Source organism: Haemaphysalis longicornis, unplaced genomic scaffold, assembly GCF_048455015.1.
Source record: "Haemaphysalis longicornis isolate Haplotype H1 unplaced genomic scaffold, Haemaphysalis longicornis Haplotype H1 scaffold_12, whole genome shotgun sequence".
In the NCBI taxonomy this organism is placed as follows: domain Eukaryota; kingdom Metazoa; phylum Arthropoda; class Arachnida; order Ixodida; family Ixodidae; genus Haemaphysalis; species Haemaphysalis longicornis.
In genome coordinates this window covers 60,650,522-60,794,199 of record NW_027526225.1, presented here as the reverse complement: position 1 = coordinate 60,794,199, position 143,678 = coordinate 60,650,522, and the positions used below count along the sequence as shown (strand labels likewise).

Below are 143,678 nucleotides of genomic sequence, written 5' to 3'. Positions count from 1 at the left end.
TAGCCTCCACTTTCCGGGTTATTTATGTTCAGGTGTTTTTGTTTCCTGCGCTTGGGGGTGGCAGCCAGCGCCACTCGGACTACTCGGGGTGAAGGGGACCTTCTTTTTAACCCCCGGGCCGTGACTCGAGCGTCTACGACATGTCGAAAGTGGTCGACCAGCGTTGAACCCTCTTAAGCTCCCTATGGCACCAAGACTGCCAGAACAGAGGCCCTCGCTATGCATGTAGCGAATCAGAATAGGAAATGAGGGGCTCGTTGAAAATAAGACAGAAATAAGAATTGGCAGTCAAGAAAACATCGGAAAGCAAAGGGGAGTATGTAGTTGGTCAAGATAAAGAATTTGGAAAACAAGAAAGTGGAGAAAAAATGCCCGCCAGGTGGGATCCGAACCCACGACCTCCAGAATACCGGTATGGGGCGATAACCACTACGCTACCGGCGGGGCTACTTTAGCCTCCACTTTCTGGGTTATTTATGTTCAGGTGTTTTTGTTTCCTGCGCTTGGGGGTGGCAGCCAGCGCCACTCGGACTACTCGGGGTGAAGGGAACCTTCTTTTTAACCCCCGGGCCGTGACTCGAGCGTCTACGACATGTCGAAAGTGGTCGACCAGCGTTGAACCCTCTTAAGCTCCCTATGGCACCAAGACTGCCAGAACAGAGGCCCTCGCTATGCATGTAGCGAATCAGAATAGGAAATGAGGGGCTCGTTGAAAATAAGACAGAAATAAGAATTGGCAGTCAAGAAAACATCGGAAAGCAAAGGGGAGTATGTAGTTGGTCAAGATAAAGAATTTGGAAAACAAGAAAGTGGAGAAAAAATGCCCGCCAGGTGGGATCCGAACCCACGACCTCCAGAATACCGGTCTGGGGCGATAACCACTACGCTACCGGCGGGGCTACTTTAGCCTCCACTTTCTGGGTTATTTATGTTCAGGTGTTTTTGTTTCCTGCGCTTGGGGGTGGCAGCCAGCGCCACTCGGACTACTCGGGGTGAAGGGGACCTTCTTTTTAACCCCCGGGCCGTGACTCGAGCGTCTACGACATGTCGAAAGTGGTCGACCAGCGTTGAACCCTCTTAAGCTCCCTATGGCACCAAGACTGCCAGAACAGAGGCCCTCGCTATGCATGAGCGAATCAGAATAGGAAATGAGGGGCTCGTTGAAAATAAGACAGAAATAAGAATTGGCAGTCAAGAAAACATCGGAAAGCAAAGGGGAGTATGTAGTTGGTCAAGATAAAGAATTTGGAAAACAAGAAAGTGGAGAAAATATATATATATATATATATATATATATATATATATATATATATATATATAAGAGAGAAATGAGAGATGATATATATATATATATATATATATATATATATATATATATATATATATATATATATATATATATATATCATCTCTCATTTCTCTCTTTTTCTCTCCCTCTCTCTCGGCATTCATTCTTATCGTGTTTACCCACTTGATTCTTTTCTGTTGCTATTCGTATCTTCCATGCTTCTCCACATACTTCTCTTTCCGATTTTCCAAGTTTTTTATCACGACCTCTTTAGTGCGCGGTCGCGAATTTCAGACGCCTGCTCCGAAGACTTCGTCACACACCCAGTACGGAGACTTTGGAGGCGGTCGCGAATGTAGCAAAATATTGCAAACATATCAAACTGAAGAGGGCGCGACTATAGCGCCCTCTTCAACTCTCAAACAGAGCACAGTCACCCCCGTTCAGTTTCGGTGGGAGCGCGAAGGCGGTGAAACCGCTAGCAGCGTGATGTTGAGCCAGCAGAGCTAGCAGAGCAAGCGCGCCGTGAAATCGAAACGAGCCCCGTCGAAAACAGCCTGCGCGCGGCGTGCAAGCTTACTCCGTACTCGCTTATATCTTTACTTCCCGGCGCATGCGTCATAGGCGCCGCTACCTTACGCCTCGTGGACGCCTTTGTGTGTGCTGGCTTTCGCACCGCCGTAAGCGAAGAACGCGAAGCTAGCAGCGGCAGTTTTGCATGGCCCCAAGCTGTTCCCGAATTGCGCTGTTCGTTTTATGGTTTTACCTCACGCTTGGTACTTATCGCTATCTGCATCGTTCCGCTTCTTTCCTGTCTCCTTCTCCCCACTTTCTTTTTGTTGTTTCGTCCGTGATGGGGACGGGCGTAATTCTTTCCTATCCTAATGTCTCAGCCTCGGGAAGCACGGAAACGGGAGAGCTAGGTGCTCGTTCCGCTCGGCGAAAGGTGCATCGCGGAAGTCATCATCGTTTCACGCGCACCAGCCAATCAGCGAGCTGCGAGCGAAACAGCCACCGGATGCAGTTGTCCGCTCTCTATTCCTGCTTCATCGCGGTGTTTGCCGTTCTTTCTGCGCAGGGAATATGAATATCGGTGGCGAGACGGGGAAAGGCCTTCCGTATCCTTTTGCGCGTGGCTGCGCCGGCGAAGTTTTCCGCGTTATTCATTCTGCGAGCTGCGCGCTCGCCGCACCTGCTCGCGCTTGCTCGTTTGGCGCGAAAAAAGAAATATTATAAAACTAGCACGCGACGCTGAACGAGTCCCGCAGTTAAGCATGGAGGCGTGGAGTAAGAGACGGTGAGAGAGGGGATAAGACGTGACCGAATGGTATTATTCCGGTGGAGCTGTGATCTGTAAAGCGTGCTTCACCTTTGTAACACACATGGTGAGGCGAAGCCAACTTGCGGCAAACAAAATTTTGAGGGAAAGCTGCTTTTTAAAAACATGGCTGGTAGCACGTGTGAGGAATGGGATATCTGCATATGCGGCAGGGGAGAATGAAGACGGGTAGGAAATATGGATGAGAACCGCAGTATGTAGAGAATGAAAAGGGAAAAGAAAAAAGGAGTATGTGCTGTTAGCACAGAAACGAGCAGGTGGAGGGAGCGAAAACACCTACACAGAGTGGTTTGAATGGTCGCGTGTTGATACGAGACGGCATAAAGGACCTTCGCATCAGTGTAACGCAGTGTAGGCGCTGTAGAGACAATAAATGTATGTCTGAAGCTTCGCTTAGCCGAATGACATCATTGATGGGTGGTAGATATCGAACTAGGCGAATGTAGTATTTCTTTCGCGCGGTGCGGGCGGCAGCTTATTATATTGTGTGACGAAGCGCGTGTGCGTGTGGTTGTTTTTTGCGCGCGTGTTCTATTGGTAACATCGTTTCCGGAGTTTTCATATTGAGTGAATCCGGCGGTGTTCGCGTAACATTCATGTATCGTGTTAGGCCTGTAGCGGTTAGGGGCTGCTGGTTCTCCTACTGATCTTGCAGTTTTGTTTCACCTTTCGTTATTTATTTTGAAAACCGTAAGAAAATAAACTGAGAACTCAATCTTAGTGCATCCAGTTGATCTTCTGACCTTCATGAGGCCATGATGGTGGTTATGCCGGTGCGTTTAAGCCACTTACTCGAAGAAAAAAACGGAATTAATCCGAAAATTTTTCCTCTCCTAACAACGGCAGGTTCATCCGAGATCGTTCTCTCCGCGTCTACAAAAGGTACACGCGGACGTATACAGACAGGTATACTGAGAGGTATGCTCCCTTAGAGAGGTAGGGCATGATTGTCTAAACATGATGGTTTACACAATCAGAAAGAGCAAAGGCCTTGTTTGTCCCTTCATCCGAAAAAAAAAACAAGGACTAAGGCAGTCCTTTGCATCTATCTGAGCAATAAAAGCACGCTCAATGCAAGCTCGACAAACGTTCCAATGTAAAAAAACAAGCATCTTTTATTGCCAGGCGCATTTGATCCCGCTCTTAGTCTCTCACACACCACTTGTCACCATACTATACTTTCTTTTCTATCACTGCGGAAGGGAAATCAAGGTTTCGTTCATTTTGAACGATTCAATATTCGGACGGAAAATTTGTTGCTTTGGGCAGAGCATAGCGGCAGTGAAAAGCAGAACGCCGTAGGGAAACCCTTCCCCCGCGTGACTGTTTGCGAGGATGCGCATGTGCTGCCGCTGTCGTAAAAAAATCCCGGGCCCTGTCCCCTAACGTAAAACCTGGAGAGAGGCGAAGCATGCAGTCTGTGAGTGTATTCTTGTCGCCTTGGCGTTTTTGTCAACTGTGATGAAACCGTTGGGGGGGGGGGGGGGGGGGGGGGGGGGGTAGAGGTATACAGTTTTGCTGCAAAGGTCTCTGGTCTTTAAAGCACGAAGCTCTTTAGCGCGAGGCGCAAACAAGTGCCCGTTGTTTTTTTAGTATGCGTTACAAAGCGTTCCAGCGCGAGGCGTCAACGAGTGTTCCAGTGTTTTTTAAATACGATAGGCTTTCTTCGGCTACTTAAACCCAGAAATTTTTAACTGTCTGTATGTCTGTCTGTCTGTCTGTCTGTTCGTCTGTCTGTCTGTGACTCGATTCAGCCACCCGGCCAAAGTAAAATTGCTATTGCGCAATAGTCTTATATACTCACAACCACATGTAAACGTCTAAGCCCGGTTTATATGTTCATACTTCTCAACTTTGTTGAACAAGAACAAGACATTACGCAAATATAAGACAGGAAATTAGTACACAAGGGATATTTACAGTGTTCCTTTATTAAAAATTCATGGGTGCTTGGTTTTTCGATAGAAAATGATATTCTACATCTACTGCAGAAAACCGCCGCCTCCTGGCGGCATATGAAAAATCACGCGGCAACAGCAACCAAAGGTTCCACTAGCTAGGTTCCACGTTCTGCTTGGAACGCACGTGGAGCACGGCCACGCGGCTCTATAAACCTTCTAGTCGGCCGCCTCCATTCACGCGCGCCTCCGCCCTACTGCAGCGCTGGCATCGAGGAACCCGGCCTGTAGCAGTGGAATGCGGTAAATTCAAATCGCCTTGCGCAAACCTTTAGTGTGTTTACCTTGGAATGAGCGCGACGGAACAGGAACAGCATGAGAGGTGAGCGGGAAAGCAAAGGAGGGCATTTCCTTGGCAAATGTCTACAAAGACTATCGTCTTTTGACGACATTTGCAACGAAAGGAGCAGATACGCGGCCAATTTTTTTAATACGCGTTACGTTATAGCGCGAGGCATAAGCGAGTGTCCCGGCGTTTTAGTACCGTTACTGCATGGGACGACGGTTACGACGACGACATGAGACACCAATAGCACGAACCCTTAAGGGGTCTCGCCTCTAAAATAAAGCCTAAAAGTTTAAGTGGGGCAATAGGGCCGACAGGATGGCTACTATTCGGCGTGTTGGAGGATCCCGGATCAGTCCGGATTTCAAAAAAATGTGGTTGATCCCTCTTTCATAGGAATCGGTAAAACACGAAAGTGAAAGGTGCCTTCACAGGAGCAGATGAATGTCAAAGGAACTTCCTTCATGTGCGACGGGGTTCGCGAGCCTGATCCTCCGGAGGAAGTGACGCGGACACGCAAGAAACAGAAAAATAACCTGTTCATTCCGGGACAACAAAACCAAAAATGACATGCGCAGAAACAGCAACTTGAAACATCGGTCATGGGAACAACGCCACAGCGGAGTGTGCCTCAATTCACGCCCCTCCCCCGTATACGAAGGCGCTGGCATCGAGACACCACCTGTCGGCGCTCATTAGCGTCATGATGCGCTACTTCGCTTCGTCTCTCCTAGACGACAGCACCATCTGAATGAGTCATAGCGAAGGACATAAGGCGCGTTCGTAGAGCTGCTCACGTCTCCACTCATAGCGCAGTCGGTAGAGTGCCACGTACCTCGCGTTGCGGCGAGAGGACTCCAGAGAGCATGGGTTCGAATCCGGGCGCCGCACCGTCAATGTCACTTTTTTCTAGCGATGTCACTTCCAAAACGGATATCACGTGAGTGAAATCTTCGTGTACCCGGGAATAAAAAAAACATTTCGTGTTAAACACTCCCCTGACGCGGCTGGCACTGCTCTGGTGAGAGAAAGGCGGTACAATTTCTGCCATACTGTTCAGGGCTACAACCATACGGCGGTGAGCAACACGCGTTCTGGTTTCAGCTCTACTCACGCCATAGCTCGGAAATAAGTCTCAGAAGTTGTGGAGGAATGAGCTCCTGTCCTTCCCCAATGAAGCGCCGCACAGTTTTTGACCCGCTGTTGGGGGTAACGGCAAGTAACGGCAAGTGGACATAAAAGATTGTTGCGTTAGCACTACAGGTGGGAAGTATTGGTAATTATGAGCAGTAAAATCTCGTTGATTCAAACCGCAAGGGGAAGCCATCTCAGTTGGAATTAGTGAAAGTTCGAAGTAGTGAGTGAAGAATTGCAACCCTACGCTGTGTTTGGGAAGCAGTGGGTGTTTCTGCAATCTGATTCTTGAAATATCCCGTGACTGCGGCCTGCCTTTGTTTTGTTCTTTAACACTAAAGTGTTTTATTCTTGGATACACGAAGATTTCACTGACTTCATATCCGTCACCGAAGTGACGGCAGTACAACGAAGCAAGTGGCCTGTAAAGGGTGCACCCCTGCACACAGTGTCTTCTTGCGGGGAAGCAACCTTTAGGACTAAAGAGTATGCTATACTTAGGGTTGTTCGTTTTCTGGTTTTATATTTTAACACGAAAGTGTTTTATGCCGCGATACCCCAATATTTCACTCACGTAATATCTGTCACGTAAATGACGCCAGTTCACCTTTGCCGAAGCGACCTGCCAGCAGGACGTCGCTCTCCAAGCACACCCACAAGACAGCCGCCGACCCGCAAATCATACTCAGCTGGAGATTTCGCTGCACATTTCGCTTTCGTGTTTTACTTATTCCTATGGCAGAGGAATCAACCACAGTTTTTTTCTAAAGACAACAGCCAGCACTTTTTACTCCAATGAGCGAATGTAGCGGAAGCCCTCTTTTTCGTCTTCTTTAACACTAAACCAAAGACGGCCGTTATTCCATTTAGCCATCTTTTCCGAGTGAACAGCCGCGCTGGTACGTCGTCCTCCTCATCTTCGTCGTTGGCAGCTATAGGTTCTGAGTTTCTGTTCTGAGCTTCTGTTCTGAGATATGACGTCCTCGTCTGATGGTGCACCCCACACATTGACGTAGTTCCCAAAAAAATACGTTTTCCAAAAGGTCCGCGGTGGGGTTTTCAGATTTGTTTTATCAGATTTTCCTTCTTTCTCTGCTCTTCTCTGCGTTGCGCAGGCGCCGACGTTTCGTACGTAGGCAGCGGGTGAATATCTCTGACCGTTTGTCAGCCGCCATACCGCCGGTGCGGTGGCGCGTACGGTGGCGCGAGTTACCCGCAGTGGAACATATTCGCGTGCGAATTAACGGGCTTTTTTACATAGGCTTCATGGATGCTTGACCGAAGAGTACAGTTCGAATTATCCATAAACTCGAATTAATAAAGTTCGAATTAACGAGCTTTCACTGTAGTTCATACGAACTAGCTTAACAGGTTGCACGCGGGGTCAGGTCAATCTGCGAACAAGTGGCATCGTCTGGACGTAAGCTCAGAAGAAAATGTTTTCACAGAGTCGGATTGGGTATCAATACGTATATGTTTATTGAAGCCGGGTTAGCTCACTTATCTAGCTTCTCTACCGCTAGCTACCGAGTTATTGCAGCGCGAACGATTGAATCCCGCACGCCGCGCGACAGCAGAGCGGTTAGATCAGAACAACGCCACTGGTCCGATTTGTAGTGAAAGCAAACAACACAATGCCAGTCTAAATGGCATTATTTTTTCGTTAACTAACCCCACAATGGTTTAAATAAGCGCGCGCTCTTCAATACGGCGCTCTCCATAGTCGAAATTCAGCAGCTTCGCTGCATTAACTCCAAAATTTAACGACACAAAAAGCAGCGAACTCATCTTATTTGACTCCATATAGCACACTCTAAGATACATGTTAACGTTAAGCGAATGAGTAAGTAAATGAATTTTGTGGAACAGCAAACGCGACCTTTCGGCGCTCTTAGGGGGAGAGGTATACTTTGTTCAGGACACCTTGGTGCTTGCTGTCGACATGGGCCCTCTTCCCCAGAATATGCTAGATGGCTAGTGCCGAGCTGGTCAGCAGCTCCACCCACTGTCTGTTGATTGATTGATTGATTGATTGATTGATTGATTGATTGATTGATTGATTGATTGATTGATTGATTGATTGATTGATTGATTGATTGATTGATTGATTGATTGATTGATTGATTGATTGATTGATTGATTGATTGATTGTAGGGTTTAGCGCGGCGACGCAACGCAGGCGATGAGGCGCGCCGTAGTGGAGGGCTCCGGATTAATTTTGACACCACCTGGGGATCTTTAACATGCGCCGAAATCTCGTACACACGGGCGTTCTTGCTTTTCGCCTCCATCGCTGTTGTTTGTGGTGTAATGCTAGGTAGTGGGGGGAAAGTTGGTGTGCATGGGCACGCAGTGTTGACATTAGCGGTGTATTGTGTGGTAAACATGGGGTGGAGGAGGGTGTTGTGAAGGTGCGCGTTGGTCTGCAGTTAAGTGGGCGTCGGCTGCAAGAAACGAAACAGTTACACCTACATCCATATTATGGTATGTCACCCAAAACTCATTTGAGTTAAGTCAACCTGCTTCAAGGCCTGAATAGTGAAACGCACAAGGCAGATTTCTTACGGGGACGCCATAGCAGTGTGAATACCTCGATTCTTCCATCGATTCTTCCACGCCACACATTGTGTGCTTTGCTCTAAATTTTTTTTTTTAAATCCAACTCGTGGAACATTAGGAAAGGCTTTTCAACGCAGGTATTGCGCAACGTCGACACCAACCTTTTTGAGTGCAATTAAATAGCTTACAAAGGCTATCCTGCAATATACAATGAGTGTGCTTGAGTGTTGTAGTACAGACGTTCTATAACGCCTTCTAGCTGTCGTTCCGTACTTATTTCTGTTATTACATTCTGCGAAACTCATTCAACTTGAGTGCCATTGAACTGAGTCCTGTGACCCGTATATTACCCTGCAAACTGGTGGAAAATAAATGTCGATCAATGTCTCTCATCTTATATATGTTATTTTTTGTACTCCTACCCAGGCCCCATCCACCACGCACCGGCGCAGATACCGCAATTTCCGCCGGTGTTTCCGCACTTTCCGGGACTCGGAGGAAGGTGAGCGTTTGTTACGTGCTTTTCTTTTTCTTTCTTTCCAGCCACGAAAACCCACCGGGGTGACCACGCTTTTCCAAATCGATGTGTTTTTCTTTCCAAGCTAACTATAGTTCCTAGAAATCAAGTTTCTATGCTGTTGGGAGCGTACATTCGCGTCCTTTTCGAAATGATAGCCATGGACAAACGCAACGCCAGGCAATAGTAGGGCGTTTTGATTATACTCAGCACTTTTGCTATCAAGACAATCTTTAAAGGGATCATGACAAAATACCACCTTGTTCATTTCAAAATAGCTGCTCTTTGCTAAGTGGCTCAACTCCATTCTAGCCAACTAAAGCCGTTTTTATAGCCGGAAAACGCGAGGAATATTGAGAAACTGGACCACTGGCTTTCTCCGTCACCTACGCACAAGGCCTCAAAGGCGCTCTTGTGTTTTCTAAAAACGACGGAATTCCACAGAAGACTGTAGCGCAAAAGACTCCCCTCTATGAACTCACTGAACTTTTTTGTGTATGGTGTCCTGACGCTGGGCACACTACTTCACGCCCTGTCCATACATTTCCCCTTCGTTTTCTGTTTTCCTCTTTTTTCTCTTTGTTCTCCTTTTCCGCGTGCAGGATAGCATACTAGGTCGTAGCCTGGTTAACATGACTGCCTTTCCTTCTCTCTCTCTTTCTCTCTCTCTCTCTCTCTCTCTCTCTCTCTCTCTCTCTCTCTCTCTCTCTCTCTATCTCTATCTCTATCTCTATCTCTCTCTATCTATCTATCTATCTATCTATCTATCTATCTATCTATCTATCTATCTATCTATCTATCTATCTATCTCTCAAATTTCGCATTATTGTGACGTAATATGGAGAGGAGTGACGTCATACAGGCCAGCACTAAAAACATAGTTATCGGCGTGTTAGCTGGAGGTTAGCATACAAGTGGTACAATAAAACAGAACTAGAGGCCCCGCTACAACGGCCCACTCATGTTTCTCGGCGGTTGTTTAGGTAGGCAGCGACCAATCGCACAAACAAGATTATGCGACGTCACAGAAACGTCACCGGAAAGTGACTGGGGAGGCGCCAGTGCTTCAATTGTTTTTCTTATTATCTCCGTTATTCGTTTGAAGTTTGCGATGAAACTGGTATCACTGTTATCCTGACAAAGCAGTCTGCTCTCGAGTTCTACCATGATAAAAAGAAAGGAGTGCATAAAATATCTGTGAAGAAAGATATGACTATAGGTAGGCATTCAAAAAAGCTTTGAGTTTTCGACTGCGCGGAGCAGACAACAACTAGCAGACGACAGCGGCGCGGCCATGAGGGGCGCCTGGGTGCGAGGGGCCCGGCATACGGGCGCAACGTCGCCCCCATGGTCGGCCCTGACGAGTGTCATTCGAGAACCCTCGTGCCCGTGGCCCGCTTAGCCGTCTGTATGGCACCATTTGTCATCACGCGCGGTCATGATACGCCCCCTAAACACCGACTCTCTCTCCATCCGTACCGCATTCCACCGCGTTTTGGCCCATTGCCCTATCCTTTCCGCCCTCCGCCGCACTTTCCCTCGTCGTTTCGCCTGCGATCAAAGCAAACGGTGGGAAAACAACGCTGGACGAAATAAAAGGCACTTAACTGCCCGCGATGAGCTACAATTTGTGCCGCCCCAACCCCTGTGGCTTTTGGTTTTTCTGATTCGCGCGTCGCACGCTGTCATGCGGTGAAGCCGAGAACGAAAGACGGCGGTTAACGATCCACTCGCCAGATGGCAGCGCCTGCCGGAGCACTGCTGTTCGCCAGCTGTTTCCGCCTCCTCGCTCTCTATTTTACCGATCGAGGGAACACGAGGACGGCTGTGATACACGGAGCGACCGTCGGCACGCAGTGTGTGAACATTTAATAAGGGCACTGTACATGTATGACGAGGGGTCAGGGTTAATGCGACTTTTAAAGTGAAAGCTTTCCTAGTTGGCGTCCTGTCAGAAAACGAATAGATGTCTCCATATACTGGTTGGCCGACCGAAAAGCTCTTATAAGATCTCTGGGCACACGGCACGTGCGTGAAACCTGGGTTACATTGTGTCATAACGGTTATTTAAACATCGCGAAAAATTATATATATATATATATATATATATATATATATATATATATATATATATATATACACGCGATAGAGTAGACACACGTATGAAAACGATGATTGAACTAACGTTTCGACCGGGGCCCGGTCTTCGTCAGAGTTACATTGACTCTGACGAAGACCGGACCCCGGTCGAAACGTTAGTTCAATCATCGTTTTCATACGTGTGTCTACTCTATCGCGTATTTTTGAAACCGAATCCAGGATCTTATTCTTCGCTATATATAGAATCCAGGATCTTATTCTTCGCTATATATATATATATATATAGCGAAGAATAAGATCCTGGATTCGGTTTCAAAAATACGCGAGAGAGTAGACACACGTATGAAAACGATGATTGAACTAACGTTTCGACCGGGGTGAGAGGTCTTCGGTCCGGTCTTCGTATATATATATATATATATATATATATATATATATATATATATATATATATATATATATATCGATCTTTAATTAAACTGCTGACGACGTCAGCCAAGTACAGCCGTATGATGTGCTACGTACGTCTGGTGAACGCGGTGACGATGATGATTATAGATGATTATAATGATGACGAGGAACACATGCGATTTTAGCTTTTCACAAAGTCTGGTCAAGACTTGTGTCTTTTAGGTACGCCAGTAAGGCTTTTGTAGCACGAGAGGCACGTTGGGAAGTACTCCAAGGACCTAGAACCTCCCTCAGTTGTAGTCCTACGGAGAGCTGGTGGCCCACAGATACTGAAGCGTGCCGGCTGCTTGATGATGTGAGCCAAGGCCAGTCGCAGAGCTGAAGGTTCGGCAGCCGTAGATGATGTTTTGTGGCTGAGCATGCCACTGAGGGTGGTGGGAGATGAAGGTATCCACACAGTGACAGATGCGTGTTAACTCCGTAAGTGAGGGAGATATATTCAAGGGCAAAAAACCGTAGAGCGGGAGCCGGAATATGCTCCTTGCGTTTAATTCCTGGCACTCTGGTCACTATCTCCATGATCGGGAACATCGAGGGCGGATGTAGAGGAAGCGCTGGCGGCTGGTAATGTTGCGGCAGGAAATCACACACTTCAGTGACCGAACTTGGCGCTGAAGGGGGAAGGTCTTTGAAGGTTTGATGATCGATTGGACATACTTTCAGCAAAGGTTGGAAGATTTCGCGCTTATCTCAACAATATTTAGGAAGGGATGGGGCTTTTATACCTATAGACGAGTAGGAGTGAACGGCATCCGGACATTTTCAGAGCCAGAGCACTTCGCGTAGGGGCCCGAGGGAGAACGTTTTCGGCTACATCATTCCTTGAAAATCATGCTGATGGAGATGACGTTGGGAATAGCTATAGGCATAGGTGCGTTCAAATGGGCAATTTAGTTTGTTCAGTCAGGTAAACACCACACTCCGGGATAAATTACGCCCTGATATCTTCATGATAACAACCGTAACCGCATGCCCTGCCCAACTTCCTTCTATTTATTCGAACTCTGGCGGACAATATGCACGAAAGCTCGTATCGTACAACCAACCACGAACAAGGGGCAGAAATTGACGATTCAGCCCTGATGATGAATAAATTTTTATTGAATCCCAATTTGACTCCGTGTGGGGAGGCAGACCAGTGGGGGGACTCCTTAGTCCAGGAGTCCCTGGCTCTGGCTGTCCGTCCGGGCCCGTCTCACCAGGTTAAGCTGGACCAGGTTCAGAGCTGGACAGCTGCGCCGCCCACTGTGAAGGGCATCTACAAATAACCGTATAATCATCCATCTCTGCACAATTGCGACCGAACTTTCCGCAGCCGTGTGCTCCGGAGTCCTAATCAACTAATCGGCGTGCGGGCACATTGAAGATTGTAGCTTCGCCTTTGAAGATGTTCAAGCCGGAAAAGATGGCTTTCCCACGGCCGACTTCTCGCCAATTGAGGCGGCAAGACGCAAAGGCTTAGGAGGTAGGCGGGCCCGTGGAGACGACGATAGTGGCGTTGTTACTAAGGCTTAATTTTCTGAACTCACAGAACGGCCGTCCAGACGTCTATCAACGACTGACGCCCTGTGACCTTCCACGGCTGAGAATTTATGCCGCTGAGCCGCCATCCCGAATGCAGAAGGAACAGCAACCAGGAAGCTTGAGCTCCCAACCAGCTTTTCTATTGTGCTTCGATTCGCCAATTCTCTACACTGTATAGTAGACGGGGGACCGAACCGGAGTAGCCGTAAATTGATGTTTCTTTAGTTGCAAATGCCGCCCGGATTCACAGTTTAAATTATGACGAAGAATACGGCAGGAATGGTGGACATGTTTGAAAGCCTTATGTAACATGATGGACTTTTATAGGGTGCAATGTAAACAGAAGTGGCTGGTGATTATAGCATGATGTACCGTGACGGAAGCTGCCGATAAATAAAAACTTGGTGGACCACGATGCCGAATGACAGAAGGCATTGCGGCATGATGATGGCAAGCAGAGTGTGTCGGGCAGGTAAACGTTGACCGTGTTGGTAAGCTTGATGGCTAAATCGGTGACGGAGAAGAATGATAGAACGGATTGTGATGTACATTCGAACTCAACTAACATGAACTGGAAAATCTTATTAGTGCGGGCTTCTTATACCGAAGTTACAAAAACAGCGCTGGAACAGGAACCAGCGCCCAGTCTTGTCATACTTCCTAGTCCTGTCCCTGTTTTCCTTTAATGTTTTTAACACGAAAGTGTTTTGTTCCCGGATATACGAAGATTTCGCTGACGTCATATCCGTCACGGAAGTGACGCCACTACAACGGAGCAAGCGGCCTGTAAAAGGTGCAACTCTGCACACAGGGTCTTCTTGCGGGGAAGCAACCTTTAGTACTAAAGAGTACGTTATACTTAGGGTTGTTCGTTTTCAGGTTTTATATTTTAACACGAAAGTGTTTTATGCCGGCGTACACCAAGATTTCACTGACGTCATTTCCGTAACGGAAATGACGCCAGTACATCTTTTCAGAATCGACCAGCCAGCAGGACGTGGCTCGCCAAGCACACCCACAAGACAGCCGCCGACCCGCAAATCATGCGCAGCTGCAGATTTCGCTTTCGTGTGTTACTGATTCTTATAACAGAGGAATCAACCACAGTTTTGTGTATCGTCAAGTAACACACCTTCTCGTACTCGCGCAAATCCGCACACCGCGCCCCTAACGGCACCACCAGGGAAACCTGGTCGCAGCGATTGTTTATACTGATTTATAATCGCGTCTAAAATGTGTTATGGCAGACACACGTTACTTGTACGTATAGAAGTAAGCACTCACTGCTCAGTCTGATGCCCTTCCCGAGGTGAGAGACCTGCAGGCCTGAAAAGAAGTCAGACATCTATGGATCACAACAAAAGTTCGCTGTCGCCCTTCCCATTTCCCATTTCCCATAACCCATTCTCTTCCCCCTCTCCCCTTTTCCCTTCAACCCAACCCTTTCCGGTACGTCCTAGGGGAGATAAGGGGAGTACCCGGGGCCCCTAGTCCTTGCTGCGGGTCGCTGTGCAGCTTTGCCCCTTCATCTCCACCTTCTGGTGGCCAAAATTCCACTTGCCTTATGGCCAATTCATTTATTTTGTTATTGATATAAAGCGGTTGCACTTCGTATGGTACTGGTTCAGGCATTTGATACGTATTCTTTTGTCTCATTTACTCAATGCTACTTTTGCGAATCGAGTGCGCTTCATGTTACGGGGAAAATCAGCGAGAAATGGAGACGGGCAAACAGTCTCCATATCTGCCCTTATGGAGAGAAATGGTATCCCAACATTAGAATCCAGACGTAAATCATACCACCTGAAATTTCTTTATGAATAGTTTGACAGGGAGCTCTAACTAGATTCCAGCCCTTACATTAGTCCCAAGTCAACACGGCGTGGTCGTCATTCACATGCCCTTGCCTTAACTTCTTATTTCGTCGAAACTAATCTCTGCCCCTTATTGTTTTTTCCGCGCGACGTCCGAGTGGAACAAATTACCTTTTCCCGCCCTTTTGTCGATAGATTCTATTGGCACGCATGGTAATTTGGTGGAGTAATAATGTTTTTCAGCTATCCCCTTCACTGTTTTATTGTCCGGCTGCATTGTTTTCTTTCATTGTTATGTTCCTCCCTGTCTTTTTCTTTTTTTGTGTGGATTTTCTTTTTACTGTAATCTTTTCTGTGTCTTTTTCAACCTGTTGTAGCTTTTTCTTGTGTGTGTGTGATGTTAAGCCTTTTTGTTCATTATTGCCTTCACCATTCCTGTTTGGGCTTCATGCCTGCACTATCTTGTAAATATACAAAATAAATAAATTAACATAATCGGCGTACACAGAGTGCGACTAATCGCAGACGACAAAATAACGAGTGGGACAACGGGGTGGAAATAAGGGAATAACGTAGTTCTTGTCGTGACACAGAGGAAGTGTTCTGGAAGGAGGGCCCTTTGAGAAGTCTCCCTGGTCGTACAAAGCGAGCATACAGCTGTTACAACCAGTCCGCGCCTCCATAAAGGGAAGAGAAATTTCCTGCCTGAATTTCAGTATGGTTGTCCCTCGCCGCCTTGTCGCTTGAGACGCAATGATTTTTTTTTTTCCCCTGGAATACGCCGTCCTTTCGAGTACCCCGCGTCGAGTGGGTAAGCGGGTGGGCGAGGCCGCGTGACGTAACACCTGGCGACTCGCCGGCTGGGAGCAGCGAGCGCTACAGAACGTGTGACGTCAGTCAGTCACGTGAACTGCGCTGCTCCATCCGCAGGTGATATTTCGAGCGCAAGGGGAAAAGAACAGTCGCTCCTGAATCGCTTGCAACGAATGACGTTGCTGGTCATGCTGTTTATTGAGTTGCATTTTCCGGAAAGCGTTTTTTCAAGGGACAACGTGTTTATTCGCCATTGAAAATATCTTCGCTGCGACTGCGACGCAAAATTTCTTCCATGGCCTATAGCATTTTCAGGATATCGTCCACAATAGTAAATACGACGACCCGCCGCGGTGGCTCAGTGGCTAAGGCGTTGCGCTGCTGAGCACGAGGTCGCGGGCTCGATTCCCGGCCGCGGCGGCCGCTTTTCTGATGGAGGCGAAAAGCAAAAACGCCCGTGTGTACGAGATTTCGGCGCACGTTAAAGATCCCCAGGTGGTCAAAATTAATCCGGAGCCCTCCACTACGGCGCGCCTCATCGCCTGCGTTGCGTCGGCGCGTTAAACCCTACAATCAATCAATCAATCAATCAGTAAATACGACGAAATTACTTGGATTGTTGTCGTCACGAAATCAGTTCGACGTTCATGTACGTGGTTTTGTGAGAGAGTAGAGGAAACGGCAGGAAGATGATGCAAAGGGATACTTCAGCCGTCTCAGTTGTGCCGCAGACACATAGAGCATACAGGCGTACGTCCACTCCTGCGTAGCGCTGCCACCCTACGATGCATCATCGCCGCACGCGTTACTACGCTGGAAGGCCGTAAAACCCCGTGCTTTCCTCCTCTCCACCCAGCAAGGGAGCCAGGAATGCCGACCGTTTGAAGACTGCCGCGACGCTTGCTGAATGGCGGCGGTGGCGCTAGTTGTCCGTACTCTACTCGCAACCAGGGATCTCCACCACCCCGCGCGGGAGAAAGTGGTGCTAGGCGTCTGCGAAGCTGGGTCGTTGTCGCCGTCTCGAAGGGAGAACGGACGCCAAAGGAAGCCGCCCCAAACAGAAGATGAGGGGAAGAGTGGCGAGAAAAATGCCTCCGACGGAAGAAGAAGAAGAAGAAAAAATGCGGCGTGCGGTCCGCTTCCCACGAGCAAAACAAGAATTTCAGAGGCAGCGTCGCGGCGGGGAGTGAAGCGCGCGGCTGGGACTCCATCGCGCCGCTCGTAACCCCAGCGACAGTGGACCCACGCCCGTTCTGTTCCGGAGTGCACGCTGTGCGCGACTCGGTGGACGACGCTCTGTCATCGCGCGGTTCTCGTGGCAGGGAAGGAAACGGCGGATATGGTGACGGTGTTGTGAGCGGCGTCGCGTGTTTTGGCGCGGTCTCTGAAGCGCTAGAGCCATGACCGCCAACGGCGTTGCCACCGGCCCGGCGCATCGTCGCAAAGGAGGCGGCGTTGAGTTTGCTTCGCCTCGCCCCAAAAACAGCCGCGGCGGTTTCGGTGACAGAATCGGTGAATGGGACTGTCGTGGTGGTGTCCGGCGTGTCCGCAGACTGTCGCCGAAGCGGCGAGTGATGAAGCAGTGTTCGGCGATCGCGGTGTTTTGCGTGCTCCTACTGGATGCTTCACCACCTAGCAGCGCCGAATCAACGCTCGCCGGCCCCTCCCTCAACAACGTTTCCGAGAGCGGTGGTGACGGCGGTGCGATCGACGACGCGAATGTGACAGTGGAGGCGAGGTAACACTTCCACAGATCGTTGGAACCGTAAACCTGTTTTCCCTCTCATCACGAGATTTGCATATTGCGACGGAACCCGGGGAGAAAAAAATCCTTGCTGAACGAGGTTCCCCCTTTTATATACGAAACGCGAATGCGAGTTTCGTTTCGAGGGGAGGTAATGGAGCGTGCAGATTTAGCATCCGTGAACGAAGAGCGAAAATTTGACATATTAGTACGGCTTGCTGGGCTTCAAATCACCTGCCTTGAACCGACGCAAGGAGCCGAGATCGTGAATAAGCCTCCTCCGACCTGGCAACGCGCCAGAAATCAAAGCAACAATGCGTGAACCCTCTCTGCTCGGAATGGTGGAAGCGAGTTCCTCGATTTAAAGTTTAAGACGTCCGTTCTTTCCCGGTCATACCTAATTTGCCACGGAATGCACGTTATTGAAGTGAGCTTAATTGCTCCGTTAATTACTCGAGGAAACACTGGAATGCGGTCCAATGCTGGGAGGAGGAGATTCAGCCCTCGAACGCAAAGCTCGATATATTTTTTTACGTTTCGCTAATTATAGAATCCTATCACTAATTATTTAATCATGTCGCCTATTGTCGAATGATCGTAATGCGAGTGGTGAAGCCGCACACACCGCGACGGCAGAGGGTCTCGATCAGAATGATGTGATCAGAGCGATCAGATCAGAACGATCGGAACGCTCTTCGGAAGGGAATAGGTTGGGGCGTGTTGACACACAGCTTTCACAAAGAATTTATAACGCAGAAAAGACAAAAAAATACAAAGACTGGACGAGCAGTTCTCCCGCCTTTGTCTTGTCCATCGTTCAATTCTCGCCATGCGTTCATTGCGATCAGAGCAGTCAGAACGTGAACGTTTCAAAATTCCCAGTAGGCGTTCTTGTAGAGCTAAACGAGATTCTCGTCGAAGCGTAGAAAACACATCGATTCGGCGGTTTTATACAAATCGGCGGCTGAAAACCGGTTTACGGCGTCCCAGTGCAGTAACATGCCTCGCTGCATCCGACGTTTCAATTTCTTCGGCCGGCGCTCCCGGAGAACACGCCCATCGACTAATGAGCTTCGCCAGCAGCGCCGAGCGCTGCTGCGGGCTTTACAGCCTTTTTATAGCTAAGTGGTCGCGATGCTTCGGCACGCCCGTGCCATGTTCGGCTCCAACGCTCGGAGCGAGATATCGATCAATGGCCTGAACGCGCGTTCGGTCGGCGAAATTTGCCCGCGCTTGTTTTTGGAATATATTCATTTTGTCGGTAAAAGTGTAAACCTGCTTACGCTGTTCGCAATAATTTTGTAATCAGACGCCCCGAGAAAGAAAGAAGAAAATTAGAAGTGCATTTTTAACCTAGCAATGAGCGCAAATTAGTAGGAAAATATCGGAGTTAATGTTTTGCATTAGCTTAAAGGGGCCCTGAAAGGCGTTTTGAGCTCACTAAATTGACTAGCGCAATCGTTAGATTGGGTCGTCACATTCATCTGTGCCAAGTATTACTCTTTTACGCGCAGCGGAAAGCTCACACTTTTGTTGCAAAGTTTGTCGCTTTTTTCTCACCCTTTCCTTCGTGTTTTTGGACGCCGCCATCTTCACATGTCTACATCATCAATTCCCAGATGTTCGTCATGAACTAGACATCCTGCTATTGGGCGGCTTTTTCACGCACTTCCGGCAAAGAGATGAGTCGTCTGCTCAGCGTCGGCTCGCCGGCTGATCTGCCAGCGGAGTGCCGGAGTGCTTGGACATTTTACGACAAACGAAACAAGTGTAAACAAACTCTTAACCGTTTGTATTGAATGCAACACGGCCATAACACGACATGAATATTCTCTTACCTGAGTACGTTCCATAAAGAAAGCGTTGAAGACCCGTGGCACTTCTTTCGTACAATCGCAAAGAACGCCCTGAGCCAAATGCCCGGGTTTGACGCATACAGTTTATTCAACTTCCAAACAATCCAGAGATGCGTTTCGAACGAACACAACGTCACAACATGCGTTGCAAGTCCGAACCGCGATTGACAGACGATGGGTTGCCTCCTCCTGCCCCTCGTAAATTCGGCACTCACCTCGCGCGCGGTTTGCGGGGACGAACAGCAAGTCACTTAACTCTGGCGCACAAGCCGAGATGGCTTTTAGCCACGCACACTGCACATACCCCATGCGAGGTTGAGAAGTACGCCTCTTGAGAAAGATAATCCAGACCATGGGAAGCACTATCCACCCGCAGAAGCACAACGTCGTATTTCATCGCGAAACAAAGGCGTACACAACACACACACCATCGCCTCCTGTAATGCCAAACGCATCTCGCACTTCCAAATGGGAGTGAGTAGTATGCCTGCAGTGCCCATATGCCGCGAGGTGGGGCCCCAAGCTGAACCGAGATCACGCAACTGTAACTGACTTCTAGAGCGGTTTGTGCCTTGTTGCCAGGGCAACCGATGTTTGATATTGTCAAAGAAATGGTGCTCGCTCCAGCGCTAGAAAGCTCAGAGCCGCGGCGGAGCATGTTTTGCCAACGTTGCCGCTCTCCACCACGCGTCGCCCCAAGCTGAACTGGCGTTTTGTGCACGGGTTCTGTATAGGTTTAAAATGTCTTTTTCACATGCCGCCGGCAGAAATTACCACCGCCACAAAATAAGACCCCGCACCAGCGGGGCCACATCTGATACGGCGCTTTTTGGATAAACAGTGCGCGGTGCATGAGGGGCATGAGGGACCGAGCGCACGGTCCTCCCCGAGCGGCTGCGAGTTCGCCGCCGATTAAAAGTCACGTGTTGCCCTTCAGCAACGCACACCGCGAAAGGGCAAGGCCAGGCCACCGCACACATGCGGCCAGATTTTTCGTTCGCTTTTCCAGCCTTGAGCGGAGAGCGGGATTCATGGTGTCAACAAAGCTTGCCCATAGCAGACGGCTGTGTGAGCAGCGCAATAGCGGAAGTACGTCACCGCCGAGGAGCGCAGCATCATGGGAGGGAAGGCTTGCTCGCCGTCAACAGCGGAGAGTAAGTTGAAAGGAGGAGGAAACGCGGCGCGACGATAATGCGCGGTTTTTGATTTACGATTTCTCAGCTAATACTCATCGCTTCAACAAAATTCTTTCGGGAGGAGATTGCTAATACATTGCTTTATTTGGTTACATGTACATCCACGCATCGGCGGAAGGTATTTCAGGACCCCTTTAAAAATAGCGACGCCAAACTGAGGATATGTTTTCAGGATCGTGCGTCCCTTTTTCTAAACAGCTTCCTGATTACTTTTCTTTTTTCTGTTCACAGGGCTCTGGAAACAGTGTAAGGACACCTTGCTTGTTCTAATAGAACGGTAGTTTGCATTCGTAGCATTACTCTACCTAATAGTTCCTGTTTACAATTACCCCATGACCCCGCCGCCCTCCTCTTTTTATATGTTACGTGTGCTGCTGCATACAGCCGCGCTGTATGCGGCTGCATACAGCCGCGCTGATCTGAAACCCTGATTAGCCCGCACAGCTGTATAGCACCTTTGTTTGCCACCCAGGGCTTACAATCAAGCGCTCGTTGGTAGCAGAACGTCTTAATGAATCAAACTTTATGCTGAGTTTTATATCAAGAGACGTTGTTTTGCCAATATTATCCCCGTATACTAACAAGCGTTCCACGTCATACTGAGCGGGACTGTACCTACGAAAGAATATTACAAAGCTTGCCTATTCTATCCTAGCGTTGTCTTCATGTTGACTGCATGGACCGGAGCGGCTGCAATTTGCTATAGCCTAACTATAGGGTAGCCATTATAGTAACAGCCAACTTTCAAAAATATCCACTGACAATTTTTGTTGAAAGGAGTATCTTAAAGCACGCCAAGAAACTGCCGTCCTCGCTCGTAATCTGGACTGAAATCGCCCTATAGGAGCCATGAAGGTATAAAACAAGTCTGGTTCAAAAGAAAAAAAAAATCCCGGGCCATCTCCACTAACATGAAACCTGGAGTAATTCAGTGTATAGGTGTATTCTTGGCGCCTTGGCGTTTTCGTCAACGGAGATGAAATCGTTGGGGGGTAGAGGTATACAGCTTTGCTGTAAAGGTCTCGCGTCTCTGTAGCACGAAGCGTTCTAGCGCGAGGCGTGAGCGCGTGGACCGGTGTTTTAGAACCGTGACTACATGAGACGACGGTTACGACGACGGCATGAGACGCCGACAGCCCAAACATCTAAGGGGCCTCGCCCCTAAAACTGCTTTGCTTTGATAACAATAATACTGATTTTATCGCGAACTTCGATCAAATAATGAACTATGAAAGAAAGCATGTGAAGCAGTGGTGACTCCCTGGTCACTTTCCGGCAACTTTTTTATGACGTCACAGAATCTTGTTTGTGCGATTGGCTGCCGCCGAACTAACGCACCGCTAGGACACATGACTGGACAGTTGTAGCGAGGCCTCTAGTTTCTTTTTATCGCATCCCTTTAGCGCTAACGTTCTAAACACAGTGAAAATAGTTTTTAGTGCTGGCCAATATGACGTCACCCATGCCCATAAGAAGTCGCCGTAGCGCGAAATTTGAAATTTCTTCTATGCTAGCGTTTATTATTTTTTTTTTCAGATAAAAACATTTTTTGTGGCTGGAATGGATCTGAGTAAGGTACTCAAGCCTGGTTCTTTCGAATTAAACAAGGTTGTATTTTGTCTTGATGGCCCTTTTATTGATTGATATTGCTAATATGTTCTGCCTGTAGTCTGTAGTTTCGAAACATTAACAAATATATGCCACGTACTCTCGGGAAAGAACGCCCAAAATATCGAGGGAAAGCAAGAATGTTAAATGATGGAACATTGATTGCAATGGCGTCTGTACAAAAACGTTTACGCAGAAGGAATAATTTTAAGCTTTACGGCATTATGTTACGTCATCACTATCAATCCAGTACTGTATCATTAGCATACGTCTGAAACTGAAAAATTTTCACTTATAAAATATCTCAACAACTACGACGACGCCGAACTGAGGATATGAGTCCGTCACATTGTCTGCTACAGTCTATCATCATCACCAGTGCGATGTTATATATAGAAGTGTCACCTAATCCGACGTAACCTAAAAAAATATACGAAGACACTCTTGTTATCAAAACGAGGGACGCCCATATTTATTACTTTTAATGCTTCTCGGTTAAGTTGAAGCTGAATCATTGGTTTCTTATTTTTCTCCTTATCCGTAAAACGATTAGACCAGGACAGGAGAGCAAATTACGATTGATTTCAGTTCGCGGTTTCAAACGTTTCCGAATTGAATGGCTTCAATGCAACTTGGCAGGAATTTGTTCTGTCGCAACGGAATGGCATGGGGCGCTTGCCTTTCCGATTCGCATCCATTCACCAAGCCCGACGAGGGCACAGGAGCTATTTCTGCAGTGGTGGGATCCTGTCGTTTCTATAAGACTACCGCTGCTAATTATGTTTGGTACCGAAACACGCAATTTCATTTGGCAGAATTCTTCGAGCGCATCCGTACTCCGAGGTATCGGTCTGCGAAGTTGAATTGCCTTTCGCATGATTACGCATGCTGGACACTGAAGACCGGCGCAAAGCTCCTCCCTTTTGTACTGTGTTTCGATAGCGGTTCTGAGTGCTGCAGATTGCAATAATGGCAGCCACGACTGAAAGGGTGCCAGTTATCACTTTTTCCTATGCCTCTACCCCGTTGTCAAACTAAACACTATACACAGCAGGCACGTCGCAAAAGGGGGGAGCCTTGTACCGATCTTCGCTGTTTAGCATGCGTAATCACGCGAGCGACAATTAAACTTCGCAGTTCGATATGTCGGAGCACGGATGCGCTAGAACTCTGTCAAATGAAACTGCGTGGTAATACTACTGCGTCTAACTTTTCAATACAAACATGCCTGCTTACTGCAGCCATTAAAAAGTTAATTATTCAATTTTAGTTGATTAAGCCACCGACATCAATAATTACTACGTCATTCTGTGTCCCCCTGAGCGCATAACCTCACTGTAGAGGTGGTGTTCACGTAATTCGAAGCGCTTAATTTTAAGAAAACCTGTTCACTTAACTTTGATCACCTTGTATAGTTGCATGTTTTTGTCTCCTTTTTTTCTTGTCCTGTCTGAAGCGCTGTTCCTTTCTTCCTTTCATTCCGAACTGTTGGTGGAACACGAGTTGAAGCTGATTTCTAAAACATTGCCCCCAATACGACCATGTGTTGACGGCGGGCGGGAATTCCTAAACGTTTACATTAACGTGACGGGGAACTTAAGAGAGAGAGAGAGAGAGAGAGAGAGAGAGAGAGAGAGAGAGAGAGAGAGAGAGAGAGAGAGACTTTATTTTGGCAGGAAGACTCTCGGTCAAGTGGGGGAAGGGGGAGTAGAAGGTGGGGTTAGAGCCACTAAATAAGCTACTGTTTGTAGCCTGTGATAGCTTGAAGGCGGACAGTTCAAACAGAAACAGGTGGGCAATTTGAGAAGGCGGGAGAGGCCGCGGCTCTAAACCGCTCGCGTTAGATCACTTTTTATAAAATAGAGTGCCATTAAAGTCAGCGTGGAGGGTTCTAATGTACGAGGGTATTACGAGGGCATTTACGAGGGCAATGTACGAGGGCATTTAGAGGAGGGTTGAAGGTGCTGTAACACGCGAATTTCGGACATTGCCAAATTAGGAGCTTGAGATTGACGGGTGTGGGGTAGGTGCAGAAAGACATCGAGGCGGCAGGGAAGGGGTGTAGGAAGGTTTCTGGGGTAAGGCTAGCATAGGCAAAATACTTGTTTATGAAAATACACTCCTGTGAAACCGAGTGGGCTTCCTGGTTCCGCGGTGATGACTCCTCGTGTTCAGGCGACCAGTCGATGCGAAGATGACTGCCGCTAGATTTCAGGATGGAGATATGATGAATGATAGTGTTAGCGATAGTATTTGCCGACGTGGGACTTTGTGGAATCTGTAGGGCTTCGAGTGAGGCCGTCAGGATGCAAATCTGGAGAGGGACGCAGGAGCAAAAGTCGAACGAGAGAAAGTCTTGAATGATGGCGTGGAGTTTTGCTTGCAGGATGGTAGCACGCAGAAATGGTTTGCCTTGAATGGAGGTGAGATCAAATGAAGCCCATGCGGACGCAATGCGTGAAACTTAGCACAACTATGCAGTCGTCCTAGCGATCAAAACATGGTGTATTGTTTTCTAAGATACTCGCATTAAAACGCGATGTTACACACGTTTCTGCATGAAGTTGGTTTAGACGCAGTGCGTAGACGCAACGGTACGAAATATTCCGACCAACGTACCGCCCAAAGCTTCACTGGTAAATAACAGGCGGTGCAGCGACATTAGCATGGTATTCTGAGCAACTCGGAAGCATAAAGTTTGGAAAATGTAATCAGTGCAGACCTGCGACGCCAGTACCAGAAATCCATTTGTGGACGTTAGAAGACAGAGAGAAATAAATAATTATTTATCGGAGAGTTTAGCTCCACTGTAAACAGGAGCTGGTTACTGAAAACTTTGGAGTAATTAAAAGGTACAATTATTGTCTTCATAAAACCACGACCTCATTGCCTGGGATTCCTAGGTGTTCGGTGAAGAAGAAATGACGTAATTGGGCATGCGCGGGACAGTCCAAGGACGTTCCGCTCCGAGCCACTGTGAGGGACAAAATGAGGACAGCATTGTGAGCCTGCTCCCTGCTAGTTGTCGAGCTCGAATTTTTCACTCAAATTTCCCGCGACTTATAGACAGAACGGAAAGAGCCTTGTGAAGATGGCGAAGAGTTTGTGGAACTTTTCAGCCATCCAAAGTGCCTCTAAACGCGTCATGCCCGTGGAATTTGCCGCATTTCCTTGAAGCAACTCAATATTAATTCACTGAAATGATAAATTGAGTGGAGTGGCCGGTGCGGCGATTTTTGTAACGACGGTTTGCATGAACTGCCGATATGTACAAAATGTGCGATTTGAAACGACCTAACGAAAAAAGTAAATATATCCGGAGACTCAGTCGAAGCGATGATCACGCTTTCACAAGAAAGCGCGAAGAATCCCGGGCAACCGCGTCGCCGTTCCAGGAACGACCGCTGACGTACCGGCCATTGATCCAATTTTCCGGAAGATGCTCCCGCGTCGTTACAAGAGCGTGTGCTCGCTTTCCGCTCTGACTCACTGCCCCGCACGTCTGACACCTTGTCAGCTGGGTTTTGTTTTCCCTTCTAAGATGCTTCATCTTGTCGGGATGCCACCGACGAGATAGTTTTTTTTTTATTTAGTAGTGCCCAGAAGGCACCGTATTTCTCTGATAATTCGAGACGAATATCTGCATGCCGCATTCCGTTGCTCGGAATCGCAGAAGTAGCCGTTTCAACGATAGAGCCGTTTCAAACGGTAGCCGTTTCAACGATACAAGATAGCACAATTTCCCCAAGAAAAATGGCTTCCTAGCAATGCACTGGTGTTTAGGAGTAAAGCCGACTTCAGGCAGATCGTTGTAAGATTGCTCTTTGTAAGCTGGCTTTCCCACATGATGTGCTGCACAGTGAAGCCTTCTCAGAAAGAAAGAAAAAAATAGGTACAATGGGCGCGAAGGCGGCGGACTGAGACCATCGACGACGATGGGGCCGCGGAAAGCAAGCGTAAGCGCGATGCCCATCGGGACCCGAATACGGCGAGGCGGAGAACGCAAGACGCTTCCCCTGAACGCTTCCCCGGCGCGACGGCGCGGTTTGGACAGGGGTTTGTGGCCTACCAATATAACCCGGAAACAGTCCCAGTCGTCATGTCATCCACCTTCACAAAGTGAAATGGCCCTGATTTTTTTAGCCAATAGCGTGAGAGTACTAGATTACATACACCTTTGTCATTTTGTGAGTTCGTTTTTGCGTTTGTATTTTATTTCTTAAGGAAGTCGCGTGAAAGTGGTAGAGCGTTTGGTAGAGCTTTTTGATTTTGTTACTTCATTATCAGTGTTTTTTTTTCTACTTTCCTGTGACGAAGCATAGTTGCCAAACTTGCCTCTCAATAGCCAAATTGCCACATTTGGCTATCAATATGCGAATTGCGCGACTCGTTGTTTCACTTTTATACATTTTCGTTTTGTCTGTTTTTTTTTTCGGTGATCTATATTGCCACTGTTATAACAAATGAACGTCTTCACTTCGCTAAGTGCGCATTGGTGTGCAGATACAAGGCATTAATTGCACTGTTCGCACGGGGAAATTGGGAGAGAATGATTACGCATTTAAAAAAAAAGTCGAATTCTGGATGCATGGTTGGAGAACAAATCAGAATTTACGTGTCCAGGCACCAATGATGTGCGCCGCAGTTGAATCTCCCGTGCAGTTTACACACACTAGCATTCCTTAGCCATATTTAGGAAACAGTTTGACACATGTTAATATAGACGAGCCCGTGGGAGCATCCTTCCTGGGATGTTCTGCATGCAAACACGCTTCGTGCGCATGCATCGTGCATTAAAGGGACCCTGCAACACTTTCTGCAACTTTTCTCTAAATCATTGATGCTTGCGGAGCGTAGTCAGCAAACACATACAGTGCTTAGATAAGGGGTTCGCAAAGTACCTCAGCCAAAAATAAATGCTCTGTACCCATCAGGTACCCTACAAACTTCCTCGAAATATTTTTCTCTTTTCCGCTCTTGGCGTTATTCGACCGCTGGAGTTACGTCATTAGAGCAGTGTAGCTGCTATTGGCCGGCTTTCCTTGGGTTGCAGCAATGAACGCATTCGATAGCCACCTTAAAAAGAAAGCCACAAAAGCGAAGCAGAAACGGAAGGCGTATCTGCAGCGACGAGCAAATCTCGCAGTGCCGCTCCGTGCTGGCGATAACTACAGCTTTCCGAAAGCTGTAGGGATGTCTGCGAGGGCCAGCTCTGCAACTTTGGAACATTTGCCGTTTCCTCGTAAGGAAGCGTTCATGTGGAAGCTCCATCAATTGGACCATTTTAATTGAGCATATAAATTAAGACTAAATTAAGCTACCGCTTAGTCACTCTGTGGTTTTAAAATGAGGATTTAAAATATGAGATACAGCGCTCCTACAGAGAGAGAGAGAGAGAGCGAGAGTATGATAACACTGATTTCCACCTCGACCCGCCGCGGTGGCTTGCGCTGCTGAGCACGAGGTCACGGGTTCGATTCCCGGCCGCGGCGGCCGCTTTTCTGACGGAGGCGAAAAGCAAAAACGCCCGTGTGTACGAGATTTCGGCGCACGTTAAAGATCCCCAGGTGGTCAAAATTAATCCAGAGCCCTCCACTAAGGTGCGCCTCATCGCCTGCGTTGCGTCGGCGCGTTAAACCCTACAATCAATCAATCAATCAATCAATCAATCAATCAATCAATCAATCAATCAATCAATCAATCAATCAATCAATCAATCAATCAATCAATCAATCAATCGATTTCCACCTCGAAGAAAATGAAGAAAATCTCTCAAACTGCAGCGGATGTTTCGTTGTGTGACGCGATCGATCTCCGAATAGCGTAGCAGTTGGGGCGTTGCACAAAATGCGAAGTCGCCAAATTACAGCTAGCTATAAAAATTTGCCGTTTCTGGCCGATTCCGGAGAGGCGCTTGCTGCCGCCGCCACCGCCTCGGGTGTGCGGTTCATGCGTGCGATCACGAGTGCTCCACGCTGGTGTGAGCGTGCGTTCAACGGCCCCCCTTCCCCCGAGTGCGGTAGCGATCGACAGCCGGAACTTACGGCGGATCTTACGCAACACGCCTTGCGCGACTGATGGCAGCAGCTGCCGCGGAGATTAGACAACGGCCGCGAAAACATCTGCTGCAGGCCCCGGCTCCGAGCACGTTGGGAAGATTGGGCTCTCTCTGGTTGACCCGCGGTCGTTCACGTGGTAAGAGGGCAGCCCCGTGGACTCTGCAAAGACGAATAAAAGGACCGCTGCAGATACCGCCTGGCGCACGAGCCTGTAAACTGTTACTATTGTAAGCAAGTCTTACCGTATATCTGTCTTAAGTAAACTGTCGTATCTCTTGAGAAGAAATTTCACAGCTTTCTTGATTTGCCATGCACCCCAGTCGAAAAATTGGCGTTCTTCTTGGAAAAAGGGAGGAAATGTTTGTTTGCTTTTTTTTTTTCATTGAGAACCGTCCTGTGGGAGCATTGTTGCGAATAACTTCCGGCTATAATACAGGTTTGTGCAATAAAACTTACTGTTTGCCGAGTTGGTTTATGGTTCATAAAAAAAAAAGCGCGAAAAATGGACGCAAGACAGACAAAGAATAGACAGGACGGTCGCTTACTCACAACTCTGATTTGAGTTGTGGGTGAGTGCTCGTCTTATGTATTATTCGCCTGTCTTGTGTCCGTTTTTTGCGCTGCTTTTTAAAGTATGAAAGGTGGGTTGAAATCGGTATCTAACAGTTCTCAACCCATTACCGCATCACCCCCCCCCCCCACACACACACACACACACACACTTTACCCCGCGCGTACTGTGGCCCTTCTTGTATATTACTGGACTAAACCAACGACGGCGTTAAATATCTACAAGCGGCGGGACACAAAGGACGCGAACCAAGCACTCAGCTCATGATTACTTTAAGAAAATACTTCGTCCTCGTTTGATTGTATACGAACATTTGGAGCGAGGGCGGGGCGTGTAAGGCGCATCCATGACACTTCTCGTCGAGTAACGTGAGAGTCTCGTGTGGAGCTAGTCATTCGTATAGCCGGAACACGTATAATCATAGGGGAATCCGTGATCCGCGGTAGCGTGTTAAATCGTATATAGTGGGAATCAACCAAAAATTTCTTGCACAGCCAAATACGTTGTGCCATTATCGATACGCTGAAACTTACATTGCACAGTCCTTTCCTCCATTACAATATGTGCCGTATTGAAGCGTACTACAGTTATAGACAACTTATAGCGAACCCGGTTTTAACGAAATCCCGGCTATAACAAGCAAATCTTCATTTCCCGCTGCCATTTGTATACCTGATATCCAATCACAGATACCGAAAAAAAAACTCAGATATAACGAACTGATTGTCGTTTATCGATGCGTTCGTTATAAATGGGCTGGTCTGTAGCAACAAGGCCCGAAGAGAACTCACGGCATGAAGAGAATAAAACGGATAAAAAAAGAGCGGTGCGAGCCTTCGAGTGATAAGTCCTGTATGAACGGAAGCCTGGGCAGCCGGCGGTGGTGCTCCCGCGCGTATGACTCACGAGTGCTTTCTGGCGTGTCTTCAAGTTAGCGTGTATGTCACGCATGGAGCGACAGTGGGAGCGACTGAGAATTTGACAGTAATTACGCGATCGTTACAAGTTGTTCTGCCCTTCCCGCCACCTCACTGCCGGTGCACGGTTTTGGCGCGAAACGTATTGATCATAAAATGCAGGAAATAATGATGTGTGCAAACGTCTACATCAACTAAGGGCGCGGGAGTGTGCACTAGCTGTATTGCAGTTGTCGTCACGCTTGTCGAGAGTGTAGTGTCGAATCCTTTTATTGTGTGTGTGTGTGTGTGGGGGGGGGGGGGGGGGGGGGGGGGGGAGGGGGGATAGTAGTTCGATTTTTAAAGAAAATGGGAAAGAAATGACCTGGGGATATTATGAACTCCCCAGGGGAGTTCAGCTGCACTCAACTCAGTTCAAAAACGGGAACCTAGCAGGAAAGAATAGGTTAGGGCAGAGAAAAGTAAAGAAAAGTAAAGAGTGGATAGATGGAAGAAAGTAGAGGGATTGCCACTTTGTTTAATTGTGGTAGTGAAGCATTCAAAAGGAGTATGTTGATTACTGACATAGCTTAGCTTTTTTATTTTCGTTTCCATGGGGCAATAATCAATTCTGCTTTCTCCAATTTGCGATCGGGAATGGCAAGGTTTTTTTCGTGTGTTTTTTTTAATTTTGTCTCGGCAGTGTTTTCGGCAGAGTTTCTCAAAGTTGTGTGTTTTGTATTTGTTAGTTCGTATTGCCAGGAAGCTCCTTTTAAAGGAGCCATGAAGAGAAAACACAAGTTTGGTTCATTCAAAAGATTGTCTCGTTAGAATCATACTGACACCACTTTTAACGTAAACTTCGCTCAAATAAGCTACATAATTAGGAAAAACGGGAATGGTCATGCGACCCACCAGCTCATTTCCCGCAACAGAACCTATGATGTCACATGAGCTAAGCTCTGCGATTGGCGGAGGCTGGCAGAAGCAGACGAAAATTAGGTAGAGCTTACAAACTAGACGAACGAGCGATTTGCGCTTAAATTTAGGGCACATTCTTTACAAAGCAATAAGAATGATGGGACAAACAGTGGAAGTTACGAAAGCACATGTAAACATAGAAGTACTGATGCGTTCTGCTGTTCGTACTGCGCACAGCATGCTTGGTTTAGCTGCACAGCACTACGGGGCTTGGGGTTGTCTCAGACGACACTGGCCGATTGACGCAAGCAACGGTGTCTTACGTGACCCCATTTGTCGAGCGAGCACTGTTTCAGGGAACGAATATTTTCTCCCAGAACAAAAACAAGCTAGGTTTAAATGCGGGCAAAAACAAACCAAACGCTTGCCACGGTATGGTGGCGCCATCTAGGTTACGGAACGTAAAGAAACGCGGGAACAAACCAACACCGCTGTACAGGGTGGAGACAACCTTTGAACGGTCCCGTGCCGCCGCAATTGGGCCAACGGGCTCAACGCGTTATTCTTTTCGTTTCCCACGAGACCTAGCAACGCGAAACAGACAATATGATTCAAACGTCTTCAGTAAACCGCGTTGCGGCGATAATTTTAGCGCGGTTTTGACACAATGACTTGCTTCGGCGCCGAGTGAGCAACCGAAAATGGCGGCGCCAGCGTATACGTGTCTCTACCCTGTACGGCGGATGCGTGAATGAAGGTATTCTAGGCTGCAGAGCGGTCGGTTCCTGTGATGTCATTTGGGACCACGAAAACGCTAGATTGAGCGGGAAAATCAAAATTTTAACCTAAATTGTTTAATTTCTCAGTGAATAAAGCACCGTTTGTATCCGGACAAGCGCTCGGGGCACTATAAAACACGAAATCTTTCGAATAAAACCAACTTGCATTTTCTCTTCATGGCTCCTTTAAATGTTTGTCCATATATTTTCCGCGAGGGGCTGAATTGTCGCTTTCACTATTTCTGTTGCATCCTGTGCATTCCGTCTCTTTTCGATCACGCTCTCGCAGCCCCGTGGCGAGCCCCGGCAACGAACTTCCCATCGTGGGCCCTCCCCTGGTGACGTCATCCAGTTCGGGCAGCTGCCAGGTGTACCAGGGGGTGACGTGCGGACAGTACCTGGGCAACCGCAGCGTCTTCGTGCGGCCTCCGCCGGCAACACTGGCCGCCATGGAGGAAAAACTGGCAGCCGCGTTCACCGTCATCGCCACCTCACAGGTACGACTGCGCCGCAGATGCACTGCTCGCCCCGCTTGCATGATTAGGCTACGGCCATGGGAGAGTGGTTGCCATATATGGCCAGGGAACACAGCTCCAAAGTTGGTTGACGGGCACACATAGAAGCCTTAATTTGGTTTCGCCTAATCACATGAGCGTGAGAACGGTAGCGTCTGTGGTTAAAAAAATGCGGTTGATCCATCTTTCATAGGAATCGGTAAAACACGAAAGTGAAAGGTGCCTTCACAGGAGCAGTTGAATGTTGAAGGAACCTCCTGCATGAGCGAAGGGTTCGCAAGCCTGACCCCGCCAGACGAAGTGACGCCGGCACGCGAGAAACAGAAAAATAACCGGTTTATTCCGGGACAACAAAAGCAAAAATGACATGCACAGAAACAGTAGCTTGAAACACATAACGGTCATGGGAACAACGCGACAGCGGAGGATGCCTCAATTCACGCGCGTCTCCCGCACACGAAGGCGCCGGCATTGAGGTGCCATCGAGGCGCCAACTCATTAGCGTCATGATGCGCTACTTCGCTCCACCTCTCCTAGACGGTAGCTATACATCTCAATGAGTCATAGGGAAGGTTATAAAGCGCGTTCGTAGAGCTGTTGACGTTTAAGTTCGTAGCGCAGTTGGGAGAGTGCCTCGTACCTCCCGTTGCGGCGAGAGGCGAAAGAGTTCGTGGGCTCGAATCCGGGCGTCGCCGTGTCATTGGCACTTGCGACGTTATTTCCGTGACGGATATGACGTCACTGAGGTCTAGGCGTACCCCGGCACAAAACACTTTCGTGTTAAAAATTCAGACGTAGGACGTGAAGGACAAGGGCAGGCGCTAACTTCCCGCTGGTGTTTATTTTCAAGACGAGACGTATATATGATATAGCCATAACGCTGGCGGAAGATTAGACAATGTAACTGCGCAGTCCACAGGCGCACTCGCTCCTGGTCCACCTCTGCCACGCATGACCCCATAGAAGGCCAGTGCCTTCTCGGCGGTCAAGGATACAGAGGTCATGTTGATGCAATTGTTGCCCTCGCGCTGCATTTCACCTGCTTCCACAATTTCCTTAGTGCACGCCCTGTTGTGTTACGTGACCCCGATCAGCGCACATTTTAAATCGACTATCAGCGGCCGCCACGTTTGCGGACCGACCTGGTAACTCCCTGTAGAGGGTACTTCACTGCAGGCTGAGTCAAAATGAGGGAAAGCCAAGCTTGTGAAGGAGGACGGGGCAGAGCTTGTTGTTTACATAACAAAACAAAATTTACGCCGTTCCTGTACGAACACGGGTGAGCTTTGTTATTCGTACACAAAACACTCAGATGTAACGATTACTTTCTGGGGGATTGGCCTAGAAACTCAGCGTAAATCAAAGAGAAGTTCAATGTGGGCATTAACACTGACTCTGTGGTGTGGTGGTCTGTGGCTGCGTGCGTTACAAGGCCTCAGGCGTCTACCGCGGCGCAAGCTGGAGTCCTACGCTACAGTATTTACAGCAGTTTTTTTTTGTGTGTGTGCGGCCAGCTTGACGGGCAGAACAGAGCAAATTTAGTTGCTACTTGCTGGGTTCTCGCACCAGAGAGTGCAAGACAATATCACTATAAGGGCCAAGATAAGCTCAGTAGTCCGGCCCTTGCAGTTATTGCTTATCATTTTCTAAAATTCGATAGCATTAAAAAGCATATCGAGCAAAAAAGGCGGCGTCGGCATTGTCCAGCACCTGTGGCAATCTCCTAAACGACCATTGGCTGTAACATGTTCCATAGCGCGTGCCTCCGCTCCTCTCGCTCACCGGCGCTGCAGTCACCGGCGAGTCACAGCGCTTTGCGCCCTGCAGCGTTAAATCTGGCATTTATGGTTCTGCGCTGAGTGTTTAATTGTCCTCGGGTTTTTGTTTTATGATTGTATACAAAATAAGGTTTAGTGCTTACGCTGTTCCAAGGGCCCGCAACTGATCCTTCTCCCCGCCTCTCCTCGCATCCGGGCGGTCGCAGGACGTGTCGGCCACGTGCCACAAGTACGCCATCCCGTCGCTGTGCTTCTTCGTGTTCCCACCGTGCGAACCGGCACCCGGCTCCCCGGCCGACCGACCGCCCGAGCCGCGGTCGGTGTGCCGCGACGAGTGCGAGCTGCTCGAGCAGAGCCTGTGCCGCATGGAGTACTCGATCGCCAAGCGGCACCCGCTCATCGGCCAGCAGAACATCCTGCCCGTCTGCGAGGACCTGCCGCCCATCGGGTCGCCCGAGAGCGACGCCTGCCTGCGCCTCGGAGTGCCCCACCGAGAGGTGGACGACGCCAACAAGGGTACGTCTCCGCCGAGCTAGCTTCCTGGCACTCACTTGTAAAGGTTAAAGGGGCCCTGCAACACTTCTTTCAACTCTCTTCGGAATCTTGAATGCTTGCAGAACGGGGGCAACCAACACATCCAGGACTTAGAATAGGGGGTCACAAAGTACATTAGCAAAAAAAAGGTGCTCTATACCCGTCAGATATTGTATATTTTCATATATCGAACTGTCGGTCATATCAAACGATTTTGCGAAGCCCATCGAAATGGACATAGCCTGGTTTGACTGTATTTGACTGCTGTCTACGAATTTAAGTCCCCACCCGCCGGGAGACGGACGACGTCAACAAAGGTCTCCTTGCGCGAACTCGAAAAGTCAAGCCCGCCTGTGTCGAACTTGGAATCTTCCAGATCCTCGCTTAGTGTAGGACAAACAGAAGATACCTTCGAAAACGGCTTGTGCAACTTGCATATTAAAGGGAAGCTTTATATGACTAGACCCGAAAGGCGAATCCGATGGTCCCATGTACGCAGAAATCTCCTCCGTCGCAACCCCATACGCATGCGCGAAAAAAACAGGTTGAAGAGGAGTTAGAAGCTAGGGGAGAGTGATTGGTCGGGTTTTGAGATGACGTGGATACACTATCGCGTCGACCGACACTGGCAAGTGAGAACGGCGCGTCGGAGGGAGCGAAAAATTCCCGTGCCATCTCCACTAACGTGAAACCTGGGAGCGGGAGAATTGAGCATACGGCGTATAAGTGTATTCTTGGCGCCTTGCCGTTTTTGCCCACGGAGATGAAACCATTCTAGGGTAGAGGTATACAGCTTCGCTGTAAAATTCTCCTGTCTTTGAAGGACAAATCCCTCCAACGAGAGGCATAAACAAGTGTCCCCGTGTTTTTTTAGCACGCGTTACGTTCTAGCGCGAGGCGTAAACGAGTTTCCCGGCGTTCTAGCACCGTGACTACATGATACGACGATTACGACGGTGACAGGAGGTGCTCCTGCAAAGAGTCGCTCCTGCAGGTTAGCACGCACGCAGCGAGCTAATGAGCGGAGCACTGCTCAAGCGACTACTGTAGGCACAGGCGGTGGCGGTGCGGGTGCTCTTTTAGTTTTGTGTATTGAATTATCGGTTATAACGGACGAACTCGGGAACCTCTTCGAAATCGATCTATTCTTGTACGACTGCACTAAAGTGTTGTCCACTAATGAGTGCCCACTCACAGGGAGACAAACGACGTCAACAAAGGTAAATCTCCCTCAAAGCCTTCTTGTAAGGACTCAGTCAAGCCCGCTCATGCTGAACTCGTATTTTCAAAGTCCTCGCTAAGTGTCGAACAGACTGAACGTCACGTCACATCGAAGACGTTTTGAATACCTTTTATATAATTTTCAGCGAACTATCGGTTATGTCGAACTATATTTTATGATACCCTTCGGAATTCGCATATCCTAGTTCGACTGCATTTGAGTGCTGTCCACGAGTATTGCATTCAGAGGGCGTTTTGGGCTGTACTGTTCAAGGAAGCGAGCTTTTTGGTGTAACTCAACCGTGGCCGAAAATTATCGAGATCCCTGCAACATGGTGACGCCAGTGGTTCGGTTGCGTCCGCTCACCAATGTACCAGATCCTCAATCAAGGCGACAAAGCAGCCGATATGACTCAGAAATTCTAGGCGAGCATAAACCGGAGCGCAGTGACGTTTCGCGATTTTTCTCAGTACTGACTAGTGCGAGCTGGCGTTGGCCGCACAATTTACGGCGGATAATTGTGAGGCATTGTGATGTAGACATCTGATGACATTGTAATGCCGTCGTCATCGAGGCATGCCATCACCATCCTGGTAGGAGCACTGCATGTCGCCATCGTCATTTGCTGCGTGTGGCCTCGATATGCAAGTCGGAGGTATAGGACCAGCCATCGCTGCGACATTCCGTTCTCTTGTGGGTACGAGCCAGGGACTTACTGTATAGCCTAGCGCCATTTCCCGGTTCTGCTTGAGAACCCCAGCAGCAACTTATAAAACAACCTAGAAAGAGTCCGCCGGTGGCTTCGTGGCGTCGATGTGGAGTCGTGGGTTCTGGCGTCAGCGGCCTCGGTTTGAGCCCCAGCCGTTCTAAGAATTTTTAAGGAGAAGCTTTCGCGTCCTCACTGATGCCGTTGTCCGCCAATGCGCCCTGCAGGAAAGCCGACTTTCTCTGATGATGATGATGATGAATGATCGTGGGTGAAGTGAAAGAAAAAGAGACGCTTCCCGTTGCCGGAATCGAGCCTGTGTCCCTCACGCTATGAAGCCGGCGTATAACCGAGTGCTTTATTTCGACATGGCCGGAGCGAACGCCAAGCAGCAGGTACCTATTCGCAGCGTACACCCCAAAAACAAACGTTAGGCCTACGGAGTACAACCGGGAGTTGCTGTGGGTATTCTAGAAAAGTGGCGCGTACCTCCAGAGTGGCACATACTCGCAATGTGGGATTGGCAAACCAAAGAATCGATCACGAGGGAGCTTCGCGTCCAACCATCGTTGTCGTTAGATGGAAGGGTGCATTATTTTTGTCTTTGTGATTTAAAAAAACTGTGGTTGATTCCTCTGTCATAGGAATCAGTAAAACACGAAAGTGGAATGTGCAGCGAAATCTGCAACTGAGCATGGTTTGCGGGTCGGCGGCTGCCTTGTGGGTGTGCTTGGCGAGCGACGTCCAGCTGGTGGGTCGCTTCGGCAAATGTGTGCTGGCGTAATTTCAGTGACGGATATGGCATCATCGAAATATTTGTGTATCCCTGAATAAAACACTTTCGTGTTAAAATATAAAACCTGAAAACGAACAAGCCCAAGTATAACGTACTCTTTAGTTCTAAAGGTTGCTTCCCCGCAAGAAGACCCTGTGTGCAGGGGTGCACCCTTTACAGGCCGCTTGCTTCGTTGTATTGGCGTCACTTCCGTGACGGATATCACGTCAGCGAAATCTTCGTGTATCCTGGAATAAAACACTTTCGTGTTATAACATGTTAGATAAATTCCACGCGGTGTTTTCGTAGTAGAGGTGGTTTGATATCTCGTAGTTTGGATGAGGCCCCGGACGGAGACCACCTACATGGGAACGGAATATCGTGCCATCGCACTCGACTACCACCACCACCATCATCATCTCTGGCTGGACCATAGAGTTTCACACTAATATACACTAGAGGGAAATCTGGCGCCACTGTCTACGGCAGCCGCGCTTCGGCGAGCATGCCGTCATGTACAGGGCAGGCACGTTCCACTTGTCCTTGGCATGGCTCATGAACAGGCTGAAAAGTTGGCTCTGGCTGCAAATAGCAACAATATTACTGTAAAAGGTTCATCAAATTTGTTTTGGTAGAAAGATTAGTTTGTCAGGGATTATGTAGATGTTTTATGCACGCTGAACAAGAAAAAAATGTTACCCTTTAAGCCAAGTAGGCGAGGAACGTCGCTAGCGGCAATGGCGTTGCCCACGGCGGCCCGCGACTGCAACTACAGATTTCCCTCTAGTATATATTAGTATGAAACTCTATGGGCTGGACAGGACTGCCCGGGGCTGGCTGACCTTTCTCAAGAAGTAGGCCTAGGACAATCCTAACTTTCGTATAGAATTCAAACAAGATAGTGAGTGTATACGAACTTTAGTCTCGGCCCCGTAAGTCCGCAACACAGTGCGTTTCTCGCACGCTCTTTGTACACCGTGTCAACCATGCTTTGCGCTCCAGTCGTCACAGTGGTCACGTTTGACCGCTTTAGCGGCGGCTTCTTTTGTAGCTCCTAGTGTTGCCCACCAGTGTCGGTATTTCGTCACCGTCATTCCAGTTCCTACCTCTTTCGGCCCCCCCCCCCGCACTGGCTGCATGCTTCATTTTGCAACGAATACAAGTAGTGACGGGAGTCGCAGGACCCGTCGAGACGGCGTGCGCCGGGTACGCCGCTAGAGACTGGTGACAAGCCGCGCTTCGACTTGACGTCTCTTAGCAACGTTGGCAGCGGTGCGAAAAAGCGCCACCGAAGCCACGTGCTCTCTCGTTCCAAGGATCGACAGCGAAAATGTTGTCGGCGTGCCCCACCTATTCCTAAATAAAGAAAAGTCTACGTCTACTACGTCTACTATTCACGTGGTGACTTTCTTGTTCCGCGTGCAGTCTAGCGCCGCTGTGTGCTTTAGTTTACGCTGCGTTCGTCCTAAAGGCACATTCCCACTGGCGACTCGGGAACGTCGCGCAGCGGCGTGCAACGCGTGTCGCGCGATGATGCGGTGTTCGCACTTGCGGCGAGAGATGATGCGACTGCATTTAGCGGAGCTGTTACCCGACCTGTAAACCATTCGTATACTCAAAGAAACTTCTGTTACACGAACGGGACAAAAACAGGTAGAAATCACTCTAAAACACATGCTACTAACCTAGCTGGAATAGTGCCGAAAGCATTGCGGGTTGCGGAAGGAGTCGAAAATAACGAACTCAAACAGACTCTTTTCAACATAATATTGCAGGAAGAAATACACACGTTTACTTTCACGCCACAACACTTGTATACCCCGGCCCCAGGGGCGAGACAGCTGCGCATATTGCGCAGTTTTGATACAAATGCGTTTTCCTGCGCCAGGCTGCTCCAAAATCTTGAAAATTGCATTAATTGAGCCAAACTGCTCCAAAACAGTCTGAGAGCCAAGGGTTTTAACGCTCCCGTCAGTTTCAGTGGGGGAAAATGCTTACTGACGCCATTATTTTCCAGCACCCCCAGGGTGACGTTGTTTGTAAAGGTTTAATTGATTGACCATTCAAAATAAAAACGCATAAAATTGTACCCGATATAGTTTTTTCAAAAGTCACGATGTCAGGTTGCACATGTTATATATTCTGTGAGTTTTTAAAGTTTTTCTAGCGAAAACCATTGCAAAGTCTTGTAGCAAAATACTTATGTGTACTGAGGCGACAAATAACTTGTGCAAGTTGATGAAAAAACGGCAATTTTCAGAGCACCGTATCTCCAGAATGACACCACTGGGCGCCGCCATCTTGGTGTGGTGATGATAGGAAAACATGGCCGCCGGGCGAAGCAGTTGCTCGTGTCTCAGGCAGAGTGCTCTTCACCGATTTCTACCGTGGTTTTGGTTATGGGTATGGCTGGGTTTACTGTTTGATCTGTCGTTTGATCTGTTGCGGGAAGTTACGCGACCCGAAAGACGGGAGTTCATCAAAAACGCCGGGCCCGCAAATTCGCCACGTTTCGGCCTCAAGTGTGAGGCGCGGTGCGCGCTTGGAGTGAAATTTCGGACTCGTTGCGGTGTTGTAAAACGCTGAGTTATTGCTGCCTTTGACAGCGAGCTTGCGAGCGGCGGGAATGGGACGATCGACACCGCAGAAGTGGCGGCACAGGCTGCATCGCCGCAAAATGTTCAAGCAGTGTCCGATAACGGGACGGGCTATTATTACATGCTAGTAATGCTAGCAGCATGCTAGCAGCTGCCAACTTCATGTCTTCCCGCATGGATGCCTTACGCAAGCACCAAGCGGAAGACGGCATCTGTTCTGGGCTACTCCGCTTCTGTGAGAAAGTATGGCCAGAAAACGTCTCAAAGGTTGCAGTTCATCTAAGGGAGTACTGGAAGGAAAGAGGCAACATCACAGTATGCGATGGCTTCTTGCTCAAAGATCGCCGCATCATTATTCCAAGCCTGATGCGCCGTGAGGTACTTCAGCAAATCCACGAAGGCCACCAGGGCATTGGACGGTGCAAGGCAAGGGCATGGGACGCAGTTTGGTGACCTACCCTCAACATCGAAACTGAGCAGCTCGTAACATCGTGTGAGAAATGCGCTCAGGCGAGAGTTCAGCGTTCGGAGCCATTAATCGCAAAACCGACTCCAAATCGGCCATGGGAGCGTGTAGGCGCCGACTTGTTTGAACTTGACGGAACTCACTACATAATTGTGGTGGACTACTACTCTCGTTTTCCGGAAGTAATCAGCTTGTCGTCGACCACCTCCACAGCTGTCATTGCGGCTGTCAAGAGCACGTTCGCCCGACATGGAATACCTGATGTGTTCGTGTCCGACAACGGCCCGCAATTTTCGTCACGGGTGTTCGCCGAGTTCGCGCAGACCTACGGATTTGATCACATCACGAGCAGCCCGGGCTACCCACAGTCAAACGGCGAGGCAGAACGCATGGTGCGGACCATGAAGGATCTTTTCACAAAATCCAAGGACCCACACATGGCGCTTCTGGTATACCGCGCCAGGAGTGAGCGGATACAGCCCGTCGCAGCTCCTAACGGGCCGACGCTTGCAAACGACAGTGCCGAAGATGCCAGACACCCTGCAACCGGAGTGGCCGCCACACGACGAAGTCGCAGCTAAGGATAAAGCTAACCGAACAAAACAAAGTCAAGACTTCAACCGTTGTCACGCCGCCCATCAACTCCGCCCACTCGCTGACGGGGAGGATGTGTGGGTGCAGGATATGTCATGCGCAGCAAAGGTGCTTAGCCCAGCAAGAAGACCGCGCTCATATGTGGTTGAAACACCGACAGGCGTCATTCAGTGCAACCGTCGTTATTTGGTGCCATTCAACGGTGCAGGCATGCCTGGTGGCCTTGCGTCTGACAGTTATTCAAGCACAGACGAAACACCAGCAGTGACGGTCGAAGGCTCCGCGGATCAAAGTGGAGAACTAACTTCAAATCAGCGCACCGAACAGCCAGAAGCAACGGCTGCAACAGTAATGTCGCCACCAACCAAGTGCGACAGTGACCACCCACGAGTGACCAGGTCCGGCCGACTGGTCAAGCGCCCGAAAAGACTGGACTTGTAAAACACAATTCTCTCAGAAGGGGGGATGTATTGGACGCGCACTTCACGGCTCGCTGAAGGTGCCTTCCTCACGCTTGCTCGGGCGGTTCGCGTTACCAGACCCGCCGGATGTATGACGCGTGAGATATTGTGTTCCACGCCTGCACCGCCGCGCCATCGGGTACCGGTGGGGTTTCACCATTTCTCTTCGCTTAATAAAGGCACTTGAGTTCCAGCAACCGATCGGTGTGTACGCTTTTATCCTCGCTCGTCAGCCGACGAGACAGGGATCTTTAACGTGCGCCGAAATCTCGTACACACGGATTCGCTATTCGCCTCCATCAGAAAAGCGGCCGCCGCGGCCGGGAATCGAACCCGCGATCTCGCGCTCAGTAGCGCAACGCATTAGCCACTGCGCCACCGAGGCGGGTGGAATGTAGGATGTAAACAAACGTTTCGCTTCCTGATACGTCAGACTCCGCAGCCATGATTGGCTGTCCAGTTTTGTGATATCGTCGCGCGACGAGGGATTTCGGTCCGAGAGCGATGAGCTCCGTCGTCGCGAAGCGACGAAAAGCGACGGCAGGCTCATCGCTTTGCGACGTTGCGCGACACGCCAAGTCGCCAGTGGGAATGTGCTTTAGAGGTCATTCGTTGGTCTCTAGTGTCGAAGGCAAGCTGTAACGCTGTTTGGTGGACTCTAAATATGTGCATTTTCGTGAAGTGATCAATCGTTTCTGAATCTTTGCCGAAAGGAAAATAAAACACAGACATTAAGCACAGCAACCCCAGCCATGCTCGAGTCTAGCCATATAATGTGATCGGGAACTCGCATTGGCGACATTCATAAACGCGGAGAGTTTAAAACAAAAAAAAGCGTGCTTAAAATCGTTTTTTAGGGTCCAAACACCTTAGGGGCTCCGGCTGTCAGTGTCTCCTGTAGTAACGGTACTAAAACAACGGGCACTCGTCTTCCAACACCTCGCGCTAGAACGCGATGCGTACTAAAAGAACACACCGGGGCACTCGTTTTACAAAGCCTCGAGCTAGAACGTTTCATCTCAGTGGGCAAATACGCGTAATAAAAACACATCGGAGCACTCTTTTTCAAACGCTTTGCGCCGGAACGCTTCGTGCTTCTAAGATACGAGACTTTTACAGCAACGCTGTATACCCTACCCCCAATGGTTTTATCTCCGTCGACAAAATTACGGCCAATCTGTCTCTCATTTAATTGCTTGAATTCAGTTCAACGCACGAGAGGGCGCCACTGCCTCAGGAAGCGCGCGATGGCTCCTCCCCGGCACTTCTTCGGCGCTCAACCAGCGCGCGCCGTGTGGCAAGAGACTTTCAATCTTTGGATACACTTATACACTGCATGCCTTGCCTCTCTCGAGGTTTCACGTTCGTGGAGATGGCCCAAGATTTTTTTCTTGTCAGGTCGTATTGCTGATGACTTCAAAATATATGCGCACGTATAAGTTTTGCCTTAGCTAAAAGTCAATAAAGTTCACCTGGGAGTGCCACAGAGTAGAATGATGGTGAAAATGGTTCGGCAGTACACAGAGCGGAATGATGATGTTGATGATGATTATGATGATAGCCCCGTACTACCACAGAGGAGAAAAATGATGGTAATCGCTCACACGAAATGTCGAATACCCACTCAGGGTTTGGCGGAGAAGAAGGCAGGGTGACGTGGTGGCAGTTCGACGCGCGCTCCCTTGGCTTTTGATGACGCGGCTATAAATGGTACGACAATGGGATGCCAAGACAGCTTCGCTATAAAAATAATGACATCATTTGGCTGCGCCAACCACAGAATATTGTTGGTTGGACAGCTGCATGCACTCATTCTTACAGTATAAAACGTGGGCTTTATACCCACAAACAGGTATATGCTGTGCAACGCTTTGCTCGCCTTCTAACTGCACACACACTGATTCAAATAACGGGCTCATATTTCTTATAATGCGATGGACCATCCCCCGCTGCGGGTATGTGACTTGCTGTCGGCACGTATCATTTTGCTAGAATTACAGTGGAAACTGTCAGGTATACGCGCCAGCCCAGGCCTAACGCTTGGCTCTGGGGTCTTCTGACGTCATCCGGTACCCGCCGCTTGACATGCGCACTTTGAGTACTCTTTCCAATGGGTACTGCCTCATGACGCTAGACCTCGAGGCGTAACTTTAGGCCTAACGTCCTATGCTTAGCATTGGCGTTAGGTAGCTTTTAAGTTGAGCCTTAAGAGAAAACCAAGCAACGTCATACTCATTGTACTTCAGGCCACCGGGGTACCCGTTGACGTTAACATCTGAGCTTGACGTTAGGCCTACCTCCGAGCCGTCGCATTCCCGCGTCGCCCCCTCCTTGTGTTCCGCAGCAAGCACTCGGTGCCTGCTCTGGAGAACCGGGTTCGAGTCGCACAAAAGCCCGATTTTTTTTTTCTTGCAGCGGCGGCCATTTTTGTACCGTTCGTGTTGACAACTGTCACGTTTCTCGTTTTATTATAAACGTACTCTTCTCTCCTTAAACGGCGCCAGGCTGTCGGCGCCTGGCCAGGCCTTTCTAAGCAAATTTAGGCGCGTTTCGCGAGATGAATTGCCACTTTGCAGTGGAAGTATAGGCAGATGTGCGCAATAATTCGTTTTATTCTGTAAAAATAGGGTTCGCTGCGTCGGCGATAACGCATGCGTAAAAAGTCCCTCCTCCTCTTTTTTCACTATCCCCCTCCACGCTTCCGTTCGGCTGGTTGAGGTGTCGGCGTAACGCCAGACAGTTATCGGCCTCTCTCTCCCCTTCCCCCACCCCCCAACAACCACTTCCTCCTCCTCCCTCCCTCGCCGGGTCCCGCGCCGGGTCCGGCCTACAGTCGCACTCTAGGGAGCCGGCAGAATGTTCTGGTAGCCGCTAGAGTTCCCCTCTCCAAGTGCGGGTGGGCAGGCAGTAGTCCTGGCAGGGGTCCAGACTGACCTTCCCAGTACCGCGCCATGGTGCGCGAAGAGGACGTTCCCGGTGCCAGACCTTTTTCACGTCCGCTGACATGGAGAAAGTGTTGCCCTCCCTGTCCGCTGCGCCGAAGAACATGCGCCCAAGAAAGTGCCGACGATGTGTGGTGCTGGCGATGAACGTGATGATGTTGGCAGCTTCCGGTGGATTAGACGGGCGACGCTCCATCGGCTGTGCCGTCAAGGTTTCCAGTGGCTCTTGCCGCCGTGTTCGTCGCTGCAGCAAACCGAGGAACTGGCCTGGCGGGCAGGTGTCTCCGAGAGTGGGGCGCGTTGGGCAGCCGGTTCGTTTCGGAGACATGTATCCAGGGTGGCTGGAGACGGCCCGAGCGGTGGTTTCGAGGAAGCAAGGCCGAGGCGAGATGAGCCTTCGATGGAAGAGTACGGGCGTGGCACAGCGTCGGCGTTCCAGGAACGGTGGTGATGACGTCGACGCTTGGTCACGATGATGATGATGATGATTGCTATTGGTTTCCCCTTTGAAGCGGGGTGATGACATGTCATCTTACCAAAAAGGACTAATACAACCATGTTTTGCACTCTTGGTTTAATACTAGCGCTGCTTAGGGCAGGCACTAAAGCCTGCTATAAGAGAACAGCGCCGCCCGATGGCAATATATGTGAGGAAAGCTACAACGACGACGATGACGGGAAGCATGCTAAAAATCTGGGCTTCAAGGGAAATCGTACTGCTGAGGACGTCAAAGTATCTTTATACGTATAAATCTAGCCTCCCCTAAAAAGAATCATGTTGACCGGGGACTACCACAGGACAAAGTAATGATGATGATGAGGACGACGATGATGATTATTGTTCACACAAGAACAGCACATACCCATTCAGGAAAGTCGGCCAAGCGAAATTCGATATAGTCATTTAGATTGAGAGAGATAATGATGGCGGCGGCGCGTTGTAGGCTGTGCGAGCAGAGCGCCTCCCGGGGACACTATAATAGGGAACGAAAGCGACGACGATGACGGAACGCGTTTAAAATCCGGGCTTCAAGTGAAATCGTACTGTTGAGGACGTAAATGTATCTGTGCACATATGAATCCACCTCCACTAAAAATAATCATCTTGAACCGGGATGATAACAGGACAAAGTAATGATGATGATGATGACGATATAAGCGACGGTGGTAATAAGTATGATGATGATGGCCGAAAATGGTGGATACCGGCGCAGGAGAACCGACCAGAGAGAGTATGATTTAATCATATAGCCAATCCAGTTAAACAACAACTAGCCGGAAATGGCAAAGAAAATAAAAATCCATGGTTGAATGTGGTTGAACCAAATTTGTCAAGGGATAGCCCAGTTTCCCCGCCTGGTGCGCGCCTGGAACGTGCACGCAACTGCCATTCTTAACCCAATCCCTGGCCAATTCCCCACGTGGGTATGTTCCACGACACGAGGTATACAACAGCAACAGCATCTCGAGAAAGAACGCAGACTGCTCTGCGCAGTCGGCGCTATAGACAGGAACGCGCAGTGAACTTGCATGCAGCCAGCGCCTCGTTGTATCATTTTCTGATTGCACACACCCTTATTATTTACCCATATCCCTCCTCCGCACCCCCATCCCCCTTGGAAGAAACGAGCGACATAGACGCTTTCGCTCTGAAAACGCACAAGGTGGTGTTGACCTTGGCTGGGCTTGAGAGAACGAGGCGTCTCTGGGTTTTTACCTGAAGTAATGGAGCTTTTTCACTAAAAAACGTTGGTAGGGGCGACAGAAAAAAACCTGACCGGAATAGGTCAAAGTAGGGGGTTGCACGCAGCCGCTTGTTCTCTTGGCTGTTGATGACACAGCCGCGAATGAAAAATGGTGGGAGGCCGAGACAGCTGCACATACCTATAAACTGGCGAGGCTATTGGCGCCTTTCGACGCCTTCCGATGCAAAATGCCAGCCTGGGATGCCCACGCAGTTAATTAAGAGGCAAATTTGTAGCGGAAGCTAACGCCAAAGCAAAGCCTGCAGTGTCAGGCTCGTGTCAATAATTAGCCACGAAGAATAAGTCCACCGAGCGCAATAATCTGGAAATTTTATTTGCGCGGAATCAGTAGTCTTCTACGTCGGCGATAACGCACGCGCCAACAGTACGTCACCGGGTCCGTATTCGTATCGAGTAGACAAGTAGTAGCCCTGGCAGGTGTCGAACCCGCCGCCTGCAGTCGGACTCCAGGGTGCGGGCAGAACTCTTGGCGTCGCCGGGTGCTGGTGGGCAGGCAGTAGTCCTGGCAGGGGTCCAGACTGACGTTCCCAGTCCCGCGCCATGGTACGCAAACGGTATTTTCCCGTAGCCAGTCCTTTTTCACGTCCGCTGACAGGGCGGATGTGTTGCCCTCACTGCCCGCTCGGCCGAAGAGCATGTGCCCAAGAAAGTGCCGACGATGCGCGGTGGTGGCGATGAACGTGATGATGTTGGCAGCTTCCGGTGGATTAGACGGGCGACGCTCCATCGGCTGTGCCATCAAGGTTTCCAGTGGCTCTTGCCGCCGTGTTAGTCGCTGCAGAAAAACGAGGGACTGGCCTGGCGGGCAGGTGCCTCCGAGAGTGGGGCGCGTTGGGCAGCCGGTTCGTTTCGGAGACATGTGTCCAGGGTGGCTGGACGTCCCGAGCAGTGGTTTCGAGGAAGCAAGGCCGAGGAAAGATGAGCCTTCGATGGAAGAGTACGGGCGTGGCACAGCGTCGGCGTTCCTGGAGGAACGGTGGTGATGACGTCGACGCTTGGTCAGCTATGAGAGAACAGCGCCTCCCGGTGGCGCTGTATGTGAGGAAAGTGACGACGACGACGATGACGGAAAGCATGTTAAAAATCAGGGCTTCAAGGGAAATCGTACTGCTGAGGACATCAAAGTAGTTGTGCGCGCATAAATTCAGCCTCCGCTAAAAACAATTCATGTTGGCCTAGACGACCACGGGATAGAGTCATGATGATGATGATGGCGGCCACGACGACGACGACGACGATGATGATGATACACCACACAAAATGGCGCATTCCCACACAGTGGAATCGGCAGAGAGGAAGTTGATTGAATCACAGCGAAGCCCGTTAAACAACAATAAAATAAAGAACGAAAGGGGAGATCCAGCTGAAAAAGGGGGCTGCGGTATAAAAAAGAAAAAAAAAGTGACGAATCCCACCCATTAGCGGGAATTGACGTGAGCGAAGATTGACGGAGCGAAGCATGCCTTTCCGAATCCCTTCCTCACAAAGTGTTTTTTTTTTTTTTCTCTCAAATATTTTTGTGCCTCGACAAACGAGACCCGCTGCTCTCGCAAGGCCGTGAGATGTTGTTCCGCTTGTCGCTTGTGGTAGTAATCACAAGCTCATTGCTATCGCTTGTGATTGAAAGGAGCTGACCACGCTGCTCTTGTCAAAGGGCGTCGCGTGCGTGGTCAGCACGCGTGTAGGCGCCATCTCGAAACACTGCTCAATTTTGCTTTAGACGGCGACCGAAGCGCGGTCGGCAACTTGTCCGCCAACTTGTCCGGCACCGATGTGGGCGGTACATACGAGGGGTTGTACATGCGAGAAGTTTCTACGAGATAACGGAACCAAGGACGTACAGGTAAAGCTGCTGGTCTTCATATCGCGGCCTGGTGGAGCTGGATGTTTACAAACACCTCTGGAGAGAAATGAACCGTCGCTCGTAAAAGAGTTCGATGGATTCTCAGAACATTGTGATCCCTTTGTGAATTTGAGACCTATGCTTTGTATAATACATAAGAAGTGTAGAAATGACTTTGCTTTGTGCTATTTCTCTATTACGATTGTGCTATCATGCTTAAATTTTTGAACAGACGTGTTGTTATGTACGCTGTAAACCGGGTGGCTGAGGCCTCTGTCAGGCCACGTTCGCCTTTAGTCTCAGCCTCCCCTTGGTTTTTGCCAAGAAATAAAAAACCAAATCAAATCAAATCAAAAATCAAATCAAATCAAAACTTTCTAGAATGTGGAGGCGAAAACCTTGGTGGACCTCCTACTGATCTGCTCTTGAGCTTCCTGCTGAACTTTTGTTTCGCTCTCGCCGGGTCGCAGCCTCTTCCATGGGCGAGTGGCGTTTCGCGGCGATAACTGTTCTGTCTGGAGCTTGTACGGCTTACATTTGTTGACGCCACATATCGACTGAAAAACCGCAATATGCAAGCTTTAGGGCTTTCTGCGCCAAGCCACTCTTGACTTTTGTAGTTGAGGGCTGCGGGTGGACTCTTGACAGTATGGGACGCTTGAACGTGCTCCACGAACTCGTATAGGCAAGCGCATTTTTCACCGAGAACTGCTAATGCTACGTTCCCCTGAACTTTCTGTGTTGCCGCTACGAGAAAACCACAGAAGGCGGTGCTTAGAGCGAGTATACAATGCAAAATGGCCGTTTGACGTTTCGTTTGAGCCTGGTGGCGCTTGCGGTGTTAACAGCACAATTCAGTTCACTGCGTCGGTATGTGGGGGACTCCCACGGACTGCTGCACTTGGTACTAGTAGGCTCGGCACAGCGCGTGATTTGCCGAAATACGCAAGTTGCAAAACCAAGGAGTCGGATATTTTCATAGCGATATCCCGCGCAGCTCTGGCAGCATTTTTCCCCGCGCGATAGCCGCGAACTACTCGAGTACAGGCACCGCTAAGCTAAGTATTCAATGTTATTACCGATGACAAAAAAGCTACCATTTTATAAATTTAGTTTCTTATTCAAAACCCCGAAGCACTTAGCTGTAGAGGTCTCTTCACCGCAAGCTTACCTGTAATGCTAGGAAGCGCGCTGAGCAGCTGAGCAGTGCAGTCATGTTAACAACTTTTAGGTTTTAACAATTGGCTTTTTAGGCAACAGAAGGAAAGTGAAGAGCTCTCTGCATAAATCATCGTTCCATTGAATACAGTCGCAGGAATAAATACTTGTTGCACTTTTTTTAAGGTTTGCTTATCTGGGACGAAGTTCTGAGGAGTTCAGGCTTTGTGTCAGTAGTGACAATGGTGTGCCGATGACATTCGTGTCTTCACCAGAATTCGCAGACGTCCGCCCATTTTGTTTAGCCTTTATGCATACATGTAAAACAGTTAAAGCTGGAACGACCGAAATTAAGAGGCCTTGCATATGACCATTAACTTCCATCTCCATTTCCATTATTTTGTAGCTTCCTACATTCTCGTGGTCAGCAACCGACCCCGTCAGCGTGATTTCGTGTTCCGTATTTAGTCAACCGAAATTTCTCCCCGGTTTCAATGATTGCCGCCTCAGCGCGCCGTCATTCCTGCTTGGCAATCTCACCCGAGCACTGCACCACCATTAGCAAAGCGACGACGGTGGCATGATGCCGTACTGTCGATCCCATCTACACCTATTCATCAAGCACCTCTGCTAATAGCACTTCGACGCTCACATGACTGGACAGAGCGCGGGGCGCGTTTCTGGACTCATCGGTTGTCACAAGCCATTCCTGCTTTGTCTGTCTCGAAACCTTGATATACGCGTAGTATCGGTCATTGTCCTTGCGTAAGCAGCAGCCACTCCCCGCAGAAACCACCCGGTTCGAAGCGTCAAAATCCCCGTGAAAATGGAACGAGCATTTCTAGAAAGAAATCATGATTTCCGGCTTCATTTCTGACAAGATTAATAGATTCTAGCTGGAATCGACAACTTCTAATTAGAAAAATTATTGGTCTAGCTCGAGACAATAATTTCCAGCTTGAGGGTTTTTTTTTTCTTCTAGCTGGGTTGACAAACGCTAACTGGAAGTAAACCTCAATCCGGCTAGAAATGAACTAGAAACTGAATTTCTAGCTAGAAATTCTACCTATTTCTAGCCAGAAGAAATTTCTGGTTCAATAATCCAGCTAGAAAGAAAAAAAACATATATCTAGATCGCATTTAGAAGGTCTATTCGTTGGAGTTGGATGCCGTATGCGCGGTAATTAATAGCAGCGACGCCCTTTCCCCCTTTGCCCCTTTTCAGAGGAGAGCTGCTACGTGCACGGCGGCGAGGACTACCGCGGCGTGGTGTCGCAGACGGTGTCGGGCCTGCCGTGCCAGCCGTGGACGCACCAGATCCTGTTCTCGCGCATCGCCGAGTACCCGGAGATCGTGGGCGGCCACAACTACTGCCGCAACCCGGGAGGCATGGAGAGCCAGCCCTGGTGCTTCACCCTGGGCGTCGTCGTCAAGAAGGAGGTCTGCAACATCCCCAAGTGCGGTACGTCCTCTCATCACTGCTTAATTTCCAGTCATTTCGCAATGCGCATTTCTCCCCTCCTGTAGTTACTTTCAATTTGAAGCGAAAGTTCTCCAATGTAGTGCTCCTTTCTTTGATACCGTTCGATTAGAGATTAAATTTACCTAGTAGCATCCGTAGTAATCGACGATGAAAACGCGCGCTTTTTGTGTGCATGATGATGATGATGATGATTTCTATTGGTTTCCCCTTTGTATCGGGGTAATGACATCTGACCAAAAAGGACTAATATACCTATGTTTTACACTTTTGGTTCAATACTAGCGCTGCTTAGGGCAGGCACAAAAAGCTTATTAGGCACAAAATACTTTTTTTTTTCCTGTTACAGGTGGTAACTGTCCTAGGCAATATTCCCCTCTCTGCTTTTCGTCCACCAGCATTCTAATCTTCTTTTCGTCCCCTCGACAACCTTGAAGTTAACTTCCTCTGTGATACCCTTAAATCCCAGGGCTTCTGGAAGCCCAATATTCCCTTCATGAAGATTTGGATGGATACCCTCACATTCTAACACTATGTGCCGCATAGTTTCTATTTCTTTTCCGCAGCCCTTGCATACACCATCATTTTGTGAATATTTCCCCACAAAGCTCTTAGTTCGCAAGCAACCTGCTCTAGCATCAAAAAGCAAAGCACTGTCCTGGGAATTATCGTAGAAATTCTCCTTTCTGGTGTTCAATTTCTCAGCGTAGTAGTAGACAGGGTATGCTTTCTTACATAGCTTTTAGGTCGTGCGTGAAAGCCGATCAAACGTACAGGCCATGCGCGCGTTTTGGCTTTTAGGCAGGGACCATTATTGCAGCGCTAGCTCATATAAGATCGTACGCTAACGCCAAGACGATTATTGTAATTGCAATCTTCAACATTTCGTCGCTGTCCGCACGAGTCAGCGCCAGTGTTTGGCAAAGAAACAAAGTTCGAGAAACACTAAAGATCGAGGGATTTCAAACGGCATCGTAGCCGCTTGTCTAACCAAACCTCGCCACTACGGTGCACCTTATAGCCTCTATTGAAACTCAAATCTCTTAAACTCAATTTTACGAAACCCCGATTTTGCAAATTTTTCTCCTTACAGCTTCCTCCTTACAGCTTCCCATAGGCTTAATGCTTCCTCGATTTTACAAATTTTTTATTCAATAAAACTGTTCGCAACTGCGTCGTTCGATCGGGGCTCAACTGTAACCATTCGTTATCCTGTTCTACCGCGATCACAGTGGACTACCTGTGGCTGTACATACTGCTGCCGAGCATTGCCACCCTGGCCCTGATTGGTCTCCTGCTCGGCATCGCCTGCTTCCGGCGCCGTGCCAAGCCGTCGCCGCCGCCTTCGGCCAAGAGCCTTGCGGGAAAGGCAGCCTTGCGGGGGCCCGCCCAGCAGAACCTCGAGCTGGGGCGGCTTCTGCCCCGGCCAACGAGGCAAGTCACTTACGCCGAGCTCAAGTTCAACTCGGGGATAAGCTTTTTATGCCGGGTCCGGATAGCTCGCCTGTTTCCGTAGCATTTATGAGTGATCAACGTGCACAGGAAAGAAAATTGCAAAAACTCCCCAAACTTAATTGTCAAAGTCGCCGTGCTATACCCAGGGCGACCCTTTAAGCTCGGCTTCATTACTATATACGAGTGCTGTGATAGAAACACATTGTTTCAGGCACCACCGAACCTGCATGATGCCAATGTAAGAAGTCCCCAGTGCCTTTTATTAAACACCTCTATAATACCCCCCCCCCCCCCCCCCCCCCTCCCCTTCCCCAATGCACCAATGCATCCCATAAACCAACATATACTGAGCCCTTTTAAAGACGACTTCACTGGTACGCACAAGTGGTTTGCTACAAAGACATCTTCCCAGGGGCAGAATGAGAGGTGTTATGATAACATGTGAAGCCTGTAGGACCATATGTTAGATGCTTGCATAAAATCACGTCTACACGGCTAGTCTCGCTAATGTCAGCTTCATTTCCATACACAGATGCATTGCCAGAAGACGCTTTCTCTCAGGCAATATAAGGAGTTTGAATCCATGTATTCTCATAAAACAGTATCGCTAAGCCCCTTTAAAACCCACGTGCAAATGCATTGCTCAGAAGAAAATTGTTCAGGGGCAATATATCAATACATCAAGATGTGAAGTCTGTAGCGCCCTATATTTAACATTTCTGTACGCTGCAAAAGTGTAACACCTGACAAGCGTTGCAGACCGGCAGAGGTTTTTTTATTTGAGCCCACATAGAAATGCTGTGAAACTCTGTGAAACTTGCCAGTCTTGCTGCTTGTTTCCCACTGATTTCAAATATGGCGTTATTTTTTTAGTCAGTCAATTAGTTACCGAGATAATTAGAGATAACTAGTCATTTTTAGGGGAACAATAGACAAAAACAAAATCCATCAAACTGTAATCTTCTCTGTAATATTCTCAAAACTGTAATATTCTCAAAGGAACTGGTTTACCCTACAAGTTTCTAAATCTGAATGTCCAGTGCCTGGTGTGGCCTTGACAAATTGAAAGTGACACAGTTTCCATTTTTTCATCGTCTCGTTGATATTTTGATGATAGATAAGCAGTCACAAGAATGACAAAAAAGTGCCATAAACAGTTTTTTTATAGCATAAGAGGTGGCTGCATCGGATATTTACACTGCTGCTAACCATATATGCTAGTTAGCAAGAAGGAGACTCGTTATAAAGGAAGTAAAGACGACAGGAAGTTGTTGCCACACTGAACCCAGCATGTCAGCAACATGCTTGAAGAAAAATCAACCCCAATTATCTTCAGTTGCTTTTAAACTTAGACCAGCTTGTTCGAACTTTTCTCACATTTCAGAATTGGGAAGTAGAAGATACCAACTGCAAAGCAAACAGCCACAAACTGGTTCCAACCAGCAGATTATGGTTAAAGCGGAAATTTGGGCGAGTTGGTTACTTACTATGAGCTCATACTTCTTGCGATCTTTAACACAGGACGGAGAAGAAAAAGACGTAGCACACGCAAGCGCGTGTTTCTTGTTTTCCTTCTTCATTTATCCTGTGTTGAAGTTCGCTAGAAGTATGAGTTCTCAGTGGACGATGTTCTAGCTGAACTCATAGGTAAAAGGTTCAGCTAGGACATCATACAGTGACAATTGGTAGACCATTGGTACGAAATCGTCCGCTGACATTTGGCAGCTAGGACATCGTCCACTGACAACTGACAATTGGTAGGGCACCGGGGTGTAACGGAGTTGTCTACCGAGAGACACGACTGGAAAGCGAAGAAAATGGATTCGGATAGCATAGAATAGGAGTTACAAGCCAATGGGAGAGGCCTTAATTCATCCTGCAGTGGGCGTAAATGATGCTGATGGTGATGATTGTGCGCCATCCTCTGCCAGGGCCCCCGAGGTGCCAGCAGTGCGGGTGCGCTTCCTTGAGGAGCTGGGCGAAGGAGCATTTGGCAAGGTGTACCGAGGCGAGATGCTGCCAGCCAAGCGCGACTGCAGCGCTCCCGTACCAGTGGCCATCAAGACACTCAAGGTGAGGCCTTGAGTGCAACACCCGGGCCACCCTGGTGCACACCATTTCCACCCTAAAAGTGCACTGAGCTCTTTTTTGGGGGAAACATCACAAAGCTCGTTTTTTCTGTCCGAGTTCTTTGAAGTTTTTGTTTGTTATTTCATTCTATCAAAGAGTGCCACTGGTGTTATTTATGTTATTTATACCAGGGGTGCAATAATTATGCAGTTGGACCTCACCCACCACAAATAATTCTGTTTTGACAAAGTTCTCATTAAAGCGAAGTATTTCTGATTTTTAATCAGTTACCCCTACCCCTAACAGGTTCTGCACAGAAGTTACCTCATCAACAGACAACTTTCTCTGGACCATTTCATTTCAACAAAGCTTTCATGGATCGTCGGATTTTTTTTTTTCCCACAAAACAGCCCTCAATTATGCCACAACACCACACTATACTGCCACTGTTATAAAGGGTGCCATTCGATAGACATGACGCTGTAGCTAAGGTCAACTTGTAAAGGAGTTCTTTCAGTTGCTGTTGAGCTTCAGTAAAGCCAAGTCGAGATAAAACTGCATCTCTGTCTCCAGTGATTTGTATACAGCGACACTCTCACGAGTTTACCCAGAGAATAATTGGAGTTCGTAAGCTTGAAATAAAAAGTGAAAAGTGTAAAGTTTCCTGAATGATTTTCAGCACCACTCATATGGCACGCAGTGAAGGCACTGTTCTGTGCAGTTGGCCATTGACCTCAATTACTTAGGGATGTTGCACAACTGGCCAGTGGTTACTGAACGGCACTTCTGTCAAAGATTGAACAACCTACGCGAAGCGATCACTTAGTTACTCAATTTTAACACACACCTTTCCAGCGCATAAAGCATCATCGCACGGCCAGTGCACAAGGCACTTCAATTCTTCTGTGAAGCTTTCTTGACATTATGTTTACATATCCTGCAATGAATGGTTAGTTGCGGGTAAGAATTATGAAATTAAACCAGACAGCCTATAGATGCATACAAAGTGCCACCTACAAAAACACTGTCTGCTTTGAGTAGCGGTGTTAAAAAAACATTTTTTAATGGCCACTAACTCAGCAATCCCAGTTAGCGCATGCTAATGCTACACCCAACAATTTCGCTACCAAAAAAGGAAGATTCAGACCAGCCACAAAGAGGCAGCATAAGAGAATAGGGTAGGGTACTGCTGTAGGATGTCTTTTTGCACCTTATAGGACTAAACATGGCCAACAAAACCTGACACAAGGCTTATTACAGTGTATTGTAATGTTCCGAAAGAATGCCCACCCAAACAACAGAGATATCAAGACGAACTTTCGGGTCAGGTGCGAAAAACTACAAAAAAGGTGGCTGCACTACCAACTAAAACTGCGGAGATATCAAATAAAAAGGCTGGATCGGTTAATGTGTCTCTTTTGTTTAAAATTGACACACCGGCTATGTTCGCGGCCGCGGGACATTTTCACGGAGGGAGCTCCTTGGCTTTTGAAGGCATTGAAGCTAGTGCGATTTTACGGGCTAGGCGATCTTTGGGATCTTTCAGTAAATTTAATATTTCACCCCTAAAGGGGGGTGGGCAATGTTTCTGGGGAGAACTTTCTCTCGAAACTTTATGGTAACTGCTCGTAGCGTGCTTTGCTGATTCCAATGAGCAAGTTTTTAAAAGCCAGGAAATGGCAGTACACCAAGATCAAAATGTGGTATTTCAAGCCAGAGCGCTCTCAACCATGTTAGCCCCCCCTGTTCATCTAATCTGAAAAGCCACCGATACCTACAAAATACTTCAATCAGCTTCCCTCTTCAAAGTCAATCATTGTCCCTTAGGCTAGCATATATCAAAGCAAAAATTTTGGAACATCACTCGAAAAAAGTTTACGTACAGCTAGTAGGGCATGCATGCAGGGGAAACATTCAGAAGCCATCCACATCAAGTCTTCTGACCCTGATCTGGCACCGCAACATTTTCTGCATCATTTCTTTGCCGCACTGCCTCAGAATGGAATGGCCTTCCCCACAACATTGTTTCAATAACCTGTCCATTACGGCTTATTCGAAGTGTGTCTATGTACCTGTCAGTTAGCTTGTGGCTTTTGTAACCATGTTTCAAACAGTATTACCCACCCCTTATGTAACAACTCCTTGTGGGGTATTCAAGTAAATAAAGTAAAGTGAATTGGAACCAGAGTCTGCACCTCAAAGTCACGGAGGTTCAACAGTGGGTCATATCTACTGGTTGGTCAAAAAATTGTCAGGCAATTACGATACTCCCTAATGCGATATTTGGGCGCAGCAGCAGTGCACTGTGGCAGCACTCACTCGTGGATTCTCTCGACGGCAGCGATGGTGAGCCTCTGCGTCAGCGGCACGAAGTGCGTCTTAGGAAGGGACCGCGACCCGCGTCTTAGGCAGGGAACGCACACCATCATCACATGCACGCCCCCCTCACGTTTTCGCCAAGTGTCGCGCCGCCAAGCACTTCGTACGGGCACAGCCCCCTCCCCTCTCCGACCGCACACTTTCGTAGAGCACTGGTTCGCACCGGCACTGCGAACTGCCCTCCCCTCACAATTTTATGACATCCTCCTCTTTTGCTTTCTTTTACTATTCTGTCTTGTTATCGTTCACTCGGTTACAACGGCAATCCGGCTCAGCCCAGAGATGGGAGCCAAAGGGTTGCGCCCCAAAAAAATTCAGAATGTAGTTGGTGTTCAAAATGAACCAGTAAATGGCGCTAGGTGCTTGCAGGCAGTGCTGTACCATTTAGGAAACCAAGTTTTGCAAACAGGGCAGTGTTGGCTGTGCTCACCAAGCCTTGCTAACAGAGAGAGAGAGAGAAAAAACAAACTTTATAGTCCAAATGATATAGGTCCATGTCCTAGTTGTGGTCTTCAGTCCATCAAATTCGTGTAGTGTTGAAGTACGTTTGTACAGACACAGTGCACGTGCTCACAAAGAGCTTCCTGGGCTGCCTAGATGTTCACATTCGGCGGGGGAGACAGCCAGATCTCCCAGGATGTGATGAAGGCGAGGGATTGGGCAGAAGAGGGTGGGGTGCAATCCCAAAAAATCCCCCGGGCCATCTCTGCTAATGTGAAACCTGGGGAGGGGCAAAACCTGCAGTGTACAAGTGTATTCTTGGTGCCTTGGCATTTTTGCCAGCAGAGATGAAACTGTTGGGGGTACAGGTATACAGCTTTGCTGTACAAGTCTCTTGTGTTTGAAGCACGAACTGCTCTAGCACGAGGCGTAAACGAGTGTCACGGTGTTTTAGTACCGTGACTGCATGAAACGATGATTACGACGACGACAGGAGACACCAACAGCCCCAGCCCTTAATTAAGGGGCTTTGCTCCTAGTAGGAATGAAGGATGACAGGTGGTACAAGAGGGGTGGCCAAGCCACTTACAAGTGCTGTGAAGAATGTGTAGAAGGAGGTGAGCGAAACAGAAGCAGCCCACACAACTGCACTTGGGGCACTTGCCAAAGTGTGTCCTCCTGTTAACCTGTGCTGCAGCAGAATGCAGTGATGAAGACACTCGCTGAAGAGTTCTGTGCTAAACCTAATGTCACGTGCAGGGGTGGCAAACTGGTCTTAGAGCTATACATTTTATTTACTAACCAATTTTAAATAAACTGCACAGCATTATGGAGTGTTTTGTGTTGATTTCAAATCTGCAATTAGATTTTTTGCAAATTGATTTTTTTAGATAATTAATGATTGCCATTATTTTGGGTCACAATTACAAAATAACCACTCCATACAGAATGTGATTACCCCGTGGTTAGAAGAATTTTTTTGATTTAGCTATTTTTGGTCATATTACAACACACTGAACTTCACTCCTCCTACGCTCTGCCAGAAATGGCTGACAGGTAGTGTCAATTGAACACAATAATAATTTTCCAAAGCCTCCATATGAAAAATTTGTTTCCAGCATTGTATTCTCCAGACATTTAAGTATGAGAAGCAAAAAAAATTAGTTGTACCTGCTCTGGGTGCCGGGATATCAGAGGGCAAAATGCTTGCTTCGCATTGCAAGAAAAGTGCCGTTTCACCATCGAATTCTGAGCGAACTGAGCAGTAGAGGGCACTCTAAAAAACTATTTACAATAAAATATGTGCTTTTTGATCAGAAAATTTTCAGACTGATAGAAAAATAGCCATGGATATCGAAAATTCTATTTTTGAGAAAACAATTTTTTGACAGTTTTCCGGCCTCAAAGACCCTTAACGTGTGCTGCAGCAGAATGCAGCAATGAAGACGCACGCTGAATAGCGTTGCACTAAGCCTAATGTCACGTGCAGGAGAATGCGGCGATGAAGACGCAGCAGGACTTCCAGCGGGAGGCGGAGCTGATGAGCGACCTGCAGCACCGCAACATCGTGTGCCTGCTGGGCGTGTGCACCAAGGAGGAGCCCCTGTGCATGCTCTTCGAGTTCATGCCCCACGGGGACCTGCACGAGTTCCTGGTCACCCACTCGCCCCGCTGCGAGGCCGCCACCGCCTCCCAGGTGCTCGACCTCGCCGACTTCCTGCACATCTCCCGGCAGGCAAGTACCGGTACTACTCTCAAAGGCACCCTCATTGCTTTTAAGTGCAGAGCACTCTAGGGGCTCGCCTTGTCGTCGCAGCTTGCTCGCTGAACCCAAGTAGAGCCACACGTCGTTCCGTCGTAGCGGCTATCGTTGCAGCGTAACCCAGAGGGTTCGGAAGCCAAGCGATTTATATAGTCATAAGCATTCAAAACTCGTGAACCGGTGGTGCTTGCCATGCATCTACATGTTGCTTAGCGCAAAGAAAACTGTGGGTACATTTGATGCAAAATATACACTATTTTCCATAAGCAGCCAGGAAAGGAGGAAGATACTCGCAAACCAGTTCTCCGGCGGCCCGCGCGCTTTCCGCTTCCAGCGGACCAGCGTTGCCTGTGCGCGCTGGGCTGCTAACTCGCTCGGCGTGGTGTGCTCTGCTGCGTAGTGCTTAGTTTTTGCACAACTTTCAACTCTTTTAGCCAATGCTGCAATGCCGTTCAAGGCGCAAACGTCGCTTGGTCAGCACTGTGCGGTGGTGGGTTATCAAACAACCAGAGAAAGGGAAAAAAAAATTACGCCCACCTCCCCTCGCAGGAACCCTGGTGTGATGCAACGCATCTCATGGGGGGTTCCATTGGCGTTTTCCATCGTATTGATTACGCTTATAGCAGGGATTCTCACACGAAGGGGAGGTGGGCGTAATTTTCCATTTTCACCATGAAATGCACATGCAGTACACGTATGCTCAGGTACGGTCTTTATTGCAGACGAGAATGAGTGCCTTGTGGTCCGTAAAGTGCACAGTTAGGGGCTCGCAATCGTCGAGTACTGCGAGAGAGTGCAAGCGTAACGCGGACGACCGTCGACTGAGACCGTCGGAGCGCGGCACGCCGCTTTATATTCACAGCGCCCGAAGGAGAGGAAAGCGCGGAGAGAGAGAGTACTGCACATGCGCAGCGCGCGCAGCACCGAGCGCAGCGCCGCCCACCGGCGCCTAGCAACGGAGTGAGAGCGCGCTGCGCCAACCCGCAGCTGTTTGGGAGAGAGTGTTCGCTATCGGAGAGAGGAGAGGAGGAGAGGCGCAGCTGCGCGGACAATGCCGGACAGACGCAGGAAGGACAGAGGGGCGAGCATGAGATGCGTTGCATCTAAAAGTCGCCGACAGCACGCATCTGCACGACACTGCCTGGAGAAAATGCAGTGCGGTTGCGACGTGTTTTTGCTGCATCGCTTCCCAACGGACACAGAGTTGAGACACCGGTGGACGCCGCTGATAAATCGCAACGACTTTGTACCAACGACCAACTCTAGGGTTTGTTAGGTGCACAATTCTTGGGCGGAAAGCAGACGAAGCGAAATCCATTCATTACACGCACAGCTGCGACAGGGGCGACAAAACAGAACCCCATGAAATGTTAGAACTAACTTTATCCTTTACAATACAACATTGATTGATTGATTAATTGATTGATTATGGGGTTTGAAGCTTCATAGGCGATGAGGCACGCTGTAGTGGAGGGCTCCAGATTAATTTTGACCACCTGGGGATTTTTCGCGTGTGCCGATATAATACAACATTACAATAACTTCTGGTTCCTTGTAGTCAATTTAACCCTTTGAGGATCACAGCCGTACATGTACGGCATCGGCAAACACTTTCACAATGGTCAATGACGTACATGTACAAACGCTTGGGGTAGTTGCTGTTTCATCACAACGTTATTGCAGGAGATGACATTAGACAATAAAAACAAACAGCGATGTCATGTCCAACCGTATTGAGCAGTTCTGGCTTGGAGAGCGCACACACTGATAGCCCCTCTTTATCTGTCGTGCCTTTTGATCATTGATTTCAAAGTTTCCGCCCTTTTCTTAATTCTGTCATGCTTTCCACGTTGCAGGTAGCTGCCGGTATGGAGTACCTGTCTGCGCACCACTACGTCCACCGCGACCTGGCCGCCCGCAACTGCCTCGTTGGCGAGGCGCTCACCGTCAAAATCTCGGACTTCGGCCTGTCGCGCGACGTCTACTCTTCCGACTACTACCGCGTCCAGTCCAAGTCGCTGCTGCCCGTGCGCTGGATGCCGCCCGAGTCCATCCTGTACGGCCGCTTCACCACCGACAGCGACGTCTGGTCCTTCGGCGTCGTCCTGTGGGAGGTCTTCAGCTACGGCCTGCAGCCCTACTATGGCTACGCCAACCAGGAGGTCATCGACCTCGTGCGAGCGCGGCAGCTTCTGCCCTGCCCCGAAGACTGCCCGCCACACCTGTACGCGCTCATGGTCGAGTGCTGGCACGAAGTCCCCAACCGGCGACCACAGTTCCGCGAACTCCACGCGCGACTTTGCTCGTGGCAAGCACTGCACGCGCGGAGCGCGAGCCTCAGCACGCACGGGAGCAACCACACGGGATCGACATCGGTCAGCCACAAGGGCGGGAGTCCGCTCCTGGGCGGACCGGGCGGACTGCCGGTCGCAGCGCCCAACATGGCGGAGCGGCCGGTCACACCACTCGGTCGGGGACCACCGTGTCCGCTGCAGAACCCGCCGCCCCCGCCCCCGCTGTCGCACTTTGGTCCGCCGTACAACCCGCTGGACACGAGGGTCTCCAAGGTCTGACAGGTCCCGCGCGGCTGCTACTTCGTGTGAGCTGGAAGAGAGAAAAACGGACTCTGCGCGCGTTCTTCTACCTCGGAGGCGTCTTCAACGAAGTTGCCGCTGTGCTGCAGTCGAGTGTCGTGCTTCAACACTGCTGCGGACTGCACTAGACGATAGAACGGACTCTGAGACTCTCAGTAACCGCACTGTGGTCAACCAGCAACGAGGCGACACCAAAAGTCACCGCTGCCATGCATGAAATCGCGAAGAGTTCGCGTGTTCATGTGGCAGCCGAGTCAAGTGCTGGTCTCTTGAACAAACTTCCCTAGAAACTCTTCCTCGACGTTTTGGAGCGCAAAGTGAGCCAGAAATGTTGCATCCGAAAGACTGCTGCTCCATCGGAGCACAGCGTTTGCCTCCACACATGCTGGCTGCTCCTACCCCAGACAAAAAAGTGGGTGCGTAGGGCTTCGAGTCCACAGCAGAGTGCGACATCTTTTCGGACAGCTTTGATACCATGCTGCCTTTTGGCAGAGTGTGTGGGAAATAGCCTCGCAAATGGCGGACGTGGCCAAAGTCAGCCTAGCACTGCCACAAAAGGGGCTTTGTGAGGACGTGTGCATGCACTTTGAAAGAGAAAAGTACACTATATAAGACAAAGAAAGAAAAAAAAACACCTCCCCATGACATAAACACTGCTCCGCCATTAACCAAACACACGGTGAAGTGAGCGTCGAGGAATGTGTCAGAAGAATACTCATCTAACCAAACACACTTCCGTTCATTCGTTTTAGCGTGAGTGAAATTGTATTTTTTTTTTAACGTGGCAAGAGGAGCGTTTTGTTCTCTGTACCACGCAAGCATGTATCTGCAATAAGAGACGTGTGTTCCTAAAGTTTTTTAAGAAAATATTCGTGCGTAACTACTGTCACGTTTTTTTTTTTCTTTTTTCTTTTTTTCCTATCCTGCAGTGAATGTGTGTGGTTTAGTGCGCTTCAAAAGATGGGACTGGTGTTACAGAAGCAATCAACATACACAGTATTTTCCATGCAGAGCTTTGTGCCATACTGAAAAGTTGGGTTGATCAAAACTACATTGGTGCCCAGCCTTGATCATACACGAAGGTACCTCATTTCATACAGTACCACATTTGTATTGTCAAAGTTCTTCAGTAGGTAGAAACATACAACATAACAGCACCGAAGTAAAAGACGTAGCTATCGCATCCTTATTTAACTGTGCCTAGCCTGCATGACTCTTGAATTATCATCCCCTCCCCCCCTGGCCTTCCAATGTTAAAATCACACATTCACAACATTGCAGCACAATGCAACCCAATTTGGAAACTACCGCATTTATTTGAATATAAGGCGAGGTTTTTTTCCCAAAATCTGTAGTCTCAAAGTCATACCCCACCTTATATTCAAAGCTCAGTATACATATATGGCGATTTTTTTTACTCCAAACTGTACCCTCGCCTTATAATCAAATAAGTGCAGTATTCACACAGAAATTGCACACGTTCGGCTTTATAAAAATATGGTGGCACCAAAAGCAACAAAAATTAACAGGCATACTAATTCTTTCATTCCAATACTTGCAAATGACACAAACACGTAAGCCATAGCATTTCGTATAACAAGCTGCCCAAAAGAATGAGCCACTACAAAAATGTACACCATCTACTTCACTTATCCGCACACTGCCAGGGTGTGAAGATGCCTGTGGAGTTGTAGAACTACAGAACACTCTTAGAATACATCAAAGCTTCACTTTTGGAGTTCAAGGTATTACATAAGTTGCATAACTAAGAACACTGCAACAAGGTATATATGGAAACACGTGATCAGAATACAAAAATGTGAGCCGAAAATTTTGTAGAAAGCAAAGTTAGCACAGCAGTTATTTGGGTGGTAGTAGTAATAACCATATTTCCTAAGGGCAGAATTTCAGAATCGAGTAGTTCAGTGGGTATTCAAAGTATTGATGGTTTTGCTCATTGGAGTCAACGACTCAACTCTGCCATTCGTCACTCTAAAAATTATGCCTTCGCGTCATTTTCCTTTTGTACTTAAAAGTTAATAGCCCAAATTGATCCCCAAATTTTTTGGGCATGGTACTGCCGGTCACGCGAGTAAATTATGTGGCATGATTTTGCAGGGCACTCGTGTGGCATCACTTGACAAGTTCTAGAACAATTCAAGTACCTTAGCCACTCGATTTTGGTTTTCTTGGTTGTGCATAAGTTTTTAGGTACACGCCAAAACACATTACAATGAATTTAGGTTGGGCAAAAATTTAAATTCTGGTAAATAACAAAAAATTGGCAAGAGAAGTTGACATTATCGTAAAGTTCTGAGAGAATGTCTTCTTCTGTAATATCACCTGCCAGTTTTTTTGGGGCGGAATATCTATTGCCATTAAAACCTCAAACCTCACCGACGCCCGAAAAACTGCATTAGCTTTGACCTTTTTGTTAGCCTGGGAAGCTTTCTCTGCCAAAATGTCTGGTGGGCCTTTCAGGAAAATATTCCATGAATTCTCTTGAAACTCCTACAGTAACCCGATTTCGAAAAGAGGAAATACTTGTCCAGTCTTATTGGTATGATAAGTTAAAAATGTCAAACTTTAAAAAGGACCAAGGTCAAGCATTCCAGATAAGGAAATAAACGCCACGAGGAAAGAAACTCTGATGTGCCACGGATGTGTTGGATCTGGCAACTTTCGTTTTTGTAGCTTTTCACACTCGTCCCCAAAGTTTGCCAAAAAATGTTTTGCCTGGTATCTCTGAAGTTTAGGTGGGCATTCTTTCACAGCTGTGCAGTACTTATTGAGGGTAGGATCTGTTAGTGTGATTGGATACAAAGCTCGTTTAGTTTGGTCATTATTATAAGGTTAGCTCAATTTCTTTCAGAAGGAACCATATGATATTGGAATAAGCGTGTTATCTTTTTGTGCGATGAATATACACATCTTGCTTTTGCGTGAGAATGTGGTTAAAAGAAAAAAACCTGCCTTAACGTATTTCTTGCCCCAACTTGACATTTTCTTTTTTGTAGACACAATATAGAGTGACAAACAATGCCATCATAAGAAACAACTTGTGTAGATTTGTTTCGGCACTTTAGAACTAGAGATAGACATAGAGGTATCTGAAATTTAAAACAAAGCCTGTTTAACGCTGCAAGCAAACTTCTTTTCCTGTTCAGCACTTCACAAAAATACAACGCAGTTCTAACAGTATTCCAAAATGAAATGAAAATCTAATGAACGTACACAATATACGAACACTGCACCTGAATATCGCGTATGCACCTTGGTGCTATAAAAGAAGGCCACTATACTTTTTCTGCGCGTTTCGAGGCTCTAATCAAACACAAATCTAGAAAGGCTCAACGTGCCACCACCTCACTATTCCACACAGCATGCCATTTACACAGAAATTTATACAACCAATTTTTTTAAACCAAGGCTCGACTTTACCGCCTTTCTTTTTTCTATGTTTACAAAGAATCTTTACATGGTCGTTTGTAGGAAACTTTATACTGTATTTAAATTTGTTTTATGGAAGATGTTCTATGTTTGTGTTTGACCCCCCCCCCCCTGTCCCTTCGATGTTGTGTCGTAGCTGTGTGTTGCAAGGACTTTGCTTGACGTGGTTCGAGGAGCAATAACTCTCAAATCACACGGAACACGAAGCAGACTGCTGACAGATCAAGAGAGTAAGAGAGAGAGTGAGAGAGAGAAAGAGACGGCCTTAGGAAGGAGCACATGACACTTTTGCAACGCAGATTTACCCGTCTCTGTTTGTTCTCGTTTTTTGTGCCATTCTCGAGAGTGCTTTGTCGCAGATAACGCACTTCCTGTAACTAGTCCCCTTGTAACTACTAAAGCAAGTTAACAGAGAGAAGCAATGCTTGCTTGTAACCTCACCTATTTGCGTGCGAGAATGACACTGAAACATTGAAAGTGCTATACTTCAATTCCGCACGCTACGCAGATATAGCTGTGGTCAAGAAAGATGTGCGGCAAGCGTTTTGTGTACAGTTGTGTACGCTCGAATCAACGTTGAGGATATACCTACGTTTCGGACGCATTCACCGGTGGAGTGAACAGAAATTCTTGACAACGAAGCAGTGACACTATTGAATGTAGTGCCATGATGAATGTTGCGCAACAAATTGAGATCGTAAGGTCATGCGATAACCTTTCACACAAGGAAGCGACAAACGACGTGTGATTGGGTGATGGTTATTGCGGAAAATATAAGCAGCCCGTAACGCATTAAATATATAAATGCTAGGTCAGCAAACCAGCTAGCAGTTTCGCACTAAACACTAAATTTAATTGTGAATTCTGAGGAAGGGAAACTTTTACAGAGACTGATGTTACTAGCTAAAATTTTACGAGAACTTTCTCGTTTGTAGACCACAAAATACCATGCATCGCGATTTGTTTTCACACGTGCAGAATCAAAAGGCACGTGCTCTAGACTCACCCAGTTTTTATTATAGACAGGAAAACACATATCGCAATGCTGCTGCCGAGAGAAATGTTTATTAGAAAGTTTGCTCTCCCCAGACTACGCCGTTTGAACTGAGGTAATGAGATGATATAAGCGGCACGAACGTAATTTTTCAGCATGTTTTACGTGAACTTGTTCAGGCCTATTTTTAACTGTGGTTTTGTAACTGGCCCCGTAATTAAACACAAAACTTTCTTGCCAACACAGTAGCGTTAGAAAATTTGTAACACACAAATTTACAGAAATTCGTTTCTCCTGAAGAAGCGTGCTTCAAGCAGTCAGTGCAAAGTGCCTATGCTTGACCAGGCTGGTTCACAAACGCGTACCATTTCATCCAACCCACTTGCCGCAACAAGCAGTTAGTACTGCTTGCGTGAAAACTCGCTAAGAAAAAGGAAAAAAAAAACATCGCGATCGCTGGAAGTTTTCTGGAAACGAAACTGTACGCAACAGACATTACACGTTGAGATCTGCGCAGTGGACGAGAGTGTAACAGCGCGTTGAAGCTCGTACACGCGTATGTGTGTGTGTGTGTGTGCTTATTTGAATACGCGCATTTTGTACTTTCATGACCGCGTCGAAGCCACAGGTTGGCGTTTTTTTGTCTCAACCTCCCAAAGCCACGGCCTTCATCCCCGAATGCCCTGCGGCCTGTCTAGGCTGTTCCCCCGCGGTGCTTCGCCCCTGCCGAAAACACGTGTGTCGCACTGGTTGTTCACATTTGTAAAAAAAAAAATGAAAATCGCGCCCTTAAGTGTTTGTGACTGGATGTGTTACTCTTTTATACGTAAAGATTAATAAAGTTAAGTTATGGTGACCGCTTCGTTTACTCCTGTGTTCTCTACTTGGGTATTTTCTATACAACGATGCATTTCAGGCATTGGTTGGATGTTGTGCTATCTGTGTGGTTATTGCTGATGTTTGCGCCCAGGAGAATGTAGCATAAGTTGCTTTCAAAGCGTTGAAAGGCAACATCACTGCTGGAAACTATGGGAAATTATATGGTGAGTTTTGACAGCATGCCGACTTTTTCTTTACTTGCTGCTAAAATAGCTCTCTAAATGTTCACAAGCTGCAGGAATTGCTCATAAACATTTCAAGTTTTTTGATCACGTCATAATGCTCATGAAATGTTCCAAGCAATGTAATAGTTGTAGTAGTTGCACAGCTTCGATGTTGTGCAGTGAAGCCAACCCCCTTCCCCCCAAAAAAAACGTGTTGCATGGTAAAGCTACACAAATGTCTGTGTTGTTCGGTAGAACTAACTTTTATTGCTTTATTACGGCATAAGTTGGAATATAGGTCGAGATTTTTCACTAAAAGTTTGCTGAAAAGTCACCCCTCGACCAATAACCAGTCATTGGTTTAATTTCTTTCCGAGATTTTTCACTAAAAGTTTGCTGAAAAGTCACCCCTCGACCTATAACCAGTCATTGGTTTAATTTCTTTCCGAGATTTTTCACTAAAAGTTTGCTGAAAAGTCACCCCTCGACCAATAACCAGTCATTGGTTTAATTTCTTTCCGAGATTTTTCACTAAAAGTTTGCTGAAAAGTCACCCCTCGACCTATAACCAGTCATTGGTTTAATTTCTTTCCGAGATTTTTCACTAAAAGTTTGCTGAAAAGTCACCCCTCGACCTATAACCAGTCATTGGTTTAATTTCTTTCCGAGATTTTTCACTAAAAGTTTGCTGAAAAGTCACCCCTCGACCTATAACCAGTCATTGGTTTAATTTCTTTCCGAGATTTTTCACTAAAAGTTTGCTGAAAAGTCACCCCTCGACCTATAACCAGTCATTGGTTTAATTTCTTTCCAATTTCTAGGCCACAGCGTAAGGGGGTTGACCTATATTCCGACTTATACGGCAGCTATAAACTTCGGGTATTTGAAAAACCCAAAAGCTCTGCCTATTTTCACACTGTCAAAGGCACAAGGCATGAAAAGTGCTATTTTAGAACTTAGCAAGTGACTCTGCTTTCAGCCAAAAATGCCGTACAAAGACATCCCAACTTCCTAAAATACCGAACATTCAAGCATCATACATTCAACGAATCGCTGATTATGAAATATTGAAAAAGAAGAATAAAAGAACAAAACTGACATTATCAGAAATTGAACCGCCATGCAAGCTTTACGCATTATTTCACACCACGAGTTCAGATATGGCTGGGTTGCTTTAGCAAATGCCAAAAAGAATGGCCGTGCGTTTGAAGTGTGCTGCTAGATGGTGGAAAGAATCACTACACTGTGCCTTCAACATAGTGAAAGCATGACAGCCTTGATGCAAACCCTCTTCATACGCATCAATGCTGCTGAAATTCCAGTCTATGAATACTACATTCCATCTCGGTGTAGAACAGCACAGAGTGATTACGGACAGTCTGTCATCAATTTCTGACACTACTCTCTCCTGTTCTACACTAAGACGAACTTTAACTTTTGCACAGCTTTCTATTTTGCTGAATAGATTCAAGCTTTCAACATATATGGTAATGCCATACTGTTTAAAAACTGCCCTTGATGCTCAGATAGCTTTTAGGTGCATCGAAAGTGGTCGGATGATGCGCCGTGCTGGTGAAAGTTTAGAGAGAAACGTGTCTTCGAGTAACTGCAGTGGAGGTGTTTCACAAAATGTGGTTTTGTATTTCTACGACTTCAAAATAGGGGCTTAAAGGAGCCATGTAGAGAAAATACAAGTTTGTTTGATTCGAAAGTCTTCGTGTTTTGTAGTGCTCCCAGCGCTTGTCCGGCAGCAAATGATGCCGTATTAACTGAGAAATTAATCGATTTGGGTTAAAATTTTGATTCTCCCACCAAATCATGTGTTTTCGTGACGTCTGCCATGAAGTCACAGGGGCGAGTATAGAAACAAAGTTTCAGTGCATCATTAGGCTCTGCAGCCTTGCCTTGCTTACCGTCAGTCCTCCGAGATGGCGCTATTATAGTCAGCCGCGAACTGTTGTCCGTCGTTGCTTTGTTTTTGACTGTATTTGTACCTTGCCTGTTTTTGTTACGATAGAAAATATATGTTTCGTGAAACATGGGTCATGCTCAACCAACCGGGTCATGCAAGACAACGTCGCTCACGCCAATTGGCCAGAGTCATCTGAGACAACCCCAAAGCACCGCAGTGCTGTGCAGCTAAAACAAGTATAGTGCGCCCAGTACCAACAGCAGTGCGCATCGGTACTTCTATATTTTTGTGTATTTTCGTAACTTTCATTGTTTACCTCACCATTCTTAACTGTAAAATGAATGTGAATTACATTTAAGCACAAATAGCTCGTTTGGCAAGCCTATACGCCTCGAGCGCGGCCTGTAGGGGCGCCACTGAAATCCCCCTAGCGGCCCGTTTCGAAAGCAGCCGCGGGAGTCCGCGCCCCGCTCCCCAGTGCCGCCGCTGCTTTTGCGGCACGTTCACGACTGAGATTTACCGTTTGCGGGCGTTTGAAATCCATGTTTATGTGGAGCAGTCACTCTGTTCGCAAATGGGGCGTGTTTACGAGAGTGTAAATGTTTCTCACGCGATCTTAGTGTGGTATATTCGGTCTGTATAAGCGCCAGGTGTGTGCCACAGGCCAGCGTCGCGGAACCGGCGTTTGATGGAGCCGATTGTAGTTACACTGACCTGAATTTACTAGCCGTGTCTGCGTAACCACCGGTTCCTCAGATGGTCATGCTACGGCTATACACTGCGATTTAAATCGGTTTTGTGCGCTTACATAATCAGCGGAGCACTCATACCTGACAGCACGCCAGTTACGTTTGCCAATAGTACTTCAGATATTGATCACCACCATTTACAAGCCAGTCTGTGTTAATTTCGGGAATATTAAACAAAAGTACGATGGACAATGCATAATTATACTCGGCGATCAGCACACGACAGAGTCGTCTTGTCGTGAGGTAAGCGCCCGCCAACATTGATCTGCTACATATATATCCTCTGCGAGCAGAGCAGAGACGGGCAATCCGCGACTGCGACTAAATGCTTCTTCGAATTATCGTCATATGGCACAGGGAGCCTGCAGAATAAAGCAGAAACTGAAATCAGAGGGCCTTATCACATACCACACTCTTCCAATGACACCTTTCATCGCTTAATTGTTGAACAGCCTACCCTGTTTACTTCCAAAAATGCGTCCGTCGTACGATCAGCTCTTCGTTGAAGTAGAAAAACAAAAGGAAAGTGAACGCGAGATTTGTGTGTGGGATTACTAAACCGTTCATTGCTTGATTCCGCTCCGCATTTGTACACAGCGTCCCCCCCCCCCCCACCGATGTCTCACGAAAAAGCAGTGCATTTCGCGTATAGTTATATGAACCCTACCTGGCTTAAGTTTCGGCGAACGTCTTTAGCAGGTCAGAAGCTGCACTAGTGTTTTTTAATTCCTGTTAGAGCTATTATGTTTCTTAATTCCGCACTTGCACAGCATTTTTTTCCCGTGGTTTCATTAACTTGCGTTGGTTCTTGCTATATGGCGTGTTTGGGCACATATTTCGACGCACATGCTTGAATTTTGCTTAACATTTTCGAATAGTTTATATTCTTATAACAGACATTAGTTATTGTCCGGGATTGGGTAATCACATCCCCGAAACACATTTTTCTGCGACGTATATATTCGAAACGAAGCCGCGTTCGTTGTCCACGCTGCAAAATGAAGCCAACCTCTCATTGTGCCAGTATCAGGTCTAAACGAGGCGACAGTAGAATTCATTTGTGCCTGATGTTTTGTAGGTGACATGGGTGATATGCTGCTGCCGTCGCCGACGCCCGGAAGAGTGGCGACGAAGCGCGCAAAACCGCGTCCCCGGGTAGCTCTTGCAGGCGATCGCGTACTCTACGAAGACGCAGCTGCTTTTTAAGTGACCTAAATGTACTCTTTGCCTATAGACGTCACCATAACAAGTTTTTTTTAGGGCGCGGAAAGGCGAAAAGAAGCGAAACAGAACCAAAACACTGCACGAGTCCCTATCAGCCACGCAGCGCAAATCCCGTCAACGCCGCGATCGCGAAGCTCGAGGCGTATAAGCCGTGCCTAATTTGCGTTTGCTTTTGCCGGCCTCAGCCAATCGCACAGCTGGGCACATATGACATCATAGGTTTAGTTGCAGGAAATGGGTTAGTGGGTCACATGGCCGTTACCTTTCTTCCTAATTATATAGCTTATTTGAGTGAAGTGTGCGCTAAGACTGGTGTCAGTATGAATGAACCAAACTTGTGTTCTGTCTGCATAGCCACTTTAAAGATTCCAAGGCTATTCGGCCTCCACTGTGTGAACCAGAAACAGTGACAGTTACATGACAATTGTGCAGTGCAAGCAAAAAGACCAGTGTGTGCCATCATGGGTGTCGTAAAATTGGTGCGACACTAGCTTGCAATTTTTTTCAAGTACAAATCTTCACAGTGCAACGGTGACAGAGACAAAGAGCAAGACACGATACGAATGCTTGTTGCATAATAATATGTATATCAATTCGTACCATATTTCCGCACGTATAACCGCCCCTCCATATAACCTGTCCCAGCCGCCACTTTTAGCCCACCGGAAAAGAAAAAAAACCCTCGCGCACGGAGCAAGATAAACAGGAGCGCCGACTTAGCTCTCTCCTGCGGGCTCTTAATGTCCACCACTCGCAGAGCACAATGTAGATGGCGCAGCGAATGGTCAAGCAACCGGCGTTCCCGTGCGCCGACGGGTGCGTTGGCGGAACGCATTCCGTCGGCTTTTGTCGTCTGCTTCGGCGACGGTAGTTTTGGGCACGGAGTGCTTTGAGCCTGCGCTGGCGCCGCTTCGCGTTCATTGCGCTCCTCCTTCGCACGGCTTGATTAACTTGTTCGACAGCACCTTCTGGGTAACACGAACCCGAAGGAATTTAGTGGTCATACGGCACGGCAAAGATACGTTAAGGATTGGTTTGCATGGCGGAAAAACAAAACGTAGAGCGCACATATAGACATATGGCTGCTATACAAACACTACCTTTTGCGCAGTGCTTGACGAAAACGTGGCTCCGTTTTGTAAATTTGTGAACACCAATTCGGCTGTGTTAACAGGTTTTACAAAAGGCGAAAGGAGCAACTGGTTCTGATCACTAGCGATTATAAAAGTTGCCGCAGCTTTCTCGCCGTTCTCCAACTTACGTCCAAAACAGTGTGTGCCTAGAACAGGGACCGGCACTCCCACGCTCATCAGAAAATAACAGAAACGCGATAACATCAACCGCGGCTGCCGCGACGTAGCAATCTGCTCAAGATCGAGGCCCTGACAGTGCGGTCTTTTCACAAGCCTTCATTTCACGATATTTGAATTCGTCCGGACCCTATATCTCTGTGGTGATGACTCGCTAAAAGAAAAGGTTTGACGAGCCGGTTGTTTTGCTGGTCAGCCGCTTAAAGAAAGAAAAAAAATGCCGGGAACCCTCGTAGGCCAAAAATTGCAGCCATACAAATCGCAGCATTTTATTTGGAGTCCACGGCGTAATCGACGAGATAACACGACCGTAGAGCGACAGTGAACATCGGGCGGTAAGTTGCGGTATGAGTTACAATGAAGGTTGCGTTTGATATTCTTGGGTGCCTTATCAAGATGACAGTGTTTTTGTATACTTATTACAATAGGGCAGCCGTCCAATTCAGTCATTGGCACGGAAATGTGTGTCTCATTGCCGTTTGCCAATGGAGACTCCGGGCGACCCTTGTAAGCGTTGTTCGTGCGCAGAAGCGGCATAAATAATTAAGCAGGCGTCCGGAGAGCGGGCCAACAACAGAGGGTAATTTTTGCGCTGCATCGGTTTGTAGTAAGCAGAGTCACACTAGACTGCATGTTGTGGCGTTTCATATTATTCTTGCTTAATTGGTGCTTCTGAAGTCGTCGTCGTTCAGTTGCGTCTTACATCTGCTGGGTTAGTACAATATATTTAGCGGGTCGTCATGATGTCAGAATAAACGCCCCCTGATAGGGAATAAGCGGTCGCCACATATGCGGTGGCGTGCGATTATCTGCGCCGTCTATTCTGCGCACGGGTGTTTAAATTCTGCGCGTGCAGGCATTCCTCCTGCATAGTAGGAGAGGCATACGACAGACGTCGTTGCGAAAGAAAAGACACCTCTGGGGAGAGCGAAGAAGCGAAGAGCCATGTACAGAGGCACAGCGGCGAGAGGGCAAACGAAGGAGGAAGAGAGCAAAGGGAAAGCTGGGCGGCTGGCGGCGCGTGGACATTATCGGCCCGAGCAAAAGATTTTTTTCTGGGCCACAGTCGGCGCTCCTCTTTATATCTTGCTCCGTGCCCTCGCGTATTGCCTGCACATTTGATACAGGAAAGGCTGCACCAAAGCTGCTGCTCAAGCAACACATCACATACTATGTAGACAGACAAAGCTTAGATTTAGCACGTAGAATACACTGACTGCAAGGCGAAAGTCACAATTCGCTTATTAATAAAATTCAGTTGTTAGAGTGCACTCGTCCTTGTTTTTTCTCCCTGTCCGTGTATGTTTTGTGCGATCGGTGCCACGCAAGGCTTAGTCAGTGCTACTGCGTAGGAGCTTCACGGCACAATGCGCATTGCCGTGAAGCTGCACAAAAGGAAAAACCGCGCGTATTATCAGTGCCCCTGCTTTGCCCCTGAAATTTTCGCATTCTTGATGCAGGTTATACGCACGAAAATACGGTATGTATGCAAGTTACAACCATTTTAGATATTATATTTCTCTGACAAGAGTACTCTGCAATTTGTATTCACTGCCGTGCAAAACTGCATTTGCTACACCTAAAATGTATACAACCATACATATAGCACGTCTGGAAAAAAAAAATTTTTTAAATTTGCCACATTACACTGATAAGGTTCTTCAGCAAAACTTGTTTGATGCGAGCCGTGTGTCCTGTGAAACAAAATCCACTGAACAGAGGTCAGAATTTCTCCTCTGAGCATGGCTTGGAAACCAAGAACTGCTTGGTACTGCCTTCATTCTAATAGGGATTACAAAAAAATGAGAAAGAATGTCTGATGTGCTGAGGACTTGAAAGCACAAGCTGTGTCAAACACAGGCTGAGTGAGCTTGTACATAGTCATCTTGACTCGATTCTTCTTCACAAGGTGTTATGGCCAGAAGCTTTGGGTCAGATAGCAGCTACTGGCCTTTTGGCCGACACCTTGCAAAAACACAGGCCAACCCATAGCCAAGTGGCGGTACTGTTGTAGGGTTCACACCACCTCGAAGCCAATTCTGGTACGTAATGTAACATTCAGTACAAAGTCACTTCTGATAAAAATGAACCGTTATTTGTTTTTTCACCCCACCTTTGTAGGTAACTTTCAGCTAAAAGGCTTTAGCCCTTAAAGGGTCCTGCAGAGAAAATACAAGTTTGTCTTATTCGAAAGATTTCGTGTTTTAAAGTGCCTCTAAAGCTTCTCCAGCACAAATGATGCTGCATTCCCTGCGAAGTTAATCAATTTAGGTTAAAATTTTGATTATCTCACCAAATCGTGTGTTTTCGTGACGTCTGCAATGAAGTCGTAGGTATATGAAGTCATAGGTATTCAAGCGAACTTCCATTGTGTCATTCAGCTCTGCAACCTTGCTTGCTGTCAGTCCTCCCAGATGGTGCTACAATATTCATTCACGAACCATTGTCCACCGTTGCTTGTTTTTGACCAAATTTGCACCTGGCTTTGTTTCTGTTACGGTAGAAAGTAATCGTTTTGTGAAACATTGGGTATACCCGACAAACAGGGTCACGTAAGACGTCGCTTACGCCAATCGGCCAGTGTCGTGTAAGACAACTCCAAAGCAGCAGACTGCTGTGCAGCTAAAGAAAGCATAGCGCGCCCAGTACCAACAGCAGTGTGCATCGGTACGTCTATTATTACGTGTATTTTCATAACTTTCATTGTTTACCCCCCCCCCCCGTTCCTACTGCTGTAAAATGAATATGCATTACATTTAAGTGCAAATAGCTCGTTCGGCGAGCTTATAAGCCGTGCCTAATCTGCGTTTGCTTTTGGCGGCCTCAGCCAATCGCACAGCTGGGCACATATGACATCATAGGTTCTATTGCAGGAAATGAGCTAGTGGGTCGCATGGCCGTTCTTTTTTTCCTAAGTATGTAGCTTGTTTTAGCGAAGTGTGCGTTAAAAGTGGTGTCACTATGATTCTAACGAGGCAATCTTTCGTATGAACCAAACTTGTGTTTTGTCTGCATGGCCCCTTTAACACCACCTCCGAGACAACTACCACTGTAATACTGACTTGACGAAAAAAGTGGCATCTTCAGAGAAGCGTCGCCAGAACCTGTCATCACAATTCCCACTGGCTGCTACGCGACAATAATTAAAACTGACACCGACCATTAAAGTTTATAAAACAAAGACAATTCAGCTCCCCTACAGATCTTGTTCACAATGAAATGAGAGCAGAAGTGATCCGGTTTACATTGTCTTCAAGATGCGAAGAAGGCGACGTGTGTGCACATGTGGGAAGTTGCCATCATTGCAATTAAGTGTGTGCTCCGTGGTCTGTATTGTCAGGGATTCAAGATAAAGCCCCGAAGTACAGTTCTTCTCTTTTTCTATTATTTCCACATTGGCCGAGTCTATGTTGCGGCGAGTTGCTTCCACATGCTTGGTGAGAGTTTTAGACGATACATTTTTCTTTCTTACATTGTACATGTGCTGTTTAAGCCTTCACGGACAGTGCCCACCTCGCCGACATAGCTTCGATAGCTCAACGCTCGGTCCCTTTATCAGGCTCAAGGTTAATTAAGGTCACCCAACATCAAGACTTGTAGGATTAAGAACATACTGTTTGGGCAGATTGGCCAGTGACAATGACATAGGCCGTCAAAAGCAGACAGTCGATAGAAAGAGAATAAGCTTTAACGAAGTCAAGGAAGGGCTTCAGAAAGGCATCCTCATTCCAGGGTGCCTTGAGATTGGGCCACGTTGACAGCCTTTCCGGACCAAGCTCTGCTGATCTTCAAGGCCAGAGCTGGCCAACGCTCTCTTTCAAAGCTGCACTATTCACAAATTTTGATTTGCAGTGATGTCGACATACTTACTCCCACTTAGCTTTCACAACTAAACAAGAAGGGACGCTCATGCACCCTCATATCAGAAGAGAAACTTAAGCTGTGGAACTTTTTTTCTATTTCTAGTAACATTAAGTCCCACCATAGGGTTGATGGTTTGCACCATATTATTGAGTGCCTAGATGCTGCTTCATCACACCCTTTGATGTACTTGTTCATCCCTCATGACGGTGTTCCCAGAACTATTACTGACGGTCCCTCAACACCTCCACGTTTCACCTTCCTCAAAATGAATTAACATGTTCCCATGCCCGCTGTCCACCTCATATTTTTTAAGCATGACAATGGCTTGCATGCCACACAGTTTGCAGAAGTGGCTACAGACCACCTATGGGAAGTCTAAAAGCTTTCAACTCTTCAGAACAAGTGGCACTGCAAATACACCTGTGAACTATCATTCGATTCTCACCAAAGTAGAGCAGGTGATTCAAATTCACAGCTCTCTGCCTAAGGGCTGTCATGCCAACCTTGAGAATTCCACACAAAATTCCTCAGGTTGCAATAAAATTTTCTAATTAGTAGCTTCATCCACACAGGCAAACACACGGGAATACTAATTTAAGATTACCCAGGTACTACAACCTCATCACACAAAAACGTTGTGTTATTAAACTTTTGTCTGGAACACAGCGGCCGCAGCCGTATGTGCAGCAGCAGAACACTTTGTACACACGTAACTACTCGAATGAATTTCAATTCTAGTAGTTCCTTGCAAGCAGAATGCCTGTGCGACAGACACAACAGTACCTTCACGAAGGATGAAGAAATCCTTTGACGGCATCGAAGAAAGCCTTTGACGCACATTGTCGTCGTCATCCAAGCTCTTGCTGCAACACTAACAAACTCACCGCTGGCAGCCCTTGGCCGTCATTAGGGTTGTCAAAACACACCAGGACAGACAGCAGTAGCCACTGCATCTGGCCAGTTGTAGCCCAGTTAGAAGCCAAAGGCAGTAAGAAGGCGAAGTGGCACTTTGTTTCTCAAGTACAGCGAGAGGAAAAAATGTGTGAGGGGCACACACAGTTCTACACGGCATTCCAGCACACACGGACGCATCTTCCCGGCAACTCATCGGCTCTCCAGCGCCTTGTCCCTGGCGATGACCGATTCCTCGAACTTGATCATGAAGGTGGTCCCCTTGTACCAGTGGGCGGTCACCTTGGCTGGCTGCAATGGGGGGAGGGAAACAGGATGTGTTTTTGATTAGAGGGGCCATGCAGACAAAACACAAGGTTGGTTCATTCAAAAGATTGCCTTGTTAAAATCACACCGACCCCACTTTTAAAGTAAACTTCACTAAAATAAACTACGTACATAATTTGGAAAAAAGGGAATGACCGTGCGACCAAATAGATCACTTCCCGCAACAGAACCTATGATGTCATACCAGCCAGCTCTGCGATTTGCCGAGGCTGGCAAAAGCAAATGCAAATTACCAGCACTCATATAAGCTTGCCAAATGAGCTATTTGCGCTTACATTTAGGGTACATTCTTTTTATAGCAGTAAGAACGGTGGGTCAAACAGTGCAAGTTATGAAAGTGCTTATAAACAAAGAAGTATCGATGCGCACTGCTGTTAGTACAGTGCGCACTATGATATTTTATCTGCACAGCAATGCGGTGTTTTGGGGTTGTCTCACACGACACTGGCAGATTGGCGCAAGCAACGGTGTCATATATGACCCTATTTGTCGAGCGAACACCATGTTTCACAAAACGATTACCTATTCTCTACCTTAACAAAAACAAGCCAGGTGCAAATATGGTCAAAAAAAAGGTAGAAAACGGCCAGCCAAGATATGGTGGCACCAACTAGGTTGACTAATGGTAAACAAAGCTCCCCAGCACATATGACATCATTGCACACGTCACGAAAACACACCTTTTGGCGGGAGAATCAAAATTTTAACTTAAATTGATTAATGTGTCAGTGAATAAAGCATTGCTGGCTTCCAGACAAGCGCTACGGGCCCCATAAAACACGAAATCTTTCGACTAAAACCAACTTGTATTTTGTCTTCATGGCCCCTTTGAGGTAGTATACATTGATTAGGGGTGTTCAAAGACAGCCTCTGTGATCTCTCGACAGCTCAGTTTGCAAATTTCACCAAACCAACTTCATCAACTACTGATGACATTCTCGTTGCCTTGCCCACCAATAAAAAAACGAAAGGGCAGCTTTTGTTTTGCACACACGTAAATCCTGTGGAGCCAAGTAGGCAGTGAACAATCTGCAAACACTTGCTTTAAAGAGCAGTCCTCAGTTGTTCTTGCGCATGCCCTGCGTGATATATGAACACTTGCAAAAACAAACCACGTGCAGGCTAGTCAAGTCAAGTGTGGCTAGGCACTCCCACCTTTTTCCCGTGCCCCTGGTCACCTGCCACTGGCCTCACATGCATTGTTTACAAACGTGATGTCTGTGATAGACCTACAATACATGTCTGTAAGCAAAGCGGAAAACTGTAGGCATAGACCTACAATACATTTGTAAACAAAGGGGAAACTGTAGGCATTCACTGCAAATATGCCTACAGTTTTAGAGACATCGTTATATTGAGGACACAAGCTGCTGGCCCTAATGCCCTCAATGTAGACAATGCCTGCCGTATTGCAGCAGACTATCTGACTGCTGGCGTCATCTTGATTGTGTTTGCTTTCTACATTCATTTAGCTGCACACTAAGGAGCCTACATTGCTTTTTCTACAAGAGTACCTCCATGTTTGCTGCATTATACTATTTGAATGCTGTGAAAAAGTTTTTTTTTTTCATTGTTTTTGGAGAACAGTAAAAACAACAAAAAGAAGTAAATCTAATACTAAATTCAGAGAGTCTCAACTACCAAAAATACGGTGTCTCGAGAAGCCTGCAATCACATCAATATGCACAAGAACGTCTATTTTGAACACACAACCAGTAAAAAGCCCTCCGCCACTGATACTTCACAGCTTTTGCCGTGCAGAAAGACAATTTAAGCTGTTTAATCAAATTTAAACCAATGCAGAAAGATTGTCAATTTAAAAGCCCCCCCCCCCCCCAACCTCACAACCCCCTAAACATTTAGCTTTAAAAGCCGTAACTGTCAACACAGCATAAAAAAAAGTGCAAAGTGAAAAAGTTGCTCACAAAGTTGCAGCCAATCAAGATGGCCTCGATGATGCCCGCTACGAATGAAGCGCAGTTGAGGCTGCCTGAAAAGCAATAGTAGAAGATGGGATAAGGCAAAGTGGCTCACCACAGCCCTACAGCGACAAATCGGCAATAGTACTGCTACTGGTCCAGCTGAAGTCATGCTACGGCCTTTGCTGGTAGTCTGCTCCATGCCTAGACCTAACACATTAAACTGCAATACCAAGAGCTGCAAGAAAGCACTCAAACTATTCATTCAAAACTAACGATTTCAACAAACACAACCAAGTATGGTAAAGAGTGTGAGGAGTGACTAAGAACAGACCTCCAATTTTGAAGCATTACTGTACCAGCAGAAATTTCTAAATCTGAACACCGTATTTTCAAAGCATTACCCCTTAACTTATTTCTACTTCAAAATTTTCAATTATAGGAGTTTAACACGCCACACCTATAGCTGCGCTACGACGCACGCCGTAGTGAAGGGCTCCGGATTAAATTTGACCACCTGGGGATCGTTAACATGCATTGAAAGCTCAAGACACAGGTGTTTTTGCTTTTCACCTCCCCATGAAAAGCGGCCACTGCACCTCAATCTGAACCCTCGTCCCTGGGCTAGCAGCACGCCTTAGCCACTGAGCCACCGCGGTGGGATTGTTTACCATAGGGCTCCACGGGGACAAACTTCACATATTTTGTACATCAAGTAGTCCTCCCCGCATCACAGCTTTTGCAAAAGGCAGCTGCACAATTCTAGTGCAAGAAATCTCAAGGTATCAATTTTGTCTGCCCTAAGTGCTCTAATCCATGAAGTTTAGCTGTTTTGGCTCGTGAAGTGCAACTTCATATTAAAAAATTGCGAGTCCAATACTCCCAGCTTTTACGCAATTATTGTCACTTGTTAGCTTAAGATCTAACTTATAATTTCGTTAAAGCATTCACTGGACCTAAACTTTTTCTTCTAAGCATACTTATTCCCCATTTAATAAACTTAATATTTACCAACGAACACTGCTATTGTGCTGCAGTGGCTCCAAATATTTATTTAATTTTTACATAAACTTTATATTTGTAACCCTGTACTTTATATACAATAAAATTACACAAAATTCAACATACCTACTCATTTCATGATGTAATGGACTTGGGCTCAAATGAAGCAATCTCTTAAGAGCCACAAACCCTTTAGCAAAAATACACCAATGCACTCTCTATCCCATATTGAAAAACACTGAATTACTAAGACAACATTACAAACGAAATTGAGTACGAGAACAATTACCATTTCCCGTAGGCTAATTGCTTGCAACAGTTTTATCTTCCAGAAGCTGCATTTGTAATGAAGGGGTATGGCTACTGAAATTCCGCAACACAGGTAACACAAGCAGGTGCTAAAGTACGGAAGCGTCTTACCCCTGTCCTTGGGGACTGAGATGAACTTGATGACTAGAGGCTCCTTTTCAATCAGGTAGTCTGGCTTGCAGTCAAGGTAAATTGATTGATTGTAGGGTTTAACGTACCAACGCTACACAGGCGACGAGGCACGCAGTAGTGGAGGGCTCCGGATTAACCCTTTGAGGGTTGAATTTTTTCACCAAATGCATCCCCCCGGGGTTGATTTCTTTTATTGCTGATTTAAATTGTTCAGATGAATCTATTTCAACAAAAAATTCTCTTAATTTTTTTAGGGTGACCATAAAGTGACAAGAAAATCGTTTCTGTTGTTACATATACGTGGTTTATTCATGAGTAACACACGAAAAATTCTAAATAAAAATGAGAGAGTAACAAGCCGGCACCTTTTGAGTGAATCAAAATCATGCGCGCGTGGCCGGATGGGGGAGCGATAGACGGCGCACCGCTCATAAAATGCAAAAAAAAGGAGAAAAGAGCCTCAGCAGTTTTGCAGGCGACCTTGGTCTGTGGCAGGCGCAAGAATCGAGAGGCACCCGGGCGCCCGGTGGGCGATACCCAGCGTGCCCCCTCGTTAGCAGATGCGCAAGCGATAGCCGGCGTGCCGCTGAAGTAAATCATACAAAAAAAAAAAAAAAGAAGAGCCATCGGTGCAAGAACAAAATTTCACGTATTTCCGAAGAGTGGTAGCACATGCCAAGCAAAAAAAGTTCGCGAAAAAGGCATGCTTTTTAAAGATACAAGTGATGCCGTACATGTGCGTCATTGACCATTTTGAAAGTGTTTGCCGATGCCGTACATGTACGGCCATGACCCTCAAAGGGTTAATTTTGACCACCTGGAGATCTTTAACGTGCACTGAAATCTTGAACACACGGGCGTTTTCGCTTTTTGCCTCCATCAGAAAAGCGGCCGCCGCGGCTGGGAATCGAACCCGCGTCCTTGTGCTAGCAGCTTAAATCGTATTTTTGCATCAGCGACAGTTTGTTTGCAGTGCTGAATAGTTCCGAAAGTAATCAACAATCTTTGCGTTCCAATTGGTTTGACAATGTTACCGGCTAGAGATTTTATTTCAGCTGTGTTGCTTCCACTCTCACGTTCCTTACAACAGGCAGTTAGCTTTTATGTATTAATGTTAACACAGCGTTCCATTTGGACTAAGCAATCTCCCAGTTTAGTCAATAACGAGCAGTAAAAAATGTAACACTTTAATTAACCTTAAATTTAATCCCTTGCTTGTTACAAAAATAACACTTCCCCCGGTTTCGAAGAACAGGTGCCTTGCGATGTGTGTAACCAATTTTTGGTGGTAGTGAAGCATTGAAATTGTTGTCAGCTGAGAAGAATTGAACGTTGTGCTTCAGGAATCGAGAATACAATTTACAACCAAGTTTCATTAAAACTTGATGCTCTAAAGCTGTTACGCTGAACTGGGCAACCATTAAAATGCCACAAAATGCTTTGTGTTAACCAAGTTTACAAACACTCAGCAAATTTTTGTGCATCCATCCGCGAGAAACAAACCAAACAGTTTTTGAACCAGTGCAGCTTACCAGAGAGCTTGGCTCGCGAAAATTCTGCCAAACGAATGAAATACACGTAAGTTCCCTGCAGACTAACAGTGCTCGTAGAATTGGGAAATGAGGGGTGCTTCAATTTTAAGCATGTTAACAGTCAAAGGGCCACCATCTCTTCAAGTCTTTTCCTGTGGAAAAGGGGAGTTGCCTAAAATAACATCTACATCGTAAACGTGCCTCACCTACCAAATTTATCCCTGAAAAAGGTTTGCAGTCTATGTTATAATAGATATATGTAAGAGGTGCATGTAAATGATACAAACAAGTATGTGTACATACATTTAAATAAATTCACGTGCATAATAAAGATATATAAACTAAATACATCTGACGAATCAATAATTAAAGTCTGTGAACTTGTACGGAGAGCTTCAAATAACAGCTGAATTCCAAGAAAACAACCTTGTTTCGGAAAGCTTCCCCTTCGCCAAGACCAGTGGACCCTCCTACAATGTGGTCAATTTCTTTGATAAGCCAGACAGGTAGGAACTGCTTCTTTAGTCACCCACAAACAACACAAAAAAATAAATTCTCCATTTCAACCCACATGGCAAGCCTTCAGTCAATTCTGCGCGAATACAACGTGTAATTGAATCACATGGCTTCCAGACTAACTGAATTAAAATAAATTTCTGACCATTTAAGTAATTCGCACCTTCTAACGCAGTGGTCGCACAATCTTTGTCGAAGACTGGCTCAATGAATGCACTGAAGGTGCTTTCGTGAAAAAAAAAAAATTCTCTCTTACTGTTTTCTTTTTCACTATCATTTATTTGCTTTATTTTTGTCACGTTTTACGTTCAACCACAGACTGTAATTTAGGCAATCCCTTTGTTGTGCTTCAGGGATGCCTACTCAGGTACAACGAATTCCCAAATTCGTCACTCCAAGTTTGGTTCACTCGTAGTCTCTTACTACCTATACTTTCAAATTGAATGTACAGTCTAACGCAGGTTGCCTGGTCACTTATGGTAGAGCAAAATGCCTTTATACAGCAAACAAGAAATGCCTGCGCTTAATGACTTACCATATTTGCATGATTCTAACATTCCCCCCCACTGTAACGCACATAGGAAAATTCTAAACAGGAATTTGACACTGATTCTACTGCACAGATGTCGAAGACATGGCACTACGTACCTAGCAGAAGACAGTTTACTTGACGCCCGCAACTGTGGCAGCAAAAGTACCATAATTGCACAATTCGAACGCGCACCTTTTTTTGCTACAAGTTGCCTTAAAAGTTTGCGTGCGCGTTACAATCGGTCTCAAAACCGAAATCGGCTTCCAATGTTGCCCACTTTAGTTTTAACGCCAGCAGGAGCTGGAAAAGCGAGTTTACGAAGCACAAGGAATTTTGCTGCCATAGTTGCGTACGTGAAACAAAATGTCTTCTGCCAACTGCGTGGTGTCATGTCTTCTACATCCGCGCAGTAGAATCGGCATCAAATTGTTTCGCCGAATTTTCGTAAGTAAATTTACCTGCGCGTTACAATCGGGAGCGCATTAGAACCACGCAAATGCGGTACCTTGTGCTTTATGAACTTCCTTATCCAGCTGGCACTGGCATTAAAACTGCAGTGGAGAACATTGAAAGCATTTGTGCAATTTCAAGTGCCGTCACTTTTAGCATTTTAGGTGTAATGGGTTGGTCGTTGGTTCTTTATCCGCTTCATTATGAATTCTTCTGAGGGGATTCTTCACATTCTAAAAAAAATCTGTTCTCGGGGATGGTGAAGCTTTTGTTTACGCCAATCGTGCACAAATGTCTCCTGGATGTTGAGTACGCATGATGCCGCTCAGTTCCCCTTGCTGTTGGCAAGTAAAGTCACTTTGCACTTGAAGGATGCTTTGTAGTGATACATCTTCGAAGCCACAATGACTGAACTGAAATCCTAATTGCAAGAGTAGCCATACATGCAACAGCTGGATAAGGTATGCCTTTTTGAGACGGGTACGTCAAAATTTACTCACATGATGTTGACAGATTGTTTTGTACTGCATCTAGGTAGTTGTATGTTGGGAGGAGTTACTGTATTTTTGCGCGTATAACCCGCCCCTGCATATAATCTGCACCCCCAGTTTCAGCCCACCGGAAAAGAAAAAAAAAAATCCTCGCATACTGCTTGAACATTTGATGCAGAAAAGGCTAAGCCAAGCTCAAGCAACACATCACATACTATGTAGACAGAAAAAGAGTATATTTAGCAGGTAGAATAGTCACAATTTACTAGTAAAATTCAGTTGTTAGACTGCATTCCTCCTTGTTTTTTCTCCCTTGTCCTTGTATGTTTTGTGCAATCGCTGCCATGGAAGGCTTAGTCAGTGTTACTGTGTAGGAGCATCACAGCACAATACACACTGCCGTGAAGCTTCACTAAAGAAAAAACCCAGCGTATTATCAGCACCCCTACTTTGCCACTAAAATTTTCGCATTTTTGGTGCAGGTGATACACGCGAAAATACGGTAAATGCACATGGGGATGCTGCGGGCCTCTCTCTGGCCAAGCTCAGTTTTTAGCCCTATTGTAACTCGCACGCAAATTGGAAGGCTACTTTTAGCGAAAAAAACGTGCGCGTAATAATCGTACAAACTCTGTAATTCTGCATTGAGGTTTGCTTTTTTTGGTTCCTACCTCACAAGTAAAACAATCCAATCAGAAAGCGTCATGCAAGTAAGCTGCACAAAACAAACTCTGGGACCCAGAACATAGCAAAGGATACATGTTTTCTCATCATCATTGGCCTGTTCAAGCTTGTCAGCCTCCTTGCCAAACAGCGTCTGCAAACAGAGGAAGATATACATACACCTGTAACATTTTTATCTAAAAGAAGCACCCAGAAAGTACTGCAGATCTTCAATTCCACAAAAATACCACAAAACAAACGCCCTGGCTTAATCTCACAGAAGAGAGACCCTCAAACAGAGGTCTTTGGTATCCTGCAAATGCCATATAATCCCCTCATTTGCGAGTTTCCAATGCCTGGACCAAATGCTCCAGCAAACTGCTGTAACTCTAACATTCACTAACAAGCCCAAAAGGAAATAACGTGGTTTCACTGTTTTTTAATGTTTTGTATCCGTGTAAGAAAAGTTTATTTCAGCTTGCGTGAGCCAGCGCAAGTTGATGTTGCAACGACAGAACCTCCTGGGGTATGCAGAGCGAAACGCACGTTTGGGATTCACGGTAGGAAGGAGCCAAATGGTGCAGCAGACGATCTGAAAATGCACCTAGGAATGAGCTAGCAGACGATCAGAAAACCTGGTTTTCGAGCTCGCACGTCCAAATCAGCCGCCATTTTCCCATAGGCGAAAATCGTTTTCATTTATTTTCAGGATAAACAGCCAAGTACCGTCACTGTTCCCGGTGTCAAACAAAATAGACCACAAAATGCGACCTTCGTGTGAAGCTTGAGCACGAACGGAGCGGCGGTTCGCTCAGGAAAAATTTTTAAAGTGTTTCAGTCATCGTCGCAACACCCTGTATACTAAGCATTTCACACAACTCCCGATTATCTTCTCTCTCCCCTCCCCCCTATTATTTTCTCGTGCACAGTTCCTACAAGACAGGTGCCAACTGCATGTCGTAATACGTCTTACGCTAAGTGAAAATTTGCCTCCAACCAGAGCTAACTTGCAAATAAACTTAATACCGCTGCTACACTGGGGTCTAAATGTCATTTGAACCAAATGTCATTTGGCTCAAATGCCAAGTCGTGCTGCTACACTAGGTTTTTAAATGCCATTTGGCTCAAATGACATTTGAGCCAAATGAGCACCGAGAGAGACATTTAAGATTTAAAATGCCATTTCCAGCACTCTCGGACGCAGCGTCTTCGATCGGCAATAAAAAATATAATACTTCCGTACGTAAAACAAACAAAATATTGTTGTTTGTGAAACTTTGTTCACTGTTTATTAACTTAAAATACGAAATCAACATATTTAATTTTCATACTCTCAAAACCAGTGTGTCAGTTGCAAAAAACACAAACAAAAACAACGCAAGACAGCCATATTTAGAGTCAAACCTGGTGTCTCTTCTAATTTGATATCATTTTGCTGCCTCGGACTGCTCCTAAGTTTGATTGTTGTATTAGTGTACGAAAACGGAACGGGGCAACAACTGCGCCACTACAGCACAGCGAACAGTTGTGAAAGCTTTCAAATGCCATCGAAATTGTAGTGTAGCACGGCGGATTCTGAATGGCATTTGAAGCAACCCATTTGAGTCAAATGACATTTGGTTCAAATGACATTTGGACCCCAGTGTAGCAGGGGTATAACATTGCATTAGCAGCACACGATAAATTGGTTTGGGAAACCAGAGGTAAAATTTATGGTAAGTAGAGAAGGCAATGAAGTCCCCACCTAACCACCAATTTGTGCTTGTTTAGCAATGCCATATGAGACAATGCACAATATCCAAGAGTGCAACGAGGATAGTTTTAGCCCCACGAAGAGTTCAGATGCATGTCATAACATCAGCGAGCATGCAGGTATAGATTTTTTTATACAACCTGATCGACAAGTGACTGACTAGTACGTTACGTGGTACAGCTTGGGCAAGTCCAAACAAACACTGCCTTCAATGCTGAGTATCTAAATCTGAAAGCACTGTGAGACACTGGGGCACAAACGCAAAAAAAGAGAGAAACTCTGATCACCTTCCAGACGGAGGATTTAACAAACAGCAGGATGTTGAGAAGCTTGGTCTCCCTCTTGTAGTTCTTTTCACGCACAGCCAGGAGGTCAAGAACTCTCTGGCCTACGTGGAATCCCAGTTCAGAAAGCCTGCGAGCAGAGTCACAAAATGTTCGGTTAAAAGTTACAGGATGAGTCAAAAAACTTGCAATAGTGTCGCAGCAGTGGTATCACATTAGGTTAATTATTTGCTCTACACAATGCTGTTGCTAGGCGGCGGCTGAATACAAAACACAAGTATTGATTGATTGATTGTAGGGTACAACGTGCCTACACAATGCAGGCGATGAGGCGCACCGTAGTGGAGGGCTCCGGATTAATTTTGACCACCTGGGGATCTTCAACGTGCGCCGAAATCTCGTACATATGGGCGTTTTTGCTTTTCGCCTCCATCAGAAAAGCGGCCGCCGCGGCCGGAAATCGAACGCGCAACCTCGTGTCCGCAGCACAACACCTTAGCCACTGAGCCAGCACGATGGGTACAGAGCACGAGTAACTAGAAGTCAAGCTGCATGCAATGATAATGCTATATCTAAGCTGAATACTTAAATAAGCATATGCACTTTTTGTGGGTGGTAGCCCTATTTGTCAGCACATATGCAAGCGGTACTTACACGAGTTCGACATGGCTGGCTCAAAACTTCCTAACTTAGTTTATTTAGTTAAAAACTCGTCAGTTTACTTGTTGTAAGGCAGCTGATTAATAAAATTGGTGAAGCCTTCATTGAGAGCACGCCTTGCGTAGAGCAAGGAGGTACTGTGACCAACTCACCTTAGTGTAAATGCAAACACACGATCTTCTCAAAGCTAAGACGCCCGCATATTTCAATCCGTATTAACCATAGCAAAGTCTGCGGTGCCACTGTGAGTTTATGCCCACAAACCAGCTCGAAAAGCCAAACTTTGAGCAACTTTCGAGGTTGCAAAATAATATTCCATTCTGATTGTGGTAACTTCACACGCGAGAGACGTAGCGCGGTGGATGCTGTCGCCGCAGATCACGAATTTACACTGGGGACACAGCTCCAAATGGACGCATTCGCGTGTTTCTACGAGTGTGCTTACATTCTCCTTCGGAAGCAGTGAGAAAAGCATCAGTCACGGAGCCTGGTCGTACAGCAATACGAAGTCTTTCTGGCGTTAAAACCGAACATCGCAAAGGCTTGGAACACGTCACATCCAGCCTAATTCTTTTAACCTGCGCTTGCCGCTCGCTAAACCTTTACGCTGTAAAGAGCTGATACGTGCAGCTCACGGCTTTTGATTTGGGCCAAAGGTTATACTTGAAAAGTATAAACAGTGGGACGAGAGGTTGAAAAGCAAACGCGCCACTTACTTCGTTTGGAGCTCGGGGATAGTGTAGACTCTGTTCTGACAGTACTGCACTATTTCGGAAAACAGGAGGCCAAACACGCTGATGTGGACCTGCACGGAATGAAGTCACCGTCACAAAAACATACGACTACCGAGGGCGGATCTGTCGTTACCGAGCGGGCGCGTTCAAGCGGAGTAGCTAGTCACAACGCGTCGTTTTGGCAAGTTTACGTACGTCGTTTTTGCTCTTGCTAAGCGGTTTGTCCAGAATGCTGATCCTGTTTCTCATATTCGACATTTTGAACACTCTTCCAGCTCAGCCAGCCTCCTAAACCGCAAAGCGCCCGACTTCTTGTTTCTGTTTTCCCCTGAACATCCCAACATCCCCGGGAGCAAAAGTTGACGATGATAGTGACAAAAGCAATGATGACGATGCTACTCGTTTTGCTGAATCTGCTGGCGGGTCTTTTATTGCTTTTATCACACGGGCCTTTTCTTTTCAAGTTGTCGTGGGCTCGTGGTCGTAGCGTTTGTGACATGGTACCAAGGAGGTTATATAAAGATTGCTGGAGTGGAGGCCTCCTATGCGCGCCACTGCTAAGGGGTGAAGCCAGTCCGAGCGGGCGGCGGCCATCTTGGCATAGGCAGAAACGTACATAGCCAAGGCCATGGCCAAGGCGCACACATTCGCGATGAAGCCTCCCTGGCCTCTGTTATTTTTGTAATTCGTAAAAATAAAAGAAAGCATACACATATCATGAAACAGCTTTATTCCAGCTACTACGATGCTGATTAAACAAGGTACGGGTAGTAGCAGGAAAACTTCATTTTGTAATTACACCACCTTAATGACCCCTCAACTTGAGGTTTCAACAGAGTGCCTACTGATTTTTGAAAAGTATAAGCTTAGTTAGCACATTCCTTACTTTTTCTGCCGACATTTTTCGATTCTTTTCCTTGATCATGTGGTGAATTCGAATTTTTATGTACAATTCCACCACATCTTTACACAATTTGTAAATGTGGTTGTCCAAGGCATCACCATCAAGGATGTGTTGATTAAGACTTGAGAACCACTGCTTGTCCGGCAGAAGACCAAGAATTTCCAGAACTAGGTGCCTTGATCTTGAGTGAACAGCCCCCAGTGTTGTGCATTCTGCCTGTAACCGACGCAGACCTTTCTCTGCAGCTGTACAAATCGACACAACGTCATCCGATGGTGAAGTAAGCCCACCTCTATTCTTATGCCTCACCAAAGCAGGCTGTTGTTCGGTTTGAAGGGCCATTACGCACTCTTCACACATGCTTGAGGCACCAAGACTTCTAGCAACAAAGCCAGCAATGTATGGCACCACAGATTGGCTAAATGAAGACAAACTCTCAGGGATGTCCAATCGGTGAGTGTAATCATGGTCTTCGGGCTGCATGATTGAACGCCTTGCCACAGTTGTGTCTGTGTTTTCCGTGCTGAGAACGGTAGCAGACTTGCTGAGGATGGACACAAGGTCTGGTGAACAGTTGCCTGCACTTGATGACGACACTTCTGTGTGCACTAAGAGGCGCTTATACGCAGCAGTGAACTGCGCTGCTGTAGGGTTATTGTTGAAACCACCCCGACCTCGAACACCGCCAAAAAAGGTTTCAGCATGGTCTTGGCTCATTTTATGAGTTAAAATATACGTCATAGAGCCATGGACTACCAAGTGGTCAAAAATATGCTCAATGCTTTGCATGCAAACAATGAATCCAAGGAATCCTGTCTTTTTTGGAGACTCTAGAACAGGCCGACCAGCTGGATCCTTCAGAGCCGTGATGTACCTTCGAGCTTCATCGAAGTGAGACTTCCAGCAATTTTCATTTTGCTTGCGCAGTGGGGCCTTGAACGACTTAGCTAAGGGGTTCCTAGAGTTTAGGATGTCGAAGAGGTGGTCGAAAACTCTGATGAACCTCGCAGTCGCACTAGCACCCCTGAATTGGGGCAGTTTCAGTTCGTGCTCACAAAACACCAAGGCATCAGCAACTGATGCGCTGAGTGCTTGGACGGCAAGTCGCACTTTCATTTTCTGCCTCTCCCATTGGACATGGGCACTCGTCAACTTGTTTCCCAGTCGCAATCCCTCTTCACGCTGAAGGGCGTCTAGTGCCTTTACATATGCCCATTTCACAAATTTCCCATCCTCATCAACCAAGTGACTTACAGTTGCCAGCGAGTTGCGTATTAGCTTTATCATGTGACATGCGTCTAATACAATGTAGACGAGCTTGCACGGATCACTAGGGTTCTTGAAGCTTGTCACGAAGTTCTCACTGCCGAGTTGGAGATCTGCACCAAGACACTTTGCCATGCTGAAATTAGACGCTGCACCATCAAAAGTGAGCGAAACAACTTCCACCCCTATAGATGCCAGCCTGGCAATGCATTGCCTCGTCAGTTCAGCCCTTTCTGAACCTGTGAGCGAATCAATTAGGAAGTAGCCTACAGGCAACTTCAGTCTCATATTCAAACCAACAAGCATATATACACATGCATTCCTTGCCTCCGGAATGCTGTCATCTTGCATGCCTGTGCCTAAATCGACATAACCAACGACCTTGTTTCCAACAAGCTCGATTTGCTTTCTGATAGCCATGTCATCAACTATTAGGGCACAATGGAGATTGCCAACACTTTTGACAAGCTTCTCGAGAAAGGAGAAGGACTCAACGGTGAACCCTGGCTCCCCATTCACCGACCGGTACCACTCTCGAAGCGTACGAGTTGCTGGCAGAGCTCCATTGAATTTCGATCTAACATATTCGTAAGCAGCCGGTGAATAGAAATGCAGTGTTAGCGCAAATGCACGCAGCTCTGGGGGGTATTTGCCTTTTTGTTGTTCTTGTGCCCTAGATAGTAGCTGCTGAATCTCAGGAGAAAAAGTAGCTTCCAAAACTTCTACCCCCTCCTCGGACAGGAGCTTTTTCTCCTTGAGTTTTTTCATTATTTCTTCGGCCACCTCGTTTCTTCGGCTGAGCCTTCGCTTGTTTTGCTGCAAAATTTTAACTTTCTTCTGAAGGTGAGTCACTTTTTGAGTCGATGCGTGGAGCAATTTCTTGTAGTGCTCTTTAGTTGGTGAAGCCGTGGCACCATCTTCCCCTTCTTGTTCAGCACACACAACTTCAATGCATCCAGTGGCGGGAGGATCCCGAGGAGTTGGTGGAGGGCGCTTCCTTTTCACCTGTAATTAAAAAACCAGTGCATTTAGTACTTCTGCATGCCGAACGAGCCAACTGTAAACACTAATGGAGTATCTACTCAAAACCTCTAGAAAAACATTGTCGCGCAAAATAAGCTGCATACATAAAAGAACACTTAACATGCCCAGCGAGGAATCTTGCTTGCTACGCAATGAATCGAGTTATGTATGAGTTATAATCATTCTGATATCACATGCCACGTTGCTTGTATATGTTCTAACAGCTTTACAGCTGAGTGGAAGGCAGTTAGGTTATTTTGAGGTAGACTGTGAGAGCGTTTGAACCCGCCGCGGTGGCTAAATGGCTAAGGCGTTCTGCTGCTGAGCAAAGGTCGCGGGTTCGATTCCCGGCCGCGGCGGCCGCTTTTCCGACAACGCGCGTGTGTTCGAGATTTTGGCGCATGTTAAAGGTCCCCGTGCTCAAAATCAATCCGGAGCCCTTCACTACGGCGCGCCTCATAACCTGAGTAGTTAATTTCGGCGCGTTAAACCCCACAATCAATCAATCAGAGCATTTGTGTGCGACTTCGCTATCGCGAAGCTTTGTGGCGCGAAATATTACTGCCACCATCGACGTCAAGAATTCATACGAGAGCAACAAACATTACGTTTACGAGTGACGAAAACGCGCACAACGCACATTGCACGAGCCACTTTGAAGCAGAGACATTTAATACCGCTACACTGCGGACTAGGAAATGACTCTTACTGGCTTTTGCAGGTGTTTTGGGAACTCTGGAAACACTGTCGGCAAGCTTCCATGTCGCAGCCGAACTGTTTGTCCTGTTCGGTCGAAGCATTCCGGGGTGAAATGGACGGAACACAACTGGTCTCCGTCTTTCGGCTCCCAGCCCTCTCGACGAACCGCTTGTTTCCACTGGTTTCGCACCTCGGCATTTTTGGGGAATCTGTACAAGAAAAACTAGCTGTGATACCAGAAAACAAAGGACGAAGCGGAAGCAAGGCCCCCAAAATGGGCCCACAACGAGCAGCCGTGGGTGAACACACCATGTATTGTTTTGAACAAACTTCGGTACTTACAGATGAAAAGTTATTCCCGATCCTTTCTTCGCTCTATTCGTACATCCGTAGGCGACGCACGATGACACCATTTCCGCTATTTGCGTCACACTCGCGAACACACGTTTTTCATCTCCGCAGAAGCAAATGCAGCGCCCGCACGAACGAGGCCAGGTGCACGTTGGCCAGGCGTACCGACCTGCCCTTCAGGAGAGGAATTAACCAACCTTCTGGGCGGGTGAGGAGCATCGCTAGGCGGATGTGACGTCACGTTTGCTCGCAGCGTTCCCGGGCGGTATGTTTGCATTTTTCCGAGTGCTGCCTACACGGCGTACGTGCCGTAGCGATTCAAGTAGTCGCGTTCGACTTATGCGGTCGACGCAAGAATTCATAAACTGGCGATGGTTGTCGCCCTGTCAGTCGTCGTTCAACAGCTCCAGCGTCTTCTGGCACTACAGCTTTGCAGTTATCTGTGGGCGTTCAACTGTCCACCATCGGCCGACCAGGTGAGTGTTTCGCATATCTCCTACTGCAAAGCTTGCTTTCTGCTCGCGGCAGTTATATTGGCGAGCTGTTGGCGGTTTGTTGCACGGCGCGGAAACTCGCTCGCATTGCAAACCCGTCTCGCCCATGACGTTTCATTGTCTCTTTAATGTGGCGTCATTAACATCACTTGTTTTCCTCGACGCTTTTTCTAGACAACGTGCCTTGTGCTAACCGATCTTAATATTGTAACGAAAATGAACTTGCAGTGCGATCTGTTGGTGAAGTTAGGAGCGTGACAGGTCCCTGTTGGCAAGGTTTTCGTGTGTGCGTGTGGTTCGTGAGGGCGTTGTAACACGCTACTTTAGTCTGTCGCACTCGTTGCTGCATCCAGCACTTTTGCTGTCAGGAGTGCCTGCCAAGGAATGCTTACGTCGTTATGTGTTTTCATCTCATCAATCGGCGTTCAATAACCGATGGAAATTCAGCCGGAACGACCCGGATAACGCAGGGCGGGCAAGAGCACTGCTTGTGTGGTCTTCGCTTTCGTTTGCCCTTTTTTTAGTCATCCTAGATTGTTTATTTACTGCTGCCTCAACGGTGCTTCATTCCTCATGTTCCATTTATTTCTCTTGCAGCATCTCCTGACTGCAGTCACGGTGCCCCTAGCCTGCCTGCAGCACTCATCCTGCCATTCTAGTGGGAACTGCCATTCTAGTGCAGGCCACTTGTCACAACCAAACGGGTTCCCGACTTTTCCTGGCTTCTATTTGATGGTATACTTTAGATCCACCAGTGCGTTCTCACTCCGTGTACATTTCAAGCGAGGGTTTACAGTAACACGGTAGTTGATAGCCATGAAGACAGCAGCGTGTGTACTAAAAATCAAGTTTAGTTATTTATGCCGATGTCAAAAAAACCAACCTGGTCTATGCATCCATTCCAGCCTGACATTTTCAAATACAAGTCTTTCAGTAGCTAGTGAAACAATGAAGAGGTAGGGATAGCTCATGCACTGCTTAATTGCTACCTTCATTTTTTTACTGTTGCAAATTTATGGATGATGCTATATGTACCACCTAGTGAAGTCCCACCAGAAATTGTTATATGCACTACCAATATAGCACAATCTATGAGGTGGGCTGGCGTGACCTTCGTGCAAACAGCACCGTACGTGGTTTCCGTCACGACAAAGTTTGCACTGTAGTCTTGGGCGTGTAATGGGTTATGGCTGACCGCAGGGCCGTTTACAGTGCTTTCCAGCTTCCAGTGGAGGCAGGAACATAAATTACGTCGTCGGCCAGGGCACAGTACATGGTGTTAGTCAACATCATAGATATACCGTGCCTCGGATGGCCGCGTCATATATATATATATTTTTAAATTTTACTTTTGAGTTTTGTGTAAGCAAGGATGTATCTAGTGCCCCTATGCTGTCTATCCTTGGTTTTTGTAAACACTAAGTAATATCGCACGGTAGCTTTATTCATCGTAATGAGATTTCTCAGGTGCCAGATTGCTCAGATCTCACATGGTTTCCTATGGCTGCAGGGATGTACAATGTCTTGGGTTCGATTCTTGGCTGCCGGGGCTGCATTGAATTTATAAAGCCAAAAAAAATAACCTTCTGTACACAATGTCTTGGTTTACGCTAAAGATCCTTGAGTGAGAGGTCTACCACACTGCCCTGTGCCTCATAGTGCGAAGTGACCTCAGTTTACTCGATTATGATGCAATTACTTAATGCCTTCTCATGTAAACTCTTGAGTGCAAACGGGAGAAGGTGCACCTACCTCGCCTTGAGCTGTTAGACTAAGTTGCCTTTTTCGCACGACATCTAAGCTGTGTGAGAAAGCCGTACAGGGCTAAGAATGTTGTAAGAAATGCCTCTTACGTGAGGCAGCTCATACATAATGTTTAAAAAAAGCGTGTCACATTATTTTGCCGTAAGCTCTTTAAACGTTTTACACCCCTCCTACCGCCCTGCTTTTATTGTTAATAAAGGCACTTTGCATATGTAGACACAGGAAAATGAAGCAGAAAGACATAGATATTTTTTTCAGCTGCACAGTGTCGCAGGCTATGCACCTGACGCAATGCTGTTTGTTCATCACGGTTTGCACTGTGCTTTGAAACAGTTTGTTACCAAGGTCCAAAGATTCACTTGGCTATTTCATGTCAGGAATGATACAAAGGGATCATCTGTGGAAGCAATGCCCATCTTATTCTTGTCCTTTTGTAATTTATGAGAGCTGCTGCAGCCAAGCATTCTATGGTATATTTATGAACTAGAAAATACATGGAAAAGGCAGTCTCTAAGCTGGAGGGAAACTATCGAGTAGCATATGCATTTAGTTTAAATAGTGGCGTGTTGCCCAACTGCTGGGCAACCGCATTAAGTTTATGCCGTGCTTGTGATTTGCTCAAGTATGTGAACTAGTCTTAGGCATTTACGTGTTGATAAAAGAATTCCGTGCTATCTTCATTCATTCACTGCAACTCGTTTGTGCTCATGGGGAGCATTCGGAATATGACCCTTAGCATGATAAAAATCAGAATACGCTTTACTCAGTTGGACTCAAGATATACCTGATCAGGACACGTCTACTCCTGAATGCTTAGATACCTGATCACATAAAAATTGGCCAACTTAACAAGCTGCAGGAAAAGAAGCAGCCCCATTCCTTCACCATAAAATAAAAAGAAGACAAGAAGAAACTACTTTACATTTGCAAAAGGTCCAGGCGAGGCTGTTGTTTCTTACGCTTTCAAGAATACATTAATACTGTTGTTGTTTTACAATATAAAGTGAATTTTCCTTGCACTACTTAATCGACTTCAGTTGTTTTCCTTTCTGGATGACCTATGAGACCAAAGGTGCAATGTAATTAACAGTATGGTCATGTTGGTTGTAAACATGATAGAAAAGGAGCACAAAAATATGCATGGCAAAACTCAGGACTTTTGTTGTGTTGTTTTTCATTTATAGTTAATTTTGTTTTGTCCTATGGCACAATGCAATTCTCGAAACCAGCTTTCCTCAGAAACCTATTGAGCACAATTTTTCATACTAGGCAACATTACATGCAATGGCTGCACAGCACTTTCTGCCTGAATGTAAATGTGGCTAAAAAATGTCTTAGTTATTTTGAAGCAGGCAGTTTTCATTGCCAGTCAGACAAAATGGGGCCAGATGCCATCTGTGCAAAACCGCATGTGACCGCACCATGGGAGGAGGAGGACAAACATTTTATTGAGCCTTTAAAGGCCCCTTAGGGGACGTGGTGACCGGCGTACCGGTGTCCGCAGCAGCCCTCGCCGTCATCACCCGCTGGGTAGACAGGTCGAAGCTGCCCAGTGCCTCAGCCCAGTGCCCACCGTCTGCTAAGAGAGGATAGGGGTTGTGGGGACAGTTCCAAAGAAGATGGTCCAGTGTTTCCACTGCTCCACAGGCCGTGCAGTTGGTGGAGGGGTAGACGGAAGGATAAATACGGTGCAGGTGGTAGCGACATGGGAGGGTATGGGTTTGCACCAGTCGCCATAGCCGTTCTTCCCTGTTGGATAAATCCGGGTGTGCGGGGGGGGAGCTGGCGGCGTGAGAGGCGGTAATGTGCCGTAATGTCTTGGAAGGTCAAGAGACTGTCCCAAGCTGATAGGGCTCCGTGAAAAGGTTCGAGGCTAGGGCCTGCTTGGACGGTATGCTCTCGAGCGGCCCTATGTGCTGCCTCATTTCCCCCCATGCCCATGTGGGCCGGAGTCCAGATCAGCTTTATTTGTATGGTAGGAGGATTTTTGAGGAGAATTTTGAGCGCCAGGGGCGAGATCATGCCTCTGGCGTAATTTCGAATGGCCGTTTTCGAATCCGAGATGATAGTGATAGGGGGCGGCCTATGTGTAAAAACTAGCGCGATAGGTGACCGGTAAAAAGTTCAAAGGCTCATGGGTACGTTGTCTGCTCCAGCCACTTTCGGTTCGAGATCTCGCCTGGCCTCCCGTACGCCGGCGGCTTTCACGCGCGTGTGTGCGTGTTGTTTATTTGTCACAGAGTGCTAACCTTTCAGAGAAGCCCCTAGTAGAATTCATTGTTGTTACACATTGAATGTGCGATGCATGAGCGGTTTTTTTTTCCAGTGGAAACAGATAAACAACAAGCACAAGCGCGCGTGAAAGCCGTCGGCATATGGGAGGCCAGGAGAGCTCTCGAACCGGAAGTAACTAAACTCCGCGGGAGCTGACAATGCACCCATGAGCATTTGCACTTTTTACCGATCATCTATTGCCGCCTCTCCCGCCTCAGCGGTCAGTTGGTGCGGTCTGTTAGGGATTTAAGAGGAGGAGTGTTGGGATGGTTGATTACTACTGCGACAGCGTATGCATCCTGCCATCGATAGCAAGCTGCGTCCACATAAACCGTAGTGGGGTGGACGGGGTATTTCTCTGTAAGTGCTTGTGCTCGTAGTTCCCTAGGCTGCTTGTTGAAAACAGGGTGATATTGCGCGGTAAAGGGTGGATAGTGAGGGAGCCATGAATGTCGGCTGGTACCGGGAGCCTGTCATCACAGAGGATAGGGGCTTTAAGGTTAAGAGTAACAAGGAGAGTGTGACCAGTGGGGGTGGATGAGAGCCTATTTAGCTGACCGATAAGGTGGGCTTCAATGAGTTCCTCCGCAGTATTGTAAATGCCGAGTTTCTCGAGTCTGGCAGTGGTAGTGCTCTGAGGGATTTGTAGCGCCGTTTTTTAGGTCTTTCGAATGAGGCAGTTGACTTTAGAGAGTTCGGTACGCGAGGGCAAGAGATACGGGAGGGAGTAAGTGAGAAGGCAGAGCCCAAATGCCTGTATCAGCCGGATACGCTCCGTTTCTTTGAGCCCCTTGTTGCGGGCAGCAATCCTGCGGATGAGGGCGATCGTCTGATTCACCTGAGAATTCAGCTGTGCTAGGTACTTAATGTTTGCGAAATTGCGCTGTATGCAGAGTCCAAGTATTTTCAGGACTTCCACTTGGCGAACATCCCTACCATCAATGCGGACCTCAATGGTGGGTGTCTGGGCCGGGTTGCCGGTTGATTTGGCGGGGTGGATTAAAAGCTCAGATTTTTCAGGTGAGCGCGGCGGCGGTAACTTGCGCGGCGGCGGTAACTAAGTCAGCTCCCTGTTAGAGAACCTCCTCGATTTGAAAGTCGCTGCCTCTGGTGGTCCACAGCGTAATATTATCGGCGTATATGCTGTGGAGTAAGCAAGGGATCGCGGCGAGCTTACTGGGAAGGTGGATTAGGGCAATGTTAAATAGGAGTGGGGATAATACTGCACCTTGAGGCGTGCCAATGGTTGGGAAATGGATAGTGTCGGATTGTAGGTCACCGAGCTGAATAACGTGAAATTGACGTGAACCTTTTTCCTCCTTACTTAAAACAGATTTCCTTTTTTGTTGTTTGATCCTGTTTACAGCAAGCCCTTTTTTGTAGAGAAAAGGAACTGCCACCTGAAGAAAACCACCTCTGCTTCAAAAATGCACTGATCAAGATTAGTATCATACTACAATGAGAACATATAAATGTTAAAATGTAAAAAATTAGCCATATACACAAATAACTAATGAAGTGTGCCACTGCACAAATTGGTTTTCAATACATAAACAAAGCAGTGCTTCAAAGAGAAAGGACAAGAAAAAGGGCAGGGGTGGTTTCTGGTCTGCTTCACTACAACCTAAAATGATGCTTTGGCTCTCGGTAAGATTAAGTACACTATTTATATGGTACTAGGAAGTGTCCAAGCAGCATTTCTGACTCGCCCCGTCTTTCTATGAGCATTACTGACAGTTTCTCTCTTGTTGATCGAAGAAAGGAGTGAAATGCACTGAAAGCATCAAATCTGCATTCGCACCGTTCAGTTGCATGGTCTGGCTCATTAACAAGGAACCACACGACAAACAGACGTGCTTACACGTCAGCTCAGAGTTGCGTATCGAGAAATTCTGGGTGAGCTAGAGAAGCTTGCCAGGTCTTGCACTTAAACATCAGTAAAGCATGCATTATGCGACAAACCAACGACGACAGAAATAGCTACCGTCATACTGGGCAAGTGTTCGAACCACTGTGGCGTGTTAACGCCGCGATCAGAAAGTTGCCACGCCAGTTTGACAGCCCTGGCGCGAATCGTGTGTGTCAGTCCGGCCCACAATTGAAGACTTCCGCGTTATTACTGTGATTTGTGGCAGCCAGATTGGTGGGATCGACCCATGGATGATCAGTCAGAAGCAGTGACAAGCAGCCATTTTGACCCTCCGAACGCTTGAAAGTACGTGTAAACATAAAAAAAGTGTTGCTGACTGCAGCTAGATAATGCTATATCGGTGGTGGGTATAGCACTTCATAGGTTGTATTCACTGGTGTGGCCCACAAGTGGGCGACCCTGTGTGTGTGCCGCCATGTATGTGCCGCAGCGTCTGTGATACGTCGGACTCCATGAGATTGCGGTAATGGACCTTTTTCTATTAGCAATCTGCACATGCGCGGGCTGGTAATCCGCCATTCTGGACAGTCGTCTCGGGCAAAACAAACAAAAGGGTGCCCCCTCCACTTGTTGCTGGGGTAGCAGCTATGCTTTCTAGTGATGCACGTTTTTATTTCTTCTTTTTCGACAGCATGTAATGAGTTGTGCGTGCACACAAAGGATTTCAAAGGAAAGGGGTGAAGACTTGAGGTTGACCACGGTACAAGCACATGGCTACCAGCAAGGGGGTGAGCAGTGCAAGCATGGCACAACTCGGGAGATGGCATCACGTGCACTGGCTTCATTTAATATAAATATAGAATATAACTATAAATTGGCGTGTCACTGTTGGCGTGTCATTGGCGTATCAGCTGAATCACTGTTCCAGAGGAGGCTGGAACAACTGCGCTATTGGCTCCGCTTGTTCCCAGGCTTGGGTTGCGACATCAGTGTCCTGACAGCACCACACCTAGCTTGCTCATCCCATAGCTTGCAGTCTCCTCCTGATGCATTTTTCTTGCTCTTTGCTCCGCCTCCTTTCCATCTTGAGGTTCGTGCTTAAATACTCTCATCATGTCTTTGCAGCACCTGCTGACTGGGCTCTAGCCTGTGCCTGCTGGTGAAGAGAAGTTTGCTGTGAGACGAGGGTCTTGACGAGCACGTAACTCCTGTTGTTAAAGTGAAGCTTTCAGGACCTCACTGATTGCATTCAATGTGGCTACATAATGCACTGCAGGAAAGCTAACTTTACACAGTGATTTTCACAAAGCGATGAGGATGATAAGCAAAAGCACATGCACCTCAAGAAAAAACGCTTTCCATGGTCATAATGGAACCAGTGTCCCTTGCATTATGAAACCATTGTCTGTCAGACTGCGCCCTTCTGATACGGTCGAAGCAGTTTAGATTTTGGACTTTGACTCAAGTCGCAAGAGAGAGAGCCAGAATAACCTTTAATTAAATGCGCAAAATGCTTCAGAGAGGTGTCCTCATTCCAGGATGCCTTGAGCTCAAGCCGTGTTGACAGTCCTTTTGATCAGGCGCAGCTGACCTTCGAGGCCGGAGCTGGCCAGAAAGCTTCGAGTTAGAAAGAAACATCAGTTTTTGATCAAAAACTTTATTTTTACAGTTATGATGATAAGAATCGGGGGATGCATGTGGTTTTTCATTGAAACTGTAGATATGAAATTTGTTTCTGTGTAATACGACTCCATTCACATTTATTTCGATTTTTATGTTTGATTTTACGACAGCCTTTATAAAAAAACTGCTGGAGGGGCGCAGCTGAATAAAGTACCAGTTAACTGTGCACAAGTCAAGGAGTGCAATAATACTAGCATTATCATTCTATCTGGTCTGTAGCAGAAGTTATAGCCATGTGAAGTTTGGGCCTAGAAAATGGGAACCAGGAAAACTGGTGTTGCCGTCCAGGCCCAAACTTCAAACAGCTGTCACTTCTGCTACAGACCATATATAATGATAATGTTAGTCTTATGGCAGTCAGTCCTTGATTTGTGCACAGTTCACCGGTACCTTGTTCAGCTGCATCCCTCAAGCAGTTTTTTTACAAAGGCTGTCAAAAAATCAAACATAAAAGCCAAATAAAGTTTAATGTAGTTGTTTTACACAGAAACAAACTTCATATCTACAATTTCAATGAAAAACCACATGCATCACCCAATTTTTATCGTCCTAACTGTAAAAACCATGTTTTTTTTTTTTTTAAGACCAGGTGCCCACTTAGAAAAAAAGAATTTGAGTTTTTTGGTAGACAGCCCGGTAAAAGACCTCCCAAAAGCAAAGATTGTGGTGTGTTTCCACCATACTACTTTAGGGTGCTGGTGGCAACTGCCCTGGATGAACTGCTTTTAAACTTTATTTCAGGAAATGAGTGAAGATCAATCCCCTTTTACGGTGGGGTGCTACATGAATGGTTCATTTTTAGCCACTAGATTCAAATGTCATGTCTTCATCCTCTCTCTAAGGGGTTTTGGCACCTCCCCTTAAGGGGGCAGTTGGGTCTTTGGGGCCGAAAAACGGTCAAAAAAAGCGTTTTCTCAAAAATGGCATTTTCAGCCTCCACGGCCATTTTTCTATCAGTCTGTAAATTTCCTCATCAAAAGGCACCATATTTTGTTGTTATTATATTATAATAGCATTTTAAAGTGCACTCTACAGCTCAGTAAGCGCAGAATTCGATGGTGAAACGGCACTTTTCTTGCAATGCAAAGCTAGTATTTCATCCTCAGATATCTTGGCACCCAGAGCAGGTACAACTTTAATTCCTTTTGCTTCTGATACCGAAATGTGTAGAGAATACAATGTTGGAAACAAATTTTTCAAATGGAGGCTTTGGAAAATTATTATTGTGTTCAATTGGCACCACCTGCGAGCGATTTCTGGCAGAGCACGGGAGAAGTGAAGTTCCCTGTGTTGTAAAACGACCAAAAATAGCTGAATCAAAAAAGTACTTCCTATGTTGTATTCTTTAGTCATTTGTCTGCCTAGCCACGCGGTAATTGCCATTCTGTATGGAGTGGTTATTTTGTAACTGTGACCCAAAATAATGCCAATTAATCATTAATTAACTCAAAATATAATCAACTTACAAAAGATTTAATGTCAGATTTGAAATCAGCACAAAAAACTCTATAACGCAGTGCAGTTTCATTAAAATTGGTTGGTAAATTAAAAAAATAGCTCTAAGACCAGTCTGCCCCCTTAAGGGTGATTGACCTTGACTTGTGACAGCCACGCAGCACTTATTTCATTTGTAACATCATGGCAATTCGCAGTCCCACTTCCAGTTCGTTTCCTCCTACTGTGTACTGTGGAGTACAGACTACTGGGTGGTAGTAGTGTCGCCAGCAAGCAGTCCTCTAGCTCCCACGTTGCTGTTCATCTATACCATCCAGCCACACGCCTGGTTGATAAGAAAGTACAGTGGCTACTAAGACTCCCAACCCTTAATTTTGTCCATTTGCCGTATTCTTCGTCTCTGTTCAACTGCGTGGGAAGGTTCAGCCGCAGCTGCTGTGCTCTTCTATTGCTCAGTCTCCTATCCAGAGAGTTCCTCTCCACAGTTATGTGCAAATCTGTGGTTGTCAGTTTCATCATTGCTCTCTGTTACTTGTTCTGTCATGTGTTCATTAGTTGCTGTAATTAATTGCAAGGAAAAAAAACGTGCACGCTTTTGTCTTACGACAATAATGGCTTTTTTTTTTTAACGTTTCTTGAACTGTTAAAAAAAAACACCCGGGGGCCTCTTGCTAGTGCATCAGACCCCCTTAGAAGTAGCGATTAGTTAAAGTTCACGACGGGTATGGGTGGGAAATAGCAAGGGAAAAATAGTGGGTCGGTATATGAAATGCAGGAGTGTGTCCCACACTGCCTCCGCTAAATTAGGTGGGTAGGAGGGACGCAAGAGATCATTTAAGGAATTTGGTTGTAAGTTAGTGGGAAGGGTGTCTAGGAGAAATTGTCTTTCAGTTTAACTCGGTTTTCTCGCGAGGGATTTCTTGCTAGATTGTCATCTGAGCTTGGACGTTGCCTGTTTCAGCTATCACTTACTTGCATGCTGTTTGGGCTTTTGATTGCAGTGGCTTTGAAACTTCGCCGCTTGATTTTGCTCGACGAAAGCTTCGCGTTCAAACTGTCGTCGTCATTAGAATGTGAGGTGCACCATTTTTGTCGCGTTCAAACTGTCGTCGTCATTAGAATGTGAGGTGCACCATTTTTGTCTAATTTTGCATCTCGATGCACCGCTATCCAGATTCAAACTACTTCGACCATGTTGCAATGGTGTCACGGAATAGATGTTGGTTTCACACCGCGAGGGTCCTGATTTGTTTCTGACTGCAGGAAGCGTTTTTTTTCTGCACTACTTTACCCACGATCATTATCATAATGCCTTTTCTGTAATGCCTTTTTGGCATGGCATATTCCACTGGTGTGACATAGAAAGTTTTGCTTTAAAATCAGGGTCTTCAAGCACTTTTGGTCCAGCGAGTAGCAATCTGCACGTATTTGTAACCATACAATACTGAGTTAGCACCCTTCGATCCTTCCTGTCTTGTGCCAGCAGTCTCGTCATCCAACACATGAAAGTGCCCTCGACTTTTGCCCGCACTTTTCACTTATGCCTGACCCAGTAACTTTTGTTGATTTCCAGTGTTGCGCATGTCACATTTTCATTCAGGGTCACCTTGGGGCAGATAAGCGCCTGCTTGTATTTTTATCAAGTGGTTTTAGCCACGGCGCATACTTCGCACTCTTGTGTGAGCAGCATTATGGTGCCTTGTTGCTTGTCCAGCAAGTGATGTGATGCCGTGTCAATAAACATTCTTCAGTGTTTGTGATGACTTTGGTGTTTTCTTGGCTTCACTTTCATATAGTGAGAGTTGCTATCCATCAAGAAGCATACACTTACATATGCTAGGTATTCTTATTTTTTTCTTAGGAAGACATTTACAAAGTTTCGTTGGCAACACAGCATAACATCAAAACAAATAAAACCAACTAAAATGGCAAATGTGGCATATTTTTAAAATTAATAAACTGGAAAAACAACACAGCACGAGAGAGAGAGCACAAAAAGTGACAGCACTGCCTGTTGGTACCATTCTGTTGTTTTCGTGCTAAATATTTTCAAATAAATAAATATGCAAGGAATGCAGTTGAAGTAGGGTAACTTTTTATTTGAGTTGTCTCTTGGACATACAAGTACATTTCTTGAATCGATTGCTGGATGCAATTTTCGATATTAGGCAAGCACTGGATTCTCGAATGGACACAACAGACGTTTGTTCAATTCTTATTTGCAATTGCATTGTGCAGTTTAACCTGTACAAAACATTTCGCCAAAGTCCAAAGCATTGGTTTAGGTAGAACCAAAAAAATGCCTGTGTGCCAAGATTTCGAAGCATGTCAAAGATTTATAGGTGGCCTGACTTAACCTATAGCCCTACACTGCAGTTACCCTTCATAGCTGGCCCAAGTTATGCTGAGCTTTTCCTCGTGAAACCTAAAAAGTTGAATTTTGATGTTTACAGCTACGCTGTGCAATGTATAAGCCTAGCATAATTTCCTCTTCAGTATTTTTACTCTATCCAGGTTTTATGTTTATTACACCACAATAAAAGTTTGCAGCCAGTGTTCAATTGACGAGCGTCAACCAATTCAGGTTGAAAGCACAAAATGCTCTAACAGAAATCGCAGTCTTCACATGTGATCAAATACGTAGTTCTTTAACACTAAACAAGGCTACTGCAGAATGCTAGGAGCGTAAAATATACTCGATGAGGTGCAGTTGGCCAGTGTGTAATTTAAGCAGCATTGTTTTAAGACAAACGGGAATTGGTGAAACAGCTATGAGCTTCTGACAGCAGCTATCATCGTGACTGGCCAATTCACCTGAGTGGGGATGTTACGGCTATGTGCTGGCCTAATGAATTGCCAAGAAATTTAAAACTCATTGTATGTCGGGTTGCTTGTACCTGTGGACTTTTTTTCAGTTTAAGGTCATAATGCGCTCCCTGGGTCCACCTTTAGTCAGCTAGACCCACTGAGCTATAGTGGTGTCAAGGATGTGGTGCTGGACTAGCACTAGGGATGTCCTGGGTTTGATTCCCATGTGGTTTGAACTCTTCCCAAAGTTTTGAACTCAATCCACTCTTTGCACTGGTTTAGGAGCTGTTGTGCTAGTACAGACAGCGGATAGTGGCTTCTTAGTCAATGGGCCACTTATTGCTTTCGCGTTGATAAGGTAGAGTTTTCAAGATTGTGTGTTACGGTCGGTTACACTTGCCACATTTAGGGTGCTTAAATCCGACCATGTGCAAATTGCAGGCCTGTGATAAATGGGTACAGGTGATTATCTAGATGCATAAAACTGCGCCTACTGTCAAGGCATGCCGTGAATTTGTTGGTGGAATGGACATTTACAAACATGTATTTGCATGATTTCCACTGCAGCATAAAAAATTGAGGTAAAAAAGGTGCATTGTAATTTTGCAGCTCCAAAGTAGTACACTACATAAGACCGGCACTGCTTCCCCTTGTGGTGCTTTGGACGGCTCACAGCAAAGTCCACTAAGCATCAGAATCAGCTAGTGCTTGATGTAGTTGCTAAATCTATTCCCTTTGAAATGCAAGCTGCTGGACACCAGATTTCCCTACACTAATAACATTAGAATTGGGTTAGAAAAGTGAAATGAACTGGAAAGCTGTGGGTGAAAAGTATGATCAACATGACAATTCCAACAGGGACAAGACCACCCTGTTTTGGGAGCTTTACCCCAAAAGACCAAGGCACTTGGCAACAAAAGGAGCCCCAGCTGAAAACAGAGCAAGGCCTCATGGCTTGTGGAGGGTGCTTCTCGTGGTAGAATATATACGGAACCTTTTTTCCCCGCACTGAGCAGTGCGAACTCGCAGGAAGCAGTTTTATTTCGTGTAAGGCATTTCTAAGAGCAACGCAATCACTTTGTTCTCTGTCTACTTTACTCATACTATCAATTCGTAAATTTATACCAGCAAATAGAAAACAAACAGAAAGAAGAACACAATTTAGCGCACGAGATATCCCCAGCTGTCCATTGCTTTGACACTCGCTGAAAGATTTGTAATGGTCAAGCTGGCATAGATCTGTAGATCGTTTGGTTTTGTTTTCACTGGCATTTCCAGTACACACGCTGCTGTCTTCATGGTTATCCACTGCTGTGTTAGTGTAAACACTCGCTTTAAATGTATGCAGAGAGAGAACGCAGCAGTGTATCTGAAGTATACCATCAATTATAAGCCAGGCAAGGGCGGGAACCCGTTAGGTCGTGACAAGTGGCCTGCGAACATCAGTTCCCACTAGAATGGCAGGATGAGTGCTGCACGCAGGCTAGGGGCACCGTGACTGCAGTCAGGAGATGCTGCAAGAGAAAAATGAAACGTGAAGAATCAAACAACGTTCACGCAACAGTAAATAATCTACGACGACAGAAAAGAAGGGCAAACGACAGAGAAGACCACACAAGCACTGCCCCTGCCCTGCGTTGTTATCGGGGTCTTTCCGCCTGCATTTGCATCAGTTATAGAACGCTGAGTGGTTCACTATTAAATATGAAAACACATAACGAAGTAACCATCCCTTGGCAGGCACTCCTGGCAAGCAAGAGTACTAGATGCAGGAAAGAGGTGCAAGAGGCCAAAGCAGCGTGTTACAACGCCCTCACGAACCACACGCGCACACGAAAACCTTGCCAACAGCGTTCTGTCACGCTCAGTTCGCACAGCAAGTTCATTTTCGTTACAACATTAAGATAGGTTAGCCCAAGGATAACAAGCGATGTTAATGACGCCACATTGAAGAAGAGACAAAGAAGCGCCACGGGCGAGACGGATTCCCGCGCCGTGCAACAAACCGCCAACAGCTTGCGATCGCCGACAGACGCGAACAGAGCAGCATAAACAGCAACTATAATGCAAGACGGTGAGAACGCGCCGTTAACAATTTCGTAAACGTCGCTAATATAACTGCCGCAAGCAGAAAGCACGCTTTGCAGTAGGAGATATGCGAAACACTCACCTGGTCGGCCGATGGTGGACAGTTGAACGCCCACAGATAACTGCAAAGCTGTAGTGCCAGAAGACGCTGGAGCTGTTGAACGACGACTGACAGGGCGACAACCATCGCCAGTTTATGAATTCTTGCGTCGACCGCATAAGTCGAACGCGACTACTTGAATCGCTACGGCACGTACGCCGTGTAGGCAGCACTCGGAAAAATGTAAACATACCGCGCGGGAACGCTGCGAGCAAACGTGACGTCACATCCGCCTAGCGATGCTCCTCACCCGCCCAAGAGGTTGGTTAATTCCTCTCCTGAAGGGCAGGTGGCGTACCGGCGTACCTTCTGCCTTCTGCCTATGGCAAGATGGCGCCGTCGGCGCCGGGTGGCTTCAGCTGAGGAGCGCCCCCGCCACTCCAGCAAATTTATTTAAACCTCCTTGCATGGTACCATCAGTGCACACGTACCACATGTTATACCACAACGCTCTCATGTCGAGATACCTATGTGTGTACTCCTTACAGGCGTTCTTTGGGCGTTATGTTCTATTTACAAGCCACCGATTCGTTCGCGCTAAAATTTTGCCCGATATTTATGGTCTGTTTTGCGAAACGAACACAGGTAGCAGCAGTTCCCTGGTTTTTAGTTTTTTTTAACAATTAGTTTTGCCTATGGGAGACAAGTAGGTCGGATTCATTTTTACTGCATGTTCATGCTCACTTCGCTAGAAATGTCGTCAAATTCCGATAGTCAATTGCCGCCCTTGCCACGTACCGCCCTCCTCTCACGCTTTCCCCCTCGTTTCTCTCTTCCCATGACAAGCACAGTAGAGGTTTGCTCAAGTCAATTCAATTTTGTCGTGTTGCACTGCTTGCGCCATCTCCTGGGACAACGTTACTCTTGGACTTCTTGTAATGCCACCTCGACAGGGCGTCGCCAACGCTTTTTGTATTTTGGGTTCAAAAAAATTTGGGAGGGCATATTTTCTTATTTGCTAAAGTCAAGAAGCCATGTTTTTGTTGTGGTTGCATAAACTGGCTCAAATAAACACACTTTTCATTGGTTATCCGTTCGATAAAGCAATATGATCTTCATAAAGCCTGAAAAAAGAAAAAATACCATGCGACATTTGCGGCGGCTGCAACAACTAACAGCAGTGGTGTGTATTCAACTCGCAGTGTGATTGGGCAATGTCCAAGATTATTTTCAGCTTTTGTTCTGTGCAACAACAATTGGCATCCGACGTTATCGTTGGTTGGGTATTCTCGATATCTCAGGAATCGGCGTACCACGCTTCTGCCATGTTGTTGACAACAGAATGCATCAGGTAAATCTGCCGGCACTGCTTAGAATTGTAGCGCTCACTAGCCAAGGCATACACAGCTAGTGGCTGAGTGCCCTCTGCGTCATCTGAGATGTTCAACTGCGACACGCTTCGCCCCCACCTTTGGCGCTTGCTGGGTCGTCCCTGTGTTGTATGAAGCGTGTTCACGCCAGGCCGAGAGTAGGCTGATTCGGCACTAAGCCCGCGAGGGGTCGGTGTTTACGTCAGCACCACGCCAATAAGAACTCTCCAGCACGTCAATGTCAGTCTGCACGCGATCTGCCAACTTGCTCGTAGAGCATTGAAGGTTGCAGCGCAATACGGTGAATTCAGTGTAGAAAACTACCTTACGTACAAAAAAAAAACCAACTGAATAAAACAAGTCCTATTAAGGATTCGAACGCACTAATTGCAACACACTGCACTCAGTGGTTCAGACATACCACTCAGGCATAGCCCCAGCACTGTCGCAGTTTAGAGTATATTTTGTATAACCTGTTTATTATTATTTTCTTTTTAGTTTCGGCACTCCAAGTACCTTACATGACTATTTTTTCAATAAGGCTTGTGCAGTAAGCGTCCTTCAAATTTTCCCAAATATCTTACCTTTAGTTACCGCGTCCCCTAGGCAGGAAAACAATCGCAAATGTGCAGCTGTGATGCGGGCCGCTGTGCTAGTTCACCCCGTGCAAAATTCGCTTCCCGTACCTTGGTTTCACGCTCTATAATAAAAGCCTTGGTTGCTTTTAATTCCTTACCAATAAACTTTGCTGACTATTCTCCCACCTTATCATTAGGTTAGATCTTCTTCTAGCATTAGCCAAAGAAGCGTCGCATATAGAGTTTAGTAAGCTTGATACAGTCTACAAACTAACAAACTAAAAGCACATTCTTCCAGGCACAAATTGTGTTGTGGCTTAGTTTCAACTGAGCAAACGAATTGCAACGACCCGCCAGCTGCCGGCCGACTGACTCTGTTGAAGGGTCACCGCGCCGCGCAGCGCAGTCAAGCCAACCCTGCCTCGAGTAAGCGTCCTAGGAAATGTCACGGGAAATCGGCAAGGAGGATTCAGAGAGGAGGACAGCACTTTCGAACTAATTTTTATGCTAAATAACATCGTGTAAACGCACCGAGAGTGGTTGAAACATGGCCTAGGGACTCCAGACTACAACTTGCACAAGTAATCCCGCATGTTTACAAGTCACTTCAGAACCCTTTTTAAGTTTCTGCGTTTCTTCGCTTTATCGATGTTTCTAGCTGCACCCCCAATTGTTCTTTGCAGGAAGAAAATGAGACAAGAACTGAACATCAGGGTGTTAGAACAGAACGAAAACAGGAAATCAAAAATGAGAAGAAAAAAAAAATGCTACATTTGGCCGGAACGAAAATGAAATGTTCATTATTTCGTTTAAGAGAGAAACAGAAAAAAAAAAATGATTCAGCTTTCGGTTTCAGTAGAAAGTTGAGGTATTTCAGGATTCATTTCAAGTTCCATATGCAGCGAGGTGGGAGATTGCTGTCACTGCACCTGTCCTGATGCTCAGTGCCGTGTTCCCGCATGATCGCCACGTGCAGATTGCTACAATGCAGACGTCGAGAAAAAAATACAATGTTTGGTGTGATTACAGCAACATACACAATTAGCAGCAGAAACTGCATGTACAGCTACACATTCAATGGAAACAGTGTAGGGCAGGGCTTTCCACTCTGATAGTTTTTTAGAACAAGGCACTTGGAATGTGGATGTGCGCCATGAATGTTCACCAATTTTCTGTTTGTTATCCCTTCGTCTGGATGTATACTCGGAGGGGTTGGAGTACTGATGCTGACCTGTTGCTACCTCCTCTCATACAATCTGTTTTAGTATTGGGCGCAGAGAAATGGTGCGGGGGCATTTTCAACTTGTAACGATAACACCACAACCGTACGAGTTGGTAACAAAGCACACAGCAGGATTTCGAACTGCCTCAAATTTATTCATAAAACTTTCATACACAGTGTTCAGATCCCAGTCTATGGTGACATACTCAAGAATTGGGCATACGCATACAGCACGCTGGCTTTGTGGAGGCTTTGAGTGTTCCCACCTCACCATTCTATACTTCACCCCGATGGGACACCCCCCACATGCACAAAAAAAAGAACAGCGCTCAAAGATTTATAACCTACAACAGCATCTGACTCAAACCTGGGTGCCAGGTTGAGGACTGCCAGGGTGGAAACTTCCAGCATCCTGTACAGCCGCGCCATCAAGAGGTATAGGACAACGAGTGCCTAGGTGTCCTCGGATATTTTTGCGTGCAGTTAATCTATTTAACTGACATTTTTACAAAGAATTAATACGTACCACTTCAGGTTTTTCAAACATAATTTCACAATTCTCGCTTTTCCACGCAAACGCAAAACCGTTATAAACCGTTACAAACTTTTTTTTTTTTTTTCGCTTCGGAGCCGAACGGTAACAGAACTTTTGTTTACGGGACGAAACAGAAACGAGAGCGAAAGCGGGAACAGCAAGTGAAGATCACTTGTGAAGAAGAGTCAGTGGAAAGGAGTCAAAGTGTGGGTGTACACGTGGTACTCCAGCGAGTGCCTCTGGGCGAAGGCAGCGAAGCACAGGTGGCAGCGGAAGGGGCGTTCGCTCGTGTGGGTGCGCAGGTGTTCGGCCAGGGTGCTCCTCTGCCCAAAGGCCTTGCCGCAGTGGCTGCACTGGTGCGGGCGCTCGCCCGTGTGCGTGCGCAGGTGTTCGACCAGGGTGCTCCTCTGCACAAAGGCCTTGCCGCAGTGGCTGCACTGGTGCGGGCGCTCGCCCGTGTGTGTGCGCAGGTGGTCGACCAGAGTGCTCTTCTCCCCGAAGGCCTTGCCGCAGTGGCTGCACTGGTGCGGGCGCTCGCCCGTGTGCGTGCGCCGGTGCCGCTCCAGATCGTTTGGGCGCACTGTCTCGTACTTGCACTGCTCGCAGTGCAGCAGCCGACGGCTCGGCCTCGAACGATTCTCATGCCTACGGCCATCCACGTAGGGGGAAGGGACGGTGGTGGAGCCTGCAATGAAGAGTGAAGGGGAAAAGTTGCATCCTTGCACTAACGAACACAGTGGCAGTGCACCAGGACAAGAGGAAAGAACCAGCACACAAGAGAAAGGAGCGCCTTTGTTGCTGCAAGGCGAGCCTCCGTGCACTGGTTTAACCCTTGGCCTACGTAGACCAGCTATTGTTGTACCACATTGGTTGTGCCGATCCAATCGAAGACGCGCTATGCTTGTCCACGCTACAAGCGCTTGCGCACTACTGCAGTCAAGCTATCCTGAAATATGTCATTTTATTTATCATGCGAGTCACGTTTATCATCTTGTTTATCATGCCAGTTTAATTTGAACTGGTTTTATCTAGTATACACTAGTTTTGCACCGGTTTTATCCATTCTCCACTTTTCTTGCAAAAAAAGTGCCGTCAGGGCTTTTTTGCAAGACACTGTGCCCATGCGGTGAAGCCATCTTCGGACAATCTTTTTACACAATTAAAGAAATGAAGGAACGTTATTTAATCGAATTAATCGCGCCGTGTGAAGTCGCAATCTTTTTTACACAATTAGAGAAATACAGGAATGTTATTTCATCGAAATAATGGTACCATTTTATCCAGAAAAGAAAAAAAAGCTCTAGCAATTGAGTGAAAAACATTTTTCGGTAAATCTGGTACGTTTTGATTTTTTTTTTTTTCACGGCACGGAGAGGATTAATGTGCATGTGCGCATTGTCTTGCAGCGCAGACGAGCTTTTCTCTATCTCGGTGGCTTGGCAGTCTTTCACTCAGGAGAGTTTTTAACTTCGCGGTCAAGGCTTGTTCACAAACAACCCCAAAAAAGTGCCCATGCAATCTGTATGCACGGGTAACCAGGAAAGCTGTAACATTAGGTACGTATTTGCTTCGTTAAAGTCCTTTTCTTCAAACGTTGCGTGGTTGTGGTGTTTTATTTCGTTCCGATTCCTGCCCATGCCGTTCCTGATTGCAAGCTGCCTGTTCCTCGCAAGTACGCATCACGCGTGGCCTTCCCTTTTCAAAGTAACGTGTGGTCAGCCTTTGTCAATTTTCTTGGTCTCACTATCATGCCCAGCCCTCCTTCAATTTATTTTTTTGATTATGGTTAGCGCTCGCTTGTACAATGCATTTGCCAAAGAGTGGAAGCAAACTTCAGTGGGTAGTTAGCTTTCAGTCTATGTCCCTGCATTTCTTTGCTTCCTCTATGTTTCGAGCTCCTCCTCAAGACTACCTTTGCAGGAAGCACAGGGGATAAGCACTGGACTGTCGTTTACTAATCAACTGTCGTTTACTGATAGAAGGCACCATCACAGTGTGAAATGATACGAGAGGCATATACACAGCATGCATGCATATCAATTGCGACAAATCGTGATCGCCCCTTTACAATAGGGGCTCGTCTTACTGCTCAGGTCGGTTGCCACAGCTGCAGCGTGTGTTCTAACGAAATAATTATTGCTCTATTGCTCGAGACCAACACAGGATGCCACATGTGTCACCCGCAATCACAGTTCCCGCACTAGCGTGGATCCACTGTCACATGGCTGGTAAGCGCCGATGTGACGACAAAATTATTGCTTGAAGCCGGGATTCGATGCACAATGAAACAGGCTCTCTCTCCGACCTCCCCCTCCTTGGCGCACTGCGTAGCACTGCTTCGTAATGCACTGCAAATGGGGGCGTGCTCCTGTCTGATCCCGTTGTGCGCACACGCCTCCTCTCTGTCAAGCGTCCTCTGCTCGAAGCGGTTCCGGAAGGCCAGGGGGTGGAAGAGGCAGTGCCCGGCCGGCTGTGTGGCTGCGCACGTGGTAGTCCAGCCCGGTCTTCTGGGTGAACGCCCTGGTGCAGAGGTGGCAGCGGAACGGGCGCTCGCCCGTGTGGATGCGCAGGTGGGCAGCCAGGTGGCTTTTCCGCTTGAAGGTGTTGCCGCAGTGGCTGCACTGGTGCGGGCGCTCGCCCCTGTGCCTGCACTGGTGCCGCTTCAGAAGGCCCGGTAACGAAGCCGCGGAGCTGCACTGCTCGCAGCGCAGCTGCCGACGGCTTCGCGGGGGGAGAGGCTGATGGCTGTGGCCGTCCACCGAGGGGGAAGAGGGGCCTGCAACCAGGAGGGAGGGGAAAAACTGAGAGCACAAACACAGCGGCAGAGCAAACAGCACAAGAGGAAAGAATCAGCACGAAAGAGGAGGGAGCGTTTTTACTGGTACCAGGCGAGCTGCTCTGCACATGCCTAACGTGCCTGGGCATTGGCAATGCAGACAAGCCCTCCTCTTTCAAGCTACGTTGGCAGTCTTTTGTTTGAGTGGCTTTGAAACTTTCGGAATCATGATTAGTGCAAACACCGAGCAGCTAGTGCTTTCGCACTAAAAACAATGCGCCCACGCACGTTATACAGGTGATGAATTGGCGAAGCTGTGACATATGGCCGGTATTAAGTCGCGCGTTACTCCATAAGGTTCATTAATGTCTTTTTCGTTATTCTTTGCATGGTTGCGGTATTTTCATTCGTTTTTGTTCCTGCCCATGGCGCATTCCTGATTGTAAGCTGCCCACTCCACGCAAGTTCGTATCACGCATGGCTGCCCCTTTTCGAAGTAACGTGCGGTCAGCCTTTGTCATTGCCACGCTTGCGTTGCTTGCCCCACACCGCCAATATTATCACTTGAACTGTATTTCACTTAGTAGCTTGTTGCGTTAGCACTCTGCTGAAAGAAAAATGAGCCCAGCCAAACTCCACCCCCCTTCCATCTAATGCCTTTCCAACATTCTTTTTCGATCTGTGTGCCGTGTCACATGGCACCACTGATGCTCGAAGCCATACACTGCTGGTGATTGTGAAAGGATGTGGGTAATGCTGATAATGATTTGATTGCAGGGTTTAACGCGCCAACACAGTGCAGGTGATGAGGCGCGCCATAGTAAAGGGCTCCTGATTAGTTTTGACCACCTGGTGATCTGTAATGTGCGTCGAAATCTCGTAGACATGAGCGTTTTTGCTTTTCGCCTCTATCAGAAAAGTGGCCGCTGCGGTCGGGAATCGAACCCGCGACCTCGTGCTCAGCAGCACAAAGCCTTAGCCACTAAGTCCCCGTGGCGGGTAATTCTGATAATGTCGCTGAATGCGGATGATGTTGATGCCACTACACACGTGTGCTTATTGAGTTTTGCCGGAGGAGTTTTTTGTGTCCACATGACCGCCGGATTTTTCTTTCACCTAGCTAAATAAAGCTTTGCTTTCAAGATGTTCTGCACTGAGCTGAAAGCTACAAAGCTTGTGCCTACCCAAAAAATTTCAAAAATTATGCGGGTTTTCTCGCCACACACCACTGGTGTTCCAAAATGCACCCCCACTAAACAGATACTCAATTCAACAGGCCCTTTCTATGGTAGTTCTTGTCACCTCATTGTAGCTGTCTCAGACTTAATGCCCGACTTCCACGTACAAGCATCCCGTCAGAAAACACCACACACACACACAAAACAAAACAGTTGAAAAAACTTAGGAACAACAGCACGTGGCGTAACTTAGCAAACCATGTCTGCTCTACTCATCTGGGCCTCTCAGCAGGGGTGAACAAGTTTAGCGTAAATAACATACCCAGCTCTCAGGTTATCCGAGAGCGTCAGAGGAAGCAGAAACGGAAAAACTGCAAGCATTTCTGTGCATGGCCTTTCAACTGTAAAGCATACGTTGTTCTCTGTATGCCACCACTCAGAGATCCCTCTTACAACAGGCAATAAATGCTACAACAGAAACACCAGGGAAAAAAGCCAAAACAAGCGACAAAACATCTTTCCGCCATGATGACAATTGTGGTTTGATTATTGACCCACAAGTTTAGAACCTAAAAAAAATATTGTATTCATTTGTTTAAAAGTTGACGGCTTTTTTTTTTTTTTTCAGAGATACCACTGACAGTACTGAAATCATCCTACAAGCCATGACCAAAGATAGTCAATCCATAGTTGTAACCAAAGGGCGTCCATATAAAATCATCATCCCCACAGCCTGGCATATTCAGGTGGTACGTCATTCCCTCACGTTAACAGGAAACAGAACTCACAATCAGATCTTCCCAGAGAAGTACGTGTATACAGTTGCCAAGGGAACAACACTCAGTAAGCCACGTGGGAAACTCGGAAAAGAATGCAGACGCTCAATTTTACTTTTGTGTGAACCCATCCCACCCGGAACTTCGGTGCATGCATTTTTCCCATATTTTGTGCACATTCAGATTTCAGACATGGGGAGTTGGCAGGCTCCAAGCCCGGCAGCTCGCACTTCCATAAACTGTAAACAGAACAGCATGCGACCTCAAGGTCACACACAAAAAAAAAAAAGACAGCAACAAAACATTTTAACACTATAAGAAGCCATACTGGGCCACAACATCACTTAACAAAGAGTGCTCACTTCAGAAGCTGTACATTTTAGCGTGATGCAACGTTGCAGCTCACGTGTCTTTCGGAGAAGAGAGCGGGCTGAAGTTCAATGCAGTTGTGTCATTGCATTTGTGATGCAGACGTTGCATAACATGAAGATATGAAGGTGGAAATGGAAGACTGTATAAATCTTCTATATAGGGGAAGACAAGTGTTTACCGCAACGATGACAATGTGCCGGAGAGGGCAGCTAGCAAACGCTACCTTGTCTGCCGCTTCACTCTTTTGAGGCAGTAAATCCCTGAAACAAAGGAAAGAACAGCACACATTTTGACGAAGGACAGACAGAAATACACACCACAAGTGCTGCCTTGGTCAATATGTGCACTCTCCCCTCCTTTGTATCTGACCACCAACTAGCCCAACATGGTACCCTTTTGAAATCCCTGAAAACAGCAACTGTTGGTGTTGTTGCTGTGAACAGTTGTTCCTCCTCAACCTTCATTTAGAGGATCCCTCAGGTCTTTCATCTCCAAAACGTAAAATTTGCAATCACCGAGGTTGATGGATAATTCATTCAGCAAAGAAATTCCAGGTTCAAAGAGAAATATTCAGAAAGTGAAGAACACATGCGTACACTGATGCAAACTTCCCACTGAAGTGTGTTTTTGCCATTTAGTGAATATACTGAAGAAATGGAACCATATCGAAAAAGTGGAGAGGGGGCATGAATATCCCAACTATCACCAGTGTTACGTATCAGCTGTGAAATAATACAAAAAATATTGACACTTGCCTTCTTTCTCTTTTTTCCCTACGGCTTGTTGTAACTACAACACCTTCATTAGCAAAAAAAGAGACCTGTATTAACCAGGGCCATAGCTAGAATTTTTTTCTTCGAGGGAGGGGGGGGGACATAGTTATCGGATGGGAGGAGATTTGCTGAAAGGAGCACTAAGTCTGGCTCACATGTTGTCTGGGAAAGATGTTGTCTCTTTGTCTTTGTTGTTGTCCCATTCAAAGCTCTGTCTCATTCTTTCCCTCCTGTCAGTGAAGGCCGTGCATCAGACAGCCACACTGGCGGATCCAGAGGGGGGGTCCGGATGTCCTGACCCCTCCCTTAATTTTTGAATTTTAACCTCCATGAAGATGACCACTCAAAAGGTGAATTGATGACTTGTTGTATTTCTTGTGTTTTTGCATCCCCGAAACTTCAGTGAATAAATAAGGCTCCTCCTCCTGCTGCTCATCATCATCATCATCACTAATAGGAGCTGACCCCCCTCTCAGAAAAATCCTGGATCCGCCCCTGGACAGCCACCCCCATCGTCACCGGTGCCCTTTGGATCCGGTGGGGTTGTTTCCTTGCCCGAGTTGACTCCCACATCTTGACAGTGCACCAGTGAGGCCAAGCACAACGTTAGGGTATGCAAGTTTCTATACAAGCATTTCTTCCTTTTCTGGTTCAAGTTTGACCGCCTCTGTTGGTACGACTGAAACCGTAGAGAAAGTAGAAGATTATAACGTAGAAGATTATAATTTAGAAGGCTATAAGAAATTAGAGACAAGCAGCCGGATTATAAATAGCTATGCAATGGCAAATACAGGTAAAATCGCTGCCCCACTTGGAGATAAAGTATCACATCAAGTGAAAATTTGTCACCGACACATGGCATTCTTCATACACCACCCAAGTACATCATTGAAAGTCGTCCACACTTAGCGACATCTGAGCACATCAGACATCCGTGAGACGACAAACACAGCAGCATAAGGTGGCAAACGAAGGGCTGTGAACAAGGATGACCAACAATGGTAAACAACAGAGCAGGCTGCAAGAGATGAGCGACCAGCACTGATGACTGTAGCAGCAATGACACATGCAGCGCTTATTGGTGTCACCAAATGTTGCTAGACGCGTCACTCATAACACAACAACAAAGTTCCAAGCACGGCCTTCTTTCTTAGTTGAACAGCTGGCACGTTCCTCCTTTGTATATGGCACAGCTAAGCTCAGGCACTTGGTAGGACCAGGGCAGACCATGTGGCCACTCGGTCATGCATAGTGGACTTGAAAATCATGGCCATGTCAGAATGCAGACGGTGGGCCTTTCAACACGACCTTTTGGTCCCAGCAGCTCATGAGTCACTCTGGCGATACTGATGCCTGCAAATATAAACCAAGACATACCAAGCTACTTCAGTTTTGCGAAGTCACGAAGCTTATTCTACAAGCCGCTGTGCAGGCCACGGGTGCTTTCACGACGGCTCGCCAATTCTTGCAACAAGCAACTCGAAAAGGAGGTTCACTGTGGAATTAATCGCGACACCTAATCTTCTGCTGACCACAGCACTTTTTCGTGCTGCTGGCTCAGAAATGACGGTGGAGAGATATCCAGTAATAGGATGCACCAGACATAGCATTACTTTACCAAAAGCTCGCTGACGGCAGTTCAGTTTGCGCTGTCAGATTGAGAAGTGCGTATTTCGTAACCCAGGCGTTAAAACGAACCGCGCAGCAACTTACCTTGCGGAAAACGCTAGCGACAAAGACGGCGCAAGTGAGTCAGGGCGATTTCAACGAAGATGAGCCCAGCGTAACCACCAACATGCGGAATGAAGTACACGGAACGTGCGGTGGTAAATTATCCGGATTTGCCGGCCCCTTGAGCAAGCATCAGCGTACTGCGAGCATCAGGGCGTTATGGCTGTCACTTGGCGTTCACCGAACACACCTAACTGTCGGCACATTCACTGCCGGGAGCGGAAACAACTGGTATGCGTCCAAAACTCGGTTGCACCACTGTCCGCTATGTCTGTGGCCTTCTCGTTCATACCGAGTCAGTGAAACCTGGATTGAACAAGCGTTACGGCAGGTTGTCGGCACTGACAGGCCGTAATCTCTTTGAACTACGCGCCCCGCCAGTGCTCAGATACGCAAGCATGCGACTCACCATTTCCGTCGGTGCGCGGCCAGCAACCGTCACAACTGGCTCATTCAATGATTTATAAGATGTTGGCGCAAGCACACATACACAAAAAAAGAGAGAAACCTGGCGCTCAAGCGACTAGCGTTGCTTTGAAACGATGCGGTGTTGGTATGCAAATGCATGCATTCCTTGGTTGGGGCGCCGCTTGAATGGGGCGCGAAACTGTACAAAACACACGGCATGCCGGCCCAGCCCTAAAATACATGGATTCGAGCGCCAACACCGCGTCTCTTTAGAGAAGTGAGCCCCTGAAGTTAGTTGTCAAACACAGACAACGTTATGGTCAAAACATCAAAACCATAATCAAAAACAAAGACCTGGGTGCCGCCATCGTTGATGCCACCTCGATACCGTCGATATTGACCATAGAGTTTCACATTATTCTGAAACTAATTAAACTCTGATATCGATCTTACAACTTTGCAAAGCCGAAGGCTCGAAGTAAAAAGTGGAGTATTTGACGTAAATAGCTACATCGCTTAAGATACATTGTGCTTTCTCTCTAGAACGTGTTCCCCAAAAATCGTGCAGTCGTGGTGCGTTACCCGCTGGCTCAATATGTTTAGTCCTACAGAACTCACGTCATGCTTAACTAATGTGACCACTGCAGATGTCACTTATGTAGTGATGTCTGGTCTCAATTATGCAGTGTTTTAAATGCAGAGCATTTCTTAGCCTCGCCTCTTCCTGCGTCGGACGGCGTCCACAGCTCCGCGTCCGCAGCAGGTGCGCCTCTCCTCCTTCCCTCCTCTCTCTCAACGGCAGCTGGCGCGCGCATGCGTCGTAGTCAGCCCGTTCGCTCCGTCGCGGTCTCGGCGTAACAGGTGCGTGATAGCAGCGCAGTGGGGCGTGGAAGGGTGCGCGCTGCTTGTGCATTCGTGCTCTCCCCCCCATACTACTCTCCCTCTACTGCACGCGCTGCAAATATAAAGCGGCTAGCGGTCGCTCGTGCTTCAGTCACTGCGTTGCTCCTTCCTTCCTTGGTTGACGCTCGCTCCACCCTAACGCGACTTTACTCTCCTCTCTCTACCCCAAAACCAACACCAACGCAACTACGACCCAACTACCCACCCTAACGTGACTTTACGCCATCTTTACGCGGCGTTAACGACCCCCAATGCTCTGCATTTACTCGTGTTCCCCTCGCGGGAAGGCGCGGGATTTTTGTTTTGTTTTTGCTGAACAATGTTGATAATAGGGACATTGTGACCAGATTTAGTAGTTTGGAAATGGTTTGCGTAGGTATTTGGAATAAATATATGGACCGTTTACTGCGAGCAGTTGGGCTGACCTTCAACAAGCGACGCCAGCAGAGCACTCGCCATGACTGGCCTTTAGTGCCTTCAGCACGGAGAGGTTTCGGCTTCCGCCTCAGAGAAGTGTCCAGTCATAAAATGTCAAAGTCGGAAACATACGCCGTAGTCGGACGTACCAGCTGTGACCAGGACCTCAAGGTGTGGCACGAATCACCATGAGTCTCACTGGCCGCAACTTCATAAAAACTGTGAATGTGTGCAGCCTTTTGCAATGCACTGCTCAACACGAAAACTGGGCGTCACTGGATCGCCGGTCCCTATCGGAACAATTTTGTTCTAAGAACATCGGCAAGGGTGATTTTTTCAGACCGTAATGGAAGTATGGTAAGACTACTGTAGTACACAGCAATCAAATGTTAGAGAAAAAAAACTTTGTCCACATTCGATCGCACACTGAAAATGTCCACTGGATGCCATCGTTCCTCACCACCCACTTGTACTGTTCTTCCCTCACCTCTTTGCCCTCTAGGAAATACTGTTTGAACAACATTTTGTGCTCATTTTTTCAGTACTGTTGCCAAATGGTGAAACAACCTAGAAAGGAGAGATGACATCAGTTCATGACTGCTATGCTTCCCCACTCTCTGAATGTTCATAGTTGCCCCTCAAAATTACCCGAACAAGCAACATACCGGAAAGGCACTGAATGTCAACAACTGTTTTCAAACAGAAAGTAGGGTCACAGTGAGACATACCGTAAGACACATGCACAGAGAGAGCGTTTGCGCACCTATTTATGGCGACACACTGCGACTCCCGCATTTCGCGAGGGGTGCATCTTTCTGCAGGTATCAGTCTGCGAAGCTGCAGTGCCTGCTCAAATCAGCACACTATGGTGGTGGGCCGGATCTTGCTGCAAGTTGCTTGTGAGCACCCAAGTTCTAACCCACAAAAACACCTCCCGCACTAGAGTGGAGCAATCACCACCGAACTGGTGATGAAGTGACAATGTCATGATAACACCTTTGCTCGGAGCCAGGTCTCGTTGTGGGGCAAAGTGGGCTCTCTCTCTCTACGAGTGCTGCCCCTCTTGGCATGCTACAAAACCCTCCTGTGTAATTTTCTGCAAAGAGGTGCTTGCTCCAATCCGATCTCATAAAAGTGAGCATTGGTGCACACAGCCAGCTGGGCTCCCCTCTCCAGCTGCACTACTGGCAATGGTAGTGCCAAAACTGTCCCCCGTATGTCTGCAGGGGGAATTCAGGGTGCCCGACTGGGAAAACACAGGATTACGGATAAACAGAGAGCACTTGAGCTGTTTGACGTTGGCAGATGAAACAGTTAAGCGAGTGTGCATAACATCTGCGAAAAATTGCTCGAGGAACCACGGTCACAGAGCTTAGCCGTCGGGCTAAAGATAATGAAAAAAATCTCGAGTAATGATGAATAAACACGCAAAAACTGCACTGTTCAGCATATGCAGTGAAACGCTTTGAAAAGTAGAAGGTTTTAACAAACCCGGACAGGTTGTCTGTGCTGATTTTATGCAAGAAAGACATCTATCTGATGCAGCAGAAATATGGGCTGGGGTGCACTAAGCAAACACTCCCAAATAATGAAAAGCAAACTACCTCTGTCACTCAAAAAGAAAAATCTACCAGTGCATACTGCCGGTGATAATATATGGAGGTGAAACATGGTGTCTTATTCTAAACTAAAAAGCAATCTTAGGTCGGCTCAAAGGGTCAAGGAATGAATGTTAGAAATAACACTCAGGTACAAGAAATGAGCTACCTGGATCAGAGATCAAACTAGAGTTGACGATAACATAGTCCAAATAAAGAAAAGAAAATGGATTTGGGCCGACCATGTAGTGAGACGAACCAACAACCAACGGAGGATTAGGGTAACAAAGTAAATACCGAAAAATGGGTCGAGAAGAAGGGGAAGGCCAATAACTCGGCGGAAGGACGAAATAAAAACTTTCAGAGGGAAAGAATGGGTTCGGGCAGAGCAGGACAGGAGTGCTTGGAGGTCAATGGGAGAGGCCTTCGTCCTGCAGCGAGTCTAGTAGACAGTTGATGATGATGAAGACTGTGCTTGGTCTTTCAATACATTCCGCATATGTCGGAGACAAAAACTTTAATGGTAGCTGGTATCAGTTTACACCTTTCATGCTTCGTCACTCTACGAGTGTTCTTAGGTGCACCCCAAAATTGCTGTACAAGAAGGAGACAAGACAAGCCCTGGGCATGAACTGTTTACCGACAGAAGGCAGCATCACAGTGGGAAATTACATGAGAGACATACACACGTGTTTGCATACGTAGCAATGGTGAAACATCGTGACTGTCCCTTTAAGAGGGGTGCAACTCTTCGCTAATGTCAGTCTGCGAAGCGGCAGCAAGTCTTTAAATGGGCGCCAGCAGTGGTTGCTTGAGACCAACATGAGACGGCACTGTCTGCCACCCAGAATCACACTCCACGCAGGAGGCTGGAGCGATTATCACCCAGCTGGTGAGGACACGATGTGACCACGAAGGAGGAAGTTTTTGCTCGGAGAAAGGTGTTGTAGGATAAAACAGGCTCTCTCTGTGAGCGGGGGTGCTGCTTACGCGGCTTCGTAATGATCTGGAAAAAGACTCCTGCTGCCCTTGGACCTTGCTGGAGCGAGTGTTTGCGCACAGACACGGCCAGGCCCTTCTCCTCTCCTTCAGCTGCAATACTGGTGGTGGCTATGCACCTTCTCGTGCGTCGTTAGTTGGATGCGGCGTGCAAAGGCCTCGGGGCAGAAGCGGCAGCGGAAAGGGCCTCTCCCTCTAGTGTCTGCGCGCATGGTGGTAGATCAGGTTGGCCAGCTGGGGGAAGGCCGCGGGACACAGGGGGCACTCGTAGGGCCTCTCGCCCGTGTGGATGCGCAGGTGGGTGGTCAGGTAGCTTTTCTGCGAGAAGCACCTGCTGCAGTGGCTGCACTGGTATTCGCCCACATGCATCATGCACTGGTGCTCCCGCAAATCACTCGGAAACAGCGTCGCGTAGCTGCAGTGCTGGCAGTGCAGCTGCCGACGGCTTCGCATGAAGCGGTGGGGCCCATCCGAAGAGGGGACAGAGGAGCCTGCAACAAAGAGGAAAAGCGAAAAATGGGGGCCCTTCCGCCGGAAAAAACTGTGGCAGTGCACCAGCAGCGAGCTTTAAAAGGCGATAAGACTTTCTGAGGTTTTTAAACGGGGAAATTTTCGTCAGTCCATCGACTCAGCCTTCTGGCCAAAAGTTGAAAAAATTTGTGTCGACGGAAATTCTCCACACAACTAAATCTGCTGGCCTAAGTCATACATGCCCTCACTATTTATCAGAAAGGAAACGTAAGGCACATTTGAGTCACAATGCAAATATTTAAGCAACAGGACCCGCGTTCTGTGAATTAAGAGTAGACCTTCGGTTGGTTTTTACAATAAGAAGGAAAAAAAAAACGGAACATTGTAAATGACGCAGAAAGACCTCAGCATGTACGAGACAAGAGCAAGCACAAAATAACAGAGCCCACGTTCGTGACGTTCTAGGCAGAGAGAAAAACAAAAGATAAAGAAAAGAGTGCGCGTCGTCCCAAGACATGGGTGCGAGCGCTGTGAAGGCAGGAAAATTGAACTGCCACAAACAGACCTCCATTCGATTCAATGGAACACGACCGAGAGGGAAGGGAAGAGAGTGAGGGGTGGATGCAGAGAACGAGTCACATTTGCAGTGAAGAGGCAGATACCCAGCAAATTATTCGGAGATTGTTTTGGAGCCCACCAAAAACAATCGTCTCTGTGATTCCCCCTTAATATATGAACCAGATTGGGTTCCATCCATGGCAGTCATGTCACGAATTTGCAAACACAAAGCTGTTATTTGAACTTCAAGAGACATCAAAGAAAATTCGTTCAGGTCCCATCTGCGACTGCATTATGAAGTGTCTTCCATGTGATTATTTAGCAAACTCTAGTTTTGATTTGTTTGCAGTTCGTGGCAGAACATAAAACCTGCCACACTGACCACGGCGACCCTATCAACTGCCCTAGAATTTTGCGATTTTTGACTGCATGTTAAACACGCCAGCAACCTGTCACATTTACCCCTTAGGTCTTGCCAGGGTGGCATCAATGTCAGCGATTCGGCTGACAGGATAACGCAGGAAGAACAGCCCTTTTAATTGCACTAAAAAGACAATGTTTACAACTGACATAAGTGTCCCTTTAGGCTATAGGAAATTTAAGACCAGCAGCCGGATTATAAATAGCTATGCAATGGAAAATATGAGTAAAATTGCTGCCGCATTGGTGTTAAAGTATCACATCAAATCTGTCATCTGCAAATCTGTAAAAATCTGTCATTCACAAATGGCATTCTTCATACACCAACTAAGTACATCATTAAAACACGTCCACTTAGCAACAGCTGAGCATAACAGACATTTGTTGGACAACAAACCACAGCAGCATAATGTGGCAAACGAAGGGCAGTGAACAAGTATGACCAACAACGAGAAACAACAAAGCAGACTGTAGCAGAAATGAAGAAATGACAGATGCGGCACTTATTGTTGTAACCAAATGTTGCTAAAAGTGTTACTCATAACGCAACAACAAAGTTCCAAGCATGGTCTTTTTTCTGGGTTGAACCGCTGTCAGGTACAGCTATGCTCAGGCACATGGTACGACCAGGCCCGGTCATGCATAATGGACTTGAAGATCATGGCCATGTCACAATGCAGACGGCGGGCCTTTCAGCACGATCTTTTCGTCCCAGCAGCTCAGGGCTCGACCGGCGAGACAGACGCCTGCAAATATAAAACACAACACACCAAGCCACTTCAGTTTTGCGGAGTCGCGAATTCATTCTACGTGGCCTTCTTTATTTATACCTACAGCATACCTACAATAATAAAGGAGAAAAAAATACAATGTTTGGTGTGATTACAGCAATACACAATTAGCAGCGGCAACTGCACATACAGCAACACACTCAATGGAAGCAGTGTTGGGCAGGGCTTTCCACTCTTTAATAGTTTTAAGAAAAAGACGCTTGGAATGTGGATGCGCGCCACGAATATTCACCCGATTTCTGTTTGATATCCAAATTTGGGGGGGCTGGAGTACTGATGTTGACATGCTGCTACCTCCTCTCATACAATCTGTTTTAGTATTGAGCGCAGAGAAATGGTGTGGGGGCATTTTCAACTTGTAACGATAACACCACAACCGTACGAGTTGGTAACAAAGCACACAGAAGGATTTCGAACTGCCTCAAATTTATTCATAAAACTTTCATACACAGTGTTCACATCCCAGTCTACGGCGACATACTCAAGAATTGGGCATACGCATACAGCACGCTGGCTTTGTGGAGGCTTTGAGTGTTCGCACCTCACCATTCTATACTTCTCCACGATGGGACACCCCCCCCACACGCACAAAAAAAAAAAAAAAAAAAAAAAGAACAGCGCTCAAAGATTTATAACCTAGAACAGCGTCTGACTCAAACCTGGGTGCCAGGCTGAGGACAGCCAGGGTGGAAACTTGCAGCATCCTGTACAGCTGCACCATCAAGAGGTATAGGACAACGAGTGCCTAGGTGTCCTGGGATATTTTTGCGAGCAGTTAATCTATTTAACTGACATTTTTACAAAGAATTAATAAGTACCACTTCAGGTTTTTCAAACATAATTTCACAATTCTCGATTTTCCATGCAAACACAAAACCGTTATCAACCGTTACAAACTATTTTTTTTTTTCCCGCTTCGGGGATGAACCGTAACAGAACTTTTGTGTATGGGACGAAACAGAAATGAGAACGAAAGCGGAAACAGAAACGGGAACAGCAAGTGAAGATCACTTGTGAAAAAGAGTCAGTGGGAAAGAGTCGAAATATGGGTGTACACGTGGCACTCCAGCGTGGGCCTCCGGGCGAAGGCCGCGGGGCACAGGTGGCAGCGGAAGGGGCGTTCGCCTGTGTGGGTGCGCAGGTGGTCGACCAGGTTGCTCTTCCGCCTGAATGCCTTGTTGCAGTGGCTGCACTGGTGCGGGCGCTCGCCCGTGTGCGTGCGCCGGTGCCGCTTCAGATGGTATGGGCGCACTGTCTCGTACTTGCACTGCTCGCAGTGCAGCAGCCGGCGGCTCGGCTGGGAACGATCCTCATGCCTACGGCCATCCAAAGTGGGGGAAGAGACGGTGGAGCCTGCAATGAAGAGGGACGGGGAAAAGTTGCATCCCTGCACCAACGAACACAGTGGCAGTGCACCAGGACAAGAGGAAAGAACCAGCACACAAGAGAAAGGAGCTTCTTTGTTGCTGCAAGGCGAGCCTCCGTGCACTGGTTTAACCCTTTGCCAACGTAGACCAGCTATTGTTGTACCACATGGGTTGTGCCGATCCAATCGAAGACGCGCTATGCTTGTCCACGCTACAAGCGCTTGCGCACTACCGAAGTCAAGCTATCCTGAAATATGTCATTTTATTTATCATGTTAGTTATGTTTATCATGTCAGGTTAATTTGAACCGGTTTTATCCACTATACGCTTGTTTGGAACCGGTTTTATCCATTATACACTTTTCTTGCAAAAAAGTGACGTCAGGGCTTTTTTGCAAGACTGCACCTATGCGGTGAAGCCATCTTCAAGCAATCTTTTTACACAAATAAAGAAATACAGGAGCGTTATTTTATTGAACTAATGGTGCCGTGTGAAGTCGCAATCTTTTTTACACAGTTAGAGAAATAAAGGGACGTTATTTCATCGAAATAATGCTACCGTTTTATTCAGAAAAAAAAAAAGCTCTAGCAATTGAGTGAAAAACATTTTTCGGTAAATTTGGTACGTTTTTTTTTTTTCACGGCACGGAGAGGATTAACGTGCTTGTGCATTGTCTTGCAGCGCAGATGAGCTTTCCTCTATCTCGGTGGCTTGGCAGTCTTTCACTTGGGAGAGTTTTTAACTTCGCGGTCAAGGCTTGTTCAGAAACAACCCCAAAAAAGTGCCCATGCAATCCGTATGCACGGGTAACCAGGAAAGCTGTAACATTAGGTACGTATTTGCTTCATTAAAGTCCTTTTTCTTCAAACGTTGCGTGCTTGTGGTGTTTTATTTCGTTCCGATTCCTGCCCATGGCGTTCCTGATTGCAAGCTGCCTGTTCCTCGCAAGTACGTATCACGCGTGGCCTTCCCTTTTCAAATTAACGTGTGGTCAGCCTTTGTCAATTTTCTTGGTCTCCCTATCACGCCCAGCCCTCCTTCAATTTATTTTTTTGGTTATGGTTAGCGCTCGCTTGCACAATGCACTTGCCAAGGAGTGGAAGCAAACTTCAGTGGGTAGTTAACTTTCAGTCTATGTCCCTGCATTTCTTTGCTTCCTCTATGTTTCTAGCTCCTCCTCAAAACTACCTTTGCAGGAAGCACACGGGACAAGCACTGGACGTCAACCGTTGTTTACTAATAGAAGGCACCATCACAGCGCGAAATGGTACGAGAGGCATATACACAGCATGCATGCATTTGCGTGCACATCAAATGCGACAAATTGTGATCGCCCCTCCACAATAGGGGTTCGTCGTATTGCTCAGGTCGGTCGCCACAGCTGTAGCGCGTGTTCTAATGAAGTAATTATTGCTCGAGACCAACACAGGATTCCACAGCTGCCACCGGCAATCACAGTTCCCGCACTAGCGTGGATCCATTCTCACATGGCTGGTAAGCGATGATGTGACGACAAAATTAGTGCTCGAAGCCAGGATTCGATGCACAATAAAACAGGCTCTCTCTCTGAGCTCCCCCTCCTTGGCGCACTGCATAACACTGCTTCGCAATGCACCGCAAAAGGGGGGCTTGCTTCCTTCCGATCCCGTTGTGCGCACACGCCTCTCCTTCAACCGTCCTCTGCTCGAAGCTCTGCAGGAAGGCCAGGGGGCGGAAGTGCCCGGCCGGCCGTGCGGCTGCGCACGTGGTAGTCCAGCCCGGTCTTCTGGGTGAACGCCCTGGGGCAGAGGTGGCAGCAGAAGGGGCGCTCCTTTAAAGACGATAAGTCTTCCTTATGGTACTTAAACGCAAAAATTTTGCTCTGTCCGCCTCACCCTTGACTCAGCCCTGACACTGGCCAAAAGTTGAAAACATTTCATACAGTGCAGTCCCATCAAGCAGGCAAGCAGAGAAAGGTGCAAGGGGGAAATGATAACGAGTGAACATGCTTGTCAATGGCACATTAATGCAGTTGCACGCACTGCTTCAAAAGGCGTCTGCGGAATTTCGCGATTGTTCACTGCAAGTTAAACACCCTAGCAACCCATCACATTTACCCCTGAGGACTTGACACAGTGTCATCAGGGCCAATGTCAGCAATTTGGCCGGCAGGTTGGAGCAGGAAAAATAGCCCTTTTCACTACACTTTGTCCATAAAGAAATGCATGTAAATCACTTGTAAATGTTGAAAAACTAGCTTAGATGGGGCTCTTGGACAAAGGGGCTCCTCGATTTACAGTCTCGGAGTCACCGTGGACTCCCCGAGGAGCAGTCCGGCATTCGATTTTCCCATGTATCCCTATGGCTTTGGGGAATCCTCGGACTACCCGTGGACTGTCCACGGTGATTCCAACACTGTAAATCGAAGAGCCCCAATGTTTACAACTGACATAAGTGTCTCTTTAGGCTATAAGAAATTAGAGAGTAGCATCCGGATTATAAATAGCTATGCAATGGCAAATACAGGTCAAATCGCTGCCACACTTACAGTATCACATTAAGTGAAAATTTGTCACTGACACATGGCATCCTTCACGCACCACCCAAGTACATCATTAAAACACATCAACTGAGCAACAGGTGAGCATATCAGACATCAGCGAGACAACCACAGCAGCATCAGGTAAAACGTGAAGGGCAGTGAACAAGGATGACCATGACCGACAACGGGAAACAGCAGAGCCAACTGCATAGATGAGCGACCAGCACTGATGAATGTAGCAGCAATGACACATGCAGCGCTTATTGCTGTCACCAAATGTTGCTAGAACAGTCACTCATAACGCAAAACAAAGTTCCAAGCACGGCCTTCTTTCTTGGATGAACCGCTGGCACGTTCCTGCTTTGTAGATGGCACAGCTAAGCTCAGGCACTTGGTAGGACCAGGGGAGACCATTTAACCGCTCGGTCATGCATAATGGCCTTGAAGATTATGGCCATGTCAGAATGCAGACGGCGAGCCTTTCAACACGACTTTTCGGTCCCAGCAGCTCATGGGTCGCTCTGACGAGAGTGATGCCTGCAAATATAAACCGAGACATACCGAGCTACTTCAGTTTTGCGAAGTCACGAAGCTTATTCTACATGCCGCTGTGCAGGCCACGGGTGCTTTCACGACGGCTCGCCAATTCTTGCAACAAGCAACTCGAAAAGGAGCTTCACTCTCGAATTAATCGCGACACCTAATGTTCTGCAGACCACACCACTTTTTCGTGCTGCTGGCTCAGAAATGACGCTGAAGAGATATCCAGTAATAGGATGCACCAGACAGGGCATTACTTTACCAAAAGCTCGCTGACGGCAGTTAAGTTTGCGCTGTCGGGTTGAGAAGTGCGTATTTCGCGACCCAGGAATTAAAACGAACCGCGCAGCAACTTACCTTGCGGAAAACGCTAGCGTCAAAGACAGCGCAAGTGAGTCAGGGCGATTTGAACGAAGATGAGCCTATGTCGGCCCCGTTTTCCCAGCGTAACCACCAACATGCGGAATGAAGGACACGGAACGTGCGGTGGTAAATTATCCGGACTTACCGGCCCCTTGAGCAAGCATAAGCGAACTGCGAGCATGAGGGCGTTATGGCTGTCACTTCCGCGTTTACCGAACACACCGGACTGTCGGCACATGCACTGCCGGGAGCGGAAACAACTGGTATGCGTCCAAAACTCGGTTGTACCACTGTCCGCTATGTCTGTGGCCTTCTCGTTCATACCGAGTCAGTGGAACTTTGATTGAAACAAGCGTTCCGGCAGGTGGGCGGCATTGACAGGCCGTAATCTCTTTGAACTGCGCGCCAAGCCACTGCTCAGCTGCGCAAACATGCGACTCACCATTTCCGTCGGTGCCCGGCCAGCGAACGTCACAACTGGTTCATTCAAATATTTTTAAGACGTTGCCGCACGCACACACACAAAAAAGAAAGAGAAAGCTGGCGCTCAAGCGACTAGCGTTGTTTGAAGCGATGCGGTGTTGGTATGCAAATGCATGCATTCTTGAGTTGGGGCTCCGCTTGAATGGGGCGCGAAACTGTAGAGAACACACGGCATGCCGGCCCAGCCCAAGAATGCATGGATTCGCACGCCAACACCGCGTCGCTTTAGAGAAGTGATACCCTGAAGTTAGTTGTCAAACACAGTCAAAGTTATGGTCAAAACCATGATCAAAAGCAAAGACCTGGGGGCCGCCATCGTTGATGCCATCTCGATACCGTCGATATTGACCATAGGGTTCCACATTATTATGAAACTAATGAAACTCTGATATCGATCTTACAACTTTGCAAAGCCGAAGGCTCGAAATAAAAAGTGGAGTATATGATGCAAAAAGTTACATCGCATAGGAAACATTCTGCGTTCACTTTAGAGCGTGTCCCCCGAAACGGCGAAGATTCTGGTAGTGCGAGTCGCGGTGCCCGTTACCCGCTGGCTCAATATGTTTCGCCCTACAGAACTCACGTCATGCTTAACTAATGTGACCACTGCATATGTCATTTATGTACTTTAGTCTCAATTATGCCGTGTTTTTTTTTTTTTTTTGCTGAACAATATTGACAATAGGAACATTGTCACATTATAAATGGTTTGCGTAGGTATTTGGAATAAATATCAGGGTGCTGTTCTTTCCCCCACCCTTTTCAATATTGCGGACTCCTCTGGCTTCCCAACTATCTGAAATCCCTGATCTTCATCACATTCTTTACGCCGACGATCGACATAACCCTTTGGTGTTCATCTGGCTCTCCGGGCCATATGCAGAGCACCCTGCAACGTGGCTTGGATCTCATCGACTCTTTTCTCACTGCTGTTGGTCTTTCCCCTGCTCCGGAAAAGTCCGAGCTTCTCCTTATCAACCGTTCCTCTTACCAGCGCGCCCACAATTCCCTCATCTCTCTCCATATTTCTGGTTCTGCCATTCCTGTCGTCATCAAATGCAAGGTTCTTGGTTTTCCTTTGCATGCATCCAAGAACATACAAGCCCTACACAGCGCCGTCGCAACCTTCCAACCCGGTAACCCACCTTCTACGTCGTGTGGTCACTCGACGTGCGGGTCTTCACGAAGCTAATGCCTGCAGGGTTGCTCACGCCCTCGAGCTCAACAAGTTCTTGTACTTTATCCCTTACATCTCCTTCACCAACACTCAACTCAATACCCTTGAGACCGCCTTGGTGGGACTCTACAAAGCAGCACTGAACCTCCCTATTACCACTTTTACAGATAAGCTTTTCGCCACGGGCTTATTTCATTCCCTTCGCTCTCTCCTCAATCTCCATCGAGATTCCCAGATTTCTCGGCTCTCCCTTACCCGTCAAGGTCAATGGTTACTGGTTCAGGCGGGTATATCTCCGATTCCCGTCTCCCCCATTACCCCTCCCGACGCAATTTCGGCGCCCAACCTTCGTATTCTCCCTCTCCCGTCAAACATGTCCCGTCCTTCATGCAGGTCGTCGTCATGCGGCCGCGCAGCATCATTCTCCTCTTTTCGCGACCCAGGGAATTGCTTACACAGATGCCTCCTTTGTGGCGCCTCGAGGCTCGTGCGGTTACATTCTGTACCACCCTCACCTTGCTAAAGCAGAAACCCACACTAGCGGCCCGTACCTTCACCCTCCGGAAGCAATGTCTCTTGAGGTTCTCGCCATTGCCCATGGCCTTCAGTCCTTTGCTTCTCTCCCCCCCCGTCCCCAAATACACAGTCTTTTCTGACTCTCATGCCGCTATTATACAGATACAAAATCACTCACTACCTTCTATCCTTCAACAGGAGGTCGAACGAGCGGTCTCCGCTCTACAGCCATCCATCGTTTTCCTCCGTTGGGTCCCTGGACATTCCAGGATTGACGGCAATGAGTCGGCGCATCAACTCGCCCGCGAAACTCTTCACCAGGCACCGTTGATCCCCTGGCCCGGGCCCTCGGAGGACGGTGTGAGGCTCTCCCTTCGCCGTACCATCAAGGAGGTCTACCTTCAGCTCCGTCTTGACAAACGCCTCTACCCGCCTCCTCACCCATCACTCACCGTAACGGAGGCTCGACTCCTCCGGCACATATCCAAATGAATGCCCCAATCACTCCCTCCCGCCTATTCCTCTATCGCTATAGATCTGACCCCTCTTGTCCCAACTGCCCCACTGCCTACGCTGATTTACCTCATTGCTTATTCTACTGCCCAGTGGCTCAGCTATCCGACTCCTATCCCTCCCCATCCCTTTCCATCACCACCTGGACTGACTGGCTTGGCTCTGAAGGAGAAGAACAACAGCGCAGACTGGTCGCCCAGGCGGTGGACATGCTCGGCCAGTAACTTCGGCCGAATAAAGGTCTTCTCTCTCTCTCTCTATGGACCGTTTACTGCGAGCAGTTGGGCTGACCTTCAACAAGTGACGCTAGCAGAGCACTTGCCATGACTGGCCTTTAGTGCCTTCAGCACGGAGCGGTTTCGGCTTCCGCGTCAGAGAAGTGTCCAGTCATAAAATGTCAAAGTCGGAAACATGCCCCTCAGTCAGACGTACCAGCTGTGATCAGGACCTCAAGGTGTGGCACGAATGACCATGAGTCTCACTGGCCGCAACTTAATAGAGACTGTGTGTGTGTGCAGCCTTTTACAATGCACTGCTCAACACGAAAACTGGGCACTGCTGGATCGCCGTTCTCTAACGGAAGAATTTTGTTCCAAGAACATCGGCAAGGGTGATTTTTTCAGACCGTAATGGAAGTATGCTGAGAGTAGTGTAGTCCACAGCAATCAAATGTTAGAGAAAAAAAAAACCTTGTCCACATTTGATCGCACACCGAAAATGTCCACTGGATGCCATCGTTCCTCACCACCCACTTGTACTGTTCTTCCCTCACCTCTTTGTCCTCTCGAAAACACTGTTTGAACAACATTTTGTGCTCATTTTTTCAGTACTGTTGCCAAATGGTGAAACAACCTAGAAAGGAGAGATGACATCAGTTCATGACTGCTATGCTTCCCCACTCTCTGAATGTTCATAGTTGCCCCTCAAAATTACCCGAACAAGCAACATACCGGAAAGGCACTGAACGTCAACAACTGTTTTCCGACAGAAAGTAGGGTCACAGTGAGAAATACCGTAAGACACATGCACAGAGAGAGCGTTTGCGCGCCTATCCATGGCGACACACTGCGACTCCCGCATTTCACGAGGGGTGCATCTTTCTGCAGGTATCAGTCTGCCAAGCTGCAGTGCCTGCTCAAATGAGCACTCTATGGTGGTGGGCCGGATCTCGCTGCAAGTTGCTTGTGAGCACCCAAGTTCTAACCCACAAAAACACTTCCCGCACTAGAGTGGAGCAATTACCACCCAACTGGTGAAGCGACAATATGGTAACACCTTTGCTTGTAGCCAGGTCTCGTAGGACTAAGTGGGCTCTCTCTCTCTCTACGACTCTTGCCCCTCTTGGCATGCAGCAAAACCCTCCTGTGTAACTTTCTGCAAAGAGGAGCTTGCTCCAATCCGATCTCATTAAAGTGAGCATTGGCGCACACACCCAGCTGGGCCCCCCTCTCCTGCTGCACTACTGGCAGTGGTAGTGCCAAAACTGTTCACCTTATGTCTGCAGGGGGAATTCACGGTGCCTGACTGGGAAAACACAGGATTACAGATAAACAGAGAGCACTTGAGCTGTTTGACGTTGGCAGATGAAACAGTCTTTCTAAGCGAGTGTGCGGAACATCTGCGAAAAATTGCTTGAGGAACCACAGTCAAAGAGCTTAGCCGTCGGGATAAAGATAATGAAAAAATTTCAAGTAATGATGAATAAACATGCGGAAACTGCACTGTTCAGCATATGCAGTGAAACGCTTGAACAAGTAGAAGGGTTTAACTACCTCGGACAGGTTGTCTGTGCTGATTTTATGCAAGAAAGACATCTATCTGATGCAGCAGAAATATGGGCTGGGGTTCACTCAGCAAACACTCCCAAATAATGAAAAGCAAACTACCTCTGTCACTCAAAAAGAAAAATCTACCAGTGCATACTGCCAGTGATAACATATGGAGGTGAAACTTGGTGCCTTGCTAAACTAGAAAGCAATCTTAGGTCGGCTCAAGGGGTCAAGGAATGAATAATGTTAGAAATAACACTCAGGGACAATAAACGAGCTACCTGGATCAGAGAACAAGCTAGAGTTGACGATAACATACTAGTCCAAATAAAGAAAAGAAAATGGATTTGGGCCGACCATGTAGTGAGACGAACCAACAACCAACGGAGGATTAGGGTAACAAAGTAAATACCAAAAAATGGGTCGAGAAGAAGGGGAAGGCCAATAACTTGGCGGAAGGACGAAATAAAAACTTTCAGAGGGAAAGAATGGGTTCGGGCAGAGCAGGACAGGAGTGCTTGGAGGTCAATGGGAGAGGCCTTCGTCCTGCAGCGAGTCTAGTAGACAGTTGATGATGATGAAGACTGTGCTTGGTCTTTCAATACATTCCGCATATGTCGGAGACAAAAACTTTAATGGTAGCTGGTATCAGTTTACACCTTTCATGCTTCGTCACTCTACGAGTGTTCTTAGGTGCACCCCAAAATCGCTGTACAAGAAGGAGACAAGACAAGCCCTGGGCATGAACTGTTTACCGACAGAAGGCAGCATCACAGTGGGAAATTACATGAGAGACATACACACGTGTTTGCATACGTAGCAATGGTGAAACATCGTGACTGTCCCTTTATGAGGGGTGCATCTCTTCGCTAATGTCAGTCTGCGAAGCGGCAGCAAGTCTTTAAATGGGCGCCAGCAGTGGTTGCTTGAGACCAACATGAGACGGCACTGTCTGCCACCCAGAATCACACTCCACGCAGGAGGCTGGAGCGATTATCACCCAGCTGGTGAGGACACGATGTGACCACGAAGGAGGAAGTTTTTGCTCAGAGAAAGGTGTTGTAGGATAAAACAGGCTCTCTCTGTGAGCGGGGGTGCTGCATACGCGGCTTCGTAATGATCTGGAAAAAGACTCCTGCTGCCCTTGGACCTTGCTAGAGCGAGTGTTTGCGCGCAGACACGGCCAGGCCCTTCTCCTCTCCTTCAGCTGCAATACTGGTGGTGGCTATGCACCTTCTCGTGCGTCGTTAGTTGGATGCGGCGTGCAAAGGCCTCGGGGCAGAAGCGGCAGGGAAAGAGCCTCTCCCTCTAGTGTCTGCGCGCATGGTGGTAGATCAGGTTGGCCAGCTGGGGGAAGGCCGCGGGACACAGGGGGCACTCGTAGGGCCTCTCGCCCGTGTGGATGCGCAGGTGGGTGGTCAGGTAGCTTTTCTGCGAGAAGCACCTGCTGCAGTGGCTGCACTGGTATTCGCCCACATGCATCATGCGCTGGTGCTCCCGCAGATCACTCGGAAACAGCGTCGCGTAGCTGCAGTGCTCGCAGTGCAGCTGCCGACGGCTTCGCATGAAGCGGTGGGGCCCATCCGAAGAGGGGACAGAGGAGCCTGCAACAAAGAAGGAGAGCGAAAGATGGGGGCCCTTCCGCCGGAAAAAATGGTGGCAGTGCACCAGGAGCGAGTTTTAAAATACGATAAGCCTTTCTTAGGCTTTTAAACGGGGAAATTTTCGTCTGTCCATCGACTCAGCCTTCTGGCCAAAGGTCAAGGAAAGAGTATGTGTCGACAGAAATTCTCCTCACAACTAAATCTGCTGGCCTACGTCATACATGCCCCCATTATTTATCAGAAAGGAAACGTAAGGCACATTTGAGTCACAATGCAAATATTTACGGGACCCGCGTTCTGTGAATTAAGAGTAGAAGCTTCGGTTGGTTTTTACAATAGGAAGGAAAAAAAAAACAGCCCATTGTAAATGACGCAGAAAGACCTCAGCATGTACGAGATAAGAGCAAGCACAAAATAACAGAGCCCACGTTCGTGACGTTCTAAGCAGAGAGAAAAACAAAAGATAAAGAAAAGAGTGCGCGTCGTCCCAAGACATGGGTGCGAGCGCTGTGAAGGCGGGAAAATTGAATTGCCACAAACAGACTTCCATTCGATTCATCCGAAGACGAGCGAGAGGGGAGGGAAGAGAGTGAGGGGTGGAAGCGGAGAAGGAGTCACATTTGCAGTGAAGAGGCAGATACCTAGCAAATTATTCGGAGACTGTTCCGGAGCCTTCCCGAAAGAATCGGCTCTCTGATTCACCCTTAACATATGAACCAGATTGGGTTCCATCCACGGCAGTCAGGTCACGAATTCGCAAACACAAAGCTGCTGTTATTCAACTTAAAGAGATACCAAAGCAAATTCGTTCAGGTCCTATCTGGGGCTGCATGTCTTCCATGTGGTTAATTGATTATTTAGCAAACTCTACAGTTTTGATTTGTTTGCAGTATGTGATAGAACAGGAAACCTGGTACACTCACCGCGGCGACCCTATCAACTGCCCTAGAGTTTTGCGATTTTTCACTGCAGGTTAAACACGCTAGCAACCTGTCACATTTACCCCCCAGGTATTGCCAGGGTGTCATCAATGTCAGCGATTCGGCTGACAGGATAACGCAGGAAGAACAGCCCTTTTAATTGCACTAAAAAGACAATGTTTACAACTGACATAAGTGTCCCTTTAGGCTATAGGAAATTTAAGACGAGCAGCCGGATTATAAATGGCTATGCAATGGAAAATATGAGTAAAATCGCTGCCGCATTGGTGTTAAAGTATCACATCAAATCTGTCATCTGCAAATCTGTAAAAATCTGTCATTGACAAATGGCATTCTTCATACACCAACTAAGTACATCATTAAAACACGTCCACTTAGCAACAGCTGAGCACATCAGACATCCGTGAGATGACAAACACAGCAGCATAATGTGGCAAACGAAGGGCAGTGAACAAGTATGACCAACAACGAGAAACAACAAAGCAGACTGTAGCAGAAATGAAGAAATGACAGATGCGGCACTTATTGCTGTAACCGAATGTTGCTAAAAGTGTTACTCATAACGCAACAACAAAGTTCCAAGCATGGTCTTTTTTCTGGGTTGAACAGCTGTCAGGTACAGCTATGCTCAAGCACATGGTAGGACCAGGGGAGACCACGGGGAGGAGGCGATTTGACCGCTCAATCATGCATAATGGACTTGGAGATCATGGCTATGTCACAATGCAGACGGCGGGCCTTTCAGCACGATCTTTTCGTCCCAGCAGCTCAGGGCTCGACCGGCGAGACAAACGCCTGCAAATATAAAACACAACACACCAAGCCACCTCAGTTTTGCGGAGTCACGAATTCATTCTACGTCGCCTTCTTTATTTATACCTACAACATACCTACAATAATAAAGGAGAAAAAAATACAATGTTTGGTGTGATTACAGCAATACACAATTAGCAGCGGCAACTGCACATACAGCAACACACTCAATGGAATCAGTGTTGGGCAGGGCTTCTTTCCACTCTTTAATAGTCTTTAGAAAAAGACGCTTGGAATGTGGATGCGCGCCACGAATTTTCACCCATTTTCTGTTGGTTATCCAAATTTGGGGGGGGGCTGGAGTACTGATGTTAACCTGCTGCTACCTCCTCTCGTACAATCTGTTTTAGTATTGAGCGCAGAGAAATGGTGCTGGGGCATTTTCAACTTGTAACGATAACACCACAACCGTGCAAGTTGGTAACAAGCACACAGCAGGATTTCGAACTGCCTCAAATTTATTCATAAAACTTTCATACACAGTGTTCAGATCCCAGTCTACGGTGACATACTCAAGAATTGGGCATACGCATACAGCACGCTGGCTTTGTGGAGGCTTTGAGTGTTTGCAGCTCATCATTCTATGCTTCACCACGATGGGACACCCCCCACACGCACAAAAAAAGAACAGTGCTCAAAGATTTATAACCTAGAACAGCGTCTGACTCAAACCTGGGTGCCAGGCTGAGGACTGCCAGGGTGGAAACTTGCAGCATCCTCTACAGCTGCGCCATCAAGAGGTATAGGACAACGAGTGCCTAGGTGTCCTCGGATATTTTTGCGCGCAGTTAATCTGTTTAACTGACATTTTTACAAAGAATCAATAAGTACCACTTGAGGTTTTTCAAACATAATTTCACAATTCTCGATTTTCCACGCAAAAACAAACTTTTTTTTTTTTTTCACTTCGGAGCTGTACCGTATCAGAACTTTTGTTTATGGGACGAAACAGAAATGAGAACGAAAGCGGAAACAGAAACGGGAACAGCAAGTGAAGATCACTTGTGAAGAAGAGTCAATGGGAAAGAGTCGAAGTGTGGGTGTACACGTGGTACTCCAGCGTGTGCCTCCGGGCGAAGGCCGCGGGGCACAGGTGGCAGCGGAAGGGGCGTTCGCCCGTGTGGGTGCGCAGGTGGTCGACCAGGCTGCTCTTCCGCCTGAAGGCCTTGCCGCAGTGGCCGCACTGGTGCGGGCGCTCGCCCGTGTGCGTGCGCCGGTGCCGCTCCAGATCGTTTGGGCGCACTGTCTCGTACTTGCACTGCTCATAGTGCAGTAGCCGGCGGCTCGACCTGGAACGATCCTCATGCCGACGGCCATCCACAGAGGAGGAAGAGACGGTGGAGCCTGCAATGAAGAGGGAAGGGGAAAAGTTGCATCCCTGCACCAACGAACACAGTGGCAGTGCACCAGGACAAGAGGAAAGAACCAGCACACAAGAGAAAGGAGTGTTTGTGTTGCTGCAAGGCGAGCCTCCGTGCACTGGTTTAACACTTTGCCTACGTAGACCAGCTATTGTTGTACCACATGGGTTGTGCCGATCCCACCAAAGACGCGCTATGCTTGTCCACGCTACAAGCGCTTGCGCACTACCGCACTCAAGCTATCCTGCAATATGTCATTTTATTTATCATGTTAGTTATGTTTATCATGTCAGTTTAATTTGAACCGGTTTTATCCATTATACACCCTTCTTGCAAAAAAGTGGTGTCGGGGCTTTTTTGCAAGACTGCACCTATGCGGTGAAACCATCTTCAAGCAATCTTTTTACACAATTGAAGAAATGAAGGAACGTTATTTCATCGAATTAATCGCGCCGTGTGAAGTCGCAATCTTTTTTACACAATTAGAGAAATACCGGAATGTTATTTCATCGAAATAATGGTACCATTTTATTCAGAAAAAAAAAAAGCTCTAGCAATTGAGTGAAAAACATTTTTCGGGAAATTTGGTACGTTTTTTTTTTTTTTTTCACGGCACGGAGAGGATTAATGTGCCTGTGCATTGTCTTGCAGCGCAGATGAGCTTTCCTCTATCTCAGTGGCTTGGCAGTCTATCACTTGGGAGAGTTTTTAACTTCGCGGTCAAGGCTTGTTCAGAAACAACCCCAAAAAAGTGCCCATGCAATCCGTATGCACGGGTAACCAGGAAAGCTGTAACATTAGGTACGTATTTGCTTCATTAAAGTCCTTTTTCTTCAAACGTTGCGTGCTTGTGGTGTTTTATTTCGTTCCGATTCCTGCCCATGGCGTTCCTGATTGCAAGCTGCCTGTTCCTCGCAAGTACGTATCACGCGTGGCCTTCCCTTTTCAAACTAACGTGTGGTCAGCCTTTGTCAATTTTCTTCGCCTCACTATCATGCCCAGGCCTCCTTCAATTTATGTTTTTGATTATGGTTAGCGCTCGCTTGTACAATGCATTTGCCAAAGAGTGGAAGCAAACTTCAGTGGGTAGTTAGCTTTCAGTCTATGCCTCTGCATTTCTTTGCTTCCTCTATGTTTTGAGCTCCTCCTCAAAACTACCTGTGCAGGAAGCACACGGGACAAGCACTGGACGCCAGCCGTTGTTTACCAATAGAAGGCACCATAACAGTGCGAAATGATACGAGAGGCATATACACAGCATGCATGCACATCAATTGCAACAAATCGTGATCTACAATAGGGGCTCGTCTTGTTGCTCAGGTCGGTCGCCACAGCTGCAGCGTGTGTTCTAACGAAATAATTATTGCTCGAGACCAACACAGGATGCCACAGGTGGCATCTGCAATCACAGTTCCCGCACTAGCGTGGATCCACTCTCACATGGCTGGTAAGCGACGATGTGACGACGAAATCATTGTTTGAAGCCGGGATTCGAATCACAATAAAACAGGCTCTTTCTCCGATCACCCCCTCCTTGGCGCACTGCATAACACTGCTTCGCAATGCGCCGCAAAAGAGGGCTTTCTCCCTTCTGATCCCGTTGTGCGCACACGCCTCCTCTACGTCAAGCGTCCTCTGCTCGAAGCTCTGCAGGAAGGCCGGGTGGCGGAAGAGGCAGTGCCCGGCCAGCCCTGTGGCTGCGCACGTGGTAGTCCAGCCCGGTCTTCTGGGTGAACGCCCTGGGGCAGAGGTGGCAGCGGAAGGGGCGCTCGCCCGTGTGTATGCGCAGGTGGGCAGCCAGGTGGCCCTTGCGCTTGAAGGTGTTGCCGCAGTGGCTGCACTGGTGCGGGCGCTCGCCCCTGTGCCTGCACTGGTGCCGCTTCAGAAGGCCCGGCAACGGAGTCGCGTAGCTGCACTGCTCGCAGCGCAGCTGCCGACGGCTTCGCTGGGGGAGAGGCTGATGGCTGAGGCCGTCCACAGAGGGGAAAGAGGAGCCTGCAACAAGGAGCGAGGGGAAAAACTGAGAGCACAAACACAGCAGCAGAGCAAACAGCACAAGAGGAAAGAAGCAGCACGAAAGAGGAGGGGGCGTTTTTACTGGTACCAGGCGAGCTGCTCATCACAGGCCTAACGTGCCTGGGCATTGACAGTGTAGACAAGCCCTCCTCTTTCGTGCTAAGTCGGCAGTCTTTCACTCAGAAGGTTTTGGAAATTTCGGAATCATGTTTAGTGCAAACACAGCAGTGCTCTCGCACAAAAAGCAATGCGCCCATGCACTTTGTACAGATGATGAATTGGTGAAGGCGTGACGTATGGCCGGTACTTAGTGCATGTTACTCCTTATGGTTCACTAAAGATTCCTGCGGGCTTTCTGACCAGACACTGTTGGCGTCCCGAAATGCACCCCCACCAAATCGACACTCAATTCGGCTCTTGTTGTCACCTTATTGTGGCTGTACCTGCGTCAGCCCTAATGCCAGACTTTTTCGTACAAGCATCCCGTCAAAAACCACCAAACAAACAAACAAAAAGAACAGTTGCAAAGACTTAGAAACAACAGTGCATAACGTAACTCAGCAAACCATGTCTGCTCTAATTGTCTGGGCCTCTCGGCAGTGGTGACCAAGTTTGGCGCAATAACATCCCCACCTCTCAGGCTATCCAGCAGCATCAGATGATGCAAAAAAGGAAAAAAATGCAAACATCCTGTGTACAGCGTCTTAACTGTAAAGCGTGTGGTGGGGCTAGCTTAAACCAGACGTGGTTCTCTGTATGCTACCACTCAGAGTTCCCTCTTACAGCAGACAATAAATGCTACAACAGCAACAACATAAAAAAACAAAGGCAAAGCAAGCATAGCAACATCTTTCCACCATGATGACAATTATACTTTGATTATTGACCCAAAATGTAGAACCTCAAAAAAAGAAAATACTGCATTCATTTGTTTATAAGTTGACTGCTTTTTTTTTTTTTTTTCCAGAAATACCACTGACACTACTGAAGTCATCCTGCTGCCACGACCAAAGAAAGTCAACCCATAGTTGTAACCAAAGGGTGTCCATATAAATCATCACCGACAACCTGGCATATTCAGATGGCATTTCATGCACTCGTGTGAGCAAGAAACACAACGCACAATCAGATCTTCCCAGAGAAGTACGCATATACAGTTGCCAAAAGAACAACACTCAATAAGCCATGTGGGAAACTTGGAAAAGAATGCAGACGCTCAATTTTACTTTTGTGTGAACCCATCCTGTCCTGAACTTCGGTGTATGCATTTTGCCCACATTCTGTGCACATCGAGAGATTTCAGACATGGGGAGTTGGCAGGCTCCAAGCACGGCAGCTAGCACTTCCATAAACTGTAAGCAGAACAGCATGCAACCTCAAGGTCACAAAAAGAACAAGGCAACAACACATTTTAACACTACTTGTAAAAAGCCATACTGAGCCACAAAATAACTTAATCAAGAGTGCTCAATTTCAGAAGCTGAACAGTTCAGTGTGATGCAACGTTGCAGCTCAGACGTCTTTCCGAGAAGAGAGCCAACTGAAGTTGAACACATTTATGTCATTGCATTTGTGATGAAGAGGTTGCATAACATGAAGATATCAAGGTGGAAACTCAAGACTCTAGGGATCTTTTAAACAGGGGAGTGCAAGTGTTTACAGCAACGATGGCAATGTGTCGGTTTTACTGATTGATTGGTTGTAGGGTTTAACGTGCCGACACAACGCAGGCGATGAGACGCGCTGTAGTGGAGGGCTCCGAATTAATTTTGACCACCTGGGGATCTTTAACGCGCGCCGAAATCTCGTACGCACGAGCGTTTTTGCTTTTTGTCATCAGAAATGCGGTCGCGGCGGCCGGGAATCGAACCTGCAACCTCGTGCTCAGCAGCGCAACGCCTTAGCCACTGAGCCACCGCAGCCGGTTAGGAGGAGGGGAAGGCCAAAACATCAATGGAGGGACGAAATACGGAACTTTAGGAGGCAAAGAATAGGTTTGGGCAGCGCAAGACGGGAGTGCTTGGAGGTCAATTGGAGAGGTCTTCATCCTATGATGATAATGATCGCGCTTGTTCCTTCAATACATTCGGCATATGTCGGACACACATTTTGATGGTAGCTGGCACCAGTTTACACCTCTCACGTTTCACCACTTTACAAGTGTCCGTAGATGCACCCAAAATTGCCTGTACAAGAAGCACACGAGACAAGCCCTGGACATGAACAGTTGTTTACCAACAGATCGCAGCATCGCAGTGGGAAATTACATGAGAGACATACACACGTGCATTTGCATACATATCAATGGCCCCACATTGTGACTTCCCCTTTCCAAGAGGGGCACATCTTTTTGCTAATGCCCGTCTGCAAAGCCGCAGTGAGTCCTTAAATGGGCATCCAGCGTGGTTGCTTGAGACCAACACAAGATGGCACTGTCTGCCACTCACAATCACACTTTCCATTAAAGGGTGGAGCGATTATCACCCATCTGGTGGGGCTGTGATCTGACTATGGAGGAGGAAACTTTGTGTCGGAGCCAAGTGTTCTTGTAGGATAGAAGAGGCTCTCTCTGTGAGCGCCACACTTTTCAGGTACTGCACACACTGCTTCAGAGCGATCCCCGAAAAGGGGCCTAGTTTCCTTCGATCCTGCTGGAGCGAGTGTTTGCACGCAGACACAGCCAGGCCCTTCTCCTCCCCTCCAGCGGCACTACTGGTAGTGGCTGTCCACCTTCTCTTGTATCTCCTGTGCGATGCGAGATGCGAATGCCTCGGGGCAGAAGCGGCAGCGGAAAGGCCTCTCCCCCGTGTGGAAGCGCACATGGATGACCAGGTTGGCCTCTCGGACGAAGGCCGCAGGACACAAGTGGCAGTGAAAGCGGCGCTCGCCCGTGTGCGTGCGATGGTGCCTCTTCAGGTGGGCCGGCAACGATGTCACGTAGCTGCATTGCTGGCAGTGCAGCTGCCGACGGCTTTTCTGGGGCCGAGGCTGATGGCTGTGGCCATCCACAGAGGAGCCTGCAACAAGGAAGGAGGGGAAAAACAGAAAAGCTGGGTGCCCTTTCGCTGTAAGACACAAGTTTGGTTCATTCGAAAGATTGCCTCGCTAAAATCAAACTGACAACCCTTTTACCACACACTTCATTCAGAGAAGAAACATAATTAGGAAAAAGGGGATTGGCCATGCGACCCACTAGCTCATTTCTTGCAACAGAACCTGTGATATCATGTGCCCAGCTGTGTGATTGGCTGAGGCCAGCAACAGCAAATGCAAAATTAGGCAGGGCTTATAATCTTGACGAACGAGTTATTTGTGCTTAAATGTAATGCACATTCATTTTACAGCAGTAAGAACGCTGGGGTAACC

General features: G+C 47.3%; 5 protein-coding genes and 2 long non-coding RNA genes across 8 annotated transcripts in view; 2 read left to right on the top strand and 5 right to left on the bottom strand.

The window, feature by feature from the left end:
* Positions 1-66,271, top strand: part of LOC144162733 (tyrosine-protein kinase transmembrane receptor Ror-like) — a 288,345-nt gene extending 222,074 nt beyond the window's left edge. Inside the window, exons 5-12 of the mRNA XM_077693373.1 lie at positions 8,991-9,066; positions 31,723-31,930; positions 33,933-34,242; positions 50,016-50,252; positions 51,503-51,704; positions 53,657-53,798; positions 58,105-58,350; positions 60,234-66,271. Of these exons, the coding sequence (XP_077549499.1) occupies positions 8,991-9,066; positions 31,723-31,930; positions 33,933-34,242; positions 50,016-50,252; positions 51,503-51,704; positions 53,657-53,798; positions 58,105-58,350; positions 60,234-60,950 (2,138 nt within the window). The 3' untranslated portion in view covers positions 60,951-66,271. The remainder of the gene's footprint in view (positions 1-8,990; positions 9,067-31,722; positions 31,931-33,932; positions 34,243-50,015; positions 50,253-51,502; positions 51,705-53,656; positions 53,799-58,104; positions 58,351-60,233) is intronic.
* A 10,235-nt stretch (positions 66,272-76,506) lies between these two features.
* Trs31 (trafficking protein particle complex subunit 31) lies at positions 76,507-92,135 on the bottom strand. 2 transcript variants are annotated; one of them, XM_077693369.1, is made up of 7 exons: positions 87,929-88,093; positions 87,716-87,804; positions 86,343-86,469; positions 84,399-84,456; positions 80,098-80,157; positions 78,682-78,746; positions 76,507-76,720 (listed from the first exon to the last, which is right to left on the bottom strand). In XM_077693369.1, the coding sequence occupies exons 1-7, from the start codon at positions 87,989-87,991 to the stop codon at positions 76,622-76,624; spliced, it is 561 nt and encodes a 186-aa protein (XP_077549495.1). In that variant the 5' UTR covers positions 87,992-88,093; the 3' UTR covers positions 76,507-76,621. The 2 variants fall into 2 exon arrangements, 1 of the variants encoding a protein (XP_077549495.1); XR_013320751.1 differs by lacking the exons at positions 76,507-76,720; positions 78,682-78,746; positions 80,098-80,157; positions 84,399-84,456; positions 86,343-86,469 and adding exons at positions 91,636-91,834; positions 91,968-92,135 and having other exon boundaries at positions 87,740-87,804; positions 87,867-90,908.
* Positions 92,136-92,245: 110 nt separating this feature from the next.
* LOC144162729 (uncharacterized) lies at positions 92,246-100,148 on the top strand. The gene is made up of 3 exons (XR_013320752.1): positions 92,246-92,452; positions 93,068-93,205; positions 99,504-100,148. It is a non-coding gene; the product is annotated as an uncharacterized LOC144162729 (long non-coding RNA).
* A 3,469-nt stretch (positions 100,149-103,617) lies between these two features.
* Positions 103,618-106,783, bottom strand: LOC144162726 (uncharacterized). The gene is made up of 2 exons (XR_013320750.1): positions 106,495-106,783; positions 103,618-105,838 (listed from the first exon to the last, which is right to left on the bottom strand). It is a non-coding gene; the product is annotated as an uncharacterized LOC144162726 (long non-coding RNA).
* Positions 106,784-109,301: 2,518 nt separating this feature from the next.
* On the bottom strand, positions 109,302-113,003 carry LOC144161654 (uncharacterized; the record flags this gene model as incomplete). Its single annotated transcript, XM_077692284.1, has 2 exons — positions 109,302-110,738; positions 112,671-113,003. Coding segments are annotated over 2 exons (729 nt in total), but the record flags the coding sequence as incomplete, so codon positions are not given.
* An 8,650-nt stretch (positions 113,004-121,653) lies between these two features.
* Positions 121,654-124,593, bottom strand: LOC144162731 (putative transcription factor Ken). The gene has a single exon (XM_077693371.1). The coding sequence runs from the start codon at positions 122,539-122,541 to the stop codon at positions 122,284-122,286; it is 258 nt and encodes an 85-aa protein (XP_077549497.1). The 5' UTR covers positions 122,542-124,593; the 3' UTR covers positions 121,654-122,283.
* Positions 124,594-124,735: 142 nt separating this feature from the next.
* On the bottom strand, positions 124,736-140,967 carry LOC144161653 (uncharacterized). Its single transcript, XM_077692282.1, has 6 exons — positions 140,946-140,967; positions 139,936-140,393; positions 137,959-138,535; positions 134,897-135,181; positions 127,311-127,526; positions 124,736-125,681 (listed from the first exon to the last, which is right to left on the bottom strand). Exons 1-6 carry the CDS (start codon positions 140,965-140,967, stop codon positions 125,353-125,355), a joined length of 1,887 nt encoding a protein of 628 aa, XP_077548408.1. The 3' UTR covers positions 124,736-125,352.
* Positions 140,968-143,678: the final 2,711 nt, after the last annotated feature.

What these genes read in the sequence shown, in the direction of transcription:
- Trs31 (XM_077693369.1), bottom strand. Translation starts at nt 87,991, where the DNA reads ATGTCGAATATGAGAAACAGGATCAGCATTCTGGACAAACCGCTTAGC. An exon ending in CAATGATGATGAGAAAACAT is followed by an intron (nt 80,158 to 84,398) that starts GTATCCTTTGCT and finishes ACTGCAAGCCAG; the next exon opens with ACTACCTGATTGAAAAGGAG. An exon ending in CTCAGTCCCCAAGGACAGGG is followed by an intron (nt 78,747 to 80,097) that starts GTAAGACGCTTC and finishes ATTGCTTTTCAG; the next exon opens with GCAGCCTCAACTGCGCTTCA.
- LOC144162731 (XM_077693371.1), bottom strand. Translation starts at nt 122,541, where the DNA reads ATGCGAAGCCGTCGGCAGCTGCACTGCCAGCACTGCAGCTACGCGACG.
- LOC144161653 (XM_077692282.1), bottom strand. Translation starts at nt 140,967, where the DNA reads ATGCTGCTGGATAGCCTGAGAG. An exon ending in GCTGCTGGATAGCCTGAGAG is followed by an intron (nt 140,394 to 140,945) that starts GTGGGGATGTTA and finishes GCCTGGTACCAG; the next exon opens with TAAAAACGCCCCCTCCTCTT. An exon ending in CCTGATCTACCACCATGCGC is followed by an intron (nt 127,527 to 134,896) that starts GCAGACACTAGA and finishes AAGTACCATAAG; the next exon opens with GAAGACTTATCGTCTTTAAA.